This window comes from Adiantum capillus-veneris, chromosome 21, assembly GCF_014529385.1.
Source record: "Adiantum capillus-veneris isolate H3 chromosome 21, ASM1452938v2, whole genome shotgun sequence".
Taxonomy (NCBI): Eukaryota; Viridiplantae; Streptophyta; class Polypodiopsida; order Polypodiales; family Pteridaceae; genus Adiantum; species Adiantum capillus-veneris.
In genome coordinates, this window is record NC_140951.1 from 36,705,208 (window position 1) to 36,849,386 (window position 144,179).

General features: G+C 43.1%; 1 protein-coding gene across 3 annotated transcripts; it reads left to right on the forward strand.

Moving 5' to 3' along the window:
* The first annotated feature begins 55,445 nt into the window (after positions 1-55,445).
* On the forward strand, positions 55,446-121,149 carry LOC147430788 (K(+) efflux antiporter 5-like). 3 transcript variants are annotated; one of them, XM_086493342.1, is made up of 20 exons: positions 55,447-56,219; positions 87,376-87,425; positions 87,562-87,629; positions 87,710-87,800; positions 87,980-88,041; positions 88,121-88,196; positions 88,283-88,357; positions 88,441-88,512; positions 88,691-88,774; positions 88,894-88,962; positions 93,827-93,904; positions 94,000-94,088; positions 95,105-95,204; positions 107,982-108,035; positions 108,122-108,217; positions 117,491-117,679; positions 119,446-119,523; positions 120,126-120,170; positions 120,248-120,343; positions 120,586-121,149. In XM_086493342.1, the coding sequence occupies exons 1-20, from the start codon at positions 55,931-55,933 to the stop codon at positions 120,610-120,612; spliced, it is 1,788 nt and encodes a 595-aa protein (XP_086349468.1). In that variant the 5' UTR covers positions 55,447-55,930; the 3' UTR covers positions 120,613-121,149. The 3 variants fall into 3 exon arrangements, with proteins under 3 accessions (XP_086349469.1, XP_086349468.1, XP_086349467.1); XM_086493341.1 differs by having other exon boundaries at positions 55,448-56,219; positions 120,430-121,149; XM_086493343.1 differs by lacking the exons at positions 107,982-108,035; positions 108,122-108,217 and having other exon boundaries at positions 55,446-56,219; positions 120,430-121,149.
* The last annotated feature ends 23,030 nt before the right edge of the window (positions 121,150-144,179 follow it).

The following is a 144,179-nucleotide window of genomic DNA, read 5'->3' on the forward strand; positions in this document are numbered from 1 at the left end:
CATAATGATGCCGAGTCTAATGACTCCTTCTATGCTCTCTCTCTCTCTCTCTCTCTCTCTCTCTCTCTCTCTCTCCACACCTCCCCTCCAAAACTAGAGTTCAAGATTTATCAAGTGCAACTTTGAAATCTTTGGGATTTTTCCAACTATGTTGGAATATCTTTCCTTCTCCTCCTCCTCCTCCTCTCTCTCTCTCTCCCCCCCCCCCCCCCTCACACACACACACACACACACACACACAAAATGTGCCCTTGAGTTCAAGACTATGGATATAAATTCGAAAACACTTGCAGTTATTCTTTCAATGTCACTCTGTGTGTGTGTGTGTGTGTGTGTGTGTGTGTGTGTGTGTGTGTGTGCGCGCGTGCACGCATGCACTCAAATAGTCAAATGTGTGTGTGTGTGTGTGTGTGTGTGTGTGTGTGTTGGGTCTGGTCCTGATGTCGTTGTTTGATGGCCCGACTGCAAGTGCCCGCTTTCTTGTGTATGCAAAGGATTGGTTACGTGGCAACAAGCACGGTATTTCTCCTTAGGAGGCAAACTAATTAATGGTTTTCTATTCTCTACATTCCGAAGGAGGACAAAAGGGGCAGGCGCAGCAATGAAGTTGAGGGCGGAGCTGCGAAGGCAGGGAAGTGGAAAGGGACAAGCTTTCCATTGCACTGCATGGACAGGTTTGTGCTCCTGTTTTTGGCCTTCTTATCAAACTTTATCTTTAGTATCTCATTATTGTGCGTACGAAGGTGCCAGCAGGAGGGTCACGAGGTAAGCTGAATCTCTTTCGTGCAAAGAAAGCAAGTGCAAGCCATTGCGTTCAAGGAGGAGGCCACCTTGCATGTGTAGGCCAAACGAGCTGCTGTTCAGAACCAGGCGGTGGGGGGGTCTGCCCTCAATCGTGATGGAGTTGCTGAGCACGCGAGGGAAGACATAGGAGAGATGTAAAAGGAGAGAGAGAGAGAGAGAGAGAGAGAGAGAGAGAGAGAGAGAGAGGGGTTATTTTAGTGGATCTGGCGAGATTCCACTTAATGAGAGCATTTAGACTGAGTAGGTAGAGTATATACCAACATGCCAAGCTTCAAAGAAATAAGAGATTTTATAAGGTTTTCTCTTAAGTGAAGCAGTGAGTGACATACGGAGGGTCTCTTCTTCCTTGCAAAATTTAAGTTGCTTCATATATAATATATATTATATTATTCATTACACTTACATAATCACAAATGGTTTATATATTAGAAAAGGGCACAACTTAGATAATAAGGTGAAAGGTGCACATTGCATATTATCGTCTGAAAACAAAATAAAATGAAAAGAAAATTGGATTTGCCCCAATTTTTGCATTTCTTAATCTTTATGATAATAAATTTCTATCTTTAAGTGTCTTAAATAAAATTATTTACCAATGGCTCAAAAATAACAGCATATGTGTATAAACATGATGAATACTTTCAACTTAAGAGACCACGACCATTTGAATCCTACTTCTATCATCTTCTACTTCTGCTTGCAAGGTTATTGAGGGGTATTTTGGGAATTTTTGAGAAACTGAAGGGCATTTTAGAGACTTTTGGTAACATATGAGGGATATACTAGTTTTGACAAATTTTGGTAATTTTTTTTAGATTTAATAACGAAAAAATAATAGAAAATCCAATGAAATGAATCTTGGTGAAGTCCTTAAATAAAATGACTCTTTTACCAATCAATATATTAAACAAGGTGAAAATTCACTATGGCCCACAGAAGGCCATTGAGAAGAGTTTCACAATAAATGCTTCTTTGTGAGAGGAAAGAATAGAAAGTGACTCTAGTATTTGAAAACATGTGGTATTGCAAGAAAAGATTATGATTTCTGAAAAACAAGTGAAAGGGTCACGATGGCTTTCAAAAACAATAAGAAAGTGATAAAATTGTTAGGTTGAATTAAACTGGTATCAGTGTTTGGGAAAGGACTGCCTCATCTTAGTCTTGAGCCGATTGAAAATCAAGACTAGCTAGCTGCAAACCATGGTAAACGAAAGAAAAACCGATGAAAAATGTGAGAAAGAGCTATGCAACAAAAAAGCATAGATTATGAGGAGACTTTTGCTCTCGCTTGTCGTATGACTACTGTGCATTTTCAATGTACATTGGCAACTCATTTTGGTGACATATTTGAGGAAGTTTGTGTAACGTAGCCTCACAATTTTGTCAAGAAAGGATGAGAGGATACAGTGTGCAAATGTAAGAAATCTTTATATGGGTTGAAGCAATCTCCTCGCGCTTGGTGTGAGAAAGTTGATACTCATTTGGTCAAACGAAGCTTTCGTAATAGTCCAACAAAAAGCACATTGTATGTAAAGCGTGAGGGTGATGTACTTCTCATTGTCATTCTCTATGTGGATGATTTGCCGATCTCTAGACCAAATGTCAAACTAATGAGTGGCTTGCCATGTGCACAATTGATTGAGGTTGGTGGCCACCTTGTTGCATGGAGTTGCCATTTTGAGGTTGTTGATGTGAGGCCGTGAGTTGGTAGCCAAATTGCATGGAGCCCGTAGGCTTGCAAAGCGACCCAATGGTAGCAAATTGGTTGATGATAGGATGGTCTGTGTGATGGTAGGTGAAAAGCGATATTGGTTGCTAAGAGGGATAGAGAGCAAAGGAGGGTTTTGTGAGCACCTCCATGCAAGCTTTGATAGAATGTAGGGGGGACATGCTCCCTCTATATAGGCGACCTACTGTCGGACACTGCACTGGGGTTGATTCAATTGGACGAACACAACCACAAACACAGACATGTTGGGTGGTGGTTTGACAATTACCGCCATTGCAAATCTAAAGCCGCCCCCAAAACTCTTGTGTGTTAGGTGCGTGTGAGTGTCCTACAGACTTTAATCGATCTTTCTTCTTTGAGATTCAAAGGAGGCGAGGTTACAAAGGTTACCACCTCAAGGTCTCCTAGGATTATTTCCACACCATACCACCTCAACTTCTTCTTCTACTTCTCTTTCCCTATGAACGTTAAAATCCCTTACCTATTAGGTCTTAATGATCTCCAATTTGTATGCACTCAAATTTTTATCACACTCTCAAGGAAATTAACCCTAGTAGGCCGTGCCAATTTTGTGTTTGGGTTGATTAAAGGGAATCAACGGCAGATTCTGCCATGCCTTTGAGGGAAAAAGGGGTCCCGATGACACGTGGAGGGGCAAGAGAGAGAGAGAGAGAGAGAGAGGAAGAAGGGAATTTTACACGTAGTAGGAAACTATCGTAAGAGAGAGAGGTTTTTTTCCTGCAGTCGATGCTGGGGGGAGGTACACAGCAGGGCTGCATCATGCCATTGGTGATTGCATGCAGCTCTTCAAAGGTGCGGAAGGTCAATGCTAACGAGGGCCGGTAGTAGGATGAGGAGGTACGGGACGTGTGTGTGTGTGTGTGTGTGTGTGTGTGTGTGTGTGTGTGTGTGTGTGTTTTCCACAGGCTATCTCCATTGCAAGGAAAGGTTTTCGAAGCACAGCTGCAAAGGGTGATGATGATGAGGTGATCGTGGAGGTGCCGGGGATGATGCAGTTGCAACAGACGACTGGCAGAGGGAAGTGGCAAGGCAGGCTCGGAGCCCCAAAGGGCAGCTCTCTGCCTGCGAGAAAATCTCTCTGTGTCTGACAGAATGGCCTGAGAGGCACTTTCCCGTGGGGGTGATTCTAGTGCATTCACGACAACGGGCAGTGGACAATGCGTTCTCCTGGCAAAGTAGGGCAAGACATAGCAGCTAGAGGCAGTCAAGGCTGAGCCGAAGGATGGTAGAGTAGCATTGGACGCAGAAAGTAGAGGCGCACAGAGAGAGAGAGAGAGAGAGAGAGAGAGAGAGAGAGGATTGCTGCCATGGCGAGGGAAGGGAGATGGGGGAATCAAAGTGCAAAGGCGAGGGTGGAGGTGCACCCTCAGGCTGAGGCGAGACGAACTGAGAGAGACGGCATTTCGCCAAGATGAGTAGCGGATGGCAGACACCTCTCTGGCAAAGGCGAGGCAGATAGTGAAGCAAAGGTTGACGTTGCGCAGTGAAGGCGTGCACAGAAGGAGCGATGTTGACAAAGGGGAAGCGGCTAGAGTGCCTGATAGCAAAAGGAGGCTCCTTTTGGCTTCGAATTTGAAGATTCCTTGGAATCTCAGTGACAAATTAATTGAGTTTCTTGTGTAGACCCAGTAGGAGCAAACTTAAAGATTTGAATTAATCAAACATGCCATTATTATAGATCCTTCTACATTAAATATCATGATTCTAACTATCTGATCCGTATTACTCTTCCTCATCATAATTTGATGAGAGATTTTTATTGATTGCCTTGAGAATTTAAACATTTACAGGAATCATGCTCATCAAGAAGTAATAAGAAAATAAAATTAGATGAAGCAAAATAACATTGTGTAATTGCACTTAGCTTTTAATTATTGAAATCTTCAATCGTTTGAGCGTAGTCCGCGCTCTGATACCAATGCTACAAACCGAGGCACAGAGAGCCCTGCAAAACAATAAAAAAAACATACTGCAAGCTATAAAATCGACTTATTTGTATACCTGGAAAATACGATAGCGCATATTCAAGATTGCACGAGATCGGAGAGAGAGTAGAGAGGACGTGTTGACGCACCTCGTAGAGTGGAGTGCTTCACCGACACGGCAAGAGAGAAGAGATCCAAGGAGAGAAGAAGGACACGAGCACTGGGTGCAATCTCCCCCCGTGCCAAAGTGAGCATTTTTCTCTTGCACGTATTTATTTAAAGATTCTACAATGCTAAAAATGAATACACATTGACCGACCGATCATAAATGACTATCGGTCGTAATGAGGACTTGAATAATAAATGTACCTATCTTATCCATAATAGTATTTACTTGGCAATGGACCATGTCATACCAATCCCAATCAGAGAAGCCCAAATCTTGTCACAAGACAATCTCAACTCATATGGTAAGCAAGATTTCCAAAACCCAAGTCCACAGAGAGGAAGGAAGTGGGTGACTTGGGAGAGAGATACCAAGGGAGAGAGGGATGGGGAGGAAATGAATGCCACCCCCAAGTATTATAAGAAATGAGGGATTCCCACCAACAAACTTAAGCCATAACAAAGCAAGGGAGTAAACACTCCAAGGTTTTTGAGAGTGAGGTGTTTTTTTCACCAAGGGAAAAGCTAAAGGGAGGTGATTTTTGTAAATTTCCAAGGTCAAGGCATTGGCAAAACAATATAACCTTAGAAACTATGTGGTGTTTATCCTTCCTATGCACTTTTAGTTTAGCTACCCTATTGGAAATGGTCCCAAAGGTTTCCAAGGTTTACGAAGATTGTGGTTGAATCTTTTAGTGTTGACCACCAAATTTGGGTTTTGACTAACAAATTCTTCTTGGCTCACATTTAGAGTGAGACTTGGATATTTTAGCTAACTTAACTCTTGTTATGGTGGAATATTGTAGGCTCAAAATTCTCAAAAGGAGTGCATTTCCTCAACAAAGGGGAGCTCATCGTGGCCTCTTTAAATCTAAAATTTCTAGACCCATTGAAAGGTGCATCTAATGCCAAGCTTTACATTAGAACCAAAGGTGCTATTCAATTTTCTAAGAGCAATCTAGACTACTAACTAAGTTTGTGTGGAATGTCCGTAGAGCCTACTTAAAGTGTTGGATCCCAAAGCTTCACGTGAATCTAGTATCACATGGTTTGACCATGTGAACCATTTGGAGCTTCTCTTCCCCAATAATCCAACCGACTTTCATCTATGTCTTAGCTCAATCTATGGTCATTGCTATGATTAAATTCAACAGCTTCACAAACATCGTGATGGGTATTCTTATCGAATTCAAGTTTGATGAGCCTAGAACTTTCATGACCATATATGCAAACTGCAAAGATTTCAAGGTAGATACTAGCATTCTTAAAGCATGTATTGATGAAGAAGCAACACCATTATTGAAAAAACTCATCTCTCTCACCTCACCCAATGGCTCAATTTACATCCTTTTTAGCTTGTAATAGCATAGGGAAAGCAAGAAGTTATACTAAAGGAAAAGAGAGGAGTGCCCCTATTTATTGACATGTAGCTATGTTGGAATGCAATTGATGTTGGGAATGTATGGAAGGAAGAGGATACTTGATGAAATATGACACAAAGAAATAATTTTTGCAGAATGATTTTTAAAATGACACTTTTAGAATGGGTACTCCCAAGACTAGGTTTATTGAATGTTTTGATGTTGTTTAAGGGCACCATGAACACCACAACAATTGTAATCATTGGTTGGACAAATAAGAATTCGGTTTACAACACAAATTTCTTTAGAATTGATTTTATGGCCAGGTGCAATTGTGTTAAATTTACAAAGGTCTATAGACTTTTTGATGACTTAGGAAAACATGTTTGTTCTTGCAATGGATGAGTTTTCTATCATACATCGGAGATACACTACTTATTATCTCAAAAGCAATGGTCCAGCTGAGAATCCTAACAAAAGATTAAATTACATTCTCACTACCATAGTACATACCAAAGGGATTTCCTAGGATACTTGTTTACCAGCTGCACTATGGGCATTCAAGATAACTTTCAAGGTCATTGCACAACATATGCCGCTTAGGTCACTATATGGCCAAGAAGCTATGTTGACTTTTGAATTTTACGTTCCCAATCTCGAGGCGGCTATTAAGTACATGACCTAAAAGACACCCACACTGTTAGGGAGAGGCTAGAGTGTCTTACTTGAGAGTTTTATTGTCAAGGGAGTGCATTGCCAAAAAGACAGTGGGCCTCTAGCTACACACATATGCAAAAAGATACAAAATACAACAAAAAAGAATGCTTTGATCCCAAAACTTGAACACTTTATAAACAAAAATTATTATATAGCAAGAGCTACCCGCTTGCTTTGGTTTAGACTAAGTTCTCTTTCTTGGCATTACTTCTCTCTGAACACTTTCTTTCCCCTATCCTAAAACCAACACAAAAGGTGTCTCTTTATTGACGTGAACACTTTCTTTCCCCTATCCTAGAACTAAACCAAAGGTGTCTATTTATATCTCCTAACCTAGCCTAGAATCGTGTATTCTAAAAGCTCTCTAAAAGCATCTAGCTTTTTTCTTTCAGAAAAATCTACATGGGAAACACTTCTCAATGACATGGTAGTTGAGTTTTCATTGTGAATAGTCTACTTCTATTAACGACAAAAATAACACCACCTAAACATCTATTAGATTTCATATTCCTCTTCGATGGTAGCTCTTGTATCTCCTAGGAGGAGACTAGGGAGTGAGGGCTGTAGTGTGGCTATGTGCGGCCAGTGTGAGGTTGTTCTCTCATGTTGGGTCGTGTCTAGCCATGTTTAGCTCGGGTTTTGGCTCTGCTCCATGGCCATCAGGCTCCTGGTACCTTAGGTATACTTTCCCCCGAGTGGCCCATGGGTATCCGATGCCTTATCCCACTTATCCCATTTATTCCTTGGTATTTCCCTATTTTCCAGGGTCATGGGGATTGAGTTTAGGTCACGCAGACTGAGGCATCCCTTATATAGGCAGGGAAGGGAGGGAGCCTATTCACATACAGTTCAGCCCCAGTCTGGGGCGCCCTCTCATGGGCACCCCAAGGGGCAGCATGAGGTGTGCACTTTCATGCAGCCCTAGTGTTTTCACCTCCTATGGATCCATCATTTTCATTAGCTTGATCTAGTGTTTTCATTAGCTTGCACCAGTGTTTTCATCAGCTTACATTAGCGTTTTCCCTGGCAGCCCCCAACGTTTTTGGTGGGCAGCCTAGGAAATGTTTGTAGAAGATGTCACAGTTGTGCAGGAGGAGATCCCTTACTAGGATAGACATGGGCATCAAATCTTCTTTTCCTTGTGATCCTCTCAAGGCATCCCATCCCGTGGGCATCCAAGTTCTTCCCTTTGCCAAGAGATGGATCAGTGGTGAAGAGCCCAACCCATGTTGTGGCTATGTCAGTGATCTCGTGTGTAGGAGCAGTTGGTAGTGTTAGTAGCAATCACAATTGTGTGTGTCCTCAGGTCTATCCATTGGGCATGTCAGTTCTATGTCGGACCACCCTTGGCCACTTGTATGAGCATATTGTTATCAGCATAGAGAGACTTTCCCAGATCTCTCTCTCTCTCTCTCTCTCTCTCTCTCTCTCTCTCTCTCTCTCTCTCTCACACACACACACACACACACACACACACTCTTAGATGTCATGTCTCTCTCTACCTCAGTAATGTGTCTTCTCCAATAGGTGTGCCTTATTCATTTGTTTGGTAGCGTAAGTGTTCTAGATCGGAGTTGAGGTACCCACCGGATCCCAAGCCAGTTCTTGTCTTCATTGCATCTTCCATTGCCACCTTTGACAACATCCTCAACCTTCTTTGCTTCATGGCCATTGCGATTCAAGCCCCACATGATGTGGCGCAAGGTCAACTATGTTGTGTGGAGGACAAGAGTCCGCACAATCATTGCCTACCATCAACTCTAGGAATGGTTGAATGATTTCACCCATTCGGCTACGAAGCCTACCCTTCATTTTAGTGGTCGACTCATGGAGTGTAGTAGGCATGATGCTACACCTCTCACTTCAGAGTGACCTGTAGGTTTCTCAATTTTTGATCAGGATACATCATCATTTGTACCACATAGAAACACAAGAGTACTGCTCGTCAAAAACGGTGCCCCTCTACAATCCGAGACCACCAACGAAACTATAAACGATGGCCATGAAACTTTGTAGGGGTGGGGAATAGGGGCTAATTTCTTGCCCTTGCAAAGTATCTTGGCCTTTGATTACTATCTCATGGTATGAGACTGCACAATCACAATTTTTTTCTGAGCCCTATGGCAAAAAATTGAAGTTTGCACAGTCCCAAATCGACTAGATGGTAAGCGATGTTCATAAAAATTTGCAAGGGTAGGGAGTAAGATGCATTACCTACCTCTCCAAAGTTTCATGGCCTTTGGTTGCCTTCTCTTTGGTATGGAGTTGCACACTTGCCAATTTTTGGCCATAGGGCTTGCTAAGGGCCCTATGAAAATAAATTTGGCATTTGTGCAGCCCCATACCAGTGAGATGGTAAACGATGGCCGCAAAACTTTGTAGGGAATAAAATAGATTGCATTACTTGACTTTGCAAAGTTTCATGGCCTTCAATTATCCTCTCCTTAGTATGGGGCTGCACAATCGCCAATGTTTTGCCATAGGGCTCGTTGAGGGCCCTATGGAAAAAATTTGGTGTTTACGCAATTCAACACCGGTAAGATGGTAAGCGATGACCATGAACCTTTGTGAGGGAAAAGAGTAGGGTGCATTACCTGCCCATGCAAAGTTTCATGGTCATTGATTACCGTTTCATTAGTATGGGACTACAAAATTGCCAATTTCTTACCATAGGGCTCGTTGGGGGCCCTTTCGCAAAAAATTGGCGTTTAGAAAATCCACACCAATGAGATGATAAGCGATGGCCATGAAATTTTATAGGAGTGGGGAGTAGGAGGGTGCATTACCACCTTACAAAGCTTCATGGCCATCGGTTACCATCTCGTCAGTATGGGGCTACACAATCCAATTTCTTACCCAACAGGGCGTGCTAAGGGTCCTATGCAAAAACACTCTCATTTGCGCAATCCTAAACCGATGAGATGATAAGCGAGGTCCATGAGACTTTGTAGGGGCAAGGATTAGGATGCATTTCTTGTCCCTACAAATCTTGATGGTCATAGGTTACTACCTTGTCGGTTTAAGGTTACGCAATACCATTTTTTTTGCCATGAGGTCCTTAGCGAGCCCTATGGCAAAAAATGATGTTTGTGCAGTCCCAAACTGGCAAGACGATAAGTGATGTCCATGAAACTTTGCAAGGGTAGGGATTAAGGTGCATTATCCTCCCCCCCAGATTTTCATGGCCATCATTTACCATCTCGTCGGTATGGGGCTACACAATCATCAATTTCTTACCATACGGATCCTATAGGGCCCTATGGGGAAAAAATGGAGTTTGTGCAGTCCCACAACGGCAGACAATAAGCAATGGTCATGAAAATTTGTAGGGGCAATGATTAGAATGCATTAATTGGCCATGTAAATTTTCATGCCCATTGGTTATCGTTTCATTGGGATGGGCTAAATCGCCAATTTCTTACCACAGGGCTCTCTGAAAGCCCTATGCCAAAAAATTGGCATCTAGAGAGTCCCAGATCAATGAGATGATAAGCCATGGCCATAAAATTTTGCAAGAATAGGGAGTAGGGTGCATTACCTACCCATGTAAAGTTTCATGGCTATTGCTTATCGTCTTGCCGGTTTGGGATTGCGCAAATGTCAAATTCTCCTCTAGGGTCCTATGGCAAAAAAAATGGTGTTTGTACAATCCTAGACCGGCAAGATGGTAAGTGATGGACATGAAACTTTGTGAGCGTGGGAAGTAGGATGCATACCTACCCTTGCAAAGTTTCATGGCCATCGGTTACTATCTTGTTGGTATACACCATTGCCAATTTCTTACCACATGCACCCCTTAGGATCCTATGGCAAAAAAATGGTGTTTGCGTAGTCTCACATGGACAAAATGATAAGCGACGGCGAGGAAACTTTGTAGGGGCAAGGAGTACAATGCATTATGTGCACTTGCAAAGTTTCATGGCCATCAGTTACCATCTCATCCGTATGGGGCTACACAATTGCCAATTTCTTACATCAAGGCTCTCTAAGGGCCCTATGGCAAAAATTCGGTGAGACAATGAGCGATATCCCTAAAATTTATAGCCCTATGGTAAAAAATTAGTCTTTGCATAGCCAGATCAACAAGGAGACGATAAGCAATGGCCATGGGCAAGGATCAGGATGCACTACTCACCCGTGCAAAGTGTCATAGCCATTAGTTATTGTTTTGTCAGTATGGAGCTACACAATCACCAAGTTTTGTTACCATATACTTGTGGTAGTGGTGTGCATGAACACACTTAGACCACTGGGGCATTTTTTCCCTCACTAGGAGGTTTTTTCCCCTGTGCACTATATATACACCCATCACTCTAGGGCTAACTTATCTTTCATTGCACACTAAGTAATACTACTCTTTGTTGTGTGCCTTGAGATTCCTTCATCTTCTCCAAGCTGTGTGTGTTTCACTGTAACCATATTTCCAACAATTGGTATTAGAGCAGGTTGCATCCTCTCGAGCTTCGTTGCCAGCATTGCCAGCACACATCTATTCACTTTCCCAATTTCAATGAGCTTTGATGAGTGAGCATCAACAGGATGACAAATACTTTGGGCAAGCTCATAGAGCTTGGTATGCTCAGATTTTTCATTTGGACTCTTTTTGGCCTCCGTTTTTACTACAGACAGTGCTGCACATGCTATTTTGTCATTTTGTGGAGAATTTTTGTCAGTGAATTTTTCTGCATAACATGTCTCTTATAGTCTTCTACGGGTTGTGCTATATAGCATGTGTTGGTCTCACTTTGTTTCTCCTCTTTTCGGGCAATTTTCACATCAAGTGCAGGCATTCGCCGTGACTGACAGCAACACACGTGTGTTCAAGATGTTTGCTGCTAATGATAAACTGGATGGGGACAATTTCCCGATGTGGGATTTACATGATGCAGCATGTTCTTGTGTTGTGCAGGACATTGATATACGTCCTTGTTCTGAGGATGCAAGTGATGTTGAGGACGTTGCAGGTTTTGGTGGCAGGGTTGTTGTTGGTAGAGCTGTTCTGAGCAAGCTCATTGGGATGTTAGAAATGTGAAATCTCATGCATTGATTGTGTTACCTGTAAAGTGCATATTACTTCTCACATTCGTTCAGCTAAATCTACAAAATAGACTTGGGATAATTTGGTTGGTCTTTATGCAAGTCGCAATGAGGCTAAAATTGCATTACTCCATGAAGAGATGGAGTTGAAAATTATGCATGAGGAAGATGAAATGGACACTTTCCTTGGTGGTATCAAGGATATTAATGAGCAACCTTTTTTCTGCAAGCGAAGTCATTTATGATAGTTCCCTTGTGCAGACTGTTCTTGACGCTTTGCCAAATTCTTAGTTGACTTTTGCTAGTATTTGGAGACTCATGACCCAAGAAAATCCAAAAATTGTCAAGTTTGATGCATTATGCACATTGCTGTTGAAAGAGTCACTTTCAAGAAAAAACAAGGCTAAACAACGTGCAATTGAATATGCTTTTATTGTTGCTCAAAGAAAAAGAGGTAACAGATATGTAGCCACTTCTCATGGTTCTTTAGCGAGTGGAAAATCCCACGTTTCTAATGCTTCTTGTGAGGGCGCGTGCGCGTGGATGCGTGCTTGTGCGGTGCGATGTGGTGCATGCGGGGAAGGGGAGAAGCACGAGAGTACACATGTTGGGAAGGCAAAAAAACATCGGATGTTCGACCACGGGCAGAGACACAACACCTTTACCCCAACAAAGTCCCACTTAAAGGGGATGTGCCGATAGGTGAGATCTACTAGCTAAGCTACTAGTATGTACAAGAAACTAGGTGAGAGACTCTCTCAAACTATGCTCATTGGCTCACTCAGTTGATCTACATGCAGCCATATCGGCTCTAGTGGTAGGTGATCATGTGTATCCATGCTAGAGCCTGCATATAAATCCCGTAGACAACTATGTATGGTCTGCAAAGCTCCATGAAGCATCATGCTAGTATCAGTCACCTTACGACTGACAATTGGGTTGCTCATCCCATTGCAGCTGCTAGGTCGAGTCTCGACACTAGTAGGTCGTACATGAGACTCCCGAATGCTAATGGAATCTATGCAAACCTAGTTGTACTCACCTCCCTTGTGTTATCTACATGTATTGGATCAACAAGGCTACTCATCGCATATGGATGTGTCAACGCCGACTGGGATGGCTATATCCCTCTCACCCATAGGCAAAATTGTGTGCCCTAGTATCAAATCATCAGCCTTTAGCATGACCATATCAAAGAACTTCATGTTTGTCATCTCTGTCTGTGTCTCTAGGGAGAAGACCTGCTCTACCTCTGCATGCACAAACTCTAACAACACTTGTTGTGTCTCACTAGAGCACTATCGCTCTACCTCTGTCTCTACAGAGTCTACTAGCACGTCTTGCACAGCTAAATGCTTTGTCTCGTGAGCATGGTGGAGCTCACCTCTACAATGGAGACACGTCTCGTTTCTTGCTCAAAGCATGCCAACAAAAAAACTGAGACTATGTCATCTTGAACCTCAGGCACATGCATAGGATATACCAAGCCACTACCGGCTCCTTTGGCAATCACTAATGAACCACAATGCATCTGGAAAGACTGCTCTCTAAGCAATATCTGACAACCAAAATCTGCTAGCTGTCTCACTAAGATCAAGCTATGTCTCAGTTGAGGAATGTAGCGCACATTTTGTAGCGTGTATGATGCACCACTGGGCAAAGACAAACAAACATATCATGCACCCTCTATGTCAAACGCCAAACCATCGGCCAATTGCACACAGCCAAGTCTCCCACTAGAAAGTGTGATGAATCACTCATGGCATGGTGTGACGTGGAAAGCAGCATCGCTATCTAGTAACCACTGTGGAGAAAGTGTGCTATCCATAGACATATCTGCAAGAGGTATACTGGAGGCAAGCATGACATCACCGTCACTGGCATAGATTGCCACTGGAACGGCCTCTCTAATATGTGTCACAACCGTATCTACATCACGCATACATCTCCGCTGCTATCTCATACGTCTGAAACAACGGTGCCTAATGTGTCCGTGTGACCACAATGCCAGCATTGTATATATCGGCAAGAACAAGACCGTCGTCTCTCACTATCACACATGCCTGCTGCCATAAGTGAACTCCAAAATGGCAACAAGGTGGGAGATCACTCGACCACTACACAATCATGAAAACCATGACCAAATGCATCAAAATCGATGCTACATATGCATAAAACAACTCCACAATCTATTTTCTGCAAGCATAAACTGGGACAAACTACTCAACTGAGCGTAAAGTGCATAACCATATACGCAAGTAGAGAGCAAACTAGCTCAAAATGCATCCCACAACAGAAACTGCCGGCAAAAAACTGCAAAAAACCTGTGAAACGTGTGACTGTCTATCTGTAGCCACACAAGCATACGATAATCCTCATTCCTGCGAGAGTGGGTACAAGAACACCAAATAGTATCCAAGCTTACAGAAGCTGTCAAAGTGAGAGTAAACACTTGATCACTATCAAAGTGGGAATATATCGACCGTTGTACAAGATGGCATAGCACTCCAAACTTTTATGGCAAGAAGACAGGGAAAAATGAATAGAGTTTCCTTTGCAAAATGAGCCAAAACTCAATGCAAACCACAAGCCAAAAAACTGCAGATAACTATGAGAATGGGAGTAAACTCGACCACTAAACCATCAGAGAGTAAACTACAAATACGTGCAAAACATGGCGAGATCTACGGACAAACGGATAGAGTTTCCCCTGTATTTTGAGCAAAGTCTCAAAAAATCTCACCAAAATGTATAAAGATAGATTTTCAGTGTCTCAGTAAATAGATCCACAAAATGGTCTACATACGCTACCAAAAGCCTGGCAAAACAGCTCACTCGTGACTGAGTGACTCTATGGATGTATACCTGTCCAAAAAACACCTGTATATCTGCGAACCTGCGAACTATACCAAGCTCAAGCTATTTCCAAAAATGCATACATAGCATAAAACTACACAAGATGGTGCCAAAAGCTCTCTGGAATGCTACACACACAATTGTACATGAGCACTACATGTGTCGCATCAGCTGTACTGCAAAGATTGTGCAGCATGTGAGCAAAATCGTTGGGAAACTGGTACACACTACCTCATCGATCGGTAAACTTGTCAATCAAAAACACCTGCTAAGAGCTGAGCGCGCTCGAGGGAAAAACCCGCTCCGAAATGGGCTGTCGGAGTCATATGTGTTGGTGTGTGCTGTCAAAGCCAAAAACTAGGGAATCGTCGAAGGTCAAAAGAGCCAAGAGACTACGTCGGAACCGGGGGCCGCTCCGGATGGGGGCTAGAGGAGAGTCGATGCCGCTCTCACTCTATCATCTCTTGATGTGTTGAGGTTAGGAAATTGAGGATGTCCATTGGAGCCAAATCCACTTTGGTATGGCGTGGGAGAGAAGCCGATGACGAGGCTACGCCGGAGGAGAACCAAACCGCTCTTGCTAAGTCGAAGCCGAGGGAAAATGTCGTCGATGCCGTCTTCCACCATCGAGTGGAAGCACCAATGCCGTAGCTGCCTATGCTCAAAGACAAGAAAACGCTCGATGTCGCCTTTCACCACCGGGCAGAAGCACGCTAACCAAATAGCCGCATGATTTGTGTCAAAACCGATGCGCCAAGCCATTAATGCTCAAAGCCTAGGCCAATGTTGAGCTAGTGTCAAGATTCAATATTGAGCCAATGTGAAACTGAGAAGAATGCCGAAACGCCGACACCGAGAAGAAGGCATCCGCGAGTTGCTCTCCAATACCAAGAGCTAGGGTAGAGGACGAGACAGCCGCGGGGAGAAACTGGCAGAGTGGATGATGTTGTTGTAAACCTGAGAGAGGATGTCGAGTTGATGTTGACTCGCTCTAAGCTCACACACTAGACCTGTGTGTGTGTACGCACATGCACGGAGAGTGCACGTGCCGTCTCTCTCTCTTCTCACTGCCTCTCGGAGCGGGGAGGTCAAGGGCTATGATGGGAGTGAGGGCTTACACACATTAACTGTGTAAGTCAAGTTTTTTTTTAAAATGACAAATTTTGGAGATTTGAGAGATTCTGACGAGTTGCAGGCTTTGTCTTTTAACAAGCGAGTGTGTGTGGGTGTGTGGGCACTACTCGCTTTCTCCTACTCTAGCTTGCTTTGTACACGCTCTGTTTGTTGCTCCTCGCTTGACTTGCCTCAAGCGTGACTCTATGCAATTGCTTCAGCTCGTCGATGTGAAGCCTTTCAATTCATGCCCGCAGTTGACCGACTGCAACTCGATGCCCGATTTGCTGCAAATGCCATCAAGCTCAACTGCCAGCTGCCCTTCTCACTGCCCGATATTGGCTGTCAAGATCCTTCCCATGTGGCCCTCATGATGTGCTTGAAGTTTATTGCATAGGATTTAAAGGGGTCCAATGAAAATTTTGATGCATAAAAATAAATAATTACGTTCTTTCTGTCAAAGAGGAAAAAGAGGACACGTGTCCAAATGATATAATTAAATAATACGAGAGAGAGAGAGAGAGAGAGAGAGATAGACAGAGGTGGACCAAGCATGAGAGGGTGTAACATTTAATGGTCTAGTGTAGCGGAAAATAGCATAGACATAGTGAGCATTTCATTAAAATAGATTCCTAATGAGCATAGCAAGAGTGGTTGGATGGAGAGAGCAACAAAAAGCATAAGACCTAGTTAGATAGGCATGACAATACTTCAAAAAGGGAGAGAAATTAAGCTACTGACAACAATTGAGGACCGGATTTACATGGAGCCGGTCCCCCCTCCAAAAGGCTTTGTATCATAGGTTTCCCCCATCAAGGGAGACATTTTACAATACAATACTTTGTGTTCCTTCAATAGCTTACTGGTGCAATGAAGATGGAAGCTTCAAGCACCAAGCTCACACTGGTAAAACACAACATCAATTCTCTCACGGTCTCAGACCCAAGACCTCACACACCTTTGAAGATGGTGAGAGCTAGCGGGGTATGAGAGTAGATCGAGAGGAAGAAGGAGTATTCTTACGAGAAAGAAGTGTGTCTTCTCACATAATCACTCATAATAGCTTAGCATAGCTTAGTAATTAGCATGGTAGAGGAGATGAGCATGCATTGGAGCTTGGCTCTTGGTTGGATTTGCATCAGAAAGCCAAGAGTTGTTGGTGTAGGCCTCCCTTCTCACAAGCTTGGAGTAGATGATGAGCTTTCCATTAAAGCTTGATAAGGAGATAGTCTTCTTTACTCCACACATGAGATTGTGTGAGTGTGTGTGTGTGATAATGCCTTGCCAAAATCAGCCCTCTCTCTCTCTCTCTCTCTTGGTCGACCCCTCTTTCTTTTTACTCATGCTGGCATCCCATTGGCCTCTGCAAAGCTTAGCCAATGACAATTAAGAAGCATAAGTGATAGCCTTGTGACATGTGTCCCCCTTTCCCCTTTTGTGAGAGTTAATTAATGCAATTAAACTCTCATTGGACCCCTTAGTATTCTGGCCAATAGGAATCAGGCAAGCCATTGGGTTGCTGAATGCTCATTGGACCCCTTGGGAGACTGTCCAATAGTCTTCTAGGCAGCTTAGTTTCTATTGGTTCTTCTATCAAGTGTTTTTAAATGAATTAAACTAAATGTACTCTAGCCTAATTCTCATTGGTCCACCTCTATGGCCACCCAATAGGATTTGAATGCACCTTGGGGGAAACTGGGCTAGGGAGCTGACATGTGTCCCCTATTCCCTTTGTGTAAAGGGAGCTTACTAGTGTGTGTGTGTGTGTGTGTGTGTGTGTGTGTGTGTGTGTGTGTGTGTGTGTGTGTGTGTGTGTGTTTCTCTCTCATCCCCTACTAAAAGGGCTTGCCCCCTCCAAGATAGGGATGTGGGAAGACTTTTGAGTCTTCCCACAAGCATCCAATTTACCTAGAGTTTGACCATTGAACATAACCTTTGAATTTTGGAACCTTAGCATTTTGGAAGTCTTAATGGGTTGAACCTTAGGGTCTTTGAAGCCCATTGTTGCACATTGCTCTTTTGCAAATGGCCCCCCTTTGGATCCCTATTTTCCCTCCTTTGGATCCCTAATGTGACTGATCTGCCATCTTAACCAATATTCTAGCTTTTTCTCCTCTAGTACTTCCCCATATTACATGATTGGTTTAACATGAGAAAATCATTTATGAGGATTAGATATTAGTTATTATGATAGAGGGGGTATACTCTCCCCCCCCCCCCCCCCCCCCCCCCCCCCACATATACACACACACACACTCATTGTGAGAAGTCCAAAATGCAAGAGCTCCATCTCCTTCTCCAAGCTTGTGGAGAAGTTGCTTACACCAACACTCTTGGCTATGGAATGCAAATCCAACCAAGAGCCATGCTTCAATGCTTAAGCTTGCCATCTACTTCACCTTCATTACGATTCTATTATGCTATGCTAAGCAAGAAGAGTGATGATAAGTGAGGAACTATTTCTTTCTCCTATGAATGATTCTTCTTCCTCTTCCCTGCCCTCATTTCTCACTAGCTCTCTCCACCTTCAAGGTGTTGAGGCCTTGGGACTGAGGCTTGGGATAGTTAATGCTTTTTGCAACTTTTATGTTATGCTCGTGATGCATGAAGCTTTCCATCTTCATTGCATCACCTAAGTCACACGGAACACAAAGATTGTATTGTATCAAATCTCTCTTGATGGAAGAATCTATAATACAAACGTCTTTTGGAGGGGGGACCGGCTCCAAGTAAATTCGGTCCTCATCTATTGTAATGTTCTCTAATAGTCTCTCTTACAAAAGTATTGTTCATGCCAAGTTGATTTAGTACTATGTTCAATTAAGTTCACCCTCTATGTTCTCAAAGTAATCTCTCATATTAATGGTTCAGCGATCTTCTTCACCTTAAGTAGCCTATCAATGGTTGATTTTGTTAATTATACTAGGGTAAGTGCGACTGGGAACTATTATCAATTTTGTTGAGCCCACTAGTCCACTATGTGGGATATGGTGCACACCTCTGGAGCTTTGGTCTTAATAATGGGGTCTTTTTAGACTTGCCTACAGCTTTACCATTATTGAGCCATAAGAAGTTTAACAGGAGTTATCCCTCAACAATTCTGTTGTGTTAGACTTACTCCACTACTCTCTATAATTAACCAATTCGAGCCGTGGGTGTAGATACTTAAGTGCTGATTTTCAAAGGCTAAGAGGAGTAGCAACTAAGGTTTTGAATTGCCAAAGAATACACTAAGTAAACACATAAGTATAATTAGCATGGCTGACAGTAACCAAGAGAGTAGAATTAACATTGATAGCTTTGATTTTGCACATGAAGGTGCTAATGATGATGCCCCCATGTTTATCAATTATCTTGTTACTAGGTTACAGCAAGCTATCGGCAACCTTGCTTTGCAAGCAAAAGTTACTCAACAACTTAGTGCTTATGGGATTTCCCTTCCTCTCTAAGAAGAGAGAGAGATGATGAGACCCCCAAAAGAAGACTCTCTCCCACACGAGAGGAGGAATCCAAAGAACAAGAAAGTAATGAATCCCTAAGTTCCTCTGAAGATGTGGCTCCACGAAGACGGCGGTCTAGACGATAGCCAACTCCTCCCAAAAGGAAATGGTCAACAGACAATCCTTCTCCTCATCACTCCGAAAGGGAAGAGAGGAAAGAAAGGAAGAAAAGGTCAAGAAAGAGGTCACCCTCTTCTCCTTCTTCTTTACCTTCCTCCTCTTCCGAAGAAAGTTATGGCTATTTTCCTAGAGAATACAAGAGGCGAGGAAATCACAAATCACACCCTGCATGGCGAAGGTCACAAAAGCTCAAGAAGTTCAAAGAGGGAGGAAAGAGTATCTCTTTTCTCACCTATGATGGCACCTTTGGTGCCACCGACAAAGTATTGGCCTTCATCCACCAATTTGATGCGACCTTTGGAGATGAGGGCTTCACAGAGTCCTCCAAGCTACACCATGTAGCTATGCACTTACAAAAATCGGCTCGTCAATGGTGGGATAGCCTTTGTGGCAACGACGAAGCCCCAAAGACATGGAAAACTCTACGAGTTTCCATCATGAAGCAATTCCTTGCAAGCGATGCAAAGCACAAAGTACTTACCGAATGGCGCAGTTTGAAGCTTCTCTCCCATAAGAAGTCTATTCACAAATATGTGGACAAGTTTTGGGATTTACATCTCAAGGCTACTGTCTTCCAAAAGATAGACTTCGCCGAGAAACAGCAACAATTTTGTGCGGGATTACCTTAAGAAATGGCCGAGTATGTCAACTCCCAATGGCCTGGTTCTATCAGCAAAGTAATCCACCACGCCATGGTAGCTCCCCGCATCAATTTCCACCAAGGGACTAGACGGATTGGCAAGCCGATGGAAAACAAAGACAAAAGTGATGCAAAGGGAAAAACCAATGCCCAAAATTCTTCCAAAGGCAATTCCAATAACAACAACAATCGGCCCAAGGAGAAGGGATTTTACAAAGGTAAAAACAAAATCTCTCATGAAGAGTTTGAAGCTTTTTGCAAGGACAATAAGTGTTTTAATTGTGGGGAGCAAGGACATGGCTATCGTTCTTGCCCCAAGAGAAATGCTAGCAGTGATACTCCTAGAGCTTCCACCATCGAAGCTCCAAAAGAGGATGCTCATTGCAAAGGATCACCTCTCTCCTATACTTGGGGAAAGGTAAGGGAACATGATGCCTTCATCTTGTTTAACCCTGGCTCTACTCATAACTTCATATCAATGGAGTTGGCCACCAAGTTGGACATTCAAGCTTTTGAGATGGGAGATACTGTAGCTGCTGACACAGCATTCAAGGGATAGCAAGCCTTTGTTACTCCCTTGATCGGGAAGTTGAGGCTTCATGTCCAAACTAGCTCGACAAAGAAGACTTTTTCATCTCTCCTCTCCACCATGAGGATGCTATCCTAGGGGCGCCATGGTTTAACCGCATGGCTGCCAACATGAAGTTCCCTGAAAGGAGAATCTACTTCACCTACAGGGGAAAGAGCATGTATATAGATGCTAATGAGTCTAGTCGTACTATACCACTTGTAAATTCATCGACTTTTGATAAGTCAATGAAAAACTTGATTTTTGCGTACATGATTTTGTCAAAGAATCCACTAAAGACGCTAATGATTTATCAAATGAAAATCAAATTGAGCTCCTACCAGGAAGCTCACCGCCTAATAAGCCTCCTTATCGAGATTCCCAAGCTCAATAAGAGGAGATCATGAGGCAAGTACAAGAATTGGTAGACAAAGGGATGGTGAGGCCTAGCTCCTCTCCCTTTTGTTCTCTAGTCCTTTTAGTGAAAAAGAATGATGGTACATACCGTATGTGTGTAGACTATCGAGCACTAAACCATATCACTATCAAAAACGGATTTCACATGCCTTGGGTAGAAGATCTATTTGATAAGCTACAAGGCTCTACCTACTTCAGTAGGATTGACCTTCAAAGTGGCTATCATCAAATAAGGATAGTGGAAGATATCCTAAAGACCGCGTTTTGTACAATGTTTGGTCTTTATGAATATCCAGTCATGCCTTTTGGCTTGACCAATGCGCCAGCCACATTCAATCATTTGATGGAGAAAATATTTTGATCCTACTGCAAGTTCACTGGAGTGTTCTTTGATGATATCATCATCTACTCCAAGTCCTTGGAGGAACACAAGCAACATCTCCAAGTGATTTTTCAAGCATTGAGGGAGAACAAGCTTTTTCTAAACCAAAAGAAAAGCGAATTTTTCCTTCAAGAGATTCAATACTTAGGTCATGTTATCTCTCAAGATGGTATCTGTATGGATCCATCGAAGTTAGAGGTAATAAAAGCATGGCCTAATCCAAGAATTTACATGAGCTAAGAAGCTTTATTGGTATGTGTGCATACTATAGATGCTTCATAGCAAAATTTTCTCAAATAGTAGGACCATTACATGACTTAATAAAGAAGAACGTTAAGTATTCATGGACTGCTAAGGAGCAAAATGCTTTTGACAAGCTCAAAAAGAAGCTTACCTCTCAACTAGTCCTCATGCTTCCAGATATCTCAAAGCCATTTGAAGTCCAATGTGATGCTTGTGGTGATTGCCTTGGAGTTGTCTTGCTTCAAGAAGGGCATGCCATAGCATATGAGAGCCGAAGGCTCAATACGGATGAACGGGTCTTGGGAATTTATAAGAAAGAGCTTTTAGCTGTTCTACATGTCCTAGACACATGGAAGCACTATTTATTGGGGACTCCATTCAGTTTACAAACAGACCACCAAAGTCTAAAGTACTTCATGACGCAAACCAAACTTTTCGACAAACAAATGAGGTGGGTAAATTTTCTTTCATAATTTTATTTTCATATTGCTCACATTGTTGGTAAGCATAATCAAGTGGCCAATGCACTTTCACGACGACTAAAATTTAATGCGGTGTCTATAGCAACTCACAATGGTCTATCTTCTTTGATAGATGAGTATGCTACTTGTTGGATTTAGGGTTGCAGAGAAACACACACAGATTGGAGAAGACAAAGGAAGCTCAAGGCACACAATAGAGAGTGTGTTACTTAGTGTGCAATGGAAAGATTGATAGCCCTAGAGTGATGGGTGTATATACAATGCACGAGGGAAAAAACCTCCTAAAGAGGGAAAAAATGCCCCGGTGGTCCTAGTGTGTTCACACACATCACTACCACATGTATATGGTAACAAATCCCCCCTGGAGTGATGCGGTGAACGAGAGCTGGCACATGAGTAAAGGGAAGTGCCATGCCCTAAGGACAGGATCAGTCCACAAAGGGGAGTAAGCCCAAAGCTTTGCCGAAAGCTTCAAGCTTCTCACGAGACAATGCCTTTGTGAAAAGATCTGCAAGGTTGTCCTGTGTTGGCACATAAGCCAAGCTGATCTCTCCTGCTGAGAGCCTCTCCCTGACATAGTGGTAATGCACCTCAATGTGCTTTGTGCGAGCATGAAAAACTGGGTTCCTCGCAACTGCCAATGCGCTCTGACTGTCAGTGTAGATAGTGTTGGCAGTGTCCTGTCCAACACCCAAATCAGCCATAAGGCGTCTGAGCCATACACACTCAACCGTAGCTGTGAAGACTGCCCTATACTCAGCCTCACAACTCGAAGTGGCCACAGTAGGTTGCTTCTTGCTCAACCATGATATACATGAACTTCCAAGCATGAAACAAAAACCACTTGTGGACACTCGCATGTCAAAACAACCAGCCCAATCTGAGTCCGAAAAAGCATGTAAGTCTGGCAGCAATGATCCCCCCTTGGGATAAAACAAGCCAAGATGTAAAGTGCCACTAAGGTAGCGGAAAATCCTCTTGACAGCCTGCCAATGCTTAGACCCTGGGCTATGCATAAATCTGCTGACCTGTGAGACTGCAAATTGAATATCCGGCCTTGTGTTGCATACATAAATGAGGCAACCAACAGCAGTTTGGTAAAGAGTGACATCAGCAGGATCACCAGCATCATGTAGACTCAACTTCAAACCTGTTTCCATGGGAGTGGCAATAGGTTTGCAATCCTCAAGTCCAAACTTACATAGCAATGTCTCTATGTAACTTTTCTGACACAAGGCAATACCACCATCACACTGCTTAAACTGTATACCCAAATAATGATGCAACAGCCCCAAATCTTTCATCTTGAAAGTAGCATTCAAATCATCCTTAAATTCAGCAATATGTCTCTCATTTGGTCCAGTGATCAGCAAATCATCAACATAAAGAACCACAATGACAAGTACATCACCCTCACGCTTTACATACAATGTGCTTTCTGTTGGACTGTTACGAAAGCCTTGTTTAACCAAATGAGTGTCAGCTTTCTCATACCAAGCACGAGGAGATTGCTTCAACCCATACAAAGCCTTGTTACATTTGCACACTTTGTCCTCTTGTCCTTTTATGACAAAACCGCGAGGCTGTGTTACATAAACTTCCTCAAATATGTCACCATTCAAGAAAGCAGTAACAATGTCTGATTGATGTACATCCCAACCAAAATAAGCTGCCAATGCACATAGAAAACGCACAGTAGTCATACGACAAGTGGGAGCAAAAGTCTCTTCATAATCTATGCCTTTTTGCTGTGCATAACCCTTTGCAACAAGTCGAGCCTTATGGATATCAATCTCACCATCCAGCTTGCGTTTCAACTTGTAAACCCACTTCGTACCAATGGCCTTTTTGCCAGAAGGCAAATCACATAAAGTCCATGTGTCATTTTCTATAAGTGCATCATATTCTGATTGCATGGCAGCCATCCAATTTTCTGAATTTTGTGCATCATCAAAAGTCAGAGGCTCCTCAACATCATGTAAGCTAGACACAGCCAAAGCGTAACAATCTGATGCATAAGATGCATGGCGAGAGCCTGAACGAGTACGACTAGACAAAGGTGCATCCAATTTACTATCACACAAAGTGTGCACCAACCATTTTGGCATACCTCTAGCCTGCTCATTTTCAGCCCTTTCCTCATCAAGTACATCATGTACATCTACATCAGTAATAGGCTGATCTAGAACATTTTCAGAAACCCCCATAGGCTGTACATTTGCATCATTGGAACTTACATTCGTATTTCCACCACTAAAAAGAGGCAACAAAGTGTCATAAATGTCCTGTGAGCTTACATTACTGTCTCTAGTACATGACAGCAAGGGCTGAACAGAATCTTCCACAAACACTACATCACGAGAAACCAGAATACGTTTTGTTTGCGGATGATACAACCTGTAACCTTTGCTTTCATCACTATAACCAACAAAAATACATTTGACAGCCTTATCATCCAATTTTCTGTGCTACACTTGTGGCACCAAAGCATATGCCTAATAGCCAAAAACACGCATGTGCTCAATAGAAGGTTTTCTATCATGCCATGCTTCATATGGAGTAATAGACTGCAAAGCTTTCGTAGGACACATGTTAAGTACATAAGTGGCACACATAATGGCCTCAAGCCAAAAAGAATGCGGCAAAGCTTGACTTTTGACCATACATCGTGCCATTTCCGTCAGTGACCTGTTTTTCCTCTCAGCAACACCATTTTGCTGAGGTGTATAAGGCACTGTACATTGGTGTTTTATCCCACGACTAGCCAGAAATGCATTAAATTCATGAGACATATACTCCCCCCCTCGATCAGAACGGAGGGTGCCCATAGTACATTTCGAGACATTTTCAGCCATAGCCAGAAATTGTTTGAAGCACATAAAAACTTCGGACTTCGCTTTAAGCGGAAATACCCATGCATGCCTGGAGTAATCATCAATGAAAGTCACGAAGTACAGGTAATTGCCCAAGGACGGAGTTTGCATGGGCCCACAAACATCACTATGCACAAGCTGCAACCTGCATGTGGCCCGAACTGAACCATCCTTTGGAAACTTAGAACGCTGCATCTTACCCAAATACAGCCTTCACAAACATGTTTGACAGGTGCTTCAAGAGGTGGCAAAGAAGCAACCATATCAGATTTCTGCAAATGCAGCAAACTGGCAAAATTCAGATGACCAAAACGTGCATGCCAAAGTTTTGCATCTGAAATAGCCCTTGAATCTGCAACAGCATTTGCAAAATTTTGTCCACACTTGTCATACAAAGTGAGCTTATACAGCCCACGGCACAAAAGGCCAGATGCAACAATTTCATCACCAAAACTGAGATCATGAACTGTACATCTGTCATCCACAAATTTGACTACAAGTCCAAGTCTAGCAAGTGCAGATACAGACAAGAGATTCTTCTTGATCCCAGGTATGTAAAGTGCATCAACAAGTGTGAAGGAACTGCCATTAGCAGCAATGAGCAAAATCTTTCCAACTCCCTGAACTGGATAAGAGGCGTTGTTGGCACAAGTGACTGAATTCCCATGAGGTACAGACTCGAGAGAGATAAACAATTCTCGATGTGAGGTAATGTGCTTTGTAGCACCACTGTCGAAATACCACACATGTGAATCTGCAGCAACTGACAAGCATGCATCATGGACAGCAGGATTGTAAGTGCACTCTGCGCTAAAAGCCCATTCTGCATCAACATCAACAACACAATCTCCTTTCACAGAAGACTCAACAATGGCTGCATTTGTAGTGGAACCAGCATTTGTAGTGGAACCACCCTCTTTCTTCTTAGCCTCTTTGGCCTTCAACTTAGGACACGACTTGATCAAGTGATCATTGGCTTTACAATAATGGCAACTCATCTTCTTTTTGCCCTTATCACCAGAATTGCCAGACGAAGTACTGCCGGCAGAAGCATTAGGAACAGAATTTTTGCCACTCGCAGCAGAACCATAAGAAGTGGCTGCATTATTGTTACCACCCTTTCTTTGAGAAGCAATAAAAGCATGTTCAACTGCACGCTGCCTAGTCCTGTTTTTTCTAGAAATTGACTCTTGCAACAGCAATGTGCATAATGCATCAAACTTGACAACTTCAGGATTTCCTTGGGTCATCAGTCTCCAAGTACTAGCAAAAGTCTGGTAGGAATCTAGTAAGGCATCAAGAACAGTCTGCACAAGGGAACTGTCTGAAATGACTTCACCTGCAGAAATAAGCTGCTCATTGATATCCTTGACACTAGCAAGGAAAGTGTCCATATCATCTTCCTCATGCATAATCTTCGACTCCAGCTCTTTACGCAGCAAAGAAATTTTAGCCTCATTGCGGCTTGCATAAAGACCTGCTAAAATATCCCAAGCCTGTTTTGCAGATTTTGCTGAACGGATGTGAGGAACAATGGTGCGCCTCACAGACAACGCAATCAATGCATGAGCCTGCGCATCCTTAACATCCCAATGAGCCTGTTCTGCCGTAGGCAAAACAACTCTAACAGCTGCAATCCTTGCAGCAAGACCTGCAACATCCTCAACATCACCTACATCCTCAGAACCAGGACGTACATCAATGCCCTGCACAATGTTCCAGACACCCTTTGACACAAGAACATGTTGTATCATATAAGCCCACATAGGGCAGTTGTCCCCATCCAACCTGTCCTCAGCATCTAACATCTTGAACACATCTGTGTTGTTGTTGTCAGCCATGGTAAATGCTGCACCTGATGTGAAAACTGCCCGAAAATAGGAGAAACGGAGCGGGAAGAACCTGTGCTATATAGCACAAACCATAGAAGACTATAAGGCACCTGTTATGCAGAAAACGACATTGACAGAAATTCTGCACAAAATGACGAAATAGCATGTGCAGTACTGTCTATAGTGGAAACGGAGGCCGAAATGAGCCCAAATCAAAATTCTGAGCAGACCGAGCTCTTTGAGCTTACCCAAAATTTTTGTCGACCTGCGAACGCTCGCCAAAGCTCACTGAAATCGGAGAAAGTGAGGAGGCGTGTGCTGGAGCAGTTGGCGACTAAGCTCGGGAGGACGTGACCTGCTCTGATACCAATTGTTGGAATTAGGGTTGCAGAGAAACACACACAGCTTGGAGAAGACGAAGGAATCTCAAGGCACACAATAGAGAGTGTGTTACTTAGTGTGCAATGGAAAGATTGATATCCCTAGAGTGATGGACGTATATACAATGCACGGGGGAAAAAACCTCCTAAAGAGGGAAAAAATGCCCCGGTGGTCCTAGTGTGTTCACACACATCACTACCACATGTATATGGTAACACTACTGACCCTGACTTTAAAGATGTACTGATGAGTATAGCCATGACCTGCAAGAATATTTTCAAAACGTTAAGGAGGCTATATCCAGCTCTCAACAAAGGCAAAAAGCTACTGCTGAAAAGCACAGAAGGGCCTTAATGCTCAAAGAAAATGATTGGGTCTTACTTAAGTTTCCCAAGGCTCGATTGAGGTAAACGACGGGAAAAAATCCTACGGGCCATCAAAAGTATTATGCTAAACTAGCAAAAAGAAACTATGGTCCTTTTCAAATCTTGAAGCCAATCAATGACATGGATTATCAACTCAAGTTGCCCAACCATTGGCTCATACACAATGCTTTTCGTGTGAGCCTACTTATACAAAGGAGAGCCACCAAGAGAAACAATTATTGAAGACCCTCCAGAAATCGAAGACCAAGAAGAGGTGCTACAACCCGAAGCTATCCTTCGGCATGAAGACAAGGTACTACGACATGGTAAAATTATCCGATGGTATCTTATTAAGTTCAAAAATTATCCTTTTGAAGATGGTAGATGGATGCAAGGAATACAGCTTAAGGATAGTATGAACCTTGTCAATGCTTACAATTCTACACTAGAGTAAGCAAATGTAAATGCTTTCTAAATGAACAATGTTTTTATCTTATAAGACTAATCCTCTTTTGTGCACAAATTTAAATAAATAGTATGCATGCTTAGAATCAGGTTTGTGATGACGACGTCACTCAAACACCAAGTAGAATTTGTCACTCTACTTTGGGAGTATGATATGGACTAAAGAGCAGACGTGTTTGCGGCAGCTACGTCTCCCAAGCACCAAACGGACTAGTTATCCATTCTGGAATGATTTCATAGGGTGAAAAGGGATCCTCTACCCGCTAAGAGACGTAGAATAATGACTAAGACTTTATCTCTTCTACCTCACAGTCGAGGACGACTATGATTTCAAGAGAGAGGTAATGTCATAAAATCTAATATCTAACCAACCCAAATGATTTTCTCATATTAAACTGATCATTTAATGTGGGAGAATAAATGGGAACAAGGATTAGAATATAGATATGTGCTTATGGATCCATCTCAACACAAGGCCAAGGTTAAGGGGGTCCAAATGAGAGATGGTATGTTAAAGAGCAATGCTACCTAATGGAGCTTAAAGACCTTAGGGTTCGCTTCATTAAAGACCTCCAAAATTTAGTGCTAAAAATTCCTTTGACCTTAGGCAAGCTAGGGCTAACCTTGAGGTGGGAACCCTACCCAAGCATGAGGTGCTTATATGCTTGCTAACTAAAGTGTTTGTGGGAACCTTGCCCAATCTTGAGGTGCTTCTCATTCCTTAAATGACTAAGGTTCTTGAAGTGTTCAATTCAAACATAACCTCTCAAGAGGCATAAATGGCTTACATGCTTAAATGACTAGGTGCTTGAAGTATTCAATTTAAGCATGATAACCTAAGAAGCATAAAAGACATATGTCAAGATCCCTCCCATGTGGCCCTCATGATGTGCTTGAAATTTATTGGATAGGCTTTAAAGGGGTCCAATGAGAATTTAGATGCATAAAAGTAAATAATTAAGTCCTTTCTCTCAAAGAGGAAAAAGAGGACACATATCCAAATGATATAATTAAATAATACAAGAGAGAGAGAGAGGTGGACCAAGCATGAGAGGGGGTATACTCTCCCACACACTCTCTCCTTGTGGGAAGTGCGTAGTGCAAGAGCTCCATCTCCTTCTCCAAGCTTGTGGAGAAGTTGAGAGCTTACACCAACACTCTTGGCTATGGAATGCAAATCCAACCAAGAGCCATGCTTCAATGCTTAAGCTTGTCATCTTCTTTACCTTCATTACTATGCTATATGCTATGATAATCAAGAAGAGTGATGATAAGTAACTATTTCTTTCTCCTATGAATGATTCTTCTTCCTCCTTCCTATCCTCATTCCCCGCTAGCTCTCTCCATCTTCGAAGGTGTTTGAGGCCTTGGGATTGAGGCTTGGGATACTTAATGCTTTTTGCAAAGTTTATGTTATGCTTGTGATGCATGAAGCTTTCCATCTTCATTGCATCACCTAGGTCACAAGGAACACAAAGATTGTATTGTACCAAGTCTCTCTTGATGGGAGAATCTATAATACAATGCCTTTTGGAGGGGGGACCGGCTCCAAGTAAATCCGATCCTCATCTATTGTCATGTTCTCTAATACTCTCTCTTGTAAAAGTATTGTTCATGCCAAGTTAATTAAGTACTATGCTTTTGCTGCTACCATCAATTAAGTTCACCCTCTATGTTCTCAAAGTAATCTCACAAAATTGCTCACTCTAAGTCTCTTAATTCTGCTATTCTCAAAGTTCATAGACCATTTCCATTACAACGGTTTGCAATATCAAGAGGACTGCTTCATTTAAAACAATCAACAATATATCAATTCCATCTCATTTTCTGATCAATCCAAGGCTATACAATCAAATCGGATATGGTTCCTACATTTTATGTTTATTTGTGACTCTAGTTTATCTATGCTATTAAGTTAGAACTGCCGAGTTTTTTTTCTTCCCGCTAAGTTGTCTCACATTTCAGTGTCAACAAGGTTTAGGGATCCATTTTTGTTTGTGTTCCACCTTAATTTATATTTAATTTTGTGATTCTCAAGTCAACCATATAGAGTCCACCTCACCAAGCACACCCTCATCTCCCACAAACCCTTGGTCACATTACCCAACACACTAGTTGAGACATTGTACATTGTTATTTGCAAGGATGTTATGGGCTGAATTGAATTCGAATGGCAAAATTTCTACACATGTTAGAGCTCCTACACCTGAAGAGGGCAGGACTCTGCTCCACAGCTTGTTATGGAAACTTATGGTTATTGACACGTCTGGTTTTTGTCCTTAACCTCCTACCCACAACCTGTATATTATAAGGTGAGGGATTATTTCCCTTACCTAGATTTGGATACTTGCTTCTGTATGTGTCATTGAGAGGTAGTTCACACCTACACTTTTTCTTGGAAAGAGAGAGTAAGATAGTGAGCACTTGCACCTATGGAAAATTGTGAATTGCTCTTTACAAATGGATTTAATGAAAGAATCTTATTTCTCACGAGTTACTTGCTATATTTTTTTGTGTTTAAGAAGATTTGTAATGTCCTATTTCCATTCTAGTAGTTGACAATGCTTGGATAGAACCTTTCTTAGCTTGGGTGTTACTTTGTTGCTTTGAACTTTTTTGAAATCTATAAAATAATTTTTTGTTCATAGCTTAATCATATGTTTGTTTAGATTGGGCTAATAGGTATTGATTCTAGGATTTTGATTTGGTAACCTTGGCTCTAGCTCGTGCCTAAATAGCTGATGGTTATTGACTCTCCCTTGATTGCTGGTGGCAGGAGCTTTGAAAAATGTCACGTGTATTTGATTCATCTAAAGGCATGCTTTCTTGTTTCTTTATGGTTGTTTTGCATACCCTAGGGGGCTCATTATTGCTGACTTGAAAAATTGGGATTTCTAGGACTATACTTGTACCTAACTATCATTGATCCTTGCCCTTATATGGTGATTTTTATTTTGACCTTAGATAACTCTCATGAGGGGCATTGATCAAGGAGGGTATTGAGTATCACTCAATGCTCTTCTTGGGACTATTTGATAGTAAATGGTGTTCTAGTTGTCTCGATCATTCGTAGAGCTTAAATTGTGTGGAGCAAGAACTTAAATGGTGTTCTTGTCTCGATCATTCTATTAAAACAAGAGGAAAGGGGGCGAGGTAACTCCTATGTATAAATAGAACTTTAACTCTTCTTGACCTAGACCTATGGTTATAGACATAAACAAGAGGAAAGGGGGCGAGGTAACTCCTATGTATAAATAGAACTTTGAAACTCTTCTTGACCTAGACCTATGGTTATAGACATAAAGGTTGAGTTCTATAAGTGTGTAGGTTTTTGAACTTGAGGTCACCTTGGACTTGTAAGTGCAATTGATTGATAAATTCTCCCTAATGGCCTTCCCTTAGGACTTTGACATAATGTTGGGTTTGGTTATGCCTCAAAGGTTTCCTACTTTGCATATTCTAACCTATATATCGGGATTTATTATGGACTTTTGTTAGACAATAGCTAATAGCTGATGACCCCTTTAATTTTTTGCTAAAGTTTTTATTTGTGTGTGGTTGATACCTTTTTTTTTTAAAGCATGGGGATAATTGTATAGCTATAGCTATTACTGGTCTATGTACCTCCTGATATTCCACTTTTTAACAAAGGTATACTGGTTGAAGGTCTCTTATCATGCTCTCCCACTTTTATAGTGTAACTTTGACCTATCATATTTTTGGATCTATACCTTGTAATGACACATGGTATTATGCTACCTATTGTAACCTCTGACATTGTCTCAAAGCCTATCTGCACTCGCACTCGAGCTAGTGACCCTTGATAGGTTTTGATAAGGCAATGTTTTAGTTATTTCTTGGTCCTTCAATAATAAAAAAGGAGTTGTTTGTTACTACTTTATATGCTTGTTCTTCTTTTTAAGATTGTCATATGTTTTTGTTTTTGGGCATTTGCTACTCTGTTACTTTAACCTTTAGACTACTACATATGGTCTTTTGGTTAATAAAGCTATATCTGCTACCCTAGCTATGGTGTTGAGATTGTATCTATGGCATAATTTTGAACTTTAAGTTGCTTCTTCATCTTCTATTCACTTTGTACTGCATTTTCATTCTACTCGATAACTAGTTGCACTACAATCCCTTATCCTTTAGCAATCCTTTGATTATTGCATTCCTTGGATTTGAACTTCTTGATTGAATGCCTTGAACCTAGTTCTTAGGAAGGGGTTTTATATTCCTCTGAAGGATGATTAAGGTATTATGCACACCAAAGTGACCTTACCATTGGGGTCCTAGAGATTAATATATGGTCTTTGAAATCAACCTAGTAGTAGTTGGGTTATACCTGTGGCCTAGTTTTGAAGCTTGCTATGTTTTTCTCTTAAAATAGCTTTGTCCAAAGACAACGTTTTTAAACTATAGGATGTTCTACTAACAGAATACTGTCTCTAACATGGCTCATTACTGAAACTATGGTTTTGGCTTGATTGTAGTAATTGGTTGTGTTCTTTGTCTCTTTGAACTTAAGGTAGCATCCTGGTTTTACTTAAATCCTATGACTAGATAGCTTGGAGATTGAGCGATCTTGCACATAAATATTTTTTTTTCAAGAATGAGTTTGAATTTGCTGATCTAAAAGCAGTTTTACATGGAATATCTGCTAGTAATTTGAATATTTCTTCCGCGGTTTTTGCACGCTTCACTTCATTGCTGTGTCTTATTGGATAAATTCACCAAGTTGGTGTCTAGAAGGCTTTTATTAGAGGTAGATAAGTTCTCAATCATTGAGTTGTATACCCAATATGGAAGGGCAATTTTTCCTAGAAGAAACTGAATGTTTTAGTCATTTTAAAGACGAGGGCCCAACTATATCAAACCAAAAACTATGTCAAGGAGACAGGCAAAGGTAGCCAAGTCATTCCGAGACACACACACACACACACACACACACACACACACACACACACACACACACACACACAGAGAGAAATATTGTATTAACAACTACAAAAGGCCTCGCTCGGCTATGAGACAAACATTTCAATGCCCATGTCCATGTAGCATCATGTTGTTAATGCTAAGGTGTTTATTGGAAGTGCATACATGTCAACTTATGGGAGTTCTTGGTTTGCCTTGGCCTTGACAGTGGTTAATTTGTGAGGTCTTGGGGATGGTGTGACTTAGACTTGAGTACTAGTGACAAGTGTGAACACAATAAAAGCTTGGTAAAAGAGCAATAGACATGAATACTCAAGACAAGGCAAACAAAGATAACGAGACAAAAAACTAGAGTATGATTGATAACAGGTGAATAGTAAAATAGCTCAGTGGCTTGGCAAGGGATTTGTGAATACAAAGCATCCTATCTACAACAGACTAATGCTAGCTTGAGCTCTCATATTGCCAAGCCCACAGAATGAAGGGGTCCTCTATTTTTGTAAGTGATTTGGTGTGTGCCTCCACTCTTGGCTATGATTCCATGGTTTCTTTCTTGTTATAGCTTCGGATGGCTATCTTCATATGATTCTTGATCACTAAGGCCACGTTAACACACCTAACTCAGAGACACCAAGCCACTTGCCTTAGATTATGCTACCAAGTGAGGGGGAGCTTAGGAACTACTAGATTAAACGACCCAAATTATAGCCAAGTTTATCCATGAAAACATCATAACCAACCATAGTTTGGACTTGGAAGCTTATAATGGCAAAAAGCTCAACAACAAAATGATGGAACAATAGACCTTGATTGCTGGTGATTACTCCTTCCTATGAGGAGTTTTCCCTTGAGAATTCTTTGTACTCTCTAAGTGGCATTACCGATGAGCTCCCGCGGCAATGTGGCACAATGTAGTGGGATGTTAAAAATGTTGTTCACTATGGGTAATCACAATTAGTACACCAAAATTGTTTGGTATCAAATACAAGTAGACCTGCATGTTTACTTATGTATGCTTGCATTCATAAGTAAACCTGCATGTTTACTTATGTATGCTTGCATTCATAAGTAAACCTGCATGTTTACTTATGTATGCTTGCATTCATGGAAATGTATCCCTACATACACACATGCATGAATATATCATGGCCCTAGTTATACATGTCTACATACACCACATGTGTGTGTGTGTGTGTGTCTTTATGTGCAAATAAAGAAATTAGTACCTTAAATATTGAGTATTATATGTACAATATCTTTCTACCCATTTTGCTTCATGCCCCACGTGTATCGAGAGAGCCAGTCAGCACAACTCGATAGTGCATAGAATCGTGCTCCTCTATCTAGGCCACGATATGCATCATGCGACTTTCAATGGCAATTTTCCCTTTTGTGAGATGTCTTTACTTCATCACTTTGTCCTTGAAGCACCCAGATGTCTCTGTACCCTTCCGATTCACTGACGGGCTCAACCTTCCATTGTAAGTCCTGCAAAACTCCTTTACTTCATGCATTTGTTTCTGCGCATTGCATTCATGTTGGTATTGCACCCATAATTCTCCATACCCTTCTGATTTGCTGACGGTCTCAACCTTTCATTGTAAGTCCTACATGACCCCTTTACTTTGTGTATTTGTTTTTGCGTATTGCATTCATTTTGGTATGTAGCTGGTGGTTCTATATCTTACTCCATGGAGGCCATACTCACTTGGATGTGGTAATAGTCTAACCATGGCTGATTGTGCACTACGAGGCTACTCTTTGTGTTCCTTGTCTCTACTCCCCCTTGAGTTTGTCGATTGGCTCCTCCCTTCCCTACTAAAGGTGAAGTTGGTATCTATACGAGTCAATCTCCAATTCCTTTTTGTTAGAATGATTCTTGCACTTTACCTTTGTGTAAAGACTTCCAAAACAGTATAAGCTATGTTGAGGCAAATTAAGAGACGAATACTAGTATACTTTGCCACATGTTTCTACTCAAGGTGAGGGTTCTATATCCCTCACTTAGCTTATGGTAGTTCCTTTATTTCTTTTCTTTTGAGATAATGAGATTGGGAAGTAAGGATAATACTTGTCGACTGTGGTTTGCAAGTGTTGATAGTGCCCCCACTTTGGTGCACCTTTGGTTTTTTTGGTTACGATAAGCAAACAGGGTGCTGCTAGTCTCATTTTAAAATTGTTGGCTAGCATGGCATTCCTAAATCTTGATAATAACTTATATACTTGATGAGCTAGTGGCTTGTACATGGATTTTTTTACACAAAATCTATACTCAGTCAGATCAAGTCGCTAGTGCCAGCTGCTGTCGGGTTACTGTAAGTACCCGTTAGTGAGTTTTTTGGAGTGGGACTTGTATATAACTAAAACTCATGTAAAAACTTAAAAACATTCAGCCAAATATTAAAAAAATTCAGGTTTTGGGTCATTCGGGATTCTCCATTCTTTTTTATGTAGTTTTTTGCCCTCGCTTTGCCTTCTCTATGTGTAGTCGTATCGGACGTCTCTCTGTTCGCGTCAATTTTGTGAAGGGGATCGGGGAGCACCACAGACGGAGAGTGAGGGAGAGAGAGAAGGAGACACACACACGATGTGGGTGGGGAGACTCAAAAGAGTGAGCAGCCCCCTATACACTTATGCTATGTATAAGGTATACAAGTCAGTGGGCGCCCAGACACTGGGCGACCGGGCAAGGCACACACGCCTATACCCCAACAACCTCCCACTTAAAGGCGACTGTGCCTTTAAGCAAGGGAACCTAGTCTAAAGACTACAAAAGGTGAGAGAAAACCGCTCTCAATCGATGCCCACTGGCTGGCTGTGATCGTGTGCATCCGGTTGTCCTGCTCCCGTGTAAGTCCATACACCACCAGACGTACCGCACACGTACTGCAAGTATATACGCAATACCTGCATATCTCCCTCGTGCACTATGCCATCATCGGTCAACAAACGACTGACAACCCCAACTGCAAATGCTCCCACTGCAGCTGCGATATCCGGTCTCAAGATCAGCATCTCATTCATGAGACCACCGAATGTCGATGCAATGCTAGCGGGCCCTGCTAGCTCTACGGAGCATGCATCAACATATATATCCCTGGCAATAGGCATCTCTGGCTGACAAGGCGTGTCAGCCACATGCATCTCCTGACTGTCCGCAAAAGACGCATCAACCTGTCGTGCAACCTCAGAGCAAACCAACTGCTCTAGGTGTCTGCTGGAAGACATATCCTGCACAACTATATCCCCATGCTCATTGTCGAGCATAGAAAGGAATGATTGCATAATCGCTGACGTCTCAGCCTCCTCTGCAATCATCCACTGCAAACATGACCACTCAATCTGCTGTGACTCACTAGAGCTCTCATGCTCTAACTCCGTATGCATAGACTCTTGCACAACGCCCTCCTGTCGTGACTCACTAGAGCAAGACCACTCTACCTGTCTATCCTGCATAGAAGTATCTTGCACAACTGACTCTCTGCTTTGCTCAGTCACTAGCAAAGCATGCATGTCTGACTCTGTCACCTCTCTGTGTGACTGCTCAAGTTGTGCCCCAACTATGTGCACAACGAGCTCACTACTCTGCACTCCATGCAAAGCATCCTGCAACCCACAAGCAAAAGAGACTCGCCTGCTCTCTTGCTCTCTACCTGGCTGCGTAATCACAGAGACAACACCGTCTCTCACGTGATCCACATGCAATGGGTAACCTGTACCACTCCTGGCACCTCTCGCAATCACTCGCGAACCCAAATGCATCACAAAATCTCGCTCTCGTAGTGAAATCTGACATCCACAATCTCTAAGCTGACCAATCGAGATCAGACTCACTGTCAAATCTGGTACATAGCACACATTTCGTAACAAGTAAGATGCACCACTTGGTAATGACAGTCTCACATCTCCTGCACCTACTATCGCATGCACCGATCCATCAGTAAAACGTACACTGCCAAGCATCCCACTAGAATAGCTACAAAACCATTCACGATGCGGCGTGACATGAAACATAGCATCTGCGTCTAGCAACCACTGCGAAGGGAGTGCACTATCCACATGTATAGCATCTCGTGCATAGCTCGAGGTAAAAGTGACATCCCCGTCACTAGTATACTCCGACACTACATGTGCCTCAACTGTCAAAGCAACTGAGTCCATGGCATCACTACATACATCTCTGAGACTGCCATGTCTCCTACGATGTCACATACGACGAAAACAACGTCGTCTAACGTGTCTAGAATGACCACAATACCAACATGTCGCCTGTCGGCGTGCTCGTGAATGTACATGTCTCACACAAGTCCGTGATGACTCAAATCTATCATACATATCATGTAATATGCGCCAAAGTGCTCTCGAAGTAGTCTCATACATAACAAGAGCATATACAGATTCAGCAAGGTGCAAAGAGAGCGTAGATAGTGCCATCTCCTCTAGCTCTTGCCACTAATCGTCAGACATGTTTGAAGGTCTATCTGCATCACCACTCAATGGTCGATGCAACCCTCGCTGTGTCAATGCATCAAGCATACACTCTCTCCATGCTGCAAAGTCTGACCCATCAAACATGCACATTTCGGAGAGATCATAATCTGAGCGATCACCTGTCTCTGCCATGAGCACAATGTAGCAAACTAGAAAGCAAAACCACCTCACCAACAACACCTGGAAACTGTCTACAAATATGGCCAGAAACACAATGTAAAACCTGTGAGACACACTCCAAAATAGAGCTCCCGCAATGTCAATACAAGCCTCGCATGCTCTAGTATCACACTGCAATCTGTGAGCTAATCACCAAGCCCACACTGTGCGGTATCGATGCATACACACGCATAAATCTCCCACCTGCAGAGAACACCACACGCAAATGCTGAGTGCAACCTGCATCTCTACCTAGATCGCATAAATGATACGGATAAAACTCCTGGGAAAATTTCGCCAGAGTTTCGACGCACAATGGCTATCAACACAAAATAACCATTGTCCTGCAAGCTCAATACAATGAGCAATCAATGCGCATCAAACTACACTCAACATACATCAACGGAGTGACCGCGCATAAGCAAACGCCAAAAGATTTGCAATCCGAAAACTTGATCAATGCGAAAACAATGCTCTCAAGAGAGCTCACCGGCACTTGAAAGTGCTCGTCAAAATGCATGTATAATGGGCATCAATCATGCGCCATAACCATATGCAAACCATCCGCAAAGACCATGAATCCAAGCACAAAATCACTGCCAAAGTATCCTGTGAAAACCAGTGAAAGAAGCTCCACCTGTGTGCTCCAAAAAACTGCGTCTCTCAAGAGACCGCCTCGATGGTGTGTAAACGCCTCCGTACTTCGTTGCCCAAGTCTACCAAAAACCCTCAAACCACAAGCTTAACACAAGCTGCAATTGCATCTTCAGCTGAGAATTTATGCACTCAACTTCAAGCATCTCCCGTGCTTCCAAAAGTGCATCAAACTCGCACACAATGCGACAACAAAAAATCTGGAATTTCTGTATACAGTCAGTCTGAGTTGAATATCAGCAAAACGGTGAGGAATTTGCAAAAAGTTTCTTCTGCAAAGTTGTAGACCACGTCAAAACGGATCGGCAGCATGGACAGAATTCTCAGATTTGCATTCTACAAGGAGAAAAACGAATCTGAAAACTGTGCTGCTGCGCACACAGTTTTAGGGCAGCACCTTCACTTACACACAATCTTCCACACTCCTTTCTGAGCTTCCACAAGAGCATACATCACTCTCAACTGAGCTCACAAGCTCCCATTGCATTCTCACAAAGCTTCCAAGCTTTCTTAATCTCTCTACCGTCGAGAGCGAGCGAGCTATCGCCTCGAAGCTCTCAAAGCCGTCGTGCTCTCAGCGGTCACCATAGCTCTGATACCAATTGAAGGGGATCGGGGAGCACCACAGACGGAGAGTGTGTGTGTGTGTGTGTGAGAGAGAGAGAGAGAGAGAGAGAGAGAAGGAGACACACACACGATGTGGGTGGGGAGACTCAAAAGAGTGAGCATCCCCCTATACACTTATGCTATGTATAAGGTATACAAGTCAGTGGGTGCCCAGACTCTAGGCGGCCGGGCAAGGCACAGACACCTATACCCCAACATTTTTCACATACCAGCGTGTAGAATCAATTTTGATCATCTTCAGCGGTCTTGACAGACATTTTTCAAGCTTTTTCCAAGATTTAAAGTGCACCAATTGGAGTTGCGCTCTTCAAGTTACGACTAGTTCTCTACAGGGTTATGGCTATGGCAGCCTAGTGGCAAATTGCGTGCAGACAGATTGGGAGGGCATGTATCTATGGCTTGTGGAGTTAATGTTGAAATTATGGGTTTGTGGTGTTCAATTGTGAAAGGGTAGGCCCTTGTCTTCATATGCATTGGTCGGTGTGTGTTGTAAATCCGTGCTTTGACAGGGTTTTGCTCCTCATGTGGTTATATTGGCTAATTGAGTGTGATAAATAACAACGAGCCTCTGATCTCATATACAATAGGATGTTTCTCTCAAAAGGATTGGATGATGATGATGATAACATGTTGCTATCAAACTTAATTTGTTTATGGAAACGAGTCATCGTGGGTCTGTTTCCATCAACTGATTATGGTAGGTTCTAATGCATACGATGAAAACATAAATGAGGTACATGAATCTATAATTGTGTATTACTTGGACATTGACTCAAATCATACACTTGGTTTACTATGTTAGTCATCTGAGTTTACTTGGACATTGACTCGAAGCATACACTTGGTTTACTATGTTAGTCATCTGAGTTTGAGCATGGCCTTGATAAGTTTTGCAGTGACCTACTAACATGGTGCACTATAACTTGTTGATGTTGCTTCGGATGCTAGTATGCTTTCATGACTAGTTTATTATGAGAGATTATTATAGTTGAGGTTTTTTTGTATCTTAATATAACACACACACACATAATGAGCACCTATAAAACTAGCCCACTTTCTTTCTTTCTCACCCAGCTTTTGAATGGTCTCTTGTGCTTGTTTGCCGGATCCCTTGGTCTTGCTACTTCTTTCTCCCCCTAATGCTCTCTCTCTCTCTCTCTCTCTCTCTCTCTCTCTCTCTCTCTCTCTCTCTCTCTCTCTCTCTCTCTCTCTCTCTCTCTCTCTCTCTCATGTGAGAAGCATGACATTTAATTTTTATGGGGTACAAGGTGTGTGCTAAAGGATGAACTTGGATCTGGAGTGTTACATCCCACATGATGCCCTTACAGGTGCCAACTTGTCATAAAAACTAGTATTAATTCTCTTAAATGATTTTCTAATGGTAAACTGATCATTTAATATGGGGAAGTACGAGGGGAATAAAAGCTAGAATATTGGTAAGGCTGCCAGACCGGTTTCTGCAAGGATCCAAAGGAGAGAAAATAGGCATCCAAAGGGGGGCAATCTGCAAAAGAGCAATGTGTATCACTGGAGCTTAAACGACCTAAGGTTCAGCTCCATTAAGACTTCCATAGGCTAAGGTTCCAAAATTTCAATTGAAAAGTTCAACTGCTCAAAGCTCGGAAAATTGGATGGTGGAGAGAAGACTCAAAAGTCTTCCCACATCCCTATCAAGGAGGAGGCGAGCCCTAAGAGTAGGGGAGGAGAGAGAAACGCACACACACACACACACATACTACAAAGCTTCCCCCAAAGGGAATAGTGGACACATGGCAAGCTCCTAGGCCAGTTGCCCCCAATCTCCCCTCAAATCCTATTGGATGGCCATAGAGGCGGACCAATGAGAATTAGGCTAGAGTAAAATTATTCTAATCAATTAAATAATGCTTGATAAAAGAACCAATAGAAATTAAGCTCCCTAAAAGACTATTGGACAGTCTACCAAGGGGTCCAATGAGCATCCAACAGCCCAATGGCTTGCCTGATTCCTATTGGCCAGAAGAATAAAAGGTCTAATGAGAGTTTAGATGAATTATTTAATTACCTAAAACTCTCTCAAAAGGGGAAAGGGGGACACATGTCACAAGGCTATCAATTATGCTTCTAATTTGTGATTGGCTAAGCTTTGCAGGAGCCAATGGGAAGCCAGGATGACTATTTTGCAAGAGGGGCCGACCAAGAAGAGAGAGAGGCTGCATTTTATTCAAACACAATGCTACACACACACACACAACTCATGTGTGCAAGAAGAACTCCATCTCCTTCTCCAAGCATTGAGAAGTAGAGGCCTACACCAAAAACTCTTGGCTATGGAATGCAAATCCAACCAAGAGCCAAGCTTCAATGGCATGCTCATCTCCTCTACCATGCTAATTACTAAGCTAAGCTATGCTATTAGAGTGATTATGTGAGGAGAATACTTCTTTCTCGTAAGATACATCTTCTTCCTCTCAATCATCCTCATTCCCTGCTAGCTCTCACCATTTTTGAATGTGTGTGAGGTCTTGGGACTGAGGCTAGGGACACTAGGTGTGTTTTTCAAGCATAATTTGGTGCATGAAGCTTCCATCTTCATCGCACCAACGAGTTTTGTCAAGGAACACAAGAATTCTATTGTACAAAAGTCTCCTTTGATGGGAGAAGCTATAATACGAAGCCTTTATCGAGGCGGGACCGGATCCATGTAAATCCGGTCCTCAATTGTTGTCAATTGTTCTATTTCTCTCTCTTTTCAAGTATTGTCAGTGCCAAATTAACTAGGTGTAAATTGCTATGTTGCTTTCTCAAATTAAGTACTCTCTCTATGCTCATTAGGAACTTGTTCTTAATGAAATGCTCACTATGTTATCAATTTCCGCTACACACAAGTTATTAGTGCATTAAATGTTACATTGGGATCGGAGCTATTGGTTTATCTTTTCTTGCTCAAGAAGAGAGGGCCTCAAGATTGATACAAATGGTTGGTGTTATTAATTGAAAAAGAGTAAGTAGAATAGGTTTTTTTCATCCTTGAAGCACGTCTGCCTTATGCATATAACGAGGATATCGTCGAGAGCTATGGACTTAATAATGGAGTCCTACGGGGCTTGCCTATGGCTTAACCATTATTGAGCTGTTAGAAGCTTGACAGGAACTGGTGTTTTCTTGGCTTTGTTAAACCCTCTCTTCTATTTTTGGCAATTAATAATATTTGAGCCACAGGTATAGATGCTTGAGTGCTTATCTTTGAAGGTAAAGAGGAGTAGCAACTAGGGCTTGAAGTGCTAAAGTACAAGTAAAACGTTACACCTAAAATTTTCTAGTATGGCTGACAAGCGAAAAGATATTGAAATGAATGTTGATAGCTTTGATTTTGCTAATGAAAGAGCAACTAATGATTCCCCTATGCTTATGAACTATCTTGTTTCTAAGCTTCAACAAGCCCTGGTCAATCCGTCCCTCCAAGGTGAAGTGCTACAGCAATTGCGCACCCATGGTATTCTCCAAACTCCCCATCAAGAAGAGAGAGCATCTATGAAATCTCCTGGTGAGACTTCCAAAAGAGGACTTTCTCCGATAAGGGAAGAAGAGGAGGATCCGTACGAAGGGCTCAAAAACTTACTACTCGTAAGACATCTCCCTCCCAAAGGAGAACCCAAGTTTCAACGGTAGAGCCCCTACCGAAAGAATGAGAAAGAAGTGAGTCTCTTGCCACCTTGGTGGTGGAGATGGATCCACGAAGACAACAGGAAAAACGCTCTCCAATACCCTTTAAACGGGAAGACCATCGCATACTTCTCTACACCATAATTCAAAGAGGAAAGAGAGGAAAACAAGAGAAGAAAAAGGTGAGAAAGAGCTCACCCTCTTCTCCATCTTCTTCATCCTATTCCTCTTTTGAAGAAAGTGATGGTGCAGACAAGGAGGAACAAGGGAAGAAAAAGGCGAGAAAGAGGTCACCCTCTTCTCCATCCTCCTCATACTCTTCCTCTTCTGAAGAAAGCGATGGTGCATCTCTCGAAACACCCAAAAGAAGAGGCCATAGGAAATCCTATGATGTCTGGAAAAGGTCATCCAAGGTTAAAAGGTTCAAAGAGGGAGGAAAGAACGTCTCTTTCCTTACCTACGATTGCACCTTTGGTGCTACGGACAAAGTCTTGGCCTTTATCCAACAATTCGATGCGACGTTTGGAGATGAGGGCTTTAGTCATGTAGCCATGCATTTTCAAAAGTTTGCCAGGCAATGGTGGTCTAGCCTACAAGCAAACAGTCAAGCTCCACGAACATGGAAAGCTTTAAGAGCTTCCATCATGAAGCAGTTTTTGGCTACCGATGCCAAAGACAAAGTACTCACTGAATGGCGAAGCTTGAAGCTCTCTCCCTACGAATCTATTCACAAACATGTAGACAAGTTTTGGGATTTACATCTCAAAGCCACTGTCTTCAAAAACATGGATTCTGGTGAGCAAAAACAAAAAATTTGTGCGGGTTTAACTGAGGATATGGAATATGTTAACTCCCAAAGGCCACGCACCATATCTGCGGTCATACACCATACCATGGTGGCTTCAAGAATCAACTTCCAACAAGGGGCTAAGATAAATCTTAAGCGCACAAAAAACAAGGGATGTAAGGAGCCTAAGGGAAAGGACAACGTCCAAAAGCCTCCCAAAGGCAACGCCAACAACAACAAAGCTAAGGAGAAGGGAGTTTATAAAAGCAAAAATAAACTCTCTTTTGAAGAGTTAGAATGTTATCAAAAAGATAATTGTTGTTTCAAGTGCGGGGAGTAAGGGCATGCCTATCGTGCTTGTCCCCACAAGAATACACGTAATGAGCCTCCTAGAGCTACCTTGGTCGAAATTCAAGAAGAGGATGCTCATCACAAAGGATCTCCTCTATGCCATGCTTGGGGAAAGGTAAGAGAACATGATGCTTTCATTCTCTTTGACTCTGATTCTACTTACAATTTCATATCCACAGAGTTGGCCACCAAGCTAGGCATCCAAGCCTATGAGATGGGAGATGTCCTACCTGCCGATGGTGCTTTCAAGGGGCAAGAAGCCTTAGAAACTCCCTTAATTGGGGAATTGAGGCTCCATGTTTGAAGCTATGTGGACAAGGATTTCTTCATCTCTCCTCTCAAGCATGAGGATGTAATCCTAGGGGCACAATTGTTTGATCGCATGGCTTCCAATGTTAAATTCCCTGAAAGGCAAATCTACTTTAGGTTTAGGGAAAAGGATATGTACATAGATGCTAAGGAGTTGGGTAGCACCATACCCATTGTACATAAGCAAGCTTTCAATAAGTCAATAAAGAGCTTTATTTTCGTGTACATGATTTCTACTAAAGATTCTCAAAATGAACCTAATGTTTTAGCAAAAGAAGATATAACCAATCAAAGGGAATTAGAGTTATCCAATTTCCTCAAGGGATTCCAATATGTTTTTATTGACTACATCCCTTGTGAGCTACCTCCCAACAAGGGGATGATGACCATGCAATTGAACTTCTTCCAGGAAGCTCACTGCCTAATAAACCTCCTTATCGAGTTTCTCAAGCTCAACAAGAGGAGATTATGCGGCAAGTGCATGAGTTGGTTGAGAAAGGCATGGTTAGGCCTAGCTCATCTCCATTTTGCTCACCAGTGTTATTAGTGCAAAAGAAAGATGGCACATATCGTATGTGTGTCGACCATAGAGCACTAAATAGGATCACTATTAAGAATAGGTTTCCCGTTCCACGGGTAGAAGACCTATTTGATAAGCTACAGGGGTCGATCTACTTCAGTAGGATTGACCTAAAAAGTGGCTACCATCAAATAAGGATAGTTGATCAAGACATTGTAAAGATCGCATTTTGCACTACGTTTGGTCTTTACGAGTATATTGTCATGCCTTTTGGATTGACCAATGCACCAACCACATTTAATCGCTTGATGGAGAAGCTATTCAAGCCTCGTCGAACCTTTACTGGAGTGTCCTTTGATGATATAATCATCTACTCTAATTCATTAGACGAACACAAGCAACACCTCCATGTGATATTTCAAGTTTTACAAGAGAATAAAGTTTATATTAATCGAAAGAAAAGTTAATTTTTCTTACAAGAGATTCAATATTTAGGTCACATTATCTCTCAAGATGGCATTCAAATGGATCCATCAAAGCTAGAGGTAAGGATGGCCTAACTCAAGGAATTTGCATGAACTAAGAAGCTTTATAGGTATGTGTGCATACTATAGACGCTTCATAGAAAAGTTCTCACAAGTCGCGAGACCATTACAAGACCTAACAATGTAAAACGTTAAGGATACATGGTCCACCAAAGAGAGCAATGCTTTCGAAAAGCTTAAAGAGAAGCTTATCTCTCAACCCGTGCTTACACTATCGGATCTCTCAAAGCCATTTGAGGTCCAATGCGACGCCTGTGGTGAGTGCCTTGAAGCTGTTTTGCTTCAAAAAGAGCACGCCATAGCCTATGAAAGTCGAAGGCTCGACCCTGTTGAGCAAGCTCTAGGGATATATGAGAAGGAATTCTTAGCAGTTTTACATGCTCTAGACTCATGGAAGCACTATTTATTGGGGACTCCTTTCATTCTGCAAGCGGATCACCAAAGCCTTAAGTACTTCATGACGTAGACCAAGCTCTTTGACAAACAAGTGAGGTGGGAAAATTTCCTTTTGCAATTTCATTTTCATATTGCTCACACCGTTGGCAAGCATAATCAAGTGGTCGATGCACTCTCATGACGACCGAGAGTGAATGTTGTATCCATAGCAACTCACAATGATCTATCTTCTATGATAGATGAGTACGCTATTGATCTCGATTTTAGAGATGTGATTTCAGCCCTTGCACTAGGGAAGAAGCAAGAACCATTTACCCTACAAGATGGTTATCTTCTCTATGGCAATAGACTATGCGTTACTAACTCACTACGTGAGAAAGTAATGTATGAATCTTATGCTATAGAGGGATTCAATCTACCCTAAAAGGGATAGAAACATATTTTTATTGGCCTGCCATGAAAGCAAACATACAAGAGTATGTTTCAAAATGTGTGGTATACCAAAAGACGAAGTTTGATAGAGGGAAGCAACCTGGATTGCTTCAACCTTTGCCAATCCCTAATTCACCATGGGGAGAGCATATCCATGGATTTTATCTTTGAATTGCCCAAGTCTATCCATGGGAATACAGGAATATGGATGATAGTAGACAGGTTTAGCAAACAAGCACATTTCATACCTGTCAAAAAGACTATCAAGGCCCATCAAATGGCAACCCTCTTTATATCACAAATCTTCAAATACCATGGCTTGCCAATGTCTATAGTGTCAGATAGAGATCCTAGAATGACCGATAATTTTGGAAGGGTCTCTTTGAGAATTTAGGTACAAGGCTAAACTTCTCTTTGGTCTATCATCCCCAAACAGATGGCCAAAGTGAAATAGCTAACCTAACAATTCTTGATCTACTAAAAGCTTATGTCACAGAAGTAGATCAAAAGTCCCGATGGGAGAAGTACTTACCTTTAGTGGAGTATGCTTACAATAACACTATACATACTTCCACAGGAAAAGCACCTTTTGAGGTGATAGAGGGAAGATAAAAAAGTCCCCTGCTACTCAAGGTACATGGGAAGATCTTCACTTCATATGAATATAGCCGAGACCTGTAAGAATCTTTTCAAAAGATTAAGGATGTTGTATCCATCTCTCAACAAGGCAAAAGGCTGCTGCTGATAAGCATGGAAGAGCCTAGCCTTTAAACAAAATGATTGGGTCTTGCTTAAGTTTCCCAAGGCTTGATTAAGGCACACGACGGACAAGAATCCTACGGGACACCAAAAGTACTATGCTAAGTTAGCAAAAAGATACTATGTCCCCTTTCAGATTCTTAGGCCAATCAAAGAGATGACCTATCAACTTAAGTTGCCCAACCATTAGCTCATACACAATGCTTTCCATGTGAGCCTACTAAAGCCTTACAAAGGAGAGCCACCTCAAGAAGCAACCATTGAATACCCATCGGAGATCGAGGACCAAGAAGAAGTGTTGTAGTCCGAGTCCATTCTCCGACACAAAGACAAGGTATTACAAAGCGGTAAGACTATCCGACGATATCCTATCAAGTTTAAAAAATATCCTTTTGAAGATGCTAGATGGATGCAAGGCATACAATTAAAGGACAACCTAAACCTTGTCAATGCTTACAATGATTCTCTAGAGTAAGCAAATGCAAATATGTATAAATGAACAAAGTTTCTGTCTTGTAAGACTCTCTTTTTCTTTATTGTGCACAAATGTTAATAAGTATGCATGCTTAGGATCATGTTTGAGGAGACGACGTCTCCCAAACACTAAGTAGAGCTTGTCACTATACTATGGAAGATTGATACGGACTAATGTGCAAACATGCTTGCGCGGCAGCTAAGGCTCTCAAGCACCAAATGGACTAGTCATCCATTCTGGATCAGTGTCTTAGGGTGAAATAGGGATCCTCTACTTGCTAGCAAACGGACTAATGACTAGGCTTTATCTTCTCTATCTCATAGTCGAGGACGACTATGATTTCAAGAGAGAGGTAATGGCATAAAAAGTAATATCTAATTCTCCCAAATGATTTTCTCATGTTAAATTGATCATTTAGTATGGGGAAGTACCACGGGAGTAAAAGCTAGAATTTTGGTAAGGTTGCCAAACCGGTCTCTGCAGGGATCCAACGGAGAGAAAATAGAGATCCAAAGGGGGGCAGTCTGCAAAAGAGCAATGTGTATCACTGGAGCTTAAAAGACCTAAGGTTCAACTCCTTTTACATGGCTGGGTGGTGATGAGCATGTTCCAGTCCCCATGCCCTTTCACTGGTATCAGAGCTAGGAGAGAGGACAGCCATGGAGGAGGGAAGGAGAAGTGTTGGCTTGCTGTTTTGCAGGTGATTGCATGTCTTCTCTCTCTCTCTCTCTCTCTCTCTCTCTCTCTCTCTCTCTCTCTCTCTCTCTCTCTCTCTCTCTCTCTCTCTCTCTCTCTCTCTCTCTCTCTCTCTCTCTCTCTCTCCTTCTTTCTCTCCCGAAGTTCCATGGATATGGGTCGTGGGAAAGTTCCCTTGGAGGGAGGAGCAACCGAGGAAGAGACGGCCGTGTGCAGGCCCGCTTACGAAGAGTAGAGCCAGGCTGCTGATTTGCACAAAACCGTGCGGGAGCTGGCTTGTTGAGGTCGCCCTGTGAAGCTGAGCGTTTTTTGTCACTTGGCCGAAGCCTGGAATGCAAGGTAGGAACCATGGGGGATTCAACCTCTGTTCTGCGCAGGCGGTAGAGAAGCCATCGCCAATATGCTTTTTTTTTAAATTAAAAAAAACCTTTTTTTCTTTCACATGGCTGGGCGCCCTAGGGTGCCCATGGACCACCCTGGAGGTCCGTCACACCAAGCAAGTGCGACCACTTGGCTTTGATCGTAGCTTCCAAGGTAACTGATACATCGGGGGCACGACAGGACAGATTTCCATCAATCTGCAATAAACGTCAGGAATGAACCAATAAGCCCGCAAGGTCGTACTTTCCAAGGATTTTTCAAGACCTTGCCAAAGCATTGACAGTGAGGCAACTCTTGCATCCAAGCAAGTGCGCTAACTATTGTTGTAGCTCTTGGATGACATGACTACAATCCATCTCTCACCTTTCAAAGGTAAGGTATGCATACAGATTTGGTTTTTTGGTTGCCAAATTTTTCAAACATGGTGTGTAACTCTCGCATGCACAAGACGTGTAAGTGCATCCACAACCAAGGCTGGTACCAAGCACAAGGTGCTTCTGTAGTTAGCATAAGCATAACAAGCACAACGGTTCTCCATCATCAGTACGATCAAGCATACACGGTATGTTTTGGAAGTTTATCGTGCTTGATATATAACGGTGGTTAGACCGGATGTTTTCGGTCAATCTGGATTTTCAATCGCTTTTACATGCCTCGACAAACAATTTTAGGTACGCTTTATCGGTGCATTATGATGCTCATACTTCATTGTTATCTACACAACTTGGTCTACAATTCATTACTGTATCTCTACATAACGTAATGCATGAGAACCGCATGTTACTCTTTACATGCAACTGATGTGAGTGCAATTTCCGCACTCCAAGCACAAGCACGGCTTGTGACAGTTATTTTAAGCATTACAATTTTATTGTATACCAAGGACCAATGATTCAATTACTCATTTGACTCAAGCATGGCTTGAGCACCTACCGCCTTGATTTGAAGCACGGCTCATCAGTGGTTCAATTTGATGATAAAGCATATCAAATTTGCAAATTTTTAGTATCTCAAGGAGACAGGCACGGCCTATTTTTGGACTTGTTAAAGGCAGCAAGTTGCTCGGCATGGCCGACTCCTTCTTACTATTTCTTGAAGCTGACAAAGGATGCTTACCACACAGTATTGGTCAATTTCAATTGAAATTGCTCGACACGGTCGATTCTTTTTTTTATATTATGATATTTGCAGCCACATCCGTTGGCTATCAGCACAAACATATTTATGTGAAGCAAGGCTTCAATTTACGAGTCTTGAATTGATATTTTTTCCGTTTGGGGTAGGCTATGAGCACACTCTTTTGGGGAATTTCTCCATATGCCTACAGGATATTTCAGGCCAACTTTCTCTCGCAGAATAGAGAGGGTTATGATCTACATTTGAGTGAGCTTTTCTTCCGACATCTCCATGCAACTGGTTACAGCAGGATGACCAGGTTAGACCATATTCCGTTTTGTTTATTTTTCCATGTTTACACGTTTCATTTGGAAAATATTGTCGGTTGTGTAAAGCAAAGTGCTTTGACAATTTCACATGAAGCAAGGCTTCTCACGCGTGCCACGCTACTGCCTATTGATTTGGTATCAAGGGCATTGGCACGCCAATTTGGGAAACTCTTACGATTAGAAATTTGTTCCCCTTTTATGTATGGTGACATCACGTTATGATGCATCACTACCAATGCAGATTGTGCACGGCACTTATGGCTTGGGCTCTCACGCTTGAGGCCATCATAGTAGCCAAGGGCCTACAATTTCGCATGCAAGGCATGTTGGTCAAGTGGACTCAACTCCACTACCTCATAAATTACACTTCCGCTATAATAGCAGACACTCTGTCAAGGATGAGGAAACTTCTGGATTCTTTCAACATGCTTTCTAAGTTTCAACATGCTTTTTGGTTGCTGTCAATAACAACACTAAAAGGAACCCAAATCTAAGACTTAAGACTTAATTCACAGGCAAACAGCCATTGTTAAGTCATTTTCGTACAGTCACGATCCCCTACACGATAGGTGAGGCAAATGTGACTTGTGTTACCTCTCTCGATGAGAACGTTATCCAGTCAGATTGTTGCAGGCTTATAGGATAAGTTGCACACTACGCATAAGATGCACACAAGCATGGGCGCAGTACATACAAGGCATTAACTTAAGGAAAGTTCCTCAGCCCAGCATGCTCTTCTTCTCTCTCTTTTTCTTATTTCTCTCAAGAACAATGAAAACTTTCTAAGAAGCTTTTGATACATGTTTTGTTTGGGAGTCAGCATGAGCCAAGGTGCTCTAACTCTCAGCTAGAAATTGGCCAAGATGGCCAAGATGCCATTCACATTAGTTTTCATCGGTTTATCGATTAAACACTAATTGCCATAAGAGCTAGGAGCCACACACAGGCTAGCTAAGAGCCACTGTTAGATCTCGGGTACGACCCAACTGTTGACATCCTTGGGTGATTGTTCTTAAGATCAAACAGATATGCCCAATGGAATACACATCGAACACTTCGACGTTAATGGACAAGCAAGAGTCTTGTCATTACGGATGTTTATGGTGTCATTTTTGCACTACATGGAGTTAGTGTGACACTCAAGTTGAGTTTAAATCTGAAACTCACATCAGCTGACCTATACACGGAATCTAGAGGTAGCAAACAGTTGCAACAGCACGGCTATTGATACGATCTAGGCATCTCACTTGTGTGGATCTCCTGCTCCCTCTATAACACTACGGATTGTCTGTGGATATATTGTTCTGGGGTAAGACCCGGCGGGTGATTGCTACATCTCCCCATAGGCATTGAGGATCATCGTTTGATCTATCCCATTTCTACTTTCAAGGAAAGAAGCCAGTAATCTACCATGGGGTAGCGAACAAATTCAACTTTTCAGGTTGATTCCAATCGTTATGTACATGGTTAACTATGTCGGTTATCGTTACCTACTAGTTGAACAGTTTCTACAAAGGGTCTTACCAAGGGGTTCACTATGTAGATTCTCCCCAGTGGGTTTGGATTGCGAAGGCAACACCCAGGGTTTCCAGTACAATGTTGCTTGGTTTTTTCACACGTGGGAGACGTGCTCTTGTGCATTTGAATACGGGTAACTGAACTTTCAGTTCAATCCCCAAGGCCATGCCAAGGGCAGGTCGTAACAAGTATTTTGGGCCGTAGTGTCCAATGTACATGTATGCTGTTATGAATCCACTTGTAGGATTCAATTTGGCACATGTTGTCACATGGGATACAACATGGTCTAGGGACTCAAGGAGTTTGATTTAGCCAGTGTGGAGCAATGAATGAGGGTCCCTCTCACTCTTGTCACGGAGTGTTTAGAGTTACCTCCACACACAAGTACCTTTTGTACTTGTAGGATGTTTTTTTAAAAACATCCTTACATGAGACATATTCCACATGTGGAGAATATGAGTCTCCGGACTGACACTGGCGCCCATTATTTCAAATATGTGTCACGACAAAGTCCCTAGGTGCTGATCAAATCTGTTTTCTAGACCATTTTCAACACGACGTATCAGGAGCAATTTCGGTGGCCAAAAATTGTCGGATACTTAGAATGACTTGTTCAGGTACAAGTACTGCTAAACAACATTACAGATGGTTGTTTATAGATATAGCAAGGCTCTAAGTTTTTAATGAAAAAGTTTCATTGTTTGTACCTAGAAGTGATCAATGTTTCACCTTCTATTATGGTTCATACGTTTCAGCACGGCTTGCAAAAGATTGAAACTGCAAGTATTTAGTTTCTTTTAGAACTATTTACATTCCTTTTTAATGTGTGCTACGCGCATCACATTTGCCATAAGTATTGGCAAGGATCACCATGGATATACAGGTTCGGATCTGCTTTCTGCTAAATGCATGCACACTAGGTGTTATGGGCCCTAGTGTTTAGCAAAGGCTGATTTGAAACAGCATGCATATTCCTCAAGTTGTTGCTTATGAAGCATTTTGCACTCTATGTGCAGTATCTCTAAGATTCCTTTTGGGTCTACTAATCCCCAATAGAGGTCATGGCTTGGTTTGGGTGTTTGTGGATTTCTCAAGTTAACCACGATGGTTATTCCAAACATTGTTGATTCCTCAACAATGTTACACGATATTGTGATTCCCATTTACCAGTCATTTGGGACGACTGTCTGTAAACCGTGAGGAAACACACCTCAGTACTGTCAGTTATCCAAGGGGATAGGTAGATTACAAAGTGTAATCTAGTGCTGAAGGATATGCAAAGTGCGTACGTTAGCACCAAGCGATCCAATCCGTAAGCATTTATTGCTCTACTTAGAGTTTGCTTACTATAAGTTAAAGCATGTTTGCAACTAGGTGTAGTCTCTTCATGTAGAACTCAGGTTTTCAACCTTGAACACTCGTTAGGGTGGGGCTGTTTACTGATGATGACAAGTCAAGGACTTAAACTTGGCTAATGAGTTATAGTAGCAAGTTACTTTCATGGAAAGTGACAAGATGTACTCTTTTTGGTACATCTTTGTTGTGATAAACTCGTTTACCATGCTCATGAGCATTCTAAACGGAGTCTACACAATATGTTTGGATAGGAACCGGTACCATGAGATGGTTACAAATGGACAACAATGTAGAAAATCAAGATGTTACTCTTGGTTTCATTGAACCTCCTACTGAACCGGGTTCCGCTCAAATGAACCGTTGGATCCATGAGGGATGTTACGGTAGAAAACATTAGTGTTCTTATGAAGATATCATCACTTGTGTTTTTGCGGACGAAAACGCTTCTCCAAGGGGGAAGTAATGTCAGGACAATGGTAGGACTACGCACGGCCAAGGGCCAGGACGGACATGCAGTCAAGGGGGTCCTTATATTTAGAAGGCCAGGGGCCTATATAGGGCATGGTTGGGTGGTGATGAGCATGTTCCAGTCCCCATGCCCTTTCACTAAGGTTTCAAAATTCCAATTGAAAGGTCCAAATAGTCAAAGCTGGGAAAATTGGATGGTGGAGGGAAGACTCAAAAGTCTTCCCACATCCCTATCAAGGAGGGGGCGAGCCCTAAGAGTAGGGGAGGAGAGAGAAACACACACACACACACACACACACATACTCCAAAGCTTCCCCCAAAGGGAATACTAGACACATGGCAGGCTCCTAGGCTAGTTGCCTCTCAATCTCCCTTCAAATCCTATTGGATGGCCATAGAGGTGGACCAATGAGAATTAGGTTAGTGTAAAATTAGTCTAATCAATTGAAAAAATGCTTGATAAAAGAACCGATAGAAATTAAGCTCCCTAGAAGACTATTGGACAGTCTACCAAGGGGTCCAATGAGCATCCAACAGCCCAATGGCTTGCCTGATTGCTATTGGCCAGAAGACTAAAAGGTCTAATGAGAGTTTAGATGAATTATTTAATTACCTGAAACTCTCACAAAAGGGGAAAGGGGGACACATGTCACAAGGCTATCAATTATGCTTCTAATTGTGATTGGCTAAGCTTTGTAGGAGCCAATGGGAAGCCAGGATGGCTATTTTGCAAGAGGGGCCGACCAAGAAGAGAGAGTCTGCATTTTAGTCAAACACAATGCTACACACACAACTCATGTGTGCAAGAAGAACTCCATCTCCTTCTCCAAGCATTGAGAAGTAGAGGCCTACACGAAAAACTCTTGGCTATGGAATGAAAATCCAACCAAAAGCCAAGCTTCAATGGCATGCTCATCTCCTCTACCATGCTAATTACTAAGCTAAGCTATGCTATTAGAGTAATTATGTGAGGAGAATACTTCTTTCTCGTAAGATACATCTTCTTCCTCTCAATCATCCTCATTCCCTGCTAGCTCTCACCATTTTTGAAGGTGTGTGAGGTCTTGGGACTGAGGCGAGGGACACTAAGTGTGTTTTTCAAGCATAATTTGGTGCATGAAGCTTCCATCTTCATTGCACTAACGAGTTTTGTCAACAAGAATTGTATTGTACAAAAGTCTTCTTTGATGGGAGAAGCTATAATACAAAGCCTTTATGGAGGCGGGACACGCTCCATGTAAATCCGGTCCTCAATCGTTGTCAATTGTTCTATTTCTCTCTCTTTTCAAGTATTGTCAATGCCAAATTAGCTAGGTGTAAATTGCTATGTTGCTTTTTCAAATTAAGTACTCTCTCTATGCTCATTAGGAACTTGTTCTTAACGAAATGCTCACTATGTTATCAATTTCCGCTACACACAAGTTACTAGTGTGGAGGTTGTGTCAAAGCTTGTTCTTAACGAAATGCTCACTATGTTATCAATTTCCGCTACACACAAGTTACTAGTGCATTACACAACTACACCCCTCATTACTATCTCACATGGGTCCCTCTGAGGGGATGTAGACCCCAAATTGAACAATGCAGGAAACCTTGATCTCCACCCTCAGATTGCTAGGTAAACTAAGCTGGGGGCAATTAACTAGGGAGTGGACTAGGTGGTGAACTAGGGTAGTGTACATCCACCTTGCCCACATGGACAAGTGACGCACAATAGTATGGTTGTAAGGATTTAATGTGGGAAGATGAGGTCTCGGGTTCAATCTCAAGTGATTCAAGGTTTATAATATGGGGGTGATCTTGACGATTATCTAAGCGTGAACTAGCTCCGACATTTATGTCCCCTTTGGAGAATTAAACGTTCCTTATTTCCCATGATCTTGGGCCTTGATTCCCTCTAGGAAGCCCCGTGTTAGAAAGGAACGTGGCTTCTCTAATTGTATCCAAGGTGTGTGAGCCTTTCTTATGTAAAGTCTTTTTCTTTAATACCATTTTTCACGCTGTATTGGTAAGAAAAAAGGGAAGTGGCACGCCAAAACTTTGCGTCAAAAGGGAGTTTGAGAGGGGCTTCAAAGAAATAAACACTCCCCAAAGCCTCCCCAACTAACCTTACACCGAGTGAAAGTGCTACTAAGTAAGGGCTGATCTCCATGGACACGAGGACAATCCCAACCCGTGTTCGTCAGGAAACGCTGACCATGAGTGTGAACTCTGCCAAAATCGACAGAGTTGGAGAATGTGTCTTTTACCTCTGCCCCTCGCTGAACAAGCTGCCGTTGTGTGTTGGCTCCAATTAACATACACGACAAAATTGATGATGGGTGGCAGGGGTTCTACCTGCGCCCGTGTGGATCCGCCCTAAAGTGTTGTCGAATTTAAATGGAAGGGACATCCAGCTGCATGGTGGTCCGGGCGTCTACATACAGCTAGTAATATTTCCCTTTCGAGAACAATTTCTCATGAGAAAAAGTTGTAGCCGGTAAAACTTCCAATAGAAAGAGAGGGGGACGAGAAAGCAGCGCGAGCTACATTGGCATCACGACACTAACGCCCGTCCTACAGAGAGAGTTCAAAACAAACAACGCACACACGCACACAATACACACACATCCCTTGAGATCAACCTCGAGCTCTCAACGTCTGCCAGATTCTGCAGGCTCCTCTATTCTGAACGCTTGTTAGGGTTAGGGTTTCCACTTTTGTAGGCTTCCTTCCTTCCTATATTTTCAGCATTTTGTACTTCTGCCGTTATTGCCGCTTGCAGTTACGTTTACCGGCTCATTGCGCGCCATAGCTGCTACAAATGAGCTTTTCCTTATGGAAAATGTTGTTTGGAACCTCATGTTCAGCCCAGGGCATATCTTCTCTTTTGCAGTGTAATGGATCTTGCAGCTTTGTACTGTGAGAAAGCCAGAATGGCGCAGTTTTTGCAAGCACATTGCAATCTTGTTTACTACCTTTAACAGCGAGACAGCTAGAATGGGGAAGTTTTGGCAAGCAAATCGTGCGCCAAGTTCACATAATTACGCATATTTCCGTCAGGGAATCTTCTTCATTTTGCTTTTAGGCACATTACATGCAGCAGATCTATGTTTTGCAACTCGTGTAGACATCAATGAAGATGCCGATGATGCATTTGATGAAGGATTCGATGAGTCTAGCAGTGCAAACACCACAACACCAGCTCCTCCTCCTAAAGAGGGAAGTATTGCTGACATGATTGATCGTGTCCTAGAGAAGGAGTTCTCTGAGAAAGATCATCAAGAAGGTAAGCCCTCTACTTTTATTATCAGAAAAGATAAATCAGGCTTGCAGTTCACATTGTTTTTGGAATTGTGAATGAGATATTTGCAAGTGAAAGTTATTTACTGGCTGATTGATGGGGTACAAGTCATGGTGTAATTTTTTGAGGGGAGACAGATCGACGCTAATGGAATTTTGTCTTTGCAAAGTGCAAGTAAGCACAGGCTATTATGAGTTTGAGCTCAAATTGTCTACATTTTCAAGTAGAGAAGCACAGGATGCTTTATCTGTACCGTATTGATGTTTATTTCAAGTTCCCTAGACTAAGTAGAACTTGAAAAGTAACAGCTGCCCCGAGTAAATAACAATCCACAATTTGGGCTAGAAGCCTCGACCAGGGTCAGCTACCTGCATGCGGTGAATGTCTAGCCAGAGAGGAGAAAGCAACCAAGGACGAGGATGATAATGAAGAGGCTACAGCGAGACACAAGAACACTATCTCTCTCTTTCTCTATACATATACATATACATATATATGTATATATATATATACATATATGTATATATGTACATATACATATAGATATACGTCATATATATTTGTCATTGGTGGACAGGATTGTCTATCTTGGTTCCTGCGAGTTTGCCTTCAAAGGTGGCGTATTTTATGCTGCAGCAATTGGCAGTCTTTGCGGATGGCAGCTGGACTTGTCAGATTCCATTATCACTTGTGGCCCCCAGATCTTTGGACTTGTTTTGCACAGGGGGTGTGAGTTTTGAGTTATCTCCTGGGTTTTGTGCCTAGATCCAGTTTCACAAATGGGAGTGCACAAAAATATTAATAGTCTCATATAAATAGACTCTATTACTTAGACAAAATCCTAAATATGAGAGAGAAGATTGACGCCGTATTGGAGACAAGAAGATGGATTGGTCTCCCCCCCCCCCCCCCCCCCCCTCCCCGCAACGAAAGACTCCGTTTTAATCTCTCATCTTGATGGTCTCGAGAGTCTTTACTCCCTTCTCATTCAGATAAAATGGTAGTCTTAGGAACCTTTGTTTCTTGTCAGAGTGAGCGGAAGGTGGAGAGAGAAAGAGAAAGACAATGGCGATCAACACACAGAGATAGGTGGAAAAGGTTGGCAAGCCCCAATAACTCCAGATGGCAAAATTGCTGTGTACAAGACAAGATGGATGGGAGAGTGCAGCCCCCCCCTCCCCGCGCCCCTTCCCCCTCCCTCCTATGTATAGGAGAATAAAGGGAGGTAGGGCAGACCAGAAAACCCAACGACCTAGCACAAAAACACCCATGAATATGAAAAAGCGGAAAAGGACCAGAATAGATCCGGGCAAAGTGTTGAGCAAAACCCTAAATGTGTCTGACAATCCCTGTCCAACAGGTGTATGGGTGGCCAACCCACAATCAAGGGCCAATGCACGTGATGTGTGTGAAGCTTGTAGGCAGGGTGCGAAGCATCTGGAGATGAAGATTCTAACACCCCCCCCTCCACGACAGATGCGGAGTCGCTAAGGAAGATGCAACACGTCTAGCAAATTTGGAGTGTGAAAAGAAGCAGCGGCAATCAAACAAAATGATGAACCGTCCAACACCAATGTGATGATGACCAAAGCGAGGTGAGACTGATGGAGAGGTTAACAACAGAACAAGTCGCTGAAGAGGATATACATGAGGGAAAGATGGAAGACGAGCAGGGAGCTCATCGGTGAAGGTCAGCAGAAGAGAGACGGAAGAGAGAGAACCATCCTTGAAGCAGAGCACTCTGACACAAAAGGATAGAAGGCCAAGGTGGTAAACCGGCAAACTCCAAGCCAAAAGTAATCTCTATTATAAGAGGGAAGAAGGAGGTGAAGGAAACTAGAGGGGGATGCCATCGGCCTGTGAAGGGCCAGAGATGGGGGTGGCTCTGTCCTGAACGCGCAAAACTATTTGTTGCACAGCAGGTAAGAGCTCCTCCCAAGTGATGGGAGTAGGACGAATAGAGGTAGTAAGTGATTGGAACTAGGAATCATAAGTGTCAGGAAGCTTGAGCAGCAACCAAGTTGCCATGCTCTTGGAAGAGATCCGGTGATCGCAAGTTGCAAGCTCATCACGGAGAAGAAGCATGCGGGATATGAAGTCCTGGATAGTCGGAAATGACGAGACGTGTAAGTCTATCAAAGTCTTTTCCAGAGCGAGGATCCTTCTGGGTGTCTTCGCCTCCTACATGTTGCAAAGGAAACCCCATAATTCATGTGTAGTGGTGTGAGAGCGTAAAGACGTCAACACGCTATCTGCACAGATGATGAGTAAGAAAGAGTAAACTCTGTGATGGTTCAGATTCCACTGATCCACCATAGCCTGTGTGACCACGGTACTTGATCCGCCAGAAGTAGTACCATGAGAGAAGTAGATGAGGAGTGAGGGCCCAACACGTGTAACAACAGAAGAAGTGGTAGCTGATGATGTCGATGTAGGAGCACCAAATGCAGGAGCAAGGCCGAGACACATAGCATTGGCAGGATCGATAAGCCAGTCCCAAAGGTCAAACTGCATAAGCATCACCATGCTCTTCATCTTCCAAACGACAAAGCTGGAGCGGTCAAGCTTTTTGTCAGAAGGAAAGATGGGCATGGCTGGGAGTGTTGCCGTATAGGTACAAACAAAAAATCAGCTGAGAAGTCTGGTGTGTAAAATCAGAAGCAAAGGTGATAGGATCAGAAAACCATGTCGGATAGAACCCCAAAAGACCGCAAAGTAAAGGGTAAGTGACGGGAGAGGCAAGGGAAACCCGAAGGGATGCCGATGAAGCAAAGTCGAGGTGCTGTCCAAACTTGAAATCGCAGAAAAAGGGAGCTGGAAATTCCGCTAGAAATGCCGGGGTTTGAGCAAAACGCCAGGTGATGAACACGGGATGCCGAGAAGGTAAGGTGAGGGCTGTAAATGCGCACCAAAACAGGCTGAAAATCAGCAATGGATAAGTCGGGAAATCGTTGGCAAAGTCACGTTTTGGTTCAGCTTCCAAACGAGAAGACCAAGGGGCAAGGAGTAGGAGGCTTTGGCTGTCCAAGGTCGGCAAGGAAGAGGAGACTGATGCAAATGAAAAACGTTGGTCCAAAGGCTGCTTGGTTGCCAAAAACGCAAGGCAGAGGAAAAAACGCAAAGGCTCGCCTCTTGCAAAACCTGCTAGAGCATAGGGTGTGCACACTGACTCTTCTGTGCCATGTGAATATGCTAAACCGACTTCCAAAGCCAGATATTGGCTATTGAGCCTAGGGGATTCTGTCCTGCAATTTTGAGATCCTGTTTGTATGACTTACATGTCCAGACGAGGGTCTTTTTGTCAGTCAGAATCCTCTTGCATAAATGATTTGTACACATGTGAGATATGGGCCTCAGAGTATCCTAAAATTGCGTATGCACATTTGCCTAACCGTGCATTTTTAAAGAAAAATTCAATGGATGTGCACTTTGAGGTTTAGCGCCACACACTTCGAGGATTTGCTCCCACGAACTTCGAGGCTAGTGCACTATACTCATGGGTTGCTTTTCTGCACACGTGTGTACCCGTTAATGTACGGAATTCAAGGTCTAGACGTCCTTGGACCCCATCCCTAGCCACTCTTCCATGTGACAATGAACTTAGTACTCATAACGCGTATTAATGGATGCTTACATGTGTGTGCAGTGTGCACGCCTTGTTTCAATCTGTAGGAGCATGTATTGATTACTAGCTCTACCCCAACTTTAAAGCGTAGCTACCATGTTATAGTATTTAGTTAGTACTATTCATCATGATGTTGATGGCTATATTGTCCTGTAGAGGGTTACCATAGCGTGCCTTCTTTTAAATGTGAATTTGTGCTTTTAGTGGATTGCAGAATGTCACAAATTGGTGACGTGGCAAGCTCCTAGACAAACACACACAACTGTTGACATGGCAGATGGCCGAGAAAAGGCGCGGACAGGTTGACATGGTTGGCCGATGACGTGGTTGGCAGATGACGTGGCAGCTGCACGGACGCCCGCAATTCGTGCTGACATGTTGACGTGGCAGTTGTACGAAATTTCCGTAATTTGCGCTGATTGCTTTTGGCAGATTTTGGGAACCAATTGCTTTTGGAACTTTTTCTTTTAAGTTTAAAGCTTTTGGGGATCAATTGCTTTTGAGTTTGAAAGCTTTTGGGCATCCCTTGTAAGAATAAATACTCCCAAGAGCCTCACTTCTCAAGGCATGTGGACGCAGAGTCTGAGAGTAAGCACCCGCGGGCTCATTGTACTTTGCTCAAAGATTAATATAAAAATAAATACCGAAATGGGTGCCAGTCTTTGGGGCCAATACCTCTTGGCACGGAACTACGCCGGGCCGTGACGAATTTATTGTGGATTGTGAATAAGTTTGAAGTGAATCTCTGTTGTGTTGCATTAGAATCTTGACTTGGGGTGTCCAAGTTTGTTAAAGTGGTATCAGAGCACAAAAAGATTCTTCTTCTACGGAGGATCCGATCCTTTTTGTAGCACACGCAGACTTTTGTGAAAGAATCTTCGTGTTTCAACCCCAGACTTATTAGCCACTCCCACCCTTCATACATCGCACATCGGGCGGGCTCTCGTCTTCATCGCTCTGTCTTACAGGGCATAAAGCCATAAAGAATCCCAGATTACACATGGGTTCTCGTGAAGAATCTGACAGAGATGACACCTCTCAGTGGGAAGGCAAATAAAAGTTGAAAATCTGGCGCGGGAACTGAAGAAAAGAATGAAGATTTGGGCAAATTTGTTTCGGACAAGTTTGCCAGAACGGAGTACAAATGTCAACTGCAGATTGGCATATGTGTGAATAGATTGATTAAGTATTCCAGGGACCCGAGATTGGCGAGACACCTGAGAAATTACCCGATTGATAAGATTTACTCGAGATGGCATGTAGCCATTGTTTCTCCTCTCAGGTAGGGAGGAAAGCCGAAAGGACAAACGGGTGTAGAAAAGCGGAACCTGTACATGCAGAAAGAGATGGACCAGAACTCAAAGGACCACCATAAGATAAACTTGAGAGTTACAGAGCAGCAGTCGAGTGCCGAAGAAAAGGAAAGATAAAAGCAGAAACGGTACCACATTGAGTGGGGCCCGAACCGAATCATATGAATGAAAGTACAAAACTTTGCCGCCCTTGGGGCAAAGTGAAAGATCAAGAAGCCCTCATTTTTCTTTGATGTAGGAGCCAAGGCCAACTTCTTGAATTGGCGGCTCGATTTGGAATTACGCCCGACAGGCTGAGGCCATAGGTGGAGGCAGTTCTAGCAGCACCCGGACGGGATGTTGCCATTACATCGACCATTGCCAAACTTCGTTTGCAATATCAGGGGTATTTAGGGCTCGAGGACTTCTATGTAATGCCTTTAGGAGGTTTTGACGTCCTCAAAATCCCTTGGTACCACAAGAACAACGCCGTGGTTGACTATCGGGCTGAGAAAGCGACTTTGACAAATGAAGGGCAAAGAGATTGTACTTGATGAAATTTAGTTTCTTTACTCAGAACTAAATGATGATTGAAGGTCGAATATGTTTGACCTCGAAAAAGAACGACAAGATTTTCTGCAATAGGGGTTGACTGTTTCTCTGAAGGCGTACAAAGCGAGTTGCCTCGTTTACGTCGTGAAGATCACATGATTGATTCCTGGTAGTACACCACCGAACTGGTCACCTTACAGAGTTAGTCGATGTAACAAACTACTGACGTGTCGAGCCATTGAAGAACGGAGCTACCGGCCGAGGGGCCTAAACCATAGAAGAAGTAGAAGCTGAAGCATCAACAGATTTCTGAAAATTACGTAGCTGTTGATGACGTGGCAGATTTTCAAAAATTGCGATGGCATGATGATGTGGCAGGCTGTACGGATTTCCGTATTTTGCGTTGGCTGATGACGTGGCAGGTTGTACGGATTTTCGTAAATTACGCTGGCAGCTTTTGGCTTTGCTTTTTGGACCAGAAGCTTTTGAGTTTTGAAGGCTTTTCACTGTAAGTGCTTTTCAAGCCAAGGGCCATTAAATATGAGGTTAGGGCTCATTCTCTGGCATGCTTCTTGAGAAGGTGCAGAGTCTGGAGTACCAGCTTGTACATTGTTGATGCAATATAAAGAAATACCGAAAGGGGCGACCAATACTCTCTGGGGTGGAATTCCGTCACCGTGTCGCGTGTCGTCTCTCTCTTTCAATTTAGTTCTTATTGAAGTGCTAGAAATCTGTTCAGTCTGTTCTTTTCTATTGGCACGTGGTGCCCGTCTTGTGACAGTGATATCAGAGCATCAGGCGTGTGCTTTTCTGAAAGCATAACGGTTCTACAAAAGAGCAGACAAAGCTGGAATTTTATTTGAGGTATCTTCGCCCTCCAACCCGGACTTATTTGCCACTCCCACCCTTACTTCATCGCGCATCGGGCGCTCCCGTCTTCACCGCTCATGTCTTACAGGGCATAAGCCATTAAGATCACTTGCAAAAGAAGGATCCAAGATTTGTTTCGAGCTGCTGTTTTTCTCAGAGGCAGTGCTATGCAGATGTTGATAGCTATCAAGTAGCATACTCCAAGTACTTGGCAAGCTTTCAAGAAAATTTTTGCTCGAAGTTGTATGGTTTCTGACATCTTCCTTTGGAGTGCAACTTCTTGCAGAGTGGGGTATCTTGAAATGCTTGCCATGGAAACCCTAGCAGATTATAACTTGAAATTTCTCAACATCTCTTAGTAGATGTCTCTTCACGAGCAGATGACCTTGGAGATCCAGTGCGATTGCTATCTTGGGACTACTATCGTCGCCAACCAGAACACTCTGTCCAAAAGCTGATGGATCATGCTGTGCTCGGCTACGACCCTATGGAATGAACCTAACCCTAATTTTTTGGTGCAGGTTTAGAATGGAAAGTCAACTGACTTTTCGAGCTGGATTGATGTCGAGATTGCTTTTTTAAGTTTGAAATCTGTTTGAGAACTTGTTTGGTGATCCTGTTTGAAATTTGTTTGAAATGGATGGTATACGTTTTAAACTTGTTTTGGTGCCGATTTGAAATGTTTGACTCTGGTTTTAATACTGGTTTCATTGATTGGTGATTTTACTCTCGGGTGAAGTGAGAAATACTGTTTTGGTATTGTTTGAACCTCGAAATGACGCAGGCTGATGCCTGGGAGCGTTCCGTTGTATGCTAGAAAACCTCCGAACGACGTAGGCCGATGCTTGGGAAGCGTTTGGTTGTATGCTTGAACCTCCAAGTGACGCAGACTGCGGTTTGGGGAGCGTTTGGTTGTACAGTCTTGTGAGCTCATGGCTTGGACCTTTTTAGGTTATTTGCGGGGGGAGTGACAAGGTAGTCGTTGAGTAGCTTCATACCGCAGACCGTTTGTCTTGGGGGAGTGCTCAGCGGCGGCGTTTGCTTTGTCTTGTAACATGCATATGTAAGCATTTGTGTTGCATTGTGATGTGCCAATTACTGAATATTCCTGATTGAATGAGATTGCCTGGGTATGTAATTTTAGTGCATCAAGACACTCGTGGAAGATCAGTACGCTCTGGGTGTGATGGCTAATTTTACTATGCCGGAATATCAAGAGTTCCGATCTGGACGAAAGGAGAAGCTAACTGTCACGAGGACGTGGCAGTTATTAACCATGTCACAAGGATGTGGCTACTGCTAACCTTGGTTGTTGGTTTCTTTCCAATGGGGTTTATTTTATTTGTTTTGAGACCCTCTTTTTGAAGTAGCAAACGGTCGGACATTGTATGGCCAATGTGAACGGTAGATTCACCCGCAGACGGGAAGTGGTCGGCACTGGAATTCGTATGGTAAGAGGATGTCTAGGCTCAGAGCAAGATCATATAGGTCCCCCCGTCGCACTTAGCAAGTTGGTGGATACTAGGAAGTGAATTCAATTAAGGCGTAAAGTCAAGGTGGGACTACCAACAAAAAGTATCCGACAGTTGGGCCACATTGCACTTTTGGATGCGGTTCCAATGAGGATAGATGGTCAGAAGACCAGTGGGAGCCCAACGGAAGCATCTCCTAAAATTTAGGGAACTGCTATTTTGGGCTGTGAAATGTGTTCGCATCATTACCTCCAGTATGACTAGGGGAACACTTTATAACTCTGCCGCGAAGTCAATTGGGCAATCGGTCAGGATATTTTTAAGCGGCGAACCCGAAACGGGAAAATGCTTGTAAATGCGCCAAGTGTCACATTTTTATGCACTTGCCTCTTCCAGAAAAATGGGGGCTGAATTTTTAAGCTGGGAAGGCCTCATTATGCAATCTGTCACAGGTTAAGAGCTATGGAGTGCTTCCTTTCCCTCTCATGTACAGTGTGGTGCTAGGAGTGATGCCATGCACACTACACACTGCTCTCTCTCTCCCCTACGTGCAGTTATGTGATGTCCCACAAGAGGGCTCCTCATTTGACTGATGTACAAGTGTGTGGGTTCATGCTTTCGTGCTAAGGCAAGAGCCTCCTTGAGCAGAAACAGGGGTAGCTAGCTGCTACTCCAAAGCAGGCACTGGTGAGGGTCATAACCTCACCATACAGGTGCAAAATCAGCGCTGTGTATGCGCTGTAATTTGACTGTTTTTCAGCCATACGGATGCCAAGACACTTGGGAATCGTGCCCCACTGGTAGAGGACAGTAAGGGGACTGTTTGGGGCTGAAAACAAGGCAAAAACCAGTAAACACAGCGTGCTGAATTTACTGTTTTTGGGCAAGAATCAGAGGGTATACGCCAGTGCAAGTGAGTTCTAGCAGGGGAATTCGTTTCGCGCAAGGTTTGGGGTGGTTATGCTGCCGAAATTTGGCCAAATCAAATGGTATCTAGGTGGATACACGTGAAGGATTCCCAGGACCTTACCTTGTAATTTACCCTCCTAAAGAATAAAGAAATACCGAAAGGGGCGTCAATTTTGGGGCCTACAGGTTGTTGGCGTCTGCTCGGAGCATTCGAGCTTCCGAGCCGTGTGTGTGATTAAGTGTTAATTCCCGTTACATGTCTCCTTTGCAAAGTGCTCTGTGTGTGTGTTTTAAGTAAAGAATTTCGGGTGAAAGCCAACGCCTACCGCCCTACGGGCCGGTTACACTAACTCCTTGATCAAAAGAGCTGAAAGGAGAAGCTAACTTCTTCATCAAAAGAGCCGAAAGGAGAAGCTAACTCCTTAACAAAAAGAGCAAACTGAATGTCCCTTGGAAATTTTTTTGGAGCTAACTTGAGTTGTTTTGTAGATATGCTGTAATCGCGGATGATTACTCTCTTTCAAGAAGGGCAGATGTAACAAATTGCTGACGTGTCGATCTACTGAAGAACGGAGCTATCGATCGAGGGGCCTAAACCCTAGAAGAAGCAGAAGCAGCAACAGATTTTCTGAAAATTGCATAGCTATTGATGACATGGCAAATTTTCGGAAATTACGTTGGCATAATGACATGGCAAGCTGTACGGATTTCCGCGTTTTGCGTTGGCTGATGACGTGGCAGGTTGTACGGATTTTCGTAAATTATGCTGGCAGCTTTTGGCTTTGCTTTTTGGACTAGAAGCTTTTGAGTTTTGAAGGCTTTTCACTGTAAGTGCTTTTCAGGCCAAGGGCCTTTAAATATGAGGTTAGGGCTCATTCTCTAGCATGCTTCCTGGAGAAGGTGCAGAGTCTGGAGTACTGGCTTGTACAGTGTTGATGCAATATAAAGAAATACCGAAAGGGGCGCCAAGGTTTGGGGCCAATACTCTTTGGGGTGGAATTCCGCCACTCCGTGTCGCGTGTCGTCTCTCTCTCTCTCTCTCTCTCTCTCTCTCTCTCTCTCTCTCAATTCAGTTGTTATTGAAGTGCGTCAACCAAGAAGAAATAAAAAGCTTCTTAAATTTCAGCCATTTAACTGGCGCAGTCTTGTTTAAAAGAAGCGTGGACCACCAAGTACGAGCATTCCTCTTAAAGTAAGAGGCAGCTCTTCGAATCTTGGAGTGCTCTGAATAGCGTCCTCCCAAGAAAGCGATGTCAAACTGCTGTGTAAAAGACAAAGCCTTCGAAGCATCTGAGTATCCTGAAAAAGTATCAAACTTGATCGAGTGGCCACCTTCCTTAAACACTCGGACTTTCTTGCTTTTATCTTCGAGAAATTCATACTGGTTGGCTTTGTAAAAATTCTTGTTCCCATAAAAGTTTCCGTTGTCAGAGTTTGAACTGTCCGTAGACGAGTCCTCTGTAGAAGTGTCACTCACTGGGCGAGACTTAGACTTCCTTGCCTTTTTCTTGCCCTTTCCAAAGCGTTGTTTCTTGCTTCGCTTTTTGCTTTTCCTGTCTTCTTCGCTCGAGTCTGAAGAGCTAGAATGATGAGTGCGCGGCGGTGTGTGTAAGTGAAAGAGCACGCAAGGAAGTGCAGTGTGTGTGCAGAGAGGGGAGGCGAAGAGCAGCAGGAGAGGAAGCGCTAGCAGAAGAAGAGGGAGAGAGAGAGAGAGAGAGAGCTCACGTTTTTGGGGAAAACTCAATAAGTGAGTTTTGGGTTTTCCCACTTTTATTATAAGTGACCTTAAAAAAATGTGTCCAGGTTCAATATGAACGTAGACAAAGTATAAAAATGTACAAAAAGGGGTTATTTAGGCCTTTAACCCAACAACCTCCCACTTAAAGGCATAAATGGCGCCTTTAAGCTACGTGACTCCCACCATCTCTATGCATAGATGATGTTGTGCTTTGGGTAAGCACTTAGTGAGAGCATCGGCTAGATTTTGTGATGTATGGACCTTAACCAATGTAATAAGGCCATCCTCAAGCACTTCTCGTATGAAGTGATACCGCACATCAATATGCTTTGTGCGTGCATGAAACATGGCGTTCTTTGCCAGACATATGGCACTCTGGCTATCACAACCAAGCATAGGTGCCTTGGCAGGCAAACCAAACTCCCTGCATAGGCGTGCTAACCAAATAGCTTCTTTGGAAGCCTCAGTGGCTGAAATATATTCAGCCTCTGTCGTAGACAATGCAACAATCTTTTGCAATCTAGAACACCATGAAACAGCACCTCCCGCAAGAGTAAATACATAGCCACTTGTAGATTTTCGTGTATCCACATCACCAGCCATGTCAGAGTCACAAAATCCCTTCAACTCCATTGGTCCTTTACCATAGCAGAGGCATTTGTTTTTAGTCCCTTTCAAGTACCTCATAATGGACTTCACTGCATCCCAATGCAACCTGCCTGGATTAGCCATAAACCGGCTCACAACTCCCACTGCATGGGCTATGTCAGGCCTAGTAGCAACCATAGCATACATAAGTGAACCACAAGCTGAAGCATAAGGCACACTTTGCATGTCATTGGCTTCTTCCTTTGACTTGGGACAATCATCCTTGGAAATTTTAACATATGGCTGTAATGGCACACCAAGAGGCTTTGCTTCAGCCATGTTAAATCTGTCTAGCACCTTTTCAATGTACTTTTCTTGCGACAAATACAATAGGCGCTTGTCTCTTTGCCGTGTAACACGCACTCCAAGTATTCAGTTGCCCCAAGGTCTTTCATTGAAAACGCAGATTTCAGCTGCCCTTTAAGAGCATCAACAGTGCTTCTTTTCTTTGCAGCTATCAACATATCGTCTACATAGAGCACAAGAATAATAGGGCTGCCATCCTCATCACGTTTGGTATACAAACAATGGTCTGCATGGCTTCTTTTGTAACCATGTTTAAGCATGAAGCGATCAAACTTCTTATACCACTGTCTACATGATTGTTTCAGCCCATACAAGCTTCTATTGAGCATACATACCAAATGTTCCTTGCGAGGGATGACAAAACCCTTGTGTTGCTTCATGTAAAGCTCTTCTTCCACATCACCATGCAAGAAAGCGGTATGTACATCCATTTGGTCCATTTCCAAATCAAGAGCAGCCACTATGGCAAACAGTACACGCAAAGTGGTCATCTTCACAACAGGAGAGAACACTTCCTGAAAGTCTATGCCCTTGGTTTGAACATATCCCTTTGCCACAAGCCTTGCCTTATACTTGGGTTTTGCATCAATAGTTTTGATTTTATACACCCATTTGTTAGGAATAGCCTTCCTTCCTTTGGGCAATTCAACCAAATCCCAAGTATGATTAGCATGCAAAGCTTTAATCTCTTCCTGCATAGCAAGCTCCCACTTGTCGTTGTGCTCACATGTCTTTGCCTCTTTATACGTAAGAGGCTCTTCCTCATCTGTCAACATAATGTAATGCAAAGAGGGGTCATATCGACTCACAGGCCGTCTTTGACGAGTAGACCGCCTCACCCAATGATCCACATTATCCGGCAATGGGTTTACATCAGGTGGCACTACAAAATCATCAACAATGGGTTGCTGTACATCATTTTCAGCACCATTTTCAGCATTGTTTCTTGGCTGCAAATGCCCTTCAGGAGCCTCAATTTGCTGTCCAACATCATCTGGCTCAAACACCACTGGATCATCTACATTTTCAGCCATTTGTGGTGCATCCTGAGGGTCAAAAATAGGCCTAACAGGTGGCTGGTCATGCTGAAATTTCACCCTTTTATGGTCATGCTTTGAGGCACAATTGTTTTGAAGCAGCTTTGCCTCATTAAAGACAACATCCCGGCTGCGCACAACCCTTTTGAGCTGAGGTAACCAAATCCTGTAACCCATTTCGCCTTCTTCACCATATCCCATGAAGAGGCCTTTAATGGACTTCGCATCTAGTTTACTCCTCAACTCAAGTCTAACATGCACAAAAGCTTCGCAACCAAAAATGCGTAAGTGATCATATGAAGCAGGCTTGCCAGACCAAACCTCTTCAGGGATGTCACCTTTCAAAGATGTGTGAGGGGATCGATTGCATATATGCACTGCAGTTTTCAAAGCTTCTCCCCAAAATCCATGAGAGAGATTAGCTATGGACAGTATACATCTCACCCTCTCACAAAGTGTCCTATTGAATCTTTCAGCCACACCATTAGAAGAGGGGCTGTATGGCACAGTAAGCTCCCTCTTAATGCCCAAATTTTCACGAAACTTGTTAAATTCATCACTTGTGTACTCCCCCCCATTGTCTGTACGCAAGCATTTTAGCTTTCTACCAATTTGGGTGGTCACAAATGCATGAAATCTCTTAAACGCAGCAAAGGCTTCATCCTTAGACTTAAGCAAATAAACCCAAATTTTCCTAGAATGATCATCAACAAAGGAGACAAAATAATATGCACCACCCATAGATTTAGTAAGCATGCTACATACATCGGAATGTACAAGATCAAGCACACAAGATTTACGAGAGACACCAGAGTAATAAGAACGCTTTACTTGCTTGCCATATTGACATTCATTACAAAAGTCAAGCTTTGTGCCTTTAGCATCAAGCTTGTTCAAAGTACAAAGCTTAGAAGGGCCCTTTTGGCTCATATGGCCAAGCCTCTTGTGCCACAACTCCATGTGAGAGTTAATTTCAGCCAATGCAATAAACTTGCCCAACACGGCCTTTCCATGCATGCAGTAAAGTGTCCCTTTCTTTGTGCCCTTTACAATAAGCCTTGAGCCTTTAGTCATTTTCCATGCCCCTCTCTCAAACAAGATGCTGTAACCATGCATATCCATTTGGCCAACAGAAAGCAGACTCTTCTTGATTCTCGGCACATATCTAACATCATGCAAGACAAGCTCATTTGTGCCATCTATGGATAGATGCACAGTGCCAATACCCTCAATGGAACATGCATGATTGTTTCCAAGGTATACATGGCCACGCTTGTCCGCATCAAAAGTAGAGAAACACTCCTTGATAGGAGTCACATGAAATGAAGCACCGGAGTCAACAATCCAAGTCTGGGACAATGCATCATTGACAGTCAATAAAGTATCAATAAGATCACTCTTGGTGATCTGCATGTCCTCTGGATGAACATTTAGAGAGGCATCAAAGTCATAAGCATCATCATCTGACAAAGTGGCACACAAGATGTCCTCTACATCTGACAGCTCCTCAATCACGACACTAGAAGCCACATTGGCCTTCTCTTTGTCCTTTGAGCTATCCTGTGAATTTGCCTTGACTTCCTTCTTCTCTTTCTTTTTGTCTCCACCATTCTTTTTCCTTTCTAACTTAGCTTTATAATACCTGCAATCGGGTTTCTTGTGACCTTTCCTGCCTCATTGATAGCAAGTCACATCACCCTTGCCTTTGCTTGCATTTCCCCTTTCTTTACTCTTATTCTTACTCCTCTGTGCATAGTTATTCTTCTTCTCTGTCCTGCCTCTAACGATGTTGGCTGAGCTGCCTCTCTCTCCACCTGCTTTCCTCATTGAGAATAGAACCCCTAACACCATCAAAGGTCAGATTGGGGTTATTAGACAGTGAAACCACCAGTGTCTCCCAAGAATCAGGTAGGGTCATAAGCAAGAAGATAGCTTTCAACTTATTATCAAAGGGAGGCATGCCTGAATCCTGCAACTGCGACAAAGGACCTGTAAACGACGACAAGTGCTCTGCAGCTCTCTTTGACTCATCCAATTGCATGCCAACATGTTTTCGCATCAAATGCACTTGATTGACCGGCGTTGTATTTTCATACGTTGCCTTCAACTTTGCCCATCAACTAAAAGCAGTCATAAGACCTTTGAGATCTACCAAGATCTCGTCAGAAACGGCCATCTTTATGTAAGTAATGGCCTTCTTGTTCAAAGTGGCCCATGCATCATCAGACATGTCCTTTGGCTTATGTTCCTCTAATGCCTTGTCATAGTCTTTAAGGAAGAGAATTCCTTGAATTCTGTCCTTCCATAGGTCAAAACCTGTACCTTCGAAGCGTCGGATCTCAAAGAGATTCTTCACGTCCGAGGAGGATGACGCCATAGTTGCACAAAAGGAGAGCTAACTTGCTGAAATTTTGGGCAAAACGCACCAAAAACGAAGTACAGCCTCATAGGAGTATGTACAACAAATCCAAATAGTCACAGGAGCAATTCGAGGCAAAACAGGTCAGTTTAGGCACAAAAATGGAGTTCTGAATTTTCTGCGCAGAAAATTTCAGCGAGCTAATTTGTGCCAAAAAACAACAATTTTGGTTGTTTTTACCCTCACAGGACATACATAAGGCTAAAACACAGCCTTTAGAAGCATGTATGAGCAAAAGTCCCAATTTGTTGCATCAATTTTGCATGAAATTGGCCCACAGATGGTCATACATAGGCAAGACGAGGTCAATGTGCATAAATTAGAGCGATTTGCACTTTCCCCAGTGTATATACATTGAAATACACTTGCAAAAAACCTGCGCAAATCTGAAATTTGTTGGAAACACCTGTTTTGACGACCTTTTTTCGGCAATTTCAGTGTTTTCGGGCAGTGGGGACTGAGGGTATGTGAACCCACACCTTAATACATGCTTTGCAATACCTGCGTTTTGCTGTAATGACCTGTAATTTGCTGATTTTTACCTGTTTTCAGTCTGTTTTAGGTCAAAAGTGCAAGACTGGGGGCCCACTAGTGTCCGGGGACGATCCCTTGGCGATGAAACGGCAACTCTTCGCGTCAAAGTTATCCTCTTGGCTGAAAATCAGCATTTGCAGGTTTTGGGCCAAACCCTAAATGGGCTCTGATACCAGTTGATGAGTGCGCGGTGATGTGTGTAAGTGAAAGAGCACGCGAGGAAGTGCAGTGTGTGCAGAGAGGGGAGGCGAAGAGCAGCAGGAGAGGAAGCGCTAGCAGAAGAAGAGGGAGAGAGAGAGAGCTCACGTTTTTGGGGAAAACTCAATAAGTGAGTTTTGGGTTTTCCCACTTTTATTATAAGTGACCTTTAAAAAATGTGTTCAGGTTCAATATGAACCTGAACAAAGTATAAAAGTGTACAAAAAGGGGTTATTTAGGCCTTAACCCAACATAGAAGAACTGTTAGTAGAAGAAGAAGAAGAAGAACTGGATAGGTCTTCAAACTCGACGCGCTTCTTCAATTTCTTTGCCTTGTCAAATGTCGACCGACGACCCAAATATCCCGGGAAGCTAGTGCCTTTCTTCTGCTTTTTGCCTTTCTTTTGCGCGTCGAAAAGCTGAGCAATCCGTGCATCAACCACGTTCTCTAGTTCCTTCTCCGTATATTTCTTGGAGGCAGAAGGTTTCTTGAGAGCGGGTTTCGGGAGTGGTGTTGTGGTTCTTTGCCAGTCCATCTGTACCTCTTCCAAAGAGGTCTGGTTCATATATTTTGCCATCTTCGGGTCCTTGGTAAAATTGAGCATCATCTTTGTTGCATCATCAATCAATTTTCGACGCTCCATATCTCGCTGCTCCGTTGGAGTAGGCCTAGGCGGGCCATACTCCGTGCCGGAATCTTCGTTGTGATCCCTGCTCGCATCTCCAGATGCAGAGGGAGTCGATTGATCATTGCCTGAAGCCATAGGTGCCGCGGGAAAAAAATTCGGGGATCGGATTTCCCGTAGAAGAGAAATCGGCCGTGCTCTGATACCACTGTAACAGACTTGGACACTCCAAGTCAAGAATCAATCGCGACAGCACCAAATAACCACTTCAAAACAATTCACAGATCACAATAGATTTTCACTGGCTCGGCGGAGTTCCGTGCCTAGAGATATTGGCCCCAAAGACTGGCGCCCCTTTCGGTATTTCTTTTTATATTAATCAGATCAAAGTACAAGACAGTGGCTAGGGTTTCACTCTCAGACTCTGCGTCCAGATGCTCTGAGAAGTGAAGCCCTCACCACTTATTTAAAGGTTACAAGGGATGCCCCAAAGCAGAGCTTCAAAAGCTTCAAATCAAAAGCAACTGCTCTCTCTCTCTCTCTCTCTCTCTCTCTCTCTCTCTCTCTCTCTCTCTCTCTCTCTCTCTCACAGAGAGTCAAAACTTGAAAGCAAAAGCATTCTCTCTCTCTCTCTCTCTCTCTCTCTCTCTCTCTCTTTCTCATTGCGTAGAGAAAAAGCAAGATTCACGTCGCTCATCATTAATTTTTTTTTAAAAAAAAAATTTAATAGCCTCCACGATTTTAGGAAATTAGGGTTTCTAGCAAAAATTAGGGTTTGCAGGAATTTTGGGGTTTCTGGCAAAAATTAGGGTTTCTGTTGTCCGTAGCCACATCATCACTTTGTGACATACCCCCCTCTTGAAAGCATTGTAATCGATTGCGATTATGCCTGCAAAACCGACAAAAGCCATAAACCGTCTTAGCAGACACTGACTGTTAGTACCTACATACTAGGAACACACATCTAGCACATGTACAAAATCGATAGTCACATCACACGACATCACAGGACATCACCAGACATCACAGGACATTCAACATTCATTCGGATCTTAGACCATGATTTATCGGCAATGTAGCTAGCAATCACATCTAGGTCCAATCGGGACCTCATCGATGTCCGATTGACTAACCCCTATTGCAACCATGTCTATTCGAGATCAATAAGACCAAAATGCTGCAGTCATTTCGTCTGTCAGTTCCTTCACTCACAAGAAGTCAAGAACAAATCAGTATCATTATCAGGAATTCCATTTCATAAAGTCATCCAGCAAAATATTGTCAGCTCTCAGTATCTCTGAAGCTCAAAGAGACATCAGTGACTTTAGTATCAAAATCAAGGCATCTGTTGACAAAGGAGCGGAGTGACTCCCCTCTTGTGCATCCCACTGCACCAGATCTCCGGCCAAGCTGAATTTTGGGTTCCGTTTGGAGTAGACTATGCTAAACCAAAACATCGAGGTAAAGTTTCACAATCGGAGGAGTATCTCCTAGGTCCTCCTCCTCCATCCACTTCGCATCAAATGCAGGAAAGTTCTTGAACTTAACCAAGAACCGCCTTCAGACTTTACTTTTCTTCGTATCGTTATGTGTCAAAATCTGTTCAGGAACAAGGATCTCCTCGTTTTCTTCCACTTCGGGGTGCTCATCAGGCTCCCAATTATCAGGCACATCACGCTTAACAGGTTTCAAGAGATTCACATGCAATGCATTGTGAATCCTCCAAGTATCTGGCAGTTCCAATCGGAAGGAGACATCATTTATCTTGTCAGTGATCTGGAAAGGTCCGTAGTATCCCATACTAAGCTTTGGAAAAAGCCTCTCCTTTCCCTTTTTCTTTCGTAGGCGTGCCTTCTCAAAACGTAAGAGCACCCAATCATCCTCCTTCAATTTCAAGTCCCGACAATGGCGATCCGTTGCCTTTTTCTATCGTTCTTGAGACTCCTGCAAAGTCTCGCGAACCTTGGCAAAAGCCGTATCCAAATCTCGCGAATATTCATCCGCTTCAAATATCTAATCTTTCGTGCTCAGGAAGGATAGAACCTTTGCAACACTTTCAACAATCTCACATGGCGTCTTCCTCATCGCAGAGTGTATCGTGTTATTGTAGGCAAATTCCACCAAACGTAAGTTCTTTTCCCATTGAGTCTTCTGATCCGAGATACAAGACTTCAATAAATCTAAAACCACTGAATTGGCAATCTCAGATTGCCCGTCAGTCTGCAAGTGGAACGATGACGAGAACTGCAACCGCGTGCCAATGTTCTCCCAAATTGCCTCCCAAAACAAACTCATAAATCTGGGGTCTCTGTCGGAGACAATTGTCTCTGACGTGCCATGTAATCGGAAAATCATCGTGATCATTCTGTGTAATCGGGAGATCAAAAATGAAATCCATTTCAATACTTTCCCAGGGGCGGGTGGGTATGGGTAAAGGGTGTAACAATCCCTGTGCCTTATGCCCGTCAAACTTGACCTTCTGGCATACTGTGCACAACTCTTCCACGTCCTTTTTGAGTCACGGCCAAAAGAAGTATCTCTCTACCCCTTTCATGGTGGTAGCAATGCCGCGGTGACCCGTAAAAGGTGGACAGTGGCATTCACTCATAACCTTTTCCCTCAACGGCTGTGTAACGCACAACATAGTCTTTTTCATCAAGCAGCCTTCCCGAAGGGAGTATCCAGCTACTGTCTCCCCATCTCGTATCCGTGTGAAAATATATGCAAAATCTGTATCTGTGGCATACTGATCGACCATATCCTCGAAGCTCCTATGATGTATCGCAGAAATAGCGAGAACCAACGGTTTCCGAGGCAAAGCATCTGCCACCACATTCTTCTGTCCCTGCACATGGACAATCTGGAAGTGGAACCGTGACAAGATGTTCGCCCACCGCATCTGCTTTTCCGAAAGCTGCTTCTGTGACAAGAAGTAGCGCAAACTCTGTTGGTCTGTAAAGACAGTAAAATCCGCTCCGAGTAGGTAATGCCGCCACTGAGTAAGAGCATGGATAACCGCCAAAAGCTCTTTCTCATAAATTTGTGCTCTAGTCTCGGACCTAGAGAACAAACGGCTCTCGTAAGCTATAACATGGCCTTCTTGCATCAAGACCGTACCCAGACTACGACCACAAGCATCACAATATACTTCAAATGACTTCTGCAAGTCCGGCAAAGTCAAAATAGGTCCTGTAGTCAATTTCTCTTTCAATGCCCGAAAGGCAATCACCTCTGTGGGTCCCCACGAAAAAGGTACTCCTTTCTGTGTCAAGATATGCAAAGGGGAAGCAACCTTTGCAAACTTTCGTATGAACCGCCTGTAGTACGAACACAGTCCCAAGAAGCTTCTAACTTCATGGACATTCCTCAAATCGGGCCAATCATGGACAGTCTCTATCTCGGCCGGGTCCATTTGCACTCCTGCTGCTGACACAATGTGTCCCAAAAAGTGTCTCTCTGGTAGGAAAAATTCACTTTTCTTTGCATTAATCACTAACGTGTGATCTCGTAATGCCTGAAAGACTTGAAGCAGATGATCTCTGTGTTTTGCCTCATTCTTGGAGAAAACAATGATGTCGTCAAAGAAAGTGCCAACAAATAGCCTGTACTCTCGAAAAATCCATTCCATCATCCGGTTAAATGTTGCAGGAGCATTGGTTAAGCGAAAAGGCATCACCAAAAACTCAAATAGCCCAAAAGTCGTCCGAAAAGCTGTCTTGTAGACATCTCCTGGCGCTATCCTGATCTGATGATATCCACTCTTCAAGTCAATCCTGCTAAAGCACGAGGATCCCTGTAACCTGTCGAGTAGATCATCGATCCTAGGAATCGGAAATCTGTTCTTGATGGTGATTTCGTTGAGTGCTATAATCGATGCACATTCTCCAAGATCCATCTTTCTTCAAAACCAACAACACTGGAGAGCAATACGGTGAAGTACTAGGCTAGACAAGACCCTTTTCCAAGAGGTCTTTCACTGGGTTCATAATCTTTTCATTCTGTACTCGGCTCACACGGTAAGGTGTCCGATTCGGTGGCGTGCTTCCAGGTATCAAATCAATGGTTTGATCTTCAGGCCCTCTGAAAAGCAATCGGCATGAGTGTGGAGAAAAGTCTTGGCGTTCGTTTGATCAGGTCAAAACATATTCAACCTTTATCCATCGTTCAGTTCTCTCCCAAAAGAATGAGTAAGAAACTGAAGTTCATCAAGTACAATCTCTAAGCCCTTCAATTATCAAAGTCGCTTTCTCGGCCCGGTAGTCAACCACGGCGTAGTTCTTGTGGTACCAAGGGATCTTGAGTAGAACGTCACTCGCGTGCCCTGAACATCCCTGTCATTGCAAACGAAGTTTGCCAATGCTCGGTGTAATGGCAACATCCCATCCGGGTGCAAGTCAAACTACCTCCGCGTGTGGCGTCAGTCTGTCGGGTGTAATTCCAAATCGAGCCGCTAATTCCAAGTGAAAAGAAGTTTGCATTGGCTCCTTCAAAAGACCAAAAGCGGCAAAGTTTGTACTTTCATTCATTAGATTAGGTGCAGGTCCCACGCCATGTGGTACCAGTTCTGCTTTTCTATCTGCCTTTTCTGCCACATTCCTCAGCTGCTCTTGAACTCTAAGGCCTGTCGTCGTCTTTATCATTTTGTTCTTTCTGTGCCTTTTTAGGGCACTTCGCGGAGATATGTCCATGTTCCCCGCATCCAAAGCACTTCCCCTCTCTGATGAAGCGAGCTCTCTCCTCAGGAGTAAGCTTGGGTCGTGCATCCTTTTTCTCTTGGTTGCTCTTTTTCTTTCTACTTCCATTCCCAGAAGTCTGTTCGGCTCGTTGTGTCATGCCCTTATCTGTGGGGTAGGTCAAACTGCCAGAGTGAATGGCAAAGCCCCGCTTCGCATGACTCATCAACTCCTAAATAGAAGCTGACTTCTATTCCAAGCAGTGATCTCGGATCTCTGTAGGTAGACCCAAGGTAAACCGCTCAATCTGTTCTCTGAACGAGATCTTCTTGAATGAAGAGGCGGGTAGAAAAGAGCTCCAGAATCTTTCACAGTAAGCATTGATTTTATCTTTCTTCGTCATCCGAAGATGGTTCCAAGCAGCTCGTATATCTCATTCATATTCTTGCGTCAACCAAGAAGAAATAAAAAGCTTCTTAAATTTCAGCCATTTAATTGGCGCAGTCTTGTTTAAAAGAAGCGTGGACCACCAAGTACGAGCATTCCTCTTAAAGTAAGAGGCAGCTCTCCGAATCTTGGAGTGCTCTGAATAGTGTCCTCCCGCGAAAGCGATGTCAAATTGCTGTATAAAAGACAAAGCCTTCGAAGCATCTGAGTATCCTAAAAAAGTATCAAACTTGATCGAGTGGCCACCTTCCTTAAACTCTTGGACTTTGTTGCTTTTATCTTCGAGAAAGTCATACTGGTTGGCTTTGTAAAAATTCTTCTTGTTCCCATAAAAGTTTCCGTTGTCAGAGTTTGAACTGTCCGTAGACGAGTCCTCTGTAGAAGTGTCACTCACTGGGCGAGACTTAAGACTTCCTTGCCTTTTTCTTGCCCTTTCCGAACCGTTGTTTCTTGCTTCGCTTTTTGCTTTTCCTGTCTTCTTCGCTCGAGTCTGAAGAGCTAGAAGAACTATCTGAAGAAGAAGAAGAAGAACTGGGTAGGTCTTCAAACTTGATGCGCTTCTTCAATTTCTTTGCCTTGTCAAATGTCGACCGACGACCCAAATATCCCGGGAAGGCAGTGCCTTTCTTTTGCTTTTTGCCGTGCTTTTTGCCTTTCTTTTGCACGTCGAAAAGCTGAGCAATCCGTGCATCAACCACGTTCTCTAGTTCCTTCTCCGTATATTTCTTGGAGGCAGAAGGTTTCTTGAGAGCGGGTTTCGGGAGTGGTGTTGTGGTTCTTTGCCACTCCATCTATACCTCTTCCAAAGAGGTCTGGTTCATATATTTTGCCATCTTTGGGTCCTTGGCAAAATTGAGCATCATCTTTGTTGCATCATCAATCAATTTTCGACGCTCCATCTCTCGTTGCTCCGTTGGAGTAGGCCTAGGCGGGCCATACTCCGTGCCGAAATCTTCGTTGTGATCCTTACCCGCATCTCGAGATGCAGAGGGAGTCGATTGATCATTGCCTGAAGCCATAGGTGCCGCGGAAAAAAACTTCAGGGATCGGATTTCCTGTAGAAGAGAAATCGGCCGTGCTCTGATACCACTGTAACAGACTTCGACACTCCAAGTCAAGAATCAATCGTGACAGCACCAAATAACCACTTCAAAACAATTCACAGATCACAATAGATTTGCACTGGCCCGACGGAGTTCCGTTCCTAGAGATATTGGCCCCAAAGACCTGCGCCCCTTCCTGTATTTCTTTTTATATTAATCAGATCAAAGTACAAGAGATTGGCTAGGGTTTCACTCTCAGACTCTGCGTCCAGATGCTCTGAGAAGTGAAGCCCTCACCACTTATTTAAAGGTTACAAGGGATGCCCAAAAGCTTCAAATCAAAAGCAACTGCTCTCTCTCTCTCACAGAGAGTCAAAACTTGAAAGCAAAAGCATTCTCTCTCTCTCTTTCTCATTGCGTAGAGAAAAAGCAAGATTCGCGTCGCTCATCATTATTATTACTATTATTTTTATAGCCTCCGCGATTTTTGAAAATTAGGGTTTTTGGCAGAAATTAGGGTTTCTGCTGTCTGTAGCCACATCATCACTTTGTGACACAATCTCATCGGAATGTTTGATCGGGATTCTACGATGCGAGCAGTCACCCTTCTTGGACAATTCTTTGCCATCCAGTTTCCACGAGGAAGTTCCCTGCAATCATTTCTTATGAAGGCTAAAGTTATTCATGATCAACTATGAAAAGTGCATTGATGAGTACTCAATTAGCTGCTTTGGTTCTCACGAAGTTGCCCAAGGAGTATGAAACGGTGTCTCGGACACTTTGGCTACAAGTCACGAAGGAAAAGCTAGAAGTTGATGATCTCACCGCTTTTCTCATTGAGGAGAGAGCCGTGTTGATAACTCAAGGCAAAATTCAGATTTCTAAAATAGCAGGGGAAGCACATGGTGAAGCACTTGCTGCTTCGAATTCTTGAAAGAGGACGAAGTACCGTTGTTACATGTCACGTGACACATCCAATCCTATATGTCTGTGGACAAGCTACAACATGACCAGGGTTCAGTTCAGTCAAGTCAGTCTAGAATGGGAAGTGATCTGGCACTTTTGTGAGTCTGTTTGCAAACCGTGCATGTCCAGACTAGACACTTAGAATAGATGCATATCCTCTGGTTGCACACAACATGATCATCAAATTTCCATAAGAACCCATCAGGAGCATTTTTACAGTGCATAGACCTATTTTCCCTTTTTTTGACATTCTTCACTTATTATTTTTAAGTGACTTTTGTTGGAAAGTAGGTAGGGCAATTTTGCTAAGTTTGTATATAAGCAAACCTAGCGCTAGCGCTTTTTGACAGAAGAGGCACCAGGAGCACCTTGCTCAATAGGCAACTTCTCAGCAAGACCAACCCCCGCGACAACTCTAGCGTTCACCATTGCAGAAGGCCTAGCGGTTTTGCATCAGATCAGCCAGCGTTTTTGCACTTGCAGATTCACGGGGACAGTAGACAGCAGATCAGCCCTAGCGTTAGTAGATTCCCCCACAACAGCAGATCAGCCCTAGCGTTAGCAGATTTCCACCGCAGAACCCCAAATCAGCCTAGCGTTTGTGGATCAGCTAGAGACCTAGCGTTTTTGCAGATCTTCGTGATAGAAGCAGCAGTAGCACCAGCATTTTCAGCTTTCAGCACTTAGACATCGCAGAACAAGTCCCGAACCTCGCAGACCTCACCTTCCCGCAACAGATCCTCGTCGCACGGTCAAATTCCGCAAGGTTTACAGATTCAGCCCGAAAAACGCAGATTTCAGCATCTGCGTTTTCAGCGCGTCGCCGTCGTACCGTCGTCATCGACATAGAGTGAAAATTCAGCAGATAAAGATTTGAAGATTTCAGCGCTTAGCAGTTTCAGATTTCAGCCCGTCTCGTCGTCGTCCTCATCGTCGTCGACACCGTCGGCAAGTCCAAGCATTGTAGAGATTTGTGCAATCATAAGTAGACCGCTCTTGCCATAGAGAGTGGGGCCCTTGGAGGAGGGTTTTACAACGTCTCTGGTGTCGTATTCTTTTCTCTCTCTATCTCTCAGTCTCATGCACCTTCACTCACATTGTCCATTCACTTTGTTGGTGTCCATTGCACTCTCTCATTAAAGAACGGAAAGCTCTCCCATTAAGTAAAAGGAACACTTGAGCACAGTTTGGAGCACTCATCTTGAGCAAAGTTCAACATTCACTTCCACTGCACCTGACATTACAATTGTGGAAAGCGTGGTCATTTGGCCAAGGATTGCAAATCCAAAGGCAAAGACAAAGATTCTACAAAGAAGAAAGGTAAAAGCAAGCAACAGGAGGAAAGCAGTGATAGTGACTTAGGGAAGGACAAGAAAGAGGCTGTTGGTGTGGCGGTGACTACACTGGCACGGACTCCCGCCTTCTAGTAACATGGAGATGATTGTCGCCACTGGCTTCATCCAGAGAGAGGCTTGTGAGTGGCAGAGGGGCAAACAAATGCTTCGTATAATTAATTTGGACTCTTGTGTTAGGGTTCAAGTTATCGGTGTTTGGACCCACAGGTCGGAGTTCAAGGCACATGCATTTGGTAGGGAACCAATCAGGCGTATCTAAAACACTATGGATGAGTGCACCAATCCATTGTTGTTGGTCGGATCATGGAAAGGATGTGTTCCAAAGTTCACTATCTTGGAGTATTATATTTTCGACGTGATGTGTTCACAATTCACGAATGGAGATTATTGGACGTAGTGTGGTCTACAGTTCAAATTTTCTACAAAGGCAACCGATGGATGGTATTATTCAAGGTACAAAGTTGAGGGGAGCAACATTGAGGTGTATTCAATTGGTGGCCACTTCTGGGGTGTCAATGGTAGCTTCTTCATCGACTTGGTCTTACTGTTGATGTCCACTATGAGCTGCAGAGAGGGGAGCAACATTGAGGTGTATTCAATTGGTGGCCACTTCTGGGGTGTCAATGGTAGCTTCTTCATCGACTTGGTCTTACTATTGATGTCCACTATGAGCTACCACTTCTGGGGTGTCAATGGTAGCTTCTTCATCGACTTGGTCTTACTATTGATCACATTGGGCAGTTCAAGTGAACTGCCCAATGTGATCCCGTTATTTAGTTTGGCTTTTAGGTGTTTATTTTACTTATTTGTCAAAGTCTGGGTAGGGCAATTTACTGAGGTTGCTCTATAAGCAACCCCTTGCCTCCATTGTATACACATTCAATTATTCATTGCCAATGTTGATTGCTTCAAGTGACTCTCTCTCTCTCTCTCTCTCTCTCTCTCTCTCTCTCTCTCCTTGGTTGTAAGGTGCAGCGGAAGTGAATCTTGAACTTTGCTCAAGATGAGTGCTCCGAACTGTGCTCAAGGGTTCCTTTTACAGACGGAAGGGAGAGCCTTCCGTTCCTTTAGTGAGAGAGTGCAAATGATCACAAACAAAGTGGGTAAACACTGTGAATGAAGGTGCTGAGACTGAGAGATAGATAGAGAAGAATACGACACTAGAATGTTGTCAAACCCTTCTCCGAGGGCCCCACTCTCTATCGTGAGAGCGGTCTACTAGTGAATGCACAAATCTCTACAATGCAATGGACTTGCTGACGATGTCGACAACGATGAGGACGGCGACGAGACGGCTTGAAATCTGAAAACGCTAATGGCTGAAAACTGCAGATCTTGTATCTGCTGAATTCTGACTCTATGTCAGTGACGACGGCGACGACGACGACGACGCGCTGAAAATGCAGATGCTGAAATCTGTGTTTTCCGGGCTGAAACTGTAAACGCTCGCTGATTTGACCGTGCGGCGAGGATCTGTTGCGAGAAGGTGAGATCTGTGACGTTCGGAGTCTCTACAACGATGTCTATGTGCTGAAAACTGAAAACGCTGGTCTAATTGATGATTCTGTCGCGGTAGATCTGCAAAATGCCGAGGCCAATCTGCAAATCAAAAACGCTAGGGCTGAATTGGGGTCTGCTGCAAAAACGCTAGGCTTTACCTGGTCCTGCTAGTGCCAAGGCTGATCTGCCATGCAAAAACGCCAGGGCCTGCTGATGATGAAAAATGCTAGGCTTTTGCTGTTGGCAAAAACGCTAGGTTTGTTGTTGGGGAGTCTTGCTGAGAAGGTGCCAATTGAACACACTGTTCCTACTGCCTCTTCTGCAAGAAATGCTATCGCTAGGGTTTCTTATATACTTGTTGTTCTAAATTGCCCTACCCAATTTCCCAACAAAAGTCACTTAAAATAATAGGTGAAAATTGTCTAAAATAGGGAAAATAGGTCTATGAATTGTAAAAATGCTCCTGATGGTAATCTGATGATCATACTGTGTGCAACCAGAGGATATGCATCTACTCTAAGTGTCTGGGCATGCACGGTCTGCGAACAGATTCACAAAAGTGCAAGATCACTTTCTAATCTAACTGAACTGAACCCATGTCATGAAGTAGCTTGTCCACATACACATAGGGTTAGATGTGCACGTGACATCCCCTCCTTTTCAAAGTGAGCTACTGGTACCGAACTGTATGGCGTCGAGGGAGATCGCCAACAATGTCTGGAAGAATCCTGGGAAGGACTCTTCACCAGCCCACTCTGATTTGTGGGTCGTGCGATACTTGAACTTCAGAAAGGTCTGCAATGCTTGCTTCTTTGGGCCGTGCCGAAGCGACACAAAGTCTTCTGTGGCTCCTTCAATGCTTCAACTTCATCTATAGTCTTGCGTCTACCTTCTTCAAGAATCTTCGAGGATGAAAATTCCTGAAACCACTTCCAACACAAAACCATGAACATATCCATTCCATGTAAAGTAAGTGGAAAAATTATATTTTTCGAAAAAATTGTGCATGCAATGCAGATGAACAAAGTGACGGAGTGCCAAACCGTTCATCAAACACATGCAAACAATGGGGTCGAATCTTGACTTTTTGATCTAAATCAATCAATTGTGGCAAAACACAATGGAAATGCCAATGCTATATGCTCAATCCTTCTTGTGCTCTTTCTGATACTGTGTCATGCCAAAGAAGAGACATGGAATGTGAATTCCTTGAATGCAAACATTTCATCTTGTCACGAGTAATCCGCATACATCTGTGCTCATTCATGAGTGAATCGTGTTCATTGTACAATATGTCATGCCTATGAAAAGGGATCACATAAGGACGGTGATTAAAATACAGGAAAGCATCACAAATGAACCACTCGAACAATGCGTGTTGACTAATCATTTGAACACAGAATACTTTCTATAGGGGTTCTTTGGACCTTGACTCGAGAGCCAAGATCGGTTCTTCGTGATTGATCGAATCTGCAATGAGATTAGCTTCACTAGACAAAGTATCAACTAAATCATCATCCTTGTGAACAATCACATAATTATCTTGCAAATCATCATGCTCGTGAATAATTACACTTTGACCATGCAAATCATCATTGGTCAGAAGAGTTACCGTTCTTAACATTCTTACCGTTCTGAAGAGTCTGAGTGGTCACTCACTTGATCCCCAGCTATCCAAAAAACCCAAACCGAGTCATCAAGATCACAACAAATGTCTTAGGAATCATTCAGCTACCCAGTAGCTTGGAGAAGTCTTGTTTTCCTTAGGCTTTCCCTTGTTGTGCTTCATCTCCAGTGCGAGAGCAATCGCTACTGCCTTGTTGAGATCGATTGGGTCGAGGACTTCGACATCAAACCTGATATAGTTGTCCAACCCGAAAATGAAAGCCTCTTTGCGCTCATCATCCGATTTGCGCAATTGGATGCCGAGCTGCAAAGCACGATTTGAGAAAAACATAACTGGCATACCATTTTGCTTGAGACTGCGCCAATCGTCTTTCAACCGTGCTTATTACTGTGGTGGCGTAAACCGCGCCTTGAGCTTGTCTTGGAAGTTGGCCCAATTGAAGGAAAGGGGCATGCCGTCTTCGGCTTCCTCTAGGTGCGCAGTCAACTGTGCTTCTTGCCATGCGTCGTACCAATTAATGGCATCACCGACTAGGTACATAGCTGCCGTTAAAACCTTGCTATTTCCTGTCTTCTTAGTTGTCGCAAAATAAGCATCAATTGATGCAACCAAGAATGTAGCATCCATCTTACCATCATACTTACTGAAAGTCAACTTCTTGGTGACAGGGTTGTTGGAGTCCGAATCTCGCTTGCGCCACTTGATCAACCACCAGCATCGTTGGCCGGCTCGGGTTTCGAGGTGAGAACTTGTCGGACCGACTCTTGCATGCGTAGGTCTCTTTGTACCTCTCGCTCTGCCTCCAAGGCCGCTCGTCTTTCTTCGGCCACTTCCTTTCGTGCTTCAGCCGCCTCCTTTCTTGCTTCGGCCGCCAAGCGCGCTTGCTCGCGCTCACGCTCCAAGTCGGCCTTTCTTTGTGCTTTTCTTTCTTTCCGTTCCTCGGCATCCTAGCGTGCTCATTCACGCTCGCGATCCCAGGAATCATGTCTTTCTTGGCGCTCACGCTCCAAGGTAACGCGTTGCACTTCTTGGTGTAACATCATGTCCATCATCGACTTGACCAAAGCCTCCATAGGATTTGGTGCAATCCTTGGCGTAGATGGGGAAGGGGGAGGGTCAGAAAAACCTCCTGGTGGGGAAATTCTTCTTCGCCACTTCCATGCCCATCACCTCCACGCGAAGTGTCCATTCTACTTCGAGTAATGACCATATACTGAAGTCTTGGGTTCTTAAGTTCACGAGGAACTTGGGTTCTTGTGGTTCTTGGGTTCTTGAGGGTCTTGAGTTCTTGAGGTTCTTCTTTAGCTTGCAATCTGTGTTAGAGAAGGATCTTCTCTTTACCCGAGCTCTTCTCTTTCCCGCGGGCGCACCCCTTGGCGGCCTTGCGCTCACACCAAGGTTGCTTTTTCCCACCTCACGTCGATTGACCGGCTGCTAATTGCACGGTCCGCTCTCAATGAGTGAAAGAGAAACAAGGGGAGGCTAGACAAGCCCTTCTTTCTTGGGTTTCTTGTCACTCTTCAAAAACGCGATTAAGAATCGACACGCCCAAGTGGACTTGGGTTACGTGCGACCGCAACAAGCAAAAAAATATCCTGTGGTTCTTTCCTTGAGTGATACAGAACACTGCTAAAGCTTTGATATCAATGTAAGGTGCAGCGGAAGTGAATGTTGAACTTTGCTCAAGATGAGTGGTCCAAACTGTGCTCAAGGGCTCCTTTTACTTACGGAAGGGAGAGCCTTCTGCTCCTTTAGTGAGAGAGTGCAAATGATCACAAACGAAGTGGGTAAACATTGTGAATGAAGGTGTTGAGACTGAGAGATAGAGAGAGAAGAATACGACACCAGAATGTTGTCAAACCCTCCTCTGAAGGCCCCACTCTCTATGGCGAGAGCGGTTTACTATTGATTGCACAAATCTCTAAATGGCTGAAATCTGCAAATCTTGCGCTCTGAAAACGCAGATGCTGAATTCTGCGTTTTCCGGGCTGAAACTGTAAATGCTCGCTGATTTGACAGTGCGGCGAGGATGCTTGCAGGAAGGTGAGATCTGTGAGGTTCGGGGTCTCTACTGCGATGTCTATGTGCTGAAAACTGAAAACGCTGGTCTAAATGATGATTCTGCCGTGGTGGATCTGAAAAATGCCGAGGCTGATCTGCAAATAAAAAACGCTAGGGCTGAATTGGGGTTTGCTGCAAAAACGCTAGGCTTCTGCTGGTCCTGCTACTACCGAGGCTGATCTACCATGCAAAAACACCAGGGCTTGCTGTTGATGAAAAACACTAGGCTTCTGCTGTTGGCAAAAACGCTAGGTTTGTTGTTGGGGAGTCTTGCTGAGAAGGTGCCTGTTGAACACACGGTTCCCGCTGCCTCTTCTGCCAGAAATGCTAGTGCTGGGGTTTCTTATATACTTGCTGTTCTAAATTGCCCTACCCAGTTTCTCAACGAAAGTCACTTAAAAATAATAAGTGAAAATTGGCTAGAATAGGGAAAATAGGTCTATGCACTGTAAAAATGCTTTTGATGGTAATTTGATGATCATGCTGTGTGCAACCAGAGGATATGCATCTACTTTAAGTGTTTGGGCATGCACGGTCTGCGAATAGTCACAAAAGTGCCAGATCACTTCCTAATCTAACTGAACTGAACCCATGTCATGAAGCAGCTTGTCCACGTACACATAGGGGTAGATGTGCACGTGACATTGGTCTCTACACTTCCGCATCGTCGACTTTGAGACACGGGAGATGAAAAACATGAGCACTCTGCATCTCGGTTGAATTGAACTAGTGTTGTGGAAGATCAAGCTGGCATGCTGAGAATTAAGTAGGCCTTCAACTTCTTACCTCGTAAAGGTATGGATAAAAAGTAGGGTCTCCATAGCAAGGATATTTAGGGGTGATACAAAGGCCCTCAATTGTGAATTGTGAATGATAAGATTTTAAAAACTTTTGAGTGTGTACTCATTAATTTATGTTGGACCCATACAATGCGATATACCTTATGTACCCAATCATATGTCGGGGTGATACGAAGGCCCTCAGTTGTGAAAGGTGAATGATAATTGTAAAACTGTTGAGTGTGTACTAAATAATTATGTCTGGCCATTTTCAATGTATCCGCTCAACATAAAATATCGGTCTGTTTTGAATGAAATTGATAGATGGGCCCTGTTTGAATTTTGAATTTTTGTTAAAAGTCATATTTTCTATACATTCTGAGCACGTAAATTCCGAACAATGCCACAGGAAATCAAGGGAAAATTATTGTAATTATATAAACAATTTCTTTATTGTGATGTAGGTAATGATGCTAAGGGAAGTAATTTTAACAGCAGTGTTACGGACCAACAGGTGCATGTTCTAAACTCGTCGCTGGAACACAATACATAGCTAGTTCTGAGTTTCAAATGTTTAAGATTGCGTCAAGTTTCATACGTCAGCCTGTTAGCAGGAATTATTTATTGCACTGGGTCTTGGCTTTGCATAGGCTGTCCTGGAGACTGTTGCCAGGGTTAGTCATGAGAAACCTAAGAAGAATGACACTAAGGCAGAAAAGTAAGTGTTTTGTTAGTTTGAGAGCTATGTTGGCTTGAAGGACCATGGACTGGGATCATTTAACAATCCTTGTTGTGCAGTGGGACCTCAAAATCATTTCAAATTCAGGATGTTTTTCGCGTGGAGTCTGACGGTGGAGCAGAAGAGTTGCCTACATTAATTGATAAGAAGGTCAATTTGTTTTTCCAATTTTTGAATTCTGTTCAAGTTTGGCACAACATTGCCATATTGTGTCAGGAAAACAATTTTTAGGCATGTTTTCTGTACCAAAAAATGCCGTTACTTTATTGTTGAGTAAAACTTTGCTTTTTCTGCGACATATTTCATGATATTAATGTGAATAAATGCAGGACAATATTTTTGTTATGTCAAACCCCAAGTCGAAGTATCCAGTATTGCAGTTAGATTTGAGGTATCAGGACTCATTATGTGCATTTTGCATTGGTGTTGGTCAGCACTGCTGTGATCTTACCTTTTTTGATTGCGGCTAGGTTCATCTCGGACATGGTTGTAGTAATTGTTTCAGCAGCAGTTGGAGGAATCCTATTTGCATGCATGGGTCAGCCGGTTTGTGATTCAGCTTTGCAATGTTTTTTAATGTAGGACATCAACCTGCGTTAGTTTGCTGTATTGATTGCACTTTTCTGTTCTAGGTCATTACTGGTTATCTTCTGGCTGGATCAGCTATTGGACCTGGTGGCTTGAGCTTTGTCAGTGAGCTGGTACAAGTAAGTAGATTGCTGATGTATAGCTTTCACTTTAAGCTTTGGATGTTAAGCGTTCTTTCACTGGACATTTTGATCTTCTCTAGGTGGAGACTGTGGCACAGTTCGGTGTGGTTTTTCTTCTCTTTGCATTGGGGTTAGAGTTCTCAACAACCAAGGTCTATTTCCCTTTTTCCACGTTTGTGACCTGATGTTTTGTTATTTTCTGGTCTCATCTTCTATCACGAGAATGGCTTATTTGCGGCCTTTATTACCTCTGTGTTCTCTTTATCAAAAAACATGCAATGGCTTTCAAACCCTCAATTATTTGTCATTTTTCTTATTCCTTATTTGCAGCTAAGAGTGGTACGATCAGTGGCCATCTTTGGAGGGCTTTTGCAGATAATACTGTTCATGTGTCTTTGTGGCATAACTGCCTTAGTAAGTAGTGCTGCTAGATTAACAGTTTTTGCAATTGTGAAACTGAGAAATTTCATGCAGAAAATGTGTCGTAGAGCTTCCTAATTGGTAAGAATTGGTGCCTTTGTTTCACTCTCCAGTTGTGTGGGGCTAAAACAACAGAAGGAGTCTTTGTGGGGGCATTTCTGTCAATCTCTTCTACTGCAGTGGTAAGGCTTTGCTCAGCTGTATTGTTATGATTAGGACCAGTTGCTACCAGTCGTTATCGCGTTGATTCATTCTTTGTTTAGTGGAGTGATGTACAAAGGTATTCATGTCTGTATGTCTTGTCCATACAAAGTGTATATCATGGGACATTCCTTTGTGCCTGTGCATTCTGCTTTACATGGCTAGATCTTGGAGAGACTCGTTGGTAGTTGGCATTTCAGGTGGACATGGACATCACTGCATATCTGTGCCAAATATCAAGAGTGATCTGTATCGTTGACTGGCTCTCATGAAATCACTTCCACGCTGTGTTTTACTATGGTGTTCCAAAAACAGTAGTGCATCTCTTCCATCAATCTAGCCAAATAATCTTGCTTCTTTTGTCGCACAAGTCAACGAAAGACTATCTGGGCTTGCTTATGTCACGTGTACATATTCCACGTGCCATCTCACGTTGTAGGTGTGCCTGTGTCTCTACACTCATCGTCATACCAACCATTATGTGGTGCTGTACATTGTGGCGATTGAGTAGATGGGACACTATGTGGGAAAGCCTGAGCTGTTGAATTATGCAATATCTGAGCCAGGTGTTTGTGACCTCATCCAATGGACTATGTATGTGGTCCCAACTGTGTTAGCCGGCCGTTTTGGACTGCATCGCTGTAACATGAGAAGTTTCCTCTATAAACTCATATTGCGGAAATCGAGGTACATGCTATTGCGTCTCTTGTGTATCTTCTGTTCACATGTTATTGTGAATTTTAGTACAGCGTGATCTGCTGCTAGGCTAATCAACCATTTGAGGCAGTGTTTTTGTTGAGAAGCTTGATTGAGCCTGAATCCATTGATATGGAATGGATGATTTCAAACCTTCGGATATTTGGTATTGAGCCTTATGATGCATTCAGATAATCTATTGTGCTTGCTCTTGAGCTCTTAGCATGCCAACAAGTGTAACCATCTGTACTTGGCCATTGTGATAACCCATTACGAATGATAATTCATGTGCACTTTTGAGCGCCAAAAGATGTGTGCAAGCTCTTGAAACTGTCTCTCTCATAGAAAGCAAATTGGCAATTGCTTGTGCGAGTAGTAAAGTCTCCTGCGAGGAAGACATCTCCCATGCATAGGTATTTCATAATATACTCATACGATGGTTCATATGAAGACCCTCTAGAGGTGCAAACTCAGAATAGAGAGTTGAAAATTCTGCCCCCAAATTTTACCCGTTTATGATTGCTGCCAACCCGTTCCGGCAGCCCCGTTCCGGTTTGGCCAGGCTGTCTGGAACGGCCAGCCGTTGTGAGCCGTTCCAGATGATCCCCCATCTCCGCAACGCCGTTCCGGCGTTCTACCCCCCTAGAAACCCGTTCCCTGGTAACACTGGGACTCCATGCTGATGACTATGATGATCTAATGAGGGTCAGCTGAGGCAACCAGAGTATCAAAAAGCCATAGCTTGGTGCGAGGCTCATAGAACTGAACTTGTAAATACATCCTCTCCGAACCTCCCAAAGCTGTGTATGCTCTAGTCACTCTGATTCTGCTCTTCTCCTCATGGAGAAAATTGGGTCTCTGAATACCACCCCAAGATAAGGGTACATATCCGTATACTCCATCCACTCAGCTCTTTCCATAAGTAAAACTGGGTGCTGATCCCCTGACCCATTGCGCTGTAGTACTGAATACCATAACCTTGGCCTTTCCAAGGTTGACAGACATACGTGTATCTTGCGCATATGTGTGTAATGCATCAAATTGGTGCTGCATCCCCTCAGGTGAATCTGAAATAAGCACAATATAATCCGCATACAACAAGAGGGGTATCCATGTCCGTGCCAGGTGTGCTTCTCTTTCCCTCTCCCTCTCTATGTAGTCTGAAGCCTCATCCACAGACATGCCAAAAAGAGTGGGGGATAGTGGGCAACTGTGTTTCACCCCAATGATGGAGTGAATAATATCTGATATCCCCTGGGGTGTACACACTCATCTTGTAACTGTCTTGTACAAGGTCACGATCCCCCATATGAGATCTATAGGCACTCCCGAGTCCCGGCATCTGCAGACTGTGGATCAATGTGTCCCTTGGGACTGTGTCAAAAGCTTTGTGGAAATCCACAAAGCTACAATAAATCCTTCTCCCATGAAATCTGCCCTCCTCAGTTATTGTGTGAGAATGTGATCTAGGGTAGAGAAACCCCTCCTTATACCAGCTTGGCTTGGCGCTTGGATGCCCTCTCTCTCTGCCTATCTACTTAACTCATACTCAATGATAGATGCATATAGTGGTAATTCCCAGGCAAACTAGAGTCCCCATATTTGAAAATAGGTACAATCGTGATAGTGCGGTAATTCCAAGGCAAACTAGAGTCCCCATATTTGAAAATAGGTACAATCGTGGACATGCTCCAAGTATCAGGGAAACCCTCACACATAGCTCTATTAAACATCAATGCAAGATCAGCCAAAAGATCCTTCGCATTTATAAAATGCTCAGCTATCAAGCCATTATGATCATATGCTCTCCAATCTTCATCCTTTAATAGCCTTGTTTACCATTCCCACAGTAACAAAAGCACAAATGCCTTTGATGGATCTGGCAATGACTGTTGGTATTGGGCCATGCAGAGAGAAGTAGCATACTCACCCATTAGGTTTGTAGATGTAATAGCTGGTGCTAGGGAGTACTATCTCCAACCCTCACTTGAGTCCTTGCTCAAGAATAATTAATATAACTCTCTCCAGTTGAGCTAGGTAAGCTGTCTTCTTTCGTTGCATAAGGTGTAATCCGTGACTGCTTGTGAGTGATGACGAGCACCTCCCTTTGTTGTCTGACTCTTGGTCTTTGCATTCCAATTGTTTAGGAGCACTCTCTGAAGGGGGGCTATGTGGGAAGGCCTATGCTGTTGCATCATGTAGTGTCTCTGTCAAAACACATGAGGTCATGAAGAGGGCGCCTCTACATGGAGGAACCTTGCACCCTGGTTCCTCTGTCAACTTGATGACGTGGCATCACCCAAGACATTAAGGTGTTCCAACTTATGAACATTGGCTGAGGTGAGGCCTGGGGACATAAAGCAAATTAAAAGAGCGTGCCAAGTGTACGGATGTCGTAATTCACGCTTGCTGCTGATGTCACAAACCGGTGGCATGCTGGACACACACACACCCCCCTGGCTGGCACCACCGGAAAACGTGGCAGCAGGTTGATGTGGCAGTACCGTACGGATTTCCTCATTCCACGTTGACTGTTGTAAGGAAATCCCGATTTTTGCATTGCATTGCTGTCGTGGCATGCCGTACGGACTTCCGTGATTTGCACCGTAAAAAGCGGCCTGGTTGTACGGAATTCTTGAAAAAGCGCTGGCTGAATATTTTTAGCAGCTTTTGGACTCAATTGCTTTATTTTGAAAAGCTTGAGAGCTTTTGGGTTACTGCTTTTGGGCATCCCTTGTAAACATATAAATTAGTGGGCATGGCCTTCACAACTCAGAGCATCTAGACGCAGAGTCTGAGAGTGAGAACCCTCCCACTCTCTTGTACTTTGAACACAAATTAATACAAAAAGAAATACCGAAAGGGATGCCGGTCTTTGGGACCAATATCTCTAGGCACGGAACTCGGCCAGGCCGTGTCGAATCAATTGTGAACTGTGAACTATTTTGAAGTGAATCTCTGTTGTGTCGCGGTAGAATCTTGACTTGGAGTGTCCAAGTTTGTTACAGTGGTATCAGAGCGCGGCCGATTTCTCTTCTAACACTTATGGATTCCAACAACGAACAATCGACTTCCTCAGCATCTGGAGATGCGGGAAGAGATCACGAAGAAGATTCTCACGAAGAGTACGGCCCACCTCGGCCTACTCAGGTGGAGATTGAAGAGATGGAACGTTGACAATTGGTTGACGACGCGACAAAGATGATGATCAACCTTGCGAAGGATCCGAAATTTGCTAAATTTTTGACTGAGACATCCTTCGACGAAGTGCACACCCAGTGGCAGAAAGCCACAGAGCCACCCCTCAAACCGGCACTCAAGAAACCTCCTACTCTGAGGATGTTTACAGAGCAAGAATTGGAAGAGGTGGTTGATACCCGGATTACCCAGCTTTTTGACGCGAACAACAAAGCCAAAAAAGCACAACAAAAAGTAGAAGAAAGGAACTGACTTCCCGGGTTATTTGGGTCGTCAATCTACTTTTGCCTCGGCAAGAAAGCAGAAGAAGCGTGTGCAATTTGAAGGAGTCTCCAGTTCTTCTTCTTCTTCTTCTTCTTCTTCTTCTTCTTCTGATAGTTCTTCTAGCTCTTCCGACTCGAGCGAAGAAGACAAGAAAGGGAAAAAGCGAAGCAAAAAGCAAAGCTTCGGAAAGGGCAAGAAAAAGGCAAAGAAGCCTAAGTTTTGCCCAGTTTCTTACAGTTCTACAGAGAACTCGTGTTTAGATAGTTTGGACTCTGACGATCACAGATTTTACGCAAAGAAGAAGCATTTATAAAGCCAACCAGTATGACTTTCTCGAGGATAAAAGCAAGAAAGTTCGAGAATTTAAAGAAGGTGGATAGTCAATTAAGTTTGACATTTTTTCTGGATTCCGAGATGCTTCGAGGGCTTTGGCCTTCATACAGCAGTTATAGCTTTCTCTGGAGGGCATTACTTAGAGCACTCCAAGATTCGGAGGGCTACCTCTTACTTCAAGGGAAATGCTCGAACATGGTGGTCCACTCTTGTGGGGTTTTACTGCATTTGGACACTTAGTTGAGGGAACGTGTTTGTGTTTGGGTGAATTGTTTGGGTCCTTCTGTTCAGATGTTTTTGTCACATGCAAAGCTGAATAGAGCAACATTAAACGTGGTCATAACTTCTTGCAAGGTTTTGAAATTTCTGATGGAGCGCAACAGCGTAAATGCCCTGCATGGGCAAGTGACCATAGGGACGCTTATTTTGCAGGTATCAAAGGGGTTACTCGTGTCATCACTTTTGGTGTTTGAGAAAGTAGTCTAGTCTTTTTGGCTCTCCTGAAAGGGGTTTTGTTCTATCTTCAGGACTGTTGTGTAGGATTGCTGTTTGCTTTGCTACCTGTGCTTGGAGGCAGTACTGGCGTGTTTCATGGACTTGTTTCAATGCTCCGCACGTAAGTGCTTCATTATGATCTCTCTTTTGTTTGAGTAATTATATGCTTAGTTAACTTTTTCCTTGACCTTGAGAGCCGTGTGGTCATGTATTTTCTCCTGTCATTACCAGATACAGTGTATTGGGATCATGAAGGTTCTTGTTTCTCCCGTCTATATTTGCATGCTAAGTTATTCTTATCAACATGGTCTAGATGGGATTTAAGTTATATCATGTGTCTTACTACAGAGTACTCTTTAGCTTGTTTATTTAGATGCATCGAAAATAAAAGCTAAATTCAAGGTCTCCCTAAGAAATACAGGAGAGGATGAGGCACTAGCTTCCTCTGATTTCTTATGCGAAAATTAAAACTAGTTTTGAATTTGAATGGTTTAAAAAAAAACCAAATGCCAGCGTATTACTTCATTTTTGTTATCTATTATCTTTATATTGAAGCGACATTACCTGCTGGTAATATTTACCTAGTTAATGGCCCCCCTTGCTGCGAGTGTGAATTCAAAAAGGATATATGGTGACAGTATGTTTTTTTTCTTTGAATGATTGAATTTTCTCATTTTTTTCCCTCAAAAAGTTGACTTCAAGCATCTGTGTGTTGCCATTGAGCAAGTTTTTACTCGTTCACTTGAGCAATGAGTATTTCTAAATGAAACGAGTTCCGTGAATGGGAGAAATTCTTCCTTGTAACTCTGTTTGTGTTTTTTTGGGCTTTTGATTGCTCTGATGCACAATTGTTTTGTCTTTCTTGTATCAGAGTTTTAGGTAATTCCTTTGAAAACAATATCAATCCTAGATCATGTTATGATTATCTCTTAGTAAATATAATGAGTAAGTTTTGGATGCCCCTTAGTGATTCTATTCTTCAGTGAAAGTCCCTCATGGGTAGGGATATGAGTAACTACTTCATAAATTTACAGCAAACAAAGTGTCTTAGGATGCCTTTTGTTGTCAGATGGTCTCTTAAACATTTTTGTATGAGAATCTTATTAACTGAGGATCTTGGCAAAATTGTGCGTGCAGGCTTCTCTTGCTTGCTTTATTTCTGGCTCTGTCAATGATAATCTCAAGATCCTTTGTTCCCCGGTTTTTAAAGTTGATGATGCGACTCTCATCTCAGCAGGCAAGATACTCATGTTTGTCAGGTTTACCTTTTTGTTTTTGTATGTTTGGCTTGCTTGCAGCTAAGAACAATAGCCTTATTTGTTGTCTTAAAATCTCTAATGAACTACCAGTAAAACCATGCCCTGTCAACTGCGTGTATAGCAACTTGTCTAAGTTTTGGTTTGTGGAACATCATGGATTTATCCAGAAAAATTTAGCTCTCTCCCTTTGACATTATTTAGTTAAGACAGTGTCAGTAATTGTGTCAGGTGAGAGTCAAGTGTATTTTTAATTGGGAGAAACAAATTGGGAGGCTGTAGGAAAGTGAGGAGGCTCATCCTCAATAAAATGTTCTATAAATGTAAGCGAATTGGGGTCAACATGAAGCTAGAACCACTCAAATGTGATGCATCCAATTTGAAGAGTGAAGCAGACTGTAGGAATGTGAGGAGACTTAGATTTCATACTCGGTCAAATGTTTTATAAATTGCCAGGGAATTAGGGTCAACATGAAGGAAGGTCCACTCGATGTGATGCATCCAATCCAAAGACTGAAGCAGACTTGGTATATAAAATTTTGCAACATCAAAAATCTGAGCATCATTCAATTGAAGTATGAGGCGTGTGAAAATAACCACTATGCAAGACTCTCTAAAGTTCGAAGGTGAAAAACCCTAATGGCTCTTGGATCTTTTTTTTTCCCCCAAGAAAAAGATCCTTCTTTTAGTTAATGAGCTGCCGAAAGGGCTACAAACAGCCTCTGTGAAAGAGGGCTACATCAGAAGCATGGGGAGACTCTCTTAGTGAAAAGACAAAGAATGTACAATGAGGGCTAGATCACGAGATGGGAGGAGGAAACAGCCACACTGGTGGCCGGTAGTGCCATCTAGGCACACCCTGAACCACGGTGAAGAAAGGCCTTGGGTACCAAAGTCGCAAGAAAGCCTCGTGACGCTCTCGCATACGGTCAGAGCTGCCTTGAAGTCTCTCAAACTTGACCCCCTGAGTGTACGAATCAGCTCCAGCCAAATGTCACCGTCACAAATTGATGACGTGGTAGTTCAACCCGGACACACACACACACACACACACACACACACACACACACACACACACACACACACACACACACACACACACACACACACACGGCATGATGACGTGGCAGACTGTACGGATTTTCGCGTTTTGCATTGACTGCTGACGTGGTAGTTGTACGGATTTCTGTAAATTACAATGGTGCTTTTTGCTGGCAGATTTTGGGATCATTGCTTTTGGAACAGTTTGCTTTTGAGTTTAATTGCTTATGGGGCTCTGCTTTTGGGCATCCCTTGTAAGAATAAAAGAGCCCTAAGGGCCTCACTTTTGAGAAGATTTGGACGCAGAGTCTGAGAGCTGAGGATCCTTCGGGAGTTGTACTTTGCTCAAAGATCAATATAAAAGAAATACCGAAAGGGGTGCCAATCTTTGGGGCCAATCTCTCTGGGCACGAAACTACGCCGAGCAGTGTCGACCAAATTGAATTGTGATTTTAAAGTTGTGAAGCATTTTAAGTGATTCTCTCTCGTGTTGCGACAAATTCTAGACTTGGGGTGTCCAAGTTTGTTACAGTGGTATCAAAGCATCAAGCGTGTGCTTTTCTCAAAGCATATAGATCCTCTCAAAGAGCGGACAAGGCACTTGAGCACTTTTGGAAACTGTTATTGAAGAATCTTCATTCCCGATCCCGGACTTATTAGCCACTCCCACCCTTCATACATTGCGCATCGGGCGCGCTCCCATCTTCATCGCTCTGTCTTATAGGGCATAAAGCCATAAAGAATCCCACATTACATTATGGATTCCGAAAAGAATTGTGACCTCTTTTGCCACGGTTGAGGCGGGAGGAGGCAATATGGAAAATTTAAGCGACTTAACAGATAACGAGTACGGGCCACCTTGGCCCACACAATATGAACTCTTGGAGATGCAACGTCGACAATAGGTTGACGAGTGCACAAAGCAGATGCGTCAGTTTGCTAAGGATCCCCAATTTGCAAAATTTTTGACCTAGCAGTCGATGGCTGAAGTGCATACTCAATGGCAGAAAACCTGTAGCGCGGATAATGTGTCGTGCTCTCTACAGTGGGTGGTCCTCAGTGCAATGTGCGTGACAATCTCACTCAAACAGACTGAATCTCCCTCAAACAGATTGAACAGAAAGGAAACAATAGACGTCAACAGAGCTCACAAAGACACAACAGCAGACCAGAACATATGACTTGACTATCTCAAAGACTGATACAGACTCTTGCGTGGTAGCACACTCAGCTCCAGCCCAAGACTCACAGGTACAATGGAGGTGTCGAGGCTCAGATGTGCAGGGATGGTGAAGACGTGCTCTGTGTAAAGACTCACTCACTCTAGACCACTACGTACAAGCTCAGAGGTGAAGAAGATAATCGAATAACCAACCGCTACTACTCATATGTACCACCATAAAGAGCCACCAACGGCTCATAAATGTCAGCCATGTGGTGACCTGGCCACGAGGTCCACTAGACCACGGTCGGTACCCTGCCACGTGTCACTCCCCAGCCCAGAGGGTCTGTCCGTCTAGTGTGAACCAGCCTAGACCTGTCCTGTGAAAGACATTGTACCGTGAAGGACACTGTAGCCCTGCTACAGGTTGCCCGCTACAAGACCGCTCACCGTCTCGGTGAGAGGAATACTGAAAAAACTATGAAAGAAAACCACTAGATATTGCATCCGTACATTTCTTGAAGCAGGTGCTAGGCCCAACCAAGACCTTACATGCCTCAAAAGTGGAGTAAAACACTGCCCTGCTTGCAACGCCTTAAGCCTTTTAATAGGCAAGAACCCAATATGATTGCATAGTCCAAGAATCACAATCGGCAAAACAGACAGCTTGGCTCCTCAGCAAAGAGATATGCTCGGTTTGGATCCAGCGCATCTTTATCCTCCATAACCATAGTGAGAAGAAAATGACATGGTCCTCACTTGCAAATGAAATTGTTGAAAAGACTGATGATCAGAAGCTCGAGTAATAACGCAGGTGAGGTTAAGCTCTATCTTAATGGCAGAACAAAAAGCATTAACAACAACGGGATGCTTGAAAGCCACAAGGAACGCAGGTGTATGCTTGAAAGCCGAGGGGTGGGTAGGTAGTACCCAGGTGAATGCTTGAAATCCGAGGTAGGTAGGTAGGTAGGGGGGAGGGCGAGGGGTAGGTAGGGGGAGGGCGAGGGCGAGGGTGAGGGCGAGGGGATAGGTAGGTGGGAGGAGGAGGGCGAGGGCGAGGGGGTAGGTAGGGGGGCTAGGGCGAGGGGGTAGGTAGGTGGGAGGGGGACTAGGGCTGTAGATGAAGTCCATGTACCACTGGGTGAAAGAGGAGATGCTACAAAGCGCAGCCACCATGAGCAAGACAACTATCATGAGAATGGAATTCATTAGGCAGGACGAGCTCTGTGAAGGGAGCTTTGTTCTCGGAGGAGATTTCTGCCCGCTTCTATGATCCTCCATAGGCTCACCAAATTCAAAGACTTCCACCAAGGCCAAGGGCGCATCCGGGGTAACTTCTATGACAATTAACCTTTGAGCTGGCTCAGGTGGCTCATTGGGTCTAGTTACTGTGGAAACATTGGAAGAAGGTGTACCTCTATGCAAAGAGTGAATAGAGACTTCATAACAAGGCATAGATTTGGTAGCCTCCAACCACTCCAGCAGATCTTCGTCAGACGCATCAGGTGTAGTAGGCTGTTCTTGTCCAGGATTGGTTTCCATTGACAAAGAAACTTGCTGCACCACTGGATCCATACCTCCTTCTAAGAGGATGGGTTGCATCGAGGAGCCAGAAGTTTGTATCCACATTGCGTCGTTTCCCCAATCATGAAGTGCTTTAGTGTGTCGCAGCCATGGTCTGCCAATGAGCAAAGGAAATCGGCCCTCAATCCGGGGAAGACGAACCACAACAAAATCCAAGTTAAAAGTAAAGTCTTGTACCTGCAGAGGCACATTGTCCACTATGCCCACTGGGTAGACCGTCCGCTGGTCGGCCAATGTAACAGTGAATGGAGCAGGGCGAGTGGGCTGCAAACCAAAGGCTGACATGGTAAATTCGGGCATTAGATTGATTTCAGACCCACCATCCACTATGACGCCTGAGAATTGATGCCCAAGAATAGATACAGTAAGACGTTGACTTTTATAGTCGGTGAGGGGAGCAACTGGATACGAAATCATGTAGGACTCCAAGGGCTGCACAGGTAGGTGCCCGCCACTAGGCCCTATACTAGGGTACAAGACTGAATTATTGAGAGGGTGTCACTTCTAAGGGTTGCATCTAGCCGGAGCATCTCATAAAGAGACACTTGCTGAAAGGTGTTCTTCAAGATTGCTTCCGCTGTGGGCCTAGCTCCTACAATCTGGGCCTCCTCGAAAACTTTGACCTGTTGCAAGTCAGCCATTGTTGCCAGGAAGGCTCCATCAATGTCCGAAAGCATAGAGATTGGCCTATTCTTTGCACCACTTATAGGTGCGACATTTTGAACAGGTTGCGGAAGGGCTGGACAGGATGTTCCCGTTGGCAAAACTTAAACCCAAGGCTGCTCTCTGTGCTCGAGTGAGCACCCCAGCAAGCTCTGCTGCTTGTTGTGGCTGAACTGTATGTGTAGCAGGTGCTGGTTGAGGGGTGGTGTTCACTGTGATTAGATTGATTTTCGGGAATGTAAACTCTTGTTGGTTTTGATTCGGGCCTGAAGATGAGGATGCCCTTTGTTTGGGACAATCTTTACTGTAGTGGTACTTAGACTCCGGACAATGTCTGCAAGGAGGAGACCCTTCAGGTAAAGGACGCTTGCTGTGGTAATGCCCATATTCACCGCATCTGTAGCATAAGATTGGCCGATTAGACGGACGAAACGGGGGACGAGGTGATCGCTGCTCTTGTTGTTGCATGGTGCTGGAGGCTGAGGTGTAGAAGCTTTGGGGAACTGAGGGAGTACTAGCATGAAAAAAGCTGGGGGGTGCAAAGTTGTTGTGCATACCTTGCTGCATAGGGGGTGTTGTCAGCAGAGGAGGCAACGGGTTTTGATGTCCATAGGGTGAGACCATGTTGGATGCAGGTGCTAGCCCTTCTTGGAGAGAAGGACTTAGACTTTGTTGTATTTGCCGCAATCCTTTGATATAGTAACAATCCTTATCTTCGTGCCCAGATTTTTCGCAGAAGTGGCAATAAGTCCGAAGGGGACAGTCCTGTGGAGGATGTCCAGGAGAGTGACAAGAGCTGCACCATACCATAGCTTTAGTCTCTTGCTGAGACCGAAGCTCTTCTAGTTCCCTCTTGATTTGATCCAAAGCCTCAAGGTGCGATGGTTTCTCTTGTCTCAGAGAGATTGATTTCTCTTCTTGGAGAGCGCGTTGTAGTTTGAGGGCTTCAAGTTCCCTGCGCAAGGAAGTCAAAGGATCAGCAGGACTACCTCCGAGAACACAGAGGGAGTATCTATGTGAGGAGAGTTGTTGAACAACTTCCTAGCCTCCTCTATCCTAGTAGCAGCTGCGATGAATTCCTCCAGAGTAGCGTTAGGTCGGAGGCTCTCCCGGAGTTTTTGCTGAGAGGTTTTGGGAAGCGCCTTCTCCACCCACTTCTTAACCATGAATTCACCGGGTTGCTGGGGAAGCTTGGCAACCAGAGACTTGGTTTTGGTCATAAGCTCTGCAAAAGGCTCCTCTGGCTGGAGCACCATGTTGGCCAACTCATCCAACACTTTCTCTTGGTAGTCGCCCGGCCTGAAAGCTGCACATAACTGTTGTCTTAAGTCTGCCCAAGTTGCAAAATGATTCTCTGCAAACTGGCTGTACCATTTGAAGACTCACAGGTACAATGGGGGTGTCGAGGCTCAGATGTGCAGGGATGGTGAAGACGTGCTCTATGTAAAGACTCACTCACTCTAGACCACTACGTACAAGCTCAGAGGTGAAGAAGATAATCGAATAACCAACCGCTACTACTCATATGTACCACCATAAAGAGCCACCAACGGCTCATAAATGTCAGCCATGTGGTGACCTGGCCACGAGGTCCACTAGACCACGGTCGGTACCCTGCCACGTGTCACTCCCCAGCCCAGAGGGTCCGTCCGTCTAGTGTGAACCAGCCTAGACCTGTCCTGTGAAAGACATTGTACCGTGAAGGACACTGTAGCCTTGCTACAAAACCACTGAGCCACCAATCAAACCGGCAATCAAGAAGCCTCCCTACTCCTAGAACGTTTACTGAAGAAGAACTCCATGGTACGGTCCAGGCCCAAATCAATCAACTTTTGGGCACGAAGGAGCCATCGGAAAAGCAACTGAAGAAACGTAACAAGGGAACTAATTTCCCCGGTTACTCGGGTCAAAAATCCACCTTTGAAAATGCCAGAAAGCAAAAGAAGCGTACGAAGGATTTCATTGTTCGTCCTCATCTTCTTCTGACAGCTCGGACAGCTCATCTTCTTCTGACTTGAGTGATGGGGACAGAAAGGGGAAGAAACGACGGAAAGATCACACGTTTTATGTGGAAAGAAAGCATTTTTATAGTGCCAATCATTATGATTTCCTCGACGACAAGAGCAAAAAGCCTAAAGAATTCAAAGAGGGAGGACAAGTAGTAAAATTTGAGCACTTTTCAGGGTTTCAAGATGCCTCCAAGGCTTTAGCCTTTGTCCAACAGTTTGACATAGCATTTTCTGGAGGCCGCTAGATAGAGCACTCGAAGATCAAACGGGCGACATCCTTTTTGAAAGGCTATACACGGACATGGTGGTCCACTCTAGCGCCGACAAAGTTGTTGAAATTTAAGAAACTCTTCATTTCTTCATGGCTCCCACAAGAATACGAACGAGGGACTTTGTAGAGAAATTGGAGACTATTGAAAGGAAGTCCGAGTCGATACAACAGTTGATGGGACATGCAAAGCGGGGATTTGCTATACATTTGGGTAATTTGACTTACCCATAAGATGAACCTTCAACAAGTCATAGCAGAAAACAATCGACAAGAGATAGACGACCTTCACTGACAGAAGACCAGAGAGATGAATATTTCAAAGCAGGAGAGTGTTTTGAATGTGGGGAAGGGACATATCGCTACACGGTGCCCCAAAAAGGCACAAGAATGAGGATGATTGGCAGATTGAAAGGACAACAGGACGAGGCGATACTTGTTCCAAAACAGATTTTAGATAGAAAAATTATGGATCAACTAGCATTATTTTTACTTTATGAATTTATGAATAAGACTTTTTGAAAGATGAATTTAGATTATGAATAAAAGTAATGTTTTATGAAAGAATCTGTTAATTCTGGAGAAAGAGCAGAATTAAGAATGAGAAGATGATTTTGGAGCAGTGACAGCTTCCGAATGAACCTGATAACGAATCATGAATCATGATTGATTCAATGGAATGAATGATTGGACGACTCTGTTTAGTATGAACTTTGTGATGGATTGGGATCCCCGGAAATGATTCTCGCACACGATAGTGCTTGAGGCGAATGATTCTCGCACACGACAGTGCTTGAGGCGAATGACGACTTGCACACGACAGTGCTTGAGTCGAAAATCTCTATAGACATGATCGCAATATAGGATTAGTTAACTTGACATCAGTGAGGTCCGGAATGAATCTAGATGTGGTTGCTAAATACGTTGTTGGCAGTCATGGTTTGAGATTTAGAATGATTTTTTTCCTGTGATTTGTCATGTGATGTTTTGTGATGTCCTCTGATGTGACTGTCGATTTGTACAAGCGGGTCCCATAAGTTAGTTGGAACTCTTCTTTAAAAATAGGCCTCTCGGCAAGACTTTGCAAGTGGTGAAACTTCTTCTGTTGCTTCTGCTTCTTCTATTGCTTCTAGGTCTTAGGCCCCTCGATCGAGATGTGCAAGTTGGCTCCGTTCTTAAGTGGCTTGACATGTAAGCTGTTTGTGACATGTTGCGCCATGGGGCAGTCTCACAAACAGTGACATTGACTCTCCAAAGGGTGGCCACAGGTTGCACATGGTGCTGAGAAGCCGCCGTGTACCGACGAACGCCCAATTGTAGTAGCACTGTAGCTCTATCCGCAACCAACCATTGAAACATGGTAACTCTCCTTGGTTGCCTAGTGTCCCACAACCGCTCCAAAATCCCGACAAGAACTCGGCTTTGAGACCCTAGGCAAACCTCGCTTTGTGCTGCTAGTATGTGTTGCTCCAAATGAGCCGTGTACTGAAAGACAGGAGTCCCTGGGTGATCGGCTGAAGAGAAAGGATCTCGTAGAACCACTCTCCTAGGTCCCACTGCACTTAACCAGAGGGTCTCTTCAAGCCCAAAGCCGCGAGTGTCCTAACTCAAGATCTACTGGGTCGGGATCTATGACACAAGTCCCCCACAGATGCGTACAACTCGGATCCTCTGAAAACAGCACTCTGCAACCTGTGGTGCCTCTACTGAGACTCTGTGAAGATGACCCTCTCACTGAACCTTGAAAAACATGCAGGGTACTGACTTTGAGCAAGCCTTAGTTGCAACGAGGAACTCCAAAGGCGTGAAAGCCCCCATCCATCGGGGAGCTGCTCCCTCAAGAGGGATATTCCACTCAGTAGGTACAGCCTCTGTAATATCCTGACACATGCTCTGCACCCCCTTCATGCCTTGAAGGTGGATGCTCTGAATCTCCTCGGCAAGGCCTGAAAACTGTAGCCAGTCGTCGAGTGTGTAGGCTGGACCCTCTGCCATGGGACCCCAAGAAACGTGAGGCATACTACCAACCAAGTGGCATCGCTGTGTGCTAACCATGGGGTTTCAAATTTTTCCAAACAAGAGGCTGCCAAAGTGCCACCAGCTTTTGAGCTCTGTATCCAATAAAGTCCTCTCAGGGATGCGCAACATCGCACTCCCACTCCTCGGTCTGTCTTTCGCACTAAGAATCATTGGAAACCCTCAAGGTCATACATAAGCGTGCTCCCAAGTTTCCAACTCAACTCCATGCACAGTAGCATGACTGCCTCCTATCCTATCTGAGGGGTCCTCCAACATGTTGACGTCCCCCCCAACACACCACTGCTCTGCATGAGGCAAAGACTCCACAATATGTGACCAAAAGTAAGCTTGTGCACTTGCCTGGTTGGGCGCGTAAATGTTCAGGAAGCCCATGATGCTACCATGAACCTGCATAGTAATCCATTGGCCTCTGCCTGGCACAATAATACCTCTACCCACAATGGTTTGCTTCCATGAGTCCGCAAGTGAAACCGGCCCGTAGGGCGGTAGGCGTTGGCTTTCACCCGAAATTCTTTACTTTATACACACACACAGAGCACTTTGCAAAGAGAACCTGCGACGGGAGTTAACACTTGAATACACACACGGCTCGGAAGCTAGAATGCTCCGAGCAGACGCCGACAACCTCTAGGCCCCAAAATTGGCGCCCCTTTCGGTATTTCTTTATTCTTTAGGAGGGTAAATTACAAGGTAAGGTCCTGGGAATCCTTCACGTGTATCCACCTAGATACCATTTGATTTGGCCAAATTTCGGCAGCATAACAGCCCCAAAACTTGCGCGAAACCAATTCCCCTGCTGGAACTCGCTTGCACTGTCGTATACCCTCTGATTCCTGTCCAAAAACAGTAAATTCAGCACGCTGTATTTACTGGTTTTTGCCCTGTTTTCAGCCCCAAACAGTCTCCTAACTGTCCTCTGCCAATGGGGCACGATTCCCAATGGTCCTGGCGTCCGTATGGCTGAAAAACAGTGAAATTACAGCGCATACACAGCGCTGATTTTGCACCTGTACGGTGAGGTTATGACCCTCACCAGTGCCTGCTTTGGAGCAGCAGTTAGCTACCCCTGTTCCTGCTCAAGGAGGCTCTTGCCTCAGCACAAAAGCATGAACCCACACAACTGTACATCAGTCAAATGAGTAGCCCTCTTGTGGGGCATCACATAACTGCACGTAGGGGAGAGAGAGAGCAGTGTGTAGTGTGCAGGGCATCACTCCTAGCACCACACTGTACATGAGAGGGAAAGGAAGCACTCCATAGCTCTTAACCTGTGACAGGTTGCAAATGAGGCCTCTCCCAGCATAAAAATCAGCGCCCATTTTTCTGCAAGAGGCAAGTGCATGAAAAGTTGACACTTGGCGCATTTACAAGCATTTTCCCGTTTCGGGCTTGCCGCTTAAAAATATCCTGACCGGTTGCCCAGTTGACTTCGCGGCAGAGTTGTAAAATGTTCCCCTAGTCATACCGGAGGTAATGACGCGAACACATTTCACGGCCCAAAATAGCAGTTCCCTAAATTTTAGGAGATGCTTCCGTTGGGCTCCCACTGGTCTTCTGACCATCTATCCTCATTGGGACCGCATCCAAAATTGCAATGTGGCCCAACTGTCGGATACTTTTTGTTGGTAGTCCCACCTTGACTTTACGCCTTAATTGAGTTGACTTCCTAGTATCCACCAACTTGCTAAGTGCGACGGGGGGACCTATATGATCTTGCTCTGAGCCTAGACATCCTCTTACCATACGAATTCCAGTGCCGACCACTTCCCGTCTGCGGGTGAATCTACCGTTCACATTGGCCATACAATGTCCGACCGTTTGCTACTTCAAAAAGAGGGTCTCAAAACAAATAAAATAAACCCCATTGGAAAGAAACCAACAACCAAGGTTAGCAGTTGCCACATCTCTGTGACATGGTTAATAACTGCCATGTCCTCGTGACAGCAAGAGTCATACATACACCTCCTTGGATGCCCCTAGGCCCAAAAGCAGTTGACCAAAAAGTCTCATAGCGGCCACACAAAATCTGATCCCATTGTCGAATGCGGCTCTTACAAAGACGGTGCTCTTGAAGCATAAGAATATCAATCACACCTCCCACAAGGCATCTCTGAAGCTCCTGGCGCAAGCAACCCCTCGGACGCTGAAACTGGGGCCCATCTAAACCTTGCACATTCCATGAGACGATCCTCATGGGACCAATGAGAAAAGACCGATGCTGCAGTAGCAATCAACCTCGCTATCTTTGAGGCTGGCTTGGATGGGGAGTAATCCGCATTCGAGCGACCTCGTGTCTGAAGTGACTGTCCCACCCAGGCCCAAGCAGACCGTAGAGCTACATCCTCTATCCAAGGATCCTCATGTACATATCATAGCAAGGGGGGCTTTGATTGTCGGCAAGAAAGTGAACCACAATGTGCCTACATTCTCCTGCTGCATCGGGTGGCGTCACACTGAACTTGACTAGAGGTCAAAGTTTCTGAATCAAATCTGTCCGTTGTATCAAAAACCTTGGTGCCTCGGGCGGCTAGAAAGAGGACGTGAACTCAAAAACAAGCTCCCTCAAGGTAGGGAGATGAGTCTTTGAGGCATCGGGTGAAGCTGTAGTCAAAGAAATCCCACTGTCGACCGATGTCAAAATTGGTCAGCCCACGGGGTACTGAGGCTAAAGGAGAGATGTGCACCAGAAGTGGCGTCGTCAAGGAGGTTTGTCCCTCCCTTGCTATTCGGCTCGTAGTGAAAGCGCTCCCCTGTGTCGGAGGAGGAGTGTGGGATGGGTCGGGTGGTGAAGCTTAGGGTCCAGCGGGGGAGCCGAAGGTTGGGGGGTTGGGGGGAGGTCTCAAACTGGATCTGGTAGTATCCTCGCTCGAGAAGCTGTATGTCGATGATCTTTCCCACCTCTGTTAGGAGACGGGCTTGAAGGAGGTCATGCACCTCGCCTCTGCTGGGACGGCTGCCAATAACCTTGTAGATGATAGAGGTGGGCTGAAGGCGCTCCACCTCTGCTGCAAGGCTCGCTTGCTCTGTTGGTGACAAAGCAAGTCGGATGGTGGGCTCGGCGGGGTGTGAGGGGACTTCATCTGAGTCCCTCTGTGGCAAAGTACAAGCCTCCATCTCTGTGTGCCACTGCTGGGAAGGTGAAAGGGCGAGCTCCTGTTGAAGCGTCGGCCGATAGAAAGGCTTTTGAGCCGGACCTTGTGGGAACAGGAGAGAGGGTTACGAGTGCAAATGCGGGCTGAGGGGGGCGTGGGTGTGGGCTGCGCTCGGAACAGAGCGCGAGATGCGAGTGCAGATGGGGGCCTGGGGGGGATGGGCTGCGCACTGAACAGAGTGGCAGGGCAGAAGGCGGGAGTGCAGGGGAAGGGATGGGCTGGCGGCGAGGGCGCGCAGGCAGGGGGGAGGGCTGGGGGGGGGGGGGGAGGGGGGATGGCGATGGCGATGGCGATGGCGATGTGAAGTTGCAGGAGCAGCGAGCCGTCAGTCCATGGCTCTTGGATCTTTATTATTCATGGCTCTTGGATCTTTGTTATTTAATTTTAAAATATTCGTCTCAGAAGGTGGAATGAGTTTTGTTACCTTTTTTTGTACTTCCAAGATATCAATGAATGGTGCACCAAGGAACTGATCAATGCTGCACTGCTAAATAATTAACCTGTTCTTTTGTCTGTTTCTAGTCAGGAAATCTGTTCATACTATTCGAAGGTTCCTCTCTCTCATGAACTTCACACATGCTATGCTAACATTCCTATTCCTTCTGAATTTCAAATAGTGAGTTGTATCAGTCAGCAGCAGTTGCATTCTGCCTTTTAGTAGCTCGGGTACCAATGAATGTTTTAGTATGAACTGATTGAAGTCGCACTTTCAAACAATCTGTTTTTACTTCTGTCTGTTTATATTCGGTCAGTCGTTTCATACTATCGGAGATTCCTATTTTTCATAAGTTTTCAGACATACATACTATGCTAACATTTGTTTTCTCATGAATTTTCAGACTAATGAATTGTATCAATTAGCAGCAGTAGCATTCTGCCTTGTAGTAGCTTGGGTAAGGGGTTGAATTATTGGCAGCTGGTAAAACTAGGTCATCATGCTGTATGTCTATGGATACATAACCCAAGCATAGTTTCACAGTGCAGTGACAAGTTAGGTTTAAGCCTTGAGCTTGGATCATTTGTGGCGGGTGTGATGATTTCTACTACAGATTTTGCAGAGCACACGCTTCAACAAGTGAGTTCTTGTGTCAATGCTATGCAACATTTTAATTGATTAAAACATTGATTTTCTGAGATGGTGATCTACATGAGCACGCTCTAGTTGCTCCCCCTCCTAAGACTGTACAACCTTGTAGGTCTATAAACTTACAAGGATTGTTTTGTGGCATTAAGAAACTTTTTCATCGGCACAGGGCTTACAGTTTTCTTGTGGGCGTGGGGGTTTCTTCGATGACTTTACTTGGCTAGCTTTTGCTCAGACCTGTTGCTACTTGGGATTTCAGGTGGGCATTGACAGTTTGCACAGCAGCAGGCTGTGCCAGTTTTGCAGTCCATCAGGAGAAAGCTCTGTCATTAGTCTTCTATGCACTTATCTCTTGCTGGTGGAGCTTTTGGTTGTTAACCAGGTGCTTCTTGTGACAGTCTGGTATGACTACTACTTGCTGAACTGCTTCCTGGAAGAGTACAGGATATGTAGATTCGGTTGGGGATTTTTGTTCTCCTCTGTCAAGTGGTATGGCGCCTTGTTTTTTTTTTTCCCGAGAAAAAGATCCTTCTATTAGTTAATGAAACTGCCCATAGGGCTACAACCACCTCTACAAGAGAGGGCTACAACAATCATGATGGGGAGACTCTCCCAATGAAAAACCAGCATATGTACAATGAGGCTAAATCAAGAGATGGGAGGAGGGAAAAGCCACACAGGTGGACGGTAGTGCCATCTGAGCACACCCTGGACCATGGTGAAAAAAGGCCCAGGACGCCAAAGTCGAAGGAATGCCTCTCTGCACTCCCGCATGCGGTCGGAGCTGCCTTGGAGTCTCTGGAACTGTCCTTTGAGAGTATGGAGCTCTAGCCAAAGCTCCGAACAGTCTTTGCTGGTGGTACAGGGCGAGCCTCAGAGATGCAGAAGCAGCGGGCCCGCCAGATGAACCAGTGTCAGGCCGCTGATGAGCTCCCAACACTCCTCTCTCTCGCTGCACCACTCTTGTGGAGTAAGCTCTATAGCAGGCTGGAGTGTAGGTCGACCCCTCTGCATCACTATGATCCTGCTCGTGGAGGATAGCTCAAACTGAAGTGCCGGGCCCATGAGAGTAGACCAAGCAGCTGCCCCCCAAGTGTACTACCGAGCTGTGGAAAGAGCTGGCATCAGCCGAAGAACACGAAGCCACACCTGCTGTGCCAAAGGACAGTCCCAAAGACAGTGACGCTGATTCTCCACTAGATGGTCACAAGCTGCACATGCGGCCGAGAGACCACTATGTACAAGCCAACTCCCAATTGCTGTAGCTCGGTGTGCAACCAGCCACTGGAACAAAGTGACTTGCCTCGGCTGTCTGGAGTCCCACAACCTCTCCCAAAAAGCTGCCATGGGACCCCAGGAAACATGAGGCCGACTATCAACCAAGTGGCACTCTCTGAGTGCTAACCATGGGGTTCCAAACAAGGGGATGTCTCAGGCGGTCCTCCGTGCAAGTAGGCTAACGTTGCTCAAGGCCTCTCCGCAGTTGCTCCCAAGATCGGAGCAGACTCACAGCAAAGCGGTCCTCCAGTCTCTTGCTCAAGCCAACTCTGTGCATCTCTGTGAAAACCCATCTAGTCGAGGGTCGCCAGGGGCCTCCAGCCTGAGGCACCCTAGCACTAAGCCGCTGAAGCAAGAACTCCTTCCAGGGCTGCTCTCCTGAAAGAAGTCCTCTGACGATAAACTTCCCAAGAAGGGTTGTGCTGTGCTGTGCTGGGTCTATGATCCCAAATCCTCCCTGAGAACAAGGAAGAGTGATGACCTGCCATGTCACTTTGGCCCGGGCTATTTGAGTGTCACGCCCTGACCAAAGGAAGTTCTTGATCAGTCTCTCTACCTGGCTGATACAAGAACTCGAAAAGATCCAACAAGCTGATTTCTAGGATTAAGTCTTTGAGATGTCTTATGCTTTTTAGTTTAAAGTTGAGTACTTGTTTCAAGTTTTAGCCAAGTAAGCTACTTGAACTTATTTTGCGTATGCCTTTTCTAATTGAAAAAAAGTAAATAATGGTTTGTTTTATCTACTTTTGTTTAATAAGTCTCAATGGGAGAAGTATTTTCATTCGTGGGACTTTGCATACAAGTGACGCCCGAGTTTTAACGAGTTGAAGCAATATAAAGAAACCCTGAAAGGGGCACGAGTGTTTGGGGCCAGTGCTCTCTTGGGGTGGAACTCCGCCACTCCGTGTGTTGTGTGCCGTGCATCTCCTTTGGTTCTATTGTTTTGAAGGGCTTAAAGTACGTTCCGTATATTGATTTCCGTTGGCACGTGGTGCCCTCCTGTTTACAGGGACCTAAGAATTACATGGTTTGCTATAATCCACTTAGGGTATCGTGCCTTGAAGGTGAACAAAAACGAAAAACGTGAAATGGCACCACCAATGGGGTCCCACATAAATGCATACACCACTGCTAGTCTCTAGTTTACAATGGTACTCTATGCCCCCATTGCATATCCCATGTGGCTCGCACTCCACAATCATTACAGTTTTTGTGGGGTTTTAGAAGGCAGTTAGGTTGTTTGCTAGAGCGACTAGGTAGATTTTTCATTGGCATCTCGACAGCATCTCATGGTGGGACAATTATGATTTGGCCTTTGCTCTCTGATCATGCCTCGGTTTCTTTGCACTTGAGATCTGAGACTTCCTCTATGCCTAGTATAATTGGCATGTACACAGTAGAGGGCAGTACTAATTCAATTACCTATTAACTTTACACATAGCATTGAGAAGAAAAGAGAACAAAGATGCGTCCAGCGACTAGAATGTCACTGCGCACACGAAGACCGACACCCTGTAGGCCCCAAAGATTGGAGCCCCTTTCGGTACTTCTTTATTCAATTAAGAACAGACGATCCGAACACGTAAATCAAAGTCTCACAAAGCTATCCAATCTTGGCGAGGGCCAAAATTGCAGGTTTTTTGACCCAATTTCGGTAGCATAACGACGCCAAAACGCTTGTAGGTCAAAAGTACCTGTCTAGGACGGATTCCCGCACAATTTAGAAGCTTTCTGGTGAGCTGTAATAGAATTTCAGCGTGCTATAATTCCCTGTTTTGTCACTACCCGGTCCCCAAAGCCCTTTGTAAGCATCCCAAGACCTTCCCGAGGCTCCCCTGGTGATTTCTTACACTTTAGGTGCAAAACCCTTAACCTACAGAAAAACACAGCAGGCTGTAATTCTCTGTTTTGGATCGTTTTGAGCGGAGTGAACACGTCTATGCCTGTCCCAAGAGCTCTCACACGCAATGGGACAATCCCCCCTGTGATTTGGATAGTTTTCATGTGAGAAAACTCTCCAAATTCGCAATCTTTTGCGATGGAACTGTGCGTACCTATGGGGGATTAGCAGTTAGCTAATCCGGTGCCTGCTTAGAAGGCTCTTGCCTTGGCAAACACGCATAAAACCCCGAGAACTATACATGGTCAACTGAGAAGCGCAACTAGTGGGGCATTACCATATGTGCAAAGGGGAGAGAGAGATGCGTGAGAGTAAATCATCGCGCTACATGAGACAAGGGAGGAGGCAAGCTTTCTGTGAAAGCTGCAGAACTTGAAAATCCACCATAAAAACTGAAAATCATCCTTCAGCCTCATATTTGGGCGTCCCCTCTTTGGATGAGCCTTCTGGAATGGTGTAGTGGCTTGCAAGTTAGGTTGCTCTCCTACTGCCATGTGTCCAATTTGCCCCTTTGGTTTAATTTCCTAGTTCCACCAACTTATAAAGTTGTGACTTGTCGAGTGGGCCAAATTCCGTTTGGCGCACACATGCTTCCATACTCTTCAGAATTTAGTGCTAATTGGCCCGACTAGTCCCAGACTGACTGACCTAGATTCTAGATGTGAGAAACCCATTCAGTCGCAACCGTTTCACATTGGCCATGCAATGTCCAATTGCATCTTTTCAAGGGTTTCGGGAAAAACAAATAAAAATACGTAGTACATATTTAAAGAAGGCAACAGGAAAAATAAACCTCTTGGTGACATATTCCACCCTTGAAATATTGCAAGCGACCTCACTTGCATGCCAATAATACATGTTGATATCTCCTGATATTACATATATTCTATGATGGGAATCCAAGATATACATGCTTCCGGAAATGTAGTGTTGGACGATTAGACAATCCCACCAACTTAGCTACCACACATATATCTAGCATAGAAGTCTTCTGGTGGACTCTTAAGCACAAATTTCTCTAGCCAAATTCTGTATGAAAGAATAGATACAATTGCTTAACTACTCTTTTGAGCATCATGAACCATGCTATCACCTTGCTCCATAGAGATATATCAAGTCAGTGTGGGTTCCATCTGAAAGGCTTCAAGATACAGTTGCAATAGTTGAGGTGAATCAACCAATTCAGACTCTTCCATCCATTTGGGATCCAAAGATGGATAGTTCTTGCAACCCTTCCTCTAACCTCCCTTTCCTTATGTGTTCAGGAACAAGAATCTCATCCAATTCTTCCACTTCGGGCTGTTTCTCATCAAGCACATTCTCTGGCACATTACCAACAAAGGGCCTGAGAAGGCTGACATGAAAAGCATTATGTATTTTCGAGCCTTCTGGTAGGTTCAACCTGTAAGCTACATCACTGATCTTTTTTCCGAAGTCTGAAAAGGACCATAATATCAAATACTGAGCTTTGGAAACAAACGTTCCTCGCCTTACCTTTTTCTTAACATGGCCTTTTCAAAGCGCAAAAGTACCCAATCACCAAGTGAAAATACAAGTTCACGATGGTGACGATCAACAACTTTCTTTTGCTTACCTGGAGTCTTCTCAAGGGAAATCTTTATCTTCCTGTATGTTTCGTCCATATCTTGCACATATTTGTCTGCTTCAAATATCTTGTCCTTAGTTTGCAAAATGGGTGGGACTTTGTTTCCTCCTACCACTATCTCAAATGATGCCTTGTCTGTTGATGTATGCACAATGTTATTGTAAGCATATTCAACCAATGGGAGATGGTGTTCCCAAGTTGCCTTGTGCTCTGACACATAACATTTGATCATATCTGTTTACTGATCTTAGCAAATGATAGTCCAAACCCCATCATTGCATGTTTGTGTTCTTGGAAGATCAAAGATAAAGTCCATTGCTATGCTTTCCCATGGCCTATTAGGGATCGACAATGGCTGCAACAATCTCGATTGTTTTTGCCTGTCAAATTTGAGTTGTGGCATACTAGGCATGATCTTACAAATGTGTCAAGATCTTAACGTAAAGCAGCCAATAGAAGAATGCCTCAACCCCTTTCATTGTCGCATCAATTGCACGATGCCCAACATATGGTGGAGCATGACTTTCCATAAAAACCTTTGGCCCTAACTATTTAGTAACGCATAACTTTCCATGCATCATGAGAAAGTCATTCTTAAGCATAAAGTGTTCATGATGTTGCCCATCAACAAGCTGACCATAAATCCTTGCAAAATCTGAATCTTCAGCATATTGTGGCTTCGTTTTGTCTAGTTCACAATGGTACCGAATTGACATTGCCCATCGCATGTGTTTCTTAGACAACTTCGTTTGAGTGAGAAAGTATCGCAAGGTTTGATGATCTATTTGGACAACAAAATCAGCCCCTAGCAGCGTGAATTACTGCCAACAATTCTTTCTCATGTTCTTTTCAGTCATCAAAAGAATTCTGCTCTCATATATGACTACTTGGCCATTCTGCATTAGAACTGCACCAAGGTTGTGGCCACATGCATGACATCAAACCACAAAAGGTTTCGAAAGATCTGGCAAAATGATTACCGGATTTGAAGTTAGCTTCTCTTTCAAGTGTTTGAAGGCTAGAATTTCCTTGGCTGTCCACTTGAAAGTAACTCCTTTCCCTTGTAGGGCATGGAGTGGAGAAGCAATCTTAGCAAATTTTCGGGGATGAACCTCCTGTAGTAGGAACAAAGCCTAGAAAGCTTCGAATGTCATGTACGGACTTCAAATCTGGTCATGACCTAATTGCTTCCACTTTGGCAGGATCCATACGAACCCCATCTTTTGAAACAATGTGCCCAAGGAAGTGAACCTCTTCCGAATTCACTCTTCTTCGCATTAATGAGTAGTCTGTTCTTGCCTCATTGAAATTGCGGTCAAGTGATCCCTATGCTCCTCTTCAGACTTTGAATAGACAATCATGTCATCAAAGAATGTACCCACGAAATTTCTTTGTGGTCTAAATATTCTGTCCATCATTCTATTGAACGTGGCAGGAGCATTTGTGAGACCGAATGGCATGACAAGAAACTCATAGAGACCAAATGTTGTTCTAAATGCAGTCTTATGGACATCTTCTGGCCTAATGCGTATTTGATGGTACCCACTCTTTTCGTAAACAGTGACATTCCCTCAAGCCGATCAAGGATGTCATCTATCCTCGGTATGGGGAACCTGTTCTTGATGGTATTCTTATTCAAAGCGAGGTAGTCAATGCACATGCGCTAGGAGTACAAGCAAATATGAACTGGGCTGAATCAGTCCCTTCTGTAAAGGCTCGTTAACCTGACTCATAATCTCTTTCTGTTGGGGTGCACTAACCCTGTACGGTGGTCTATTCGGTGGACTAGAATCTGGCACAAGATCTATGGTATGATCCTCAGGTCTCTTAGGAGGTAAATCCTCTGGCAAAGAGTCCGAAAATCCGAAAAACAATCACTGAAACCACTCATAAAAGTTGACCTATCTTTATCTAAGGTAGGCAAATTAGATACAACTTCAGGCACTTATTTTTGAAAGATCAAGTATGCAGAAAGATGATTCTTTATTACATATGAAATAGCAAAAGCAGAAACAAATGGAAGAGACTCGCCTTTAAGCTTTACATCAAGGACATGAGTCTTTCCTCTATGTACTAGAGTAATCTTTTTGTTGTAAGTATCCACCATATCATGCAACTTGTAACACCATGGGGTACCCAATAACACATCATAGCCCTCAAGTGTCCACGGACACATAGGGTTGGATGTGTCACGTGACATCATGTAAAGTACAACGGAATGAATGTTGAACTTTGCTCAAAATGAGTGCTCCGAATTGTGCTCAAGGGTTCCTTTTACTTACGGAAGGGAGAGCCTTCCGTTCCTTTAGTGAGAAAGTGCAAATGACCACAAACAAAGTGAATGACACTGTGAATGAAGGTGCTGAGACTGAGAGATAGAGAGAGAAGAATACGACACCAGAATGTTGTCAAAATCCTCCTCCGAAGGCCCCTCTCTTGATGGCAAGAGAAGTCTATGCTATTAATAGATTGCACAATCTGGTACAAGATGCGGATGCAAATCTAAGTGATGCTATGTCGAGGGTGACGGTGGTGCCGACAATGACGAGACTAGGGCTGAAGACTGAATGCTTGGGAATTCTTGGCGAGTCAGGAACTGTCGACGATGACGGGGCTGATCTGCTGTTGCAAACACGCTGTCCTTGCCGTCTACAAACACTGGATCTGCTGCTCCTTTAATCGCTGGTTTACTGCTGAATAAAACGCTGACTTTTCTGTTGAGAAAAACGCTGGCTCATGCTGAAATTGTTGCTGCAAAAACGCTGGTTCATGCTGCTACAAAAACACTGGTTCATGCTGATCTATGGCTGTTTTCAAACGCTGATCATAGGCTGAATTTGTTGCGATAGCAGGGCTGAAAACGCTGGCTTGGCTGAGTCAAAACGCTGGTGCAGAGGGTGCAAAAGCGCCGTATGAGGCTTGTTGAAGATCGCCAAGGTCATGGGCTGAAAAATGCTAGATCTAAGTGCTGAAAACGCTGGGTCTGCTCATGAGAGAAAACGACAGGTCTTTGGTGGTTGGTCTTGTTTGAGAAGTTGCCTGTTGAGCAATGCTCCTGCTGCCTCTTCTGCCAGAAAGTGCTAGCTCTGGTTTCCTTATATATTTCATTAGCAAAATTGCCCTACCTAGTTCCCAACAAAAGTCACTTAATAAATAAGTGAAAATTGTCAAAAATAGGGAAAATAGGTTTTCTGCTCTGTAAAATGATCCTGATGGAGTCTGATGGGAATGCTGATGATCATGCTGTGTGCAACCGGAGGATATGCATCTAATCTAGGTGTCTGGTCATGCACTGTCTACGAACAGACTCACAAAAGTGCCATATCACTTCCTATTCTAGACTGACTGGATTGACTGAACCCTTGTCATGTTGTAGCTTGTCCACGGACACATAGGGTTGGACGTGTCACATGACATCAAGTGGCATAATATGAAATTTTTCCGCATTCACATAACTCTGAATGTGCAAACGAAGCTTCCCCAAAATGGGAGTAACAGGCCCATTATGTAATTTAGTCACTTTTAACTCATTTTTTGGGTACCAAAGGTGAGAAGCTAGTCAAATCAAGCCTGAGAACTTTGAGAACACCAAGGAGCTCCATAGCTTCCATATCCACTTCAAGGAGCTCCTTTATTGTATGCTTTTTACGCCCACTTGCTCCCTTTATTCATGATGATTGAGCATTTTGAATAGAACCAATATTCATCTCTCGTTTTACTTCGTGAAAGTGTGTTGAAAGTTTCTAATCAAGCTCGCTTGTATATTTCAATACGGAATCCTTGTGGTGATGCCATTTGATTTAGCGGTTATGCTCTAGGCTGTGTGCTGAAGTAGGAATAGCATAGGTAGCATGCTTGTTTGATCACTTTTGTACACACATTGCCTCCTTGGTGTATAGATTCTGGATGGAATAACTACATCATTGCTTGTTTGGAGTAGATAAATCATCTCCCTGCTTCCTTAATCTGTTCAGCTTGGTCGAGCATCACCAGCTCTGTCAGGGAGCATCTTACTTAGAGCAACAGCACGGGTGGGGCCTTCCCATGCTAGTGCTAGCCCTTGTTTCCTTTGACCAGGTTTTTCTTTTTCGCCCTTAGCTACTTGTGGCCCTTCCTCTTGTCCTCTTCCCTTTCTGATCCTTATTCTTCTGGCTGTAAGTTGCCCTGCTGTCTAGCTGTTATGCATTGCTGTTGTTCAGGCTCATGGATCTGGACAAAGCTTGTGCGCATGTGCTGATTCCAGTGCTGTAACACTTTCAGTTAAACACCCCACCTTGGTTTGCATCATATCTTCATGGAGCTATCAAACTCAGAGCTATTCATCTCTAAATTGCATGGAGCACAGTTGTGAAGGGACATCCTACTATCGATTTTGGGTGCATTAAGTCCTCTTATCTTTCTCTTATTGAAAATTTGAAAGTGTAAGTTTTTTTGTCATCTCTTTCAAATTGAATCCTCATACGTCCGATTGCTCTTACAGGTGGAACCAATTCGCAATCTCTTTGCAGCACTTTTCCTTTCCAGTATTGGGATGCTGATCAACGTGCAGTTTTTGCTTAGTCATATGGACATATTGCTGGCATCTGTGATCCTTGTAATCATCGCAAAGACTTTTGTTGTGACTGTCGTAGTCAGACTTTTTGGTTACAGCATGAAAAATTCCTTCCTTGTAAGTACTTTTCAAAGGAAGTTTCTGCTAAACGGTTTATGAATTTGATTTTGGTTTTCGGATTTAATGCCGAGATGTTTTAACTATGTCATGAAAAGGTGACTGGGCCTATGGCACATCGGGACACTCCAGTTATGAGTATACTAGTGCACACATAGGCAGACACATTCTTGTGCGTGTGTGCGTGCGTGTGTCATCTTGTTATGAGACCTGCAAACTGACCACAAATACTTGCTGAAGGCACAGCTGTAAAAAACAGTGCAGGCGTAGGTTGAAATTCATCTGACAAGTGCCCCTACAGTACCAGAGGATATATTTTGTCTCATATCTTGCAAAATATGGAACACAATGTAGGAAATTTCCAGTAGGCACAATGCGGAGGCTGAAGTACACATCTCGACATAGCCAATCTGAGGCGTGATCACGTGGGTGGCGTGTCCCACCCTACTTAAGCTTTGATGTAAAGAGAGCTTATTGTTTTGAATGTTCATTACCACTTTCCACCATCGTTAGCTGATTTATGGAGATTCCACAATCTAGTGCAATCTTCATTTAGTTCAAGTAAAGATTGCAACTTTACGTATACAACTAGGTAGCAGGGAGCATCATCCCTAAAACTGCTGGTCTTGGCGCTTATCATAGGCGGCAGCAAGTGCAGGAATTGGTCACTTGGGGGCAACCACATTCCGGCCTAATGAGGAGAGTCTTGCACCAAAGTTTCAATCACCAAATAGTTTATCAATGAGCCTGTAGGTGCGAACATCTTTACAGACCACCCTTAAATGATGGAGCTCTGTTTTGTGGACGTCTTGAAACTATGGTTCTTTTTCCGCCATGGTGCTTTTTTTATCTGTGATCAAGAGTGGATTTTTAAGCTGGATAGGTGGTGTCCTGCCATGATGGTTTAAACAGCTGACAACAAGTGAAATGGGAGTTGGCGTTGTGCCACAAATCTGGGGTTTGTTAGTGGGGTATAAGAGAGTAATGGTGACATGTAAGCAGACGGGCACATGAGTTTTTTTTGGTCTGAGCACTGCCGTGTGGGGGGGAAGGGGGTAATAAATTATGATTAACTTATTCTGTATGTCAAATCCGTTTGCTTGGCTTGTTATCAAAGTAATGTTCACTTTAAAAAAAGGGTAACCGAACTACTTTGCTTTCTATTAGCGAGAAACATTTTTCATTTGCCCTCTAAGATGAAGATACTCTATTGTCAAACATGTAGATGTCTATTAACCCATCATGTTTGAAGTAGTAAATACTATAAATGAATTGAATTTTACAATTAATGATGAACTCGGGTTTATTTACAGCTTGGGTAGTAAAATTTACCTCTTCCATGACCCTCTTTACATGTTGCTGTTCGGAGATGTCTTGTCATTTGACCCTTTTGGAATATCTTACTTTGTATTGAGGGCAGTGGAAGTGGATTGAACTGAGAAGTGAAGTTGGAAATGGAAGAGGAGATTGCAGTCTCTATTACTCATAATTGTATGAGAATGGACATATAGATTTTTAGATTTTAGAAACAGATGTCTATTAGCCTGTTCCTTGCTGTGGTCAGCTTCAATTTAGGCGTGAGTGAAGCTGGTATAGAGGCCTGGTGCAATCTTGTTGTTTTTAGCAATTTATCTTTGAAAAAATCGCACATTAATGCAGGTCTTCTTGTAGTTTTGCTATCCAATTCCTTATTTGAATTCAAGGTGTCATAGTTTGCTAAGGTTGTGAAGTTGGTAATATAAACTGATCTTATTGATGTGAAATAGGTTGGCATGTCCCTGGCGCAAATAGGGGAATTTGCTTTTGTTCTTCTTAGCCGTGCTTCTAACATGCACTTGGTTGAGGTATTACCTTTATTACACCGTGTCAGTTTATGTTCATTTTAGAGACGTCAGTAACACATGCTACTTTAAAAAATATTTTTTCAATTCGCAGCTACAAGCCTCAGATGGTCTTGTCTTGTCAAATTTTTTCCATGCATGAATGTTTCTTTATTTCCATATTATGAACACATTCCAGCAATATATAATGATTGCTTGTGTTATTGAGCAGTTCCAATGAAGTTGTCTGTCTTCAAAATACTAGAAACATCTTTGTACAACGTATGTGCTGGTATTGAACGCATTACATCCCTTAAAGTTGAAACTAGTGTTCTATTATTTAGTAATTTCCAGGATGGGTGATGGTGGTGTCTACACAGGTAAAATTTTAAAAGTTTATATTTTGGTAAAAGCTTGGAAGGGGAAGAAAAGGGGTGGGTTGTTGTTGAATGATGGATGCATTTAGATCTTATTCTACAGCCAGCATTGGGCTCAACATGGGAACCTCTATTTGTGAGACCAACAAAAATTTCTGTTTTGAATGTTTGGTCTCTTAATCGCCAAAGAATACCTGGTGAAAGGCTTACAAGCATTTTCGAAGACTTATGTGCGCCTTGCTTTTGCAGGACAAGCTGTACTTGCTGTTATTAGGAACAACAGCTCTTAGCCTGGTAAGTTGTTCACCTGTTACGGTAGGTAGAGAACATCTTGACAAGGAGGTCTAATGAAGGACCTTTGTTGTTTGCAGGTCACAACACCTCTGCTATTCAAATTTATTCCTGTTATCGTGCACCTTGGTATTCTAATGGGCTGGTTCTCCTCCGTTGACGCGACCTCGACAGAGGTAAAGATATGTGCAAAATACTTGAACCATCAATTCGTAAGCTATTGTTAGGTTTGACAGGCTGAGTGGGGAATGCTGGTTTGCAGGTAATTATTAAAGGGGAGAATCATCATTCTGGCGGCAGTCAGCAATTAATTGTTACTGTCCAGGGCTCTCAAAGATGATGATGAGCTGTTTAATTGTCAATGGAGCATTGTTTAATATTCTGCAGGCTGCAAGTGTTTGTCCCTGTTCTGTTGCAGGTGCATCCAAGCCATGATGACGATTGATCTTACTGCGAGAATGTGCTCATGGACAGGTGGAGATTATATGGGACAAAAAAGGGAGCTCGGCACCACATAGAATTGTGCATAATTGCTTTCTCCTGATGCCTTTGTAGCTGCTTTGAAGAGTATGGGGCTTCTCATTCGTCCGCTGCAGCGAGTAGAATACGGGCTGGGCTGCATGTGAAATTCTTTTGGTGGTACATTTTCTTACAATCTCGAGCTTTTTTCCAACACAGTGAGAACATTGCCAGAGGCTAGAAGATAAAATTTGAGCACTTCAAATTGTATATGGCTGTCCGACGATGAAGAACATCTGATAATCTTATGTACACCATTCATTGATAGTGATGGAATATGTCAAATATTAAAATTGTTTCTGTTGACAGCATGCTCGCTTTCCTTGTGCTGCGAGTGAATGGAAAGTGGGAAGCCATGTATTAAATCAGTCCAGCTACGATAAAATAGATTGCAGCCTGCGGCCAACAAGCCCAAAATGATGTATATTTCAAGTTGACCAATTGACTAAGGAGTTTTTGATGACACCACAATTGTTGTTTGTCATACTGCCTTCATATATGATGCCTAAGTAGCTCCTCAGAAACTTCCATTTTGTGCCTAAGATTTTCAAGCGTGCGTGTAACTTTTGCTCCTTGTTTGATGTCTCTTGGGATTGTTCCGGCAATGTTAAAACTTATCGTGCAGTGTGTGCGTGCGTGCGCACGAATAAAAATAGGAAAGTGGAGTTATCTTTCGATCACCCAAGTGTTGTAGATGGGTTATCCCAGTTCCCGCTTGAGTATCAGGTCCTCAGTTCACGGATAGATGTTTGAGGTCTCCTGGGATAGTTCCTATGATGTTCAAACTTTTCTTCTCTCTTCTGTTCTTCGTACTTGAAGTTCAGTAGCATAAGGCAGCTGATTAGTGTCATTGTATTTCTTTGTACTTCATCCTTGACGTGATTTTGTAGACTATTATTGACATTCAATATACAAAAATCACCAAGATTATGAGTGCTGTCATATCAACCATCCAATGGCTCAGTCAAAATGTTTATGTATATGTTAGTGCAAATGAATGGTTGGGATCTGTAGCCGATCACAAAATTAGAAGTGTTTGTATTTTCTATTCTATATGCAAATGTCAATCTAGGTTGGATGCCTTCATCCTTGACGTGATTTTGTAGACTAATATTGTACTTTGATCAATGCATGGGAGATCCATTTGTACTAAAAATGTAGAAGATTTTACGGTGTGCGCCCTCAGAAATTTCGAAATCTGAGATCAGTATTTGAATAGGAAAGCTGCATGATTTCTTGAATCTCAGCCAAGATAGAGCAATGGCAAGACCTCAAAAGTAGCAAACAAATTTGTGGAGTAGGCATGAGAGATTTCCCCCGTGCAAGGTCCAAAAACAAATTGAAATTTTGTTGTCTATATACAATGTGGAAAAAAATACTCTCCACTAGTAAACAAAAAAAAAAAACTGTTATCTAACACAAAGTGTAGTTAGTTTGTCAACACAAGCCTAGTATACTTCATTTTTTACATATACTTTAATTCTATTTTGCAATTTAGGTTGATTTTACCCTCTTTTTTTTGGATACCAAAGGAAAATAGCACAATTGTACTTTGGTTTATCTCAAGCCTGAATTCAACCTCTAGATGATGATAAATCTTTCTTCCTTTCTTTCTTTCCCTTTAGTTCTTTCTTTCTCTCTCTTTGATGTGTTTATTAATCTAACCCCTTACATACTTTTGGTCTATACTATTTTCTTTCATTTCAAGCTACAAGGCTACTATTAATATTCAAGTATAAAAAGAGAATCAAATTAACTCCTTTTGTTTTTATTATACTTTTCTTCTCCTCCTCTTGCCTTTTGATATGTATTTGTGTGTCGTGTAAATCTCGTGTTGAGAGAGAGAGAGAGAGAGAGATGTTGGGGTAAAGACGGTGTCTTCTTTGGCCAGACACGCCAATGGCTAGCCATCCGATGTATACATATGATTCTTTATTTTTTACAGGTATAGAATAAAGGGTTCTCTTTTTGGTTTTGTGTTTATTGTTGTCCTTCCTCATCGCATGCACACATTCCACCTGATCGCATGCTCTTCAATTGGTATTAGAGCTAATGTTTACAATGGTGTGTTGCGTGACCTCGAGGACTTCATGACGATAGCTGGCACATCAACAATGACAGAGGAGGTAGCTTGGAGCTTGAGCTATCCGACGACGGTGCTTTAGTCCAAGGGAGACCTCAAGGAGCGCACCGGCATCCGCCTTGGGTGCGCAAGTGCGCTATAAGCTAGGTTCAACCTAAGGTTCAAGGTCTATAGTCTGTTTCAAAAAAATTGGAAAATTTGATTTCTCAGAGAACGGGTCACTCAGCTATGACAATTTGATAGCATTTGGTCGTAACTTGAGCTAAGAAGCTTCGCTTTGAAAAAAAATTCATCTACACGGAGCTTCTCTCTCTACACGCTCCGCCTTTGACATCTCTCTCTCTCAGACACTACCATTGCGTCTAATCAAAGCAGACAAAAAGGCAACAAGACATGCCATGTGTGGTTGCGAAGAGAGAGAGAGAGAGAGAGAGATTCTGCGCCTGCCCTTTGCATCTCTACGTCACCCACACGCGTCTACACCGGGCTCCCACATTAGCATCGCACCATGTGCCCTGTTTTGCACACAAATAAAAGCGATAGAGGGGGATCGTGCTGCTCTAGCCGGGTGCGCCGTGCACACATACCAGCGGGAGAGAGAGAGAGGGAGATGGCCCACGCTTGCACCGTAGAACCTTGCCTCAAGACGACCGCACAGAGACAACCACATTGCCTGCACTTTCACCCGCGATCTCAAAAATATAAACTTCCCTCTTACACTCACTCTCTCTTAAACTTCCTCACAAAATGGGATTTTCCAAGGGCGCTGCCCAAATATATATTTGGGACAATTTTGGTTGGATGATATTAAAATCTAACATTAGCAAGATTCCCCCAAAGTCCACGTCCGCTTCTAGTCCCCCCCCTCGCCCTCTCCATCTGCTGTGGTTTGCGCGACCCTATCATGAGAGAGAGAGAGAGAGAGAGAGAGAGAGAGAGAGAGAGAGAGATGGCTGCTCTCTAGGCATCACCCACAAGAGAGCGAGTGAGGGCACTGCTCCTAGTCCTGGACAGCCTGCACACACACACACACACACACACACACACACACACACACACACACACACAGACATACCCTTCCAAAAGGAGCCACTTGCACCTCAACAAATAAGGGATGGGAGGACGGTGCTCCCATTTACTCGGACTCTTTTTTGAAAGATCCAAATCCCCTCGTTCTCCACATGCTCCAAGGCAATGTGTCTCAAGCAAGAGATTGCCCGTTTGCACTTGGCGCAAGGACAAGGGAGATTGTCCTTGAATCATTTCTCATGTTTGAGGCCGTTGGGAGGGCCATGATCATCCCAATTGTCTTGTACATGCATGAAATGTAGCTAGCTAAATTCAAGAATCTTTAAAAAATACATGTGCTCTAAAAAATAAATAAGAGAGGGACTAAAATTTTGATGAAAGAAAATAAAATATATTTTAAGTACGAAAAAATGTGTGAAAAAAATAAAAAATTGTACTGAAAGGGATCTTGGTTAGAGTGGAGATTGAAAAATTACACGCCTGCAACATCAAATTCTTTTTCTAATGTTTTAAAAAATCAAGACATGGTAATGTGTATGGTAATATCCGTAGTAATATCCATGGTGATAATTGGCGCACTTAAAAAGAAACAAAGCAAGGTATGCCCCATCTTTGGCATACCTTGCTTAAGTTTCTCTACCCTCAATAGCACTTGTAGTGCCATCCCCACCTCCCTCTCTATCTTTCTCTCTCTGTCTCTCTCTCTCTCTCTCTCACACACACACACACACACACACAGTGTCACAGCAGCTGACCATATCTATACACACACATACACACACACACACACACACACACACTTGGTCATGACTTCTGACCTAGATAGCATCTATGGGGCTCGATTAATGTTCTATTGTGGCTTTAGGGAATTTTACCTTATGTTTTACATGCTAAATTACTGCCTTGGGGCTATGGTGGCTCTAGCACCTCATCTGGAGGGGGTGGTAGACTATACTCCGAATCACTGAAATTGAAGCGGTTAAATTGAATTGTTGCCGGGTAAGGGAGTACCCTGTGCTGTACAAATGCTTAATTTGTTATGTGGATCACATTGGTTAAACATTCGAGCTAGTTACCATAAAGCTAAAGCTTTCCCAGCATTTTGTTCTGGCTACCCTATGGGTACTATCCCCTAATCTACCTCCTACTAGTTTTAGTTTTTAGATAAAACTTACTCTTTGGCCTCTCCAAAAAACCTAGGGGGCTTTCTAATTCACTATTCCTACTTAGGTTTTTCACTGTGCTGTCGCGACAACCATACTACATCACTACCCCGCGCAGACAAACTCGCATAATGGAAAAGTCGCCGGCCCTGGCCTCCCTACCTCCCACTCATTGATGGAATCCTACCTAGATTACCTCTTACACTCCTCGATTCTAGGTGGCCGCGGCATCACCACTAATGAATATATGTCGGATTGCATCCCTACTTCCTCCACTATAAAAGGTGAGGGTGTTTTCCCCTCACTTAGGCTTGGTCTTCCTTAGCTGCTTGGAAAATTACTTGGCATGGCGACTGCTCACAGGTTTTCGTTGATCTCATGCTCTGATATCTGACTACAATACATGATTAAAAGAAACCTTTTTTAAGAAATGATCTTTTAGGATTCTTTTTGTATTTCACATTTGCAAAAGATCTCTCTCTTTTTTTTGGCTGCTTGACTGGTAAAAGATGACAGTAAAGCTGGTAATGTTGTTGGTTATGCAGTAACTCTGGTGATGATATTGATTTGGGCTTCTGTATCTGATACTAATTGATCCTCTGCTAAAAACGTGGTGATGGTGCTGACTATGCAAAAAACTCTCTGGTTAACTAGAATACTGCCTATTCGGATACTGGTCTTTTTGGGATTCTTTTGAGAAATTGGATACTGGCTGCTCACATTTATAAAGGGATTTATTTTTTTGTTGTTGGCTTCTTGACTGGTGGTGAACTGCATGCTGATATCAGATATTTCATGTATATGGTTATTATTCTGGTTTTTGACACTAATGGTAAGGATAATGGCTGCATGCCTGGTGGGGATGCTGGATATGCATGCAAGATTTTGATTACTGGAAGGTAAGTTGCTGGTTATGCTGTCATATTCTGATGGTTGCAATAGGTTATGATACATGCAACAAAAAAAACAGGGGAGTTCATACTTGAGGATTTGGCTTGGTCGAGCTGTTTGCTTCTTGCTTTTACCTTGGAAATTTGATTGCAAATGGGAATGCTCTATGTCCTTTTTTGGTTGCTAAGGCAAAGAGAGAATATATTTTTTTGCTGCTGATATTCTGCTGGCATTGCAGTAGGCCTTGGTATCATTTGTGATTAGAAGCACAAAATAAGATTCTCTCTAAAAACCTATATGGTATGCTTGTTGGCTTTGTTTTACCTACAAACAGGGATTAGTTGGCATTGGCTATGTGGCTAAGATCTGACCATTTTCATGCATACTCATCTGGCTCTTAGAGATACTGCCTTAAAATGTATGAAGGCTTGAAATTGACTTTCCGGGCTTAGGTTTCATTGAATCTGATACATGGTATGGCTAGTCACTACTTGACCCTGATTTTTTCCCCATCTGGTTGGTTATGCTAACTAAACTTAATACTTAGATAATTGTCGACAGGATATCTGATGCTATATACCTGCTGGTCTTTTTTACCTGATTTTTAGATTACTTTCTACATTCATGAATAAGTTCGGTTGGGTGGGACTCGCTTAACCGACGTGAAGTTTTGCCGTCCTAGTGACAGCTTGTGTTGAGTGTAGATGATTAGAAGTGGATTGGCCTGGAACACTGCTAATAAAAACATTAGAAATCTAACCTTTCTGAGGCTTGATCTTCAGGGTGTGTGTTACCATATACATGTGGTAGTGATGTGTGTGAACACACTAGGACCGCCGGGGCATTTTTTCCCTCTTTAGGAGGTTTTTTCCCCCGTGCATTGTATATAGACCCATCACTCTAGGGCTATCAATCTTTCCATTGCACACCAAGTAAAACACTCTCTATTGTGTGCCTTGAGCTTCCTTCGTCTTCTCCAAGCTGTGTGTGTTTCTCTGCAATCCTAATTCCAACAATTGGTATCAGAGTAGGTCACGTCCTCCCGGGCTTAGTCGCCAGCTGCTCTAGCACACGCTTGCTCACTTTCTCCGATTTCAGTGAGCTTTGGCGAGCGTTCGCAGGTCGACAAAAATTTTGGGTCATCTCTTAGAGCTTGGTCTGCTCAAAATTTTGATTTGGGCTCATTTCGGCCTCCGTTTCCACTACAGGCAATATTGCACAGGCTATTTCGTCATTTTGTGCAGAATTTCTGTCAGTGCCGTTTTCTGCATAACAGGCGCCTTATAGTCTTCTACGGTTTGTGCTATATAGCACAGTGCTATATAGCACAGGTTGTTCCCGCTCCATTTCTCCTATTTTTGGGCAGTTTTCACATCAGGTGCAGCATTTACCATGGCTGACAACAACAACACAGATGTGTTCAAGATGTTTGCTGCTGAGGACAGTTGGATGGGGACAACTACCCTATGTGGGCTTATATGATGCAACATGTTCTTGTGTCAAAGGGTGTCTGGGACATTGTGCAGGGTATTGATGTATGTCCTAGTTCTGAGGATGTAGGCGATGTTGAGGATGTTGTCGGTCTTGCTGCAAGGATTGCAGCTGTTAGAGTTGTTTTGCCTACGGCAGAATAAGCTCATTGGGATGTTAAGGATGCGCAAGCTCATGCATTGATTGCGTTGTCTGTGAAGCGCACCATTGTTCCTCACATCCGTTCAGCAAAATCTGCAAAACAGGCTTGGGATATTCTAGCAGGTCTTTATGCAAGCCGCAATGAGGCTAAAATTGCTTTGCTGCGTAAAGAGCTGGATTCGAAGATTATGCATGAGGAAGATGATATGGACACTTTCCTTGCTAGTGTCAAGGATATCAATGAGCAACTCATTTCTGTAGGTGAAGTCATTTTAGACAGTTCCCTAGTGCAGACTGTTCTTGATGCCTTACCAGATTCTTACCAGACTTTTGCTAGTACTTGGAGACTGATGACCCAAGGAAATCCTGAAGTTGTGAAGTTTGATGCATTATGCACATTGCTGTTGCAAGAGTCACTTTCTAGAAAAAACAGGACTAGGCAGCGTGCAGTTGAACAAGCTTTTATTGCTTCTCAAAGAAAGGGTGGTAACAGTAATGAAGCCACTTCTTATGGTTCTGCTGCGAGTGGCAAAAATTCTGTTCCTAATGCTTCTGCTGACAGCACTTCGTTTGGCAATTCTGGTGATAAGGGCAAAAAGAAGATGTGTTGCCATTATTGTAAAACTAATGATCACTTGATCAAGTCGTGTCCTAAGTTGAAGGCCAAAGAGGCTAAGAAGAAAGAGGGTGGTTCCACTGCAAATGCTGGTTCCACTACAAATGCAGCCATTGTTGAGTCTTCTGTGAAAGGATACTGTGATGCTGATGTTGATGCAGAATGGGCTTTTAGCGCAGAGTGCACTTACAATCCTGCTGTCCATGATGCATGCTTGTCAGTTGCTGCAGATTCACATGTGTGGTATTTCGACAGTGGTGCTACAAAGCACATTACCTCACATCGTGAATTGTTTACCTCTCTCGAGTCAGTCCCTCATGGGAATTCAGTCACTTGTGCCAACAATGCCTCTTATCCAGTTCAGGGAGTTGGAAAGATTGTGCTCACTGCTGCTAATGGCATTTCCTTCACACTTGTTGATGCACTTTATGTACCTAGGATCAAGAAGAATATCTTATCTGTATCTGCACTTGCTAGACTTGGACTTGTAGTCAAATTTGTGGATGACAAATGTACAATTCATGATCTCAGTTTTGGTGATGAAATTGTTGCATCTGGGCTTTTGTGCCGTGGGCTGTATAAGCTCACTTTGTATGACAAGTGTGGACAAAATTTTGCAAATGCTGTTGCAGATTCAAGGGCTATTTCAGATGCAAAACTTTGGCATGCACGTTTTGGTCATCTGAATTTTGCCAGTTTGTTGCGTTTGCAGAAATATGATATGGTTGCTTCTTTGCCACCTCTTGAAGCACCTGTCAAACATGTTTGTGAAGGCTATATTTTGGGTAAGATGCAGCGTTCTAAATTTCCAAAGGATGGTTCAGTTCGGGCCACATGCAGGTTGTAGCTTGTGCATAGTGATGTTTGTGGGCCCATGCAAACTCCGTCCTTGGGAAATTACCTGTACTTCGTGACTTTCATTGATGATTACTCCAGGCATGCATGGGTATTTCCGCTTAAAGTGAAGTCCGAAGTTTTTATGTGCTTCAAACAATTTCTGGCTATGGCTGAAAATGTCTCGAAATGTACTATGGGCACCCTCCGTTCCGATCGAGGGGGGGAGTATATGTCTCATGAATTTAATGCATTTCTGGCTAGTCGTGGGATAAAACACCAATGTACAGTGCCTTATACACCTCAGCAAAATGGTGTTGCTGAGAGGAAAAACAGGTCACTGACAGAAATGGCACGATGTATGGTCAAAAGTCAAGCTTTGCAGCATTCTTTTTGGCTTGAGGCCATTATGTGTGCCACTTATGTACTTAACAGGTGTCCTACAAAAGCTTTGCAGTCTCACAAGTCAGCAGATTTATGCATAGCCCAGGGTCTAAGCATTGGCAGGCTGTCAAGAGGATTTTCCTCTACCTTAGTGGCACTTTACATCTTGGCTTGGTTTATCCCAAGGGGGGATCATTGCCGCCAGACTTACATGCTTTTTCGGACTCAGATTGGGCTGGTTGTTTTGACACGCGAGTGTCCCCAAGTGGTTTTTGTTTCATGCTTGGCAGTTCATGTATATCATGGTTGAGCAAGAAGCAACCTACTGTGGCCACTTCGAGTTGTGAGGCTGAGTACAGGGCAATCTTCACAGCTACGGTTGAGTGTGTATGGCTCAGACGCCTTTGGCTGATTTGGGTGTTGGACAGGACACTGCCAACACTATCTACACTGACAGCCAGAGCGCATTGGCAGTTGCGAGGAACCCAGTTTTTCATGCTCGCACAAAGAAAATTGAGGTGCATTACCACTATGTCAGGGAGAGGCTCTCAGCAGGAGAGATCAGCTTGGCTTATGTGCCAACACAGGACAACCTTGCAGATCTTTTCACAAAGGCATTGTCTCGTGAGAATCTTGAAGCTTTCCGCAAAGCTTTGGGCTTACTCCCCTTTGTGGACTGATGGTGTCCTGAGGGCATGGCACTTCCCTTTACTCATGTGCCAGCTCTCGTTCACCGCATCACGCCAGGGGGGATTTGTTACCATATACATGTGGTAATGATGTGTGTGAACACACTAGGACCGCCGGGGCATTTTTTCCCTCTTTAGGAGGTTTTTTCCCCCGTGCATTGTATATACGCCCATCACTCTAGGGCTATCAATCTTTCCATTGCACACCAAGTAAAATACTCTCTATTGTGTGCCTTGATCTTCCTTCGTCTTCTCCAAGCTGTGTGTGTTTCTCTATAACCCTAATTCCAACAGTGTGTTCACCACTTAAATCTGATACTCTCGCTAAATGATACTTGGATGTGTTGCAAATTCTACATACTGTGATCTCCATTTTACTATTAGGAGGATACTTCATCTTCTAAAGTCCGTGGCTATTGTGAGGAATAGCGTACATTGAAATATATGAATAACTCTAGCAAAAAATAAGGATGCAAAATCCTCGAGACTTTAAATGTGTAGGACAGTAGCTAGTTAAAATTTTTTAAGTTCGACATGGATAACAACTGATAGATTCTTTGAAGCCTGCCATACGTAGCCAAGTCGAACATGTCTGTTGTCTTGACTATATGGATGCATGTGAGAATTCTATCTTGGCTTAAAGAGGTTTAACTTGCTGCAGTCTGACTTTGGAAGCATTTGATGGTGCAATTGGGATAGTTTTTGATACCTTTGTACAAATTCCTTTGGAATGATACTTCATTCTTACTTTATTGTACACTTTTTATTCAAAGACTGAATTGTTTCTGTACATATCTTTGCCTTTGACATCTTTCGCCAGTCTTCTTTTTGAACATCTTGTTCAATTGGTGTGTTATTTATTTAATTTAACAGCTACACACACACACACACACACACACACACACACACACACACACACAAATCCTATTTTGGAGGACCATTCTTGACCGCGACTATAAGGAGTGGAGTAGATTAAGGTCAGCTTTTTTGACACCCTCCTCTCCCTCCCTTATCCTATTATTTGAAACATGCACACATAAAGACACACACACACACACACACACACACACACACACACACACACACACACACACACACACACACACACACACACACACACACACACACACATATTGTTTGGACGCTTGTTTTGGTGTTGGAGGGGGACGGACTCACCTATTTTGGAGCGTGCCCCTCCAACCGCAAAGAACAAGAACACAAACACGTCCGTGCTAGACATGCATATGTGCAACAAGGTCGAATTTGGGACTGCACACGGCAGTCCATTTTGGCCCCATTTGTAGATTCTTATACACTCGACTTATAATAATTCCTTTAGAAAATTCAAAGATCAAGTGCCCGATCATGCATGCTACATTGAGGAAGTGTTGCATGCTCAATTTCTGAATGCCCCTCGCGATCAATGTTTCTCAACACAGTGGTTGAAGGGGTATGCCAAAATATTCTCAACCTAGTGGTTAAAAGGGTTTCTCAACTGTATGGCGCACATCAGCCAACGAGGTCAAAAACCCAGACTGAAGCTATGGTGGTGGCAACATGGCAAATGCAGAGTGGGAGTGGGCAATGCAAGCAAGCTGCGCTCACCCCACTGTTTACAACCACGAAGCTCGTGCCAAGAAATCTCCAATGCACTATGGTTCAAGAGACAAAGCGGCTTGGAAAGATAAATATGTAAGTTAATTTTAATTGTGCAAGTTCGGATAAGAAGGTGTTTTAGCTTATGAAACCCTTTTGGTTATTGTTAACTTAGGAAAATATCACCCTGAGCCGTCCTACTAGAGAGATGTTCAAGTATTGAGAGAGACACGCAGAGTTCGATACTTGGCCGGAGAGAGAGAGGGAGATGGCCCACGCTTTCACCGTAGAACCTTGCCTCAAGACGACGGCACAGAGACAGCCACATTGTGTGTACTTTCACCCGCCACCTCAAAAATATCAAATTCCCTCTTCCACTCACTTTCTCTTAAACTTCATCACAAAATGGGATTTTCCAAGGGCGCTCCCCAAACATATATTTCGGACACTTAATTTTGGTTGGATGATATTAAAATCTAACATTAGCAAGATTCCCCCGCTCTCATCCAAAGTCCACGTCAGATTCTAGTCCCCCCGCTCGCCCTCTCCATCCGCTCTGCCTTGCGTGACCCTATCGTACGAGAGAGAGAGAGAGAGAGAGAGAGAGAGAGAGAGAGAGAGAGAGAGAGAGAGAGAGAGAGAGAGAGAGAGAGAGAGAGAGAGAGAGAGAGAGAGAGAGAGAGAGAGAGAGAGAGAGAGAGAGAGAGAGAGAGAGAGAGAGAGCTGCTCTCTAGGCATCACCCACAAGAGACCGAGCGAGGGCACTGCTCCTGCCTTGGATGACACACACACACAGAGAGAGAGAGAGAGAGAGAGAGAGAGAGAGAGAGAGAGAGAGAGAGAGAGAGAGAGAGAGAGAGAGAGAGAGAGAGAGAGAGAGAGAGAAGGCTTCCTTGGACAATGCAGAGAGAGAGAAGAGAGAGAGAGAGAGAGAGAGAGAGAGAGAGAGAGAGAGAGAGAGAGAGAGAGAGAGAGAGAGAGAGAGAGAGAGAGAGAGAGAGACATGCCCTTCCAAAAGGAGCCACTTGCACCTCAACAAGCAAGGTATGGAAGGGCGGTGCTCCCATCTACTCACTCTTTTTTGAAAGATCCAAATCCCCTCGTTCTCCACATGCTCCAAAGCAATGCGCCTCAAGCAAGAGATTGCCTCTTTGCACTTGGCGCAAGGACAAGAGAGATTGTCCTTGAACCATTTCTCGTGTTTGAGGCCGTTGGGAGGGCCATGATCATCCCAATTGTCCTGTACATGCATGAAATGTAGCTAGCTAAATTCAAGAATCTGTGAAAAATACATGCTCTAAAAAATAAATAAGAGAGGGACTAAAATTTTGATGAAAGAAAATAAAAAACTAAAGAAAAAATAAAATATGTTCTAAGTACGAAAAAATATGTGTGAAAAAAACTAAAAATTATTCTGAAAAGGCTCTTGGTTAGAGTGGAGATTGAAAAATTACACGCCTGCAAGATCAAATTCTTTTTCTAATGTTTTAAAAAATCAAGACATGGTAATGTCTATGGTAATATCCGCAGTAATATTCACGGTGATAATTGGCGCACTTAAAAAGAAACAAAGCAAGGTATGCCCCGGCTTTGACATACCTTGCTCAAGTTTCTCTACCCTCAATAACACTTATAGTGCCATCCCCACCTCCCTCTCTATCTCTCTCCCTCTCTCACACACACTCTCTTACAAACACACACACACACACACACACACACACACACACACACACACACACACACACACACACACACACACACACACACACACACACACACACACACACAAAATAGCTTGAGTTCTTTCTTCTGACTGACAAGGGACAAAAAGAAGCAGGGCCGACAAGTATTTTTGTGGCTCCTCATCTACATCTCTATTAAACCACCCATTACGTGATCACACAAATAGCTATCGCAGTAATATCAGGTGTTTGGGCGCTCTGTTAAGGGCAAAATATGAGTTGCCAAGACCAAACCATACTCCCGTGTGCGTGGAGTACAGTTAAAATAACCTCTTAGTTGATGACCATAACTTCGATACAAATAGATCTTTTGAGATGGAAGGAATTGGGCTAGCAGGTATAACCACTCTGAAAAACCTGGCTTCATTGAATGTTCTACGTAATAATACTGTGGCCCTAGGCCCAGAGCTTCTGTAACCATAGCCAATCTGATATTGTTCCTAAAATGCTCACGACCCCAAAGTGTTACACGAGTCACTCGATCTTTGTATGACCACCATTTAGTCTGGGAAACAGAGGTTCCTAAGTGTGGGAATAGATATAGTTCATAACGGAGTAATGTTGTTCTCCGTGTAGAGTCACCTGATTGATAAAGGTGTGCTTTTGCTATGGAAAAAACCAGTTCTTGATTGTAGGCCATTTTTTTAGCACTCCTGATATGCAAACATGCGGATATGTATATTACCCTTGTATAGTTACTCCTTACTGCTACCTTTGATTGGTTTATATATTAGTGTCTTCTGGCTTTTATAGACTCACTTTCTGACTTTGAATCAAAATTGGAAGTATGAATTAATAAAAAAAATGTGTTGTTAATATGCAGCATATCGTACACTGTTTAGTTCCTTGCTGGATACTGCACCTCAGTTATTGGATACTTGACTTAAGCGGAGTATATTGGTTTGTGGATAGCTAGGATGTGTGGGATAATACTGAGCCTGTTTTTTTAAAAAAAAAGCTCGATAGTCGATTCAAACCGGGTATCGACTGCATTGGGGTTTCTAGTTGGTATTCTGTATGTGACTAGATATTTATTTGATGTGACCTTGCTTTAAGGTAAATAAACATCTCTATATACTGTACCCAGTTGCTAGATGCATGACATATGCCGAGGATTATGGTGTGTGGATTTTATATTGGGATGTGTGGCTAAACCTGAGCCAGGTAAAAAAAATCTCGATGGTCGAATTGAACCGGGTATCGACGGCTTTGGTGTGTCCAGTAGGTATACATTATAAGACTAGATATTTTATGATGTGACCTTGCTTTAAGGTAAATAGAACATCTCTCTCTCTCCATTTACACTCTGTAGCGTATTTTTACCTCTCTGTTGTGTGGGGCTGCCTGCAACACGTCTTGTGCCTGCGCTAGGGTTGAGGTGGCTTGTGAGTATAGTCGCATATACTGATGTAAGGTCAGACCGGATCTTCAACGGGGACTATCCTTGAGTATCTGGCCCGTATGGGTGGCGTCTAACTTTGTAGCAGGACTGTGACAGTGGCAGATCTGCTGCCGATTCGCTTCAGCAATGTATAAAAGCCCCCTAAAATTGTGAGTACTCTTACTCACTTGGCATCGTACTGTATTCACTTGTGTGCATTCTATACTTTGTGGGTGAGTGGATACTTCCTACAGGGTGCTCAATCATGCCGAAAAAGAACGTGAAGGATACTGTGGACGCTTCGTCGTCTCCTAATCTACAGGTTTTATAAAATTCCTTGTCTTACATTTGGAATCTCTATAGCTTCGCTGTAACTGGTTTTTTGAAATTCTTTAAAAAAAACCAGGTAGTCTGTTACCGTATATTTAACCTAAAGCTAATATGTCACTCTGAAGCTTTGTTGATGAAATGATTTGAAAATTTGGAAACTTGTTCCGGATACTTTTTACTGGTCTTTTGGAGATTAATGAATGTGTAGGTACTCTTTTGATGCTGTGTGAAAGTTTGGAAATTATATATTTCTTTGACTAATGATGGTCGATGTCGTAAAATAAACAAATAATTAAGTTGCAACCTGGTTCTGGAAACTGAGTGAAAGGCTCGGTTAAACTAAGTATTGCCTGGATTTTTGTGAATGATGGGAGTTGTATGCATGGTTGCCGTTTAAAGTGCCGTAAAACTGGTCTATGAGGAAAATTCTGTTTTTTAAAAAAAATTGGGGGAAACTGCCTGGTAAGAGGCCGTTTTTGCTACTAAGGAAAGAGTATTGTATGTACTTTTTAGAATGGAATTGTATATTGGTGCGAAGATGTTAAGATTTGGTTAAAAATATGCTCAATAGATTAAATTAACTCGTGTAAAAATTAAAAAAAACCCAGAAACTCACAAATAAAATGAGCTGTAATGATCATATAATGTGGATTTGATATTTTGGATTACGGCTTCACTAATTTACTGTTGTCCTGTGTATAAAATTACAGTCACTTGATAAATTTAAATCTCTTGGTGAGGTTCCTATTGCATTAGATCTGCGGTACACTTGTTTGAGGGCACTTTATACTGGTTTCTGTAAAGGCATCCTGACTTCTCTTAGTGCTTGTTCTCTTATTCATGATAAAGCTAAGAGTTGCTACACATCCGTTATTGAATATGAGTGGCAATACATACTCGGTTTGTATATTGAGCTAAAGTATTGCAGCACATACTGGATTTATTAAAACTGGTTCCAAGATTCTGGTTTTTTTCACATAAGATGATGTTTCTTTTGATATTGTTCGGTAAATTACCTTTACTTCAACTGGGGAATTGAGTTATATATGGCTTGGCTGGGTTGGAACCTCGACTATTATATAAAATTTGTTGGTCTTCATTTGCTGGATTAAAAAGAAACACTCAAAAATATAGAAGCTGACTCTAACCTAAGCATCTTGCAGTATATACAATAGTGCTTCTAGGAATAGGTTATAAAATCCTTGGTTTTATGGAAAGTCGTATAAACTCCCTTTTATACGAATCTGTTTTGGTTTTTTATATGTCGTATCTGTCTCAGACCAGGTCCGAGTCTGATCGAAGGACTGACTCACGTAGTGCCTTATATTTTTTCAATGAAAACAGCTGTCTATTTCTGGCTAGTGATACAATATAACAAGACATGACTTGATAAGCATTAATATTTCTTGAGAAATGTAGTTTTTTTTTAAAAATATATATATCAAAAGATTTAGAAAAAGATGGTTTAAAAAAAAGAGAGATATATGTATATTAAATTGAGGAATGAACTTGTACATTGCTACTTTATGGTGTGCAATTTCCTTTATCAGATTGGCAAAATTTGCCAAAGAATGGTTTATTTCAAAACTAAACAAAATACTTGTTAAGAACAATATGTTTTTTTTAAGGTGACATGGATAACAACTGGGATGCCCTGCATCACCTGCGTACAATCACGTGCTAACGAACTGTTTTCTTGTGGCTATGGGTGCAGGTGAGGGCTACCTTCCTTGATTAAATTGTTGAGTTCTTAACAAATGGAGGATATCTTACTGTGACACAAATTTTCCCAGACTTTGGGTTTATGGATTCTTGAACTATATCTTGTTATCTTCATTACCTTGTACAAAATTTATTTTCAAATGCAAATAAATTATTGTGCAATACCACAGTACTTTTCTAGAATTCATGGTCTGTGAATAGCTCGTGTTCGTTTGCGTATATGTATTTAGATTTAAAACTGCTACACACACACACACACACACACACACACACACACACACACACACACACACACACACACACACACACACACACACACACACACACACACACACACACTCACACTCACACTCACACAAAAAAATCCTATTTTGGAGGACCATTCTTGACCACCCTTCGTTGTAGCCAGAGTACCACAAAGGAAGGATGCTATAACATTGACAAAAGCGCGACTATAAGGAGTGGAGTAGATTAAGGTCAGCTTTTTTGACACCCTCCTCTCCCCCCCTTATCTTATTATTTGAAACATGCACACACACACACACACACACACACACACACACACACACACACACACACACACACACACACACACATATTGTTCGGACGCTTGTTTTGGTGGTGGAGGGGGACGGACTCACCTATTTTGGAGCGTGCCCCTCCAACCGCAAAGAACGAGGACACAAACACGTCTGTGCTAGACACGCATGTTTGCAACAAGGTCGAACTTGGGAGTGCACAAGGCAGTTCATTTTGGCGCCATCTGTAGATTCTTATACACTCGACATATAATAATTCCTTTAGAAATTCAAAGATCAAGTGTCCGATCATGCATGCTACATTGAGGAAGCGTTTCATGCTCAATTTCCAAACGCCCCTCGCGATCACTGTTTCTCGACACAGTGGTTGAAGGGGTATGCCAAAATATTTTTGAAAAATAAACAATCAACTGTATGGCGCACATCGGCCAACGAGGTTGCAAATCCAGACTGAAGCTATCGTGGTGGCAACATGGCAAATGCAAAGTGGGAGTGGGCAATGCAAGCAAGCTGCAACTCACCCCACTGTTTATAGCACGAAGCTCATGCCAGGAAAACTCCCATGCACTATGGTTCGAAAGACAAAATGGCTTGGAAAGATAAATATGTAAGTTAATTTTAATTATGCAAGTTCGGATAAGAAGATGTTTTAGCTTGTGAAACTTTTTTGATTATTGTTAACTTAGGAAAATATCACTCTCAGCCGTCCTACTAGAGAGATGTTCAAGTATTGAGAGAGACACACAGAGTTCAATACTTGGCGATGGTTGTTGAAAAACCATCATATCTCTTGCGAGCAATTTGACTCAGTAGTCGAAAGTCTACAAACAGTAAGTGCAGACAATGGATATTGTATTAATAGTTAATTTGGGTTACTGATTTATCAAAAAAAAATATTGGGTTTTTTTAATCAGTAGTTAATTTGGGTTATTGATTTATTTAATTTGTATTTGATTGGATATTGTATTAATAGTTAATTTGGGTTATTGATTTATCTAATTTGTTTTTTATTGGTGTAGGCAATCTAGCATATAAATCTAAGGACAAGGACAATGAAGAGGATTATGATAGATATATGTTTTTATGTACTCCTCTTATACAAGTGTAGATGTGGCACAAAAAAGCCATATATTTTTTATAAAACTCATTCAAAAATTTGACTTTTTTTGTTATTTTACAAAGTATTGTTCTTCTTCGTCTCAATCTATAAAGGTTTTGTAATTTTAAAGTATATTATTATTCTTTTGTGCACGTTTCAAGGTTAAAAATAAAGATTCTCATTGGGTGGCCCATATGAGCATCTTTATTTTTGAAAATCCATATGGTGATAATACATCCAATAATACATGCGATAATAGATATAATAATTATCATGGATATATTATCGTAGCTATTACCACATATATTATTGATAAAACATTACCACATGCATTTCCACACCTATGCCAACTTTTCTCTTTCTAATTGCCTTTGTTAAAATGTTTGTGGTTCTGGAATTTTTCTCTTATAGTGTTTCCATTTGTATTAAATTGAACCCTACATTGGCGCTAAAATATTGAAATTGGGTATTTCTTCTATTTTTCTTGTGAAAAAAGTTTAAAGAACATGATTTTTGTTTTTTAAAAAATGATATTGGGACATGAAACGATGATTATTTGGATAGGTTAGGTTGTGCAAGGTGCCTGGCCATTTTGTCACTAATGTTGGCCTGCAAGTAAGACACGCATCGTACACGAAATAGAAGAGGCTCATACTTTCTTGAACATTGCAGGCATTTCACCCAAGCGACTGCATCCTTTCATTCATTGCATTATTTCTAAAAGGATTAACACAGTGGTGGAAAGTATCTCTCTTGCTATGAAGAGGTGTTCGAAAGGGAGTACAATAAAGGAGCTTTCTTGGAAAACAGAGAGATATAGATAGAAAATAGAGAGAGAGAGAGAGAGAGAGAGAGAGAGAGAGAGAGAGAGAGAGAGAGAGAGAGAGAGAGAGAGAGAGAGAGAGAGAGAGAGAGAGAGAGAGAGCTAAATCTCAAGGGGGCCACTAAATAATTATGTGACTATCACGTGGGTGCTACAAAAGCGTTATTGAATTTTATTTTTTCTCAAATCTTCATATACAAAAGGTTGCTGTAAAATAGAATTGGGAAAAAATGTGCAGATGAACAGGACAAGGGTGTATTTCATTTGTCAAAAATTCACATATAAGGAGTCCTTGAACACACATGATATACAGAATATATACATAGTGAATCTCCCCCTTTGAGAGTTTGAGAGAGAGAGAGAGAGAGAGAGAGAGAGAGAGAGAGAGAGAGAGAGAGAGAGAGAGAAAGATGTATATAATTAATTCTATACACAAAAAGAGCTTGTATGTATGTATGTATATATGTATCTATGCAACTTGGGCGCGTGTGTATGCATGCATATAGACACTAGGTAAGATAGCATAGCACTCAAGGGTTGAATGCTTCTTCTAGGGTATAGTACCTTTTTAATTGTGGCCTTACAGTCCTTAATTCACTCATGTATGGATTACTACAACATACCCTTGGTTTTACCAAGATTGAAATTGTGATGCTATCTAAAGAGGTGTCACTATTCTTTTGGCACTACTAGCCCCTACCTAACTCTAATAATATATGTGTTATGCATGTATATATGTATCTACGTCAGTGTGGGTGTATGTATGTGTTTAGGAGAATCTGTGTGTATATATGTATGTATGAAGGAACTAAGTAAGGGAGCATAACACATGATGGTTGAATGCTTTCTCTTGGATATAGTCCCCTTTTAATCGTGGTATTGCAGTCCTTGATCCACTCATGTATCGGTTATATACCGCAACGTACCCTTGGTTCTACCACGATTGAGATTGTGATGATATATAAAGAGGTGCCATTAAACTATTGGTACTACTCACCCCAACTTTGTTCTAATAGTATATGTGTATGCATGTATATATGTATCTATGTGTATGTGTACCTACACTCTCTCTTTGCTGATTCAATCTACTTCTATTAGCTATAGACATATAAAGGTGAGTACATTAAATATAGGTGTAGAGAAGTGATGTATATTACATGTAGATTCATGTCTTAGATGGGAAAACTAGTCTCTTGCATTCCTCTTTTGGTTGGTTCACATTCCAGATGGTCCCCCATCAAAGGTGGGCGTCACCTCTAGCGGACTCGAATCTTGGGGCGTAGTAAGTCTAAGCAATGGATCTAGGTTTATCTGTAGCTTATTTTTTGCGAGCATGAGTGTAGATTTCTTTCGATTATTTGCAGGCAAGCATGGCGCTCTTATGGCTATGGAGGTGCCTGTCCATCTACTTCGGTTCCTCTGTCAGTGGTAGATCCAATAATGCAATGTGCATTATCTTTACAAGAGGATTATCTCTGTTGAATGCAAGGATTTTTTGGTCGTTACACTCCATAGAAACTTGTGGCCTATGATCTTTCATAGCAAACCAAGTGCGTGACCATGCATGCTACGTCAAGATCCTTTCCAAGGACACTAATTCACCCATGCCAGACACGCATGGACACTACTACAAGGTCAAGTATGGTGGTGAGGTCGACGTTTTTATTGTGCAAGAACGCAGGGAATTTTGGTGCCGCCTATAGAGTTTTATTCACTCAACGTATAAGAATTGTATTATTAAATCCAAAGACCAAGTGCCCGACCATGCATGCTACGTCAAGGAAGCGTTGGATGCTTGATTTTCAAATGCCCTCAATGAGTGTTTCTTGATACAGTGGTTGGAGGGGTATATCAAAAATCAGAATCCATTAGAATCCATCAAAATCCTCTCACAATCAAGTAAATGGTACCCAATGGGCTCATCCCATAGTCAATAATAGCACCAAGCTCGGGCCAGACAAACTCCAACTCCCATGTACTACAGTTTGGGAGGCAAAGCAGCTTGGAAAGATAAATATGTAAGTTATTTTTTATTGTGCAAGTTTTGTTTAGAAGATGTCTTAGCTTATGAGACTTTTTTGGTTATCGTCGTTAACTTAGGAAAATATCACTCTGATCCATCCTACTATAGAAATGGTCAAGTAGCAAGAGCAATGGTTGTTGCAAAACCATCATACCTCTCACAAGAAATTTGAGTGGGTAACTGGATCTCTACAAGTGATAAGTGTTTATAATAAATATTGTATTAATCATTTGGGTTATTGATTTATCTATGTTTTTTTGGTTGTTATAACTCTAAACAAGAAAGAGGACTAGGATTTTTTTATTTTTATTTGTAATCCATACTTTTACAAATGCAAATGTGGCACAAAAACCCTCATGATTTGTACAAACAACTCATTTGAAAATTTAGCTTTATTTGTAATTTTTTAAAAGTATTGTTCTTTTGTGCTTCAAATTATAAAGGTAAGCTGTGACTTGTAATTTCAAAGTTTGTACTCACACTCTCAAACGCATTGTGCATAATGTGCACAATGGATTTGAATCTTCTCCATTGTCCTGTCTTGCATTGAAGGGAGTGGGAGTTAAGACAAATGGATTTCTGCGATAGTGAGTATCGCTCACACGGGGAGAGGCTCAAGCATATATGGGTAATATGGTTTCCTCTTTCAACGAAGAACATGGCTTTGTAGTTGGGGGCAATATGGGTGGTGTAATGTATGAATTGTGACCTACCAGATTCCTCCCAAGCTGTAATACATTGGCATTGTAGCAAAGCTTCATTCACTTGGGAGTTTGTTGAGGAATCATGAAGCAAGTGTAATACATCCCATCTCCCAAACCATGTGTTTATGTCTTGTATCCATTCTATGCTCAAGATCTTGCTTTTGTGCATCTTTTGAACTTTTCTCTTGCTTCCCACGCAATTGTAAGAAGTCCACATGAGGGGTTTGGACACATGTTTAACATATATTCCACAACCCTTTCCATGCCCATAAACTCGATGGGAAGAGATCCCGTTAATTGAGATGAAGGCACATCAAAGATAAATACGGAGAAGCACTGAAGATTGGAAAAAATCAGTCAGTACAAAAGGAAATCTTGAGAAGATCGTGCATCATTATGGTGAACATGAAGAAAACTTGTCAAGAGAAGTGAAGTGAGACTTTTAGCTAGACAAGAACCTCATGTCTTTTTGCACTTGGAAAAAATGTAGCCAACCACAACTGGAAAATGCTCTTGGATTTGTTAGCATATTTGGAAACAAACGAGCAAAATGCTCGGAAATCATTTCCACCGCCTTTCAAGTAGGTTCAAAGACCATTAAGACAACAACCGGAATTCTAGAATGAAGGCAAGTTGTACACACAATATTTTTCTAACTTGAGTTGAAGCTAGAGGCCATCAGATAAGATGGCGATGTTTTGCTTTAGCTACAGCTGAGCGACAGTGCTCACGACTATAAAAACAAACCCTCCGCTGGCCACTGTTGATTTCACGGACTTGTCGTCATTCTTACGTAGCATTCTTACATGGGTACCTGCTGAAAACTCACAACAAGAGATCTAACATATAACATCATATTGGTAATTTGATAGGCCTAGAAGGTTTTAGAGATACAGAGTTCAAACAAGATGCAGTCTTTAAAGACAACAAAGAGTGAAGACGAGGATTGGTCACTTGCGGAAGACAACACAAGTACAATTAAAATGGAGACCGATGACAAAGTAGAGTCTATTGAAGATGCTTTATCTCCAACAAACAAAACTTCATAAGGGATTAAAGCAGATCAAGAAATAGCAAATGCAAATCAAACAAAGCAAATGGCCGCCCACTAAAGCTATTGCACAGAAAGAGCCGCCAAGACAATAAGTTAAGAATAATGAGGTTGTGGACAAACAAGAAGCAATATCAAGTTCAACGTTCACTCAATCATTTCCAAGAGAGTCAACAAATGTAAGTCCTAGTCAAAAACCAACTCTCCAGTCACCTTCCATAGAGACCAAGCTAGATCAAGACAAGACTCTGGCAAACAAAGGACAATGATCTTCAATAGAACCGCCGATGAGAATAGCTATAGTCCTCAATAGTACAAATGGAGCAAGTGTCAGATGCAATGCTCTATTGGATAAAGAAGCAAAGTGCACATTAGGAAATTTCGGAGGTCATTTGGAGGGCCTTCTGAGAAAATGTATTTTTTGCACTCTCTCTCTAGAAAAAATGGCAAATAAACGAGCTGGGTCTTTCATAGTAAAAGTTCAAAAAGTGTACTTTAAGTAGATTCCTTACTCTTCTGAACATTCGTTTGTAGTGATTGAGGGATAATCCTCTTTTCAGTTGCATTGAATGAACCTCGTCAATATGGAGGGAATGAGGCTAACATGGAGGGACGAATCCGCAACCGCTATTCACTTTCCATTAAACCGGCACATTTGGCTAATGGCGCACTCCTCAAATGGCACAAATGTTACCCAGAAACGAGCCAAATATCACCTTCACATTGATTTGGACAATGAGTACCAACCATTGATTAAGCGCAGTAAAACAAACACACATATACCTCCCGCTTCCATAGACACGCTCAGAGCTCAAGGAGCTAAACACATAGATATCTGGACGAGAGGCTCTCTCTACCCTAAGAATCCAATGACTAATGCGTCTCCACCGTTTGTCAATCCTACAAGCTTATTGACCTTTGCTGGTGATGGAGAAAAGGGCCTTCTGGGTTATTGTAAATCACTTACAAGAGAAGCTGAAAGTTACAAGAGCATTCTCCAAGCTCAACAATGTGAGATTGTTCGCCTTTCACATTTACATTCTACAGATCAGGTTACCATTTTGCAACATAAAACAGAGGTACAATAACTGAAAGGAAATGTGCGAAGTTGTCAAATGAAGGATACCATCTTGGGTGGTCGTATCCGAAAGAAGAAATTGCG

Coding starts and splice junctions, on each gene's coding strand:
- LOC147430788 (XM_086493341.1), top strand. CDS start 55,931: ATGGGGAAGTTTTGGCAAGCAAATCGTGCGCCAAGTTCACATAATTAC. Junction 56,220..87,375: donor TGAGAAAGATCATCAAGAAG/GTAAGCCCTCTA, acceptor ATTGTGATGTAG/GTAATGATGCTAAGGGAAGT. Junction 88,197..88,282: donor TTGCATGCATGGGTCAGCCG/GTTTGTGATTCA, acceptor TTTCTGTTCTAG/GTCATTACTGGTTATCTTCT.